Below are 140,557 nucleotides of genomic sequence, written 5' to 3' on the forward strand. Positions count from 1 at the left end.
AGTGTGTCCTTCATATGATAGTACACATACATTTTCAAGAGACTGGGAAGAGGAGGCCCCTTTGCCTGCTGAGGTCCGTAGGTGGTGCAGATGAGACTCTAATCCCAGGATCCAGAGAGCAGAAGCTGTACAGCAGTTTTACTTCACCATCACAAAGCGGCTGAGACCTGCCCAGTAGGATGGGGAGCCAACATGGTTACAGATGTCCCAAATCAGGCTTTTTTGTCAACCTCCATGTTGGTGTCCCATGGAGCCCTAGCAGGAGCTGGACATGGTCCTGCCATGTCTCTGGCAGAGGTGAGCACCAGCAGTCCCCGGACTGCAGCCTTTGCAGCTACGCTGATAACGGTCCGCACCCCAGTAGCTTTAGGGGCAATTAGAGTCCTGCAGCCACGTGACCTTCGAAACGTTAATGCACACCAACCACATATCACACACAGGCACCATGGTTATTTTGTAAGTACCCAGACTTTATACCGCCCTTATTCAATGGCCTGTGCATATATTCAGATATATGTGCTCATACAGACAAATTCTACTGTTTTTTCTTGGTAAAGGACATAAATCTGTAAGAATAAATCAAGGTCCCACTCACAAAAAAAAAAAAACCAAACCCAAACCCCAAACCAAACAACAAAACATTCCTATAAAGAAACATCCAAAACAAGTCACCTGATATTTTAGAAAGGAAAATAATATTCCAAGTAAGAAATGGTCATATAAGTGGGTGGCAATAGGTGCGACAGTGAAGCTACAGACACGACATGGCAGAAAGAGCTGCAGGTAACCAAGAGCATTTCTTTTCAGTTGAAGAACACGCTTTGTGAAGACTGCCTAATAGGATAGAAATGTAGAAGGATTATAAAGGACAGAAATAAAAAGCTCTATGGACTAAACTATGTTTTGCAAATCAGAGGATGTGGAAGGAATTTTAATAGCTGAGTTTCATCATCTTCCAGTTCAAATGAGTGGTGTGATGCTGAATGATTTTAAGGGGAGAAGAAACAATTCTGTTATAAAGGAAATTTAATCTAGCCATGGTAGCATGGTGTCACTGAAGATGATTCAGGAAACTCACAAGTTTAAATGGAGTAAGACATTTAAATGACATTTTACTATAGATATCTTTATGTAAATTAACCCACATGACCAATGCTACATGTATCTTCAAGTCTGGAGCTATTTAAATAATACATAATGATAGCTGATGCAGAATCATTCTAAGTTGATTTACCTGTTTCTTCCCTTCTTTTGAAATGTTAATTACATTGTGACAGAAAACTTCATGCTGTGACACAAAGTGGAAGGGCTACAAGACCAAAAGTATGACCACTAACATTATGTGGATTGATAATCAGAAGAAAACAAAGCCAACAGTAGTGGATTTTAACCATAAATACTGAAAAAATAATTAAGGTTACACATGATCTATCTTCATGATAATGAAGGCAACTCTCATGGAAAGCAATGTTTCCTTTGAAGACCTCCTTCCTAACCGCTCCCTACCCCCAAAAAAAAACCCCACAGGCAAACAAGCAAAAAAGCGTACAGCTTTCACATTTGTAAGAAAGGCTTGAAAATTTGATGTCAGTGTAGAATCAGAAGGTAAATGCAATGAATCCCCCTGGTTTTAAATGTGCAAGCATTTGGAGTTGGGTCGTCGTCTTTCTTAAGCCTGTCTTGTGAGCATTCATTAATTTTCACACCACTGAAAGCAGTGAGGCTTATCTGTGAAGCAAATAACTCCCCTGGGTGAGCAAGGGTGGTAGAGTCTGGCCTGAATGAATCATGAGCAAGGGTGGTAGAATCTGGCCTGAATGAATCAGACAACCATAACCAGGTGCCTAAGGCATTACCTTACTGTGCACAAAACTCTGAGAGATGTTGAGCTCTTGATGAACCAGCTACTCTTATCAGGAGCTGGGATGCTCCTTGCTGCTATGGATTAATTCCTCTGTGGCTGGATAAACTGTGGAGAAACACTAAAATCAAGACATGCAGAAGATACAACACATGGAGACACTTTGGCATCTAAAATAGCATTTAGCACTAGGTGGTGCTCTTTTCTCTACTAAATTACTATTTGATAGTTGTGAGACAAATGGGCTTTTTTATGACACTGTGCCCCATTTGTCGCAGTAGGACTTTGCTCAAAGAAAACTCATAAGCAAAAATGTAAAGCAAATCAGAATGGTTTCCTGTGTTGATTAGTCATCACCCGTAAGCCCAGAGATACACATCAGGTCATGCAGTCCCTTTCTGTGAGTGCTCACTGCCGTTGCTCCTGGTCCTTTTTTCCCAGTGCTATTTGCAGTGTCCCTGTGGTGAGGGATTTCTCACTTCCCTAAAGAGATTCTCTTGGATCTGTGCATAGGTCACTGTCATGAAATTTATTCCTGAGATCCTCTATGTTCCCTTTACTTTTGTATTCTTCTTCTCAATCACAGTCTGTCTTCCACCCTAAGTCATTCTTCATTCATTCCCTCCATATATTTCTGTTTAGTTATGTGCTCTGTGGCTGTTGTTTAGATACATACATACATAATGAGTTATTTTAAGTGTTTTCTCTTGTATATCAGTCTATCAGCCATTACAGCTCTTCCCCATTCCTGTTATTTTTCTATAAACAGCCTCAAATCCAACAACGCTTTTATTAGCAGAGACTCATACAAATCTTTGCTAAGATCTGTTTTCCGTGAAAAGCCAGACAATGAGATAACAACTTTAATAGTTATGAAAATATCTAGAAGAATCTCCTAATACAGAATGACTCAGTGATAAAAAGTGGTAAATAAAATTCAGAGCACAAAGACAGAGGAGAAAATGGTCTTTCATTTTGCGGGGGAAAAAAAAATATTTCATTATTACCATACAGGAAGAAGATGTTAGATGGTGGATAACAAATGTCGGCTCAGTGCCTGTCAAGCAGACAAACACAATCTCAGGACTTAATTGCAAAGGGACTAGGAAAACAGAGAACATCCTCGTGCTAGGTTAAGAATCCATGGTGCAGCCTAATCTTGAGTACAGCTCCCGGTGCAGCTGCCTGATCTCAGGCAAGGTGTAACAGAGCTGGAAAAGGTCCAGAGAAGGGCAGAAGTGCTCAGAAATGCTTTGAGGAGGAATCAAATGGAGTTAGAGCCTTCAGCTGGAAAAAGAGACAGCTGCAAAGTCAGGGCTAGTTTCCTCTTCACTCTTCCTTTCAGTGTCACCCCTGAAATTAAGGAATATCTGTTTTCATGCACTTCTTGGAGAGTGAGCCCTTTTGGTTATCAAACTCATACTGTATTAACAGAATCTTCTGTCTTCCTCCATCCATATTTTTCTGAGCCTCAGTGAATGGTTTGTTAAAGCTGGTTCCTTTTTGCTCTTTATAACTCCCTTCCAAGTCCACCGTGCTGGTTGCTAGTCCCTTTGGTGAGAGCAGCACCACTTAGGGCTTAACCCATCAGAACATTAAGAAATGCCCTGCTGGGTCAGACCAACAGCCACAAATGCTACTGCTGCCCAGTGCCCGTGATGGCACTGGGGTAGCTGCACGGATGCTGGCCATCAGCCCCGATCAAGCCACAAGTTTTGAAGGCCACAGCAGACTCTTCAAGGTCCCCCAGGCTCCCCCAATGTTGCCTAAGACAGGGCAGGCAGATCCAGGTAGCAAAGCCTGAAGAGTGACAATCGGAGATGCTGTTTGGGGAGAGCACGTGTATGGGGCCTCTTCCTCTGGTCCAGTCTCCCAAGATTGCAGTCATTGGAACTGTCTGTTCCTTTTATTATCTGTTAATAGAGGCATTGTTGACAAATCTTGTCTAATCCCTTTTTATGCCTGCTAATAGCCTGCTTCCCCAACCTCCTGTGGCAATGAATTCTGGAAGTTCATTACCCACTGTGCTCTTTCATTTCAGGAGCAAACTATGTCTATGCTCCCCATCCATAAATGTAAATTTACATAAGATTCAGCCTGTCACCATTCTGAGTATTATCCTTTGGCCTAAGTGTTCCCAAGCAACACATACACAGTGAGTGGTATGAAAACAGCTTCAAATAAATAAATATTAAGGAGAACAATGCTCATTTTGTTGCATTTTTCCGGGGGAAAGTGAGGAATGGTTGTTTATCCATGGCTGCTACCCGGACAAGTGAACGCCTCTTCTCTTCCTACGTGTAGCCCAGCACAGACCTGGAAGCATGTGTTTTCTTGTGGGAAGGGGAGGGGAGGCTTGCAGCCAGACACAGAGCTTGGCGCAGCGGCCCTGGCTGCTGCTGCCATGGTACAGCACATGGTACAGTAGTGGCCCTTCTGCAGACCCTGTTTGGGAACTCCTGCTTCTCACATCTCCTGGCTTGTTACATCACCATTTCGACTACACTTTTTATTTCATCAGTCTGTGACAGTGCCAAGTCAGGCTGCACACACATAGAGAGTAAAGCAACTCGTGCCATGCTTAATCTACAGCTGTCATCCCTTAATTTATAAATTCCATGACGCTATCAAAATAAAGACTCTCAGTTTTGTCTTGCAAGACCTACTCTTTACCTGCCCATCCCTCTGTTTTGCAGGTGACTCTTCACCCACTTGCTCTTCCTGAAGCTCCCGTGCTGCCTGTGGCTTGTGGTCCCAGTATTGTTTAGGTAATTAGTCATGTCTTCACCCACCTTCCATCCTTTTTTTTTTTATTATTATTATTTATTGCTTTTATTGCGGTAATGCCTAAGGACACCAATTAGGAAACAGGACTTCATCATAAAAAACTGTACAACAAGCTCTAACTCAAGGAACTCACCATCTGGGGCTTAGGCGCACTGTGACTAGTGAATACGTAGACCAGTGGGAGGAAGCCTGCATGAACAACACAGGAGAACAACGTGTTTACGCAGAGTAATCATAAAACTGGTCACAGACTAACCTCTACTAATAGTCATTACCAGGGTCTGCAGGGAAACAGAAAATTTCCTGTCCTCTTTTGATCTAATTTCATCTGGGTATTTTACCAGACACAGAGAACTTAAAATTTACTTCATCTGGAATGTGCTAGGGTTTTGACGCTTGTTGTTTAAATATGCAAACTCATTTTTTTCTATCTTATCTAGGGCGGATTGGCAAGGCTGCCCAGAGGAGGCTGCCCTGCAACTGTTAACGCTGTGCTCACCAGAGGACTCTCATCATTCAGTACCTTCCAGAAGGCTGAACCAAAAATTGAAAGCATGGTGGTGATGGCAGAAGGGTGAAAGACAGAGGAAGGATGAGGATACTATTGGGAGGGACATTATGAAAAATCCATCATGTTGGGTAACCGTATCCTTAAGGCAAAATTTGTGTTGTGCAATGGTGACACATTCAAGTCTGAACAGCTGGTTCTTGTGAGAGGCCGCAGAAATTAATTTCCCGTGCAGCTTTTGTATTAATATTTCATCTCATTAAGGTGTGGTCTAATAGTGTTTGCACAGGCACAGGAGTCAGCCCTAATACTGATTCTGACAACCATTTCTTCTATAGGCTTCTGTGATTCCCATGTCCTTCTTGCCTCAATTTCCCCATAGGAGAAAGGGGAAGAGCCATACTTGCTTTGGTTCAGATCTGTAAAACAGTTGGCCTACTGCTCTGTTCTTTTGAAGATATTTTGTAGCCTTTTGCAATAGCATGAAGAAAGCAGAACATTCACTCACCCTGATCTAGTAGCATTTTGAGTTTATTTCAAGGCATTAGTGAATCAGGCCCAAAGATCAGGTTTAGAAGCGCAAGTTTCTGACCCATGGGATGGAGTTCCCTGCAGAAAACTGCAGGACCTGGCTACACCTCAGGAGATACTTAATAACCCAAAGCCACAGTAAGGTCTCGTCCTGCTAAGACCTGAGTTACTTTCTTCTTCATACTGTGCTAGATTTGAATAGTGTTACCAGAAATGATCGAACTAAACTACATTACTGTAAAGGCTACTTTCTGATCTTTTTTTCCCCCTCATCTCCATTATTTATATTCTTCCTGTAATACCTGAAGGGACCTCCAGTTGCCAGGGTGAATCTGCAAGATTTTACTGCAAAACAGCTGAGCGGAACTCTCAGTTAACTAACAAATTCTTAAAACACAGTGACATAAAAGGCATGTTCATCCTTAGTGTAAATCCACTGATTTGAGTCATGAGTCTGTTAAGATTGCGTAGGGGAGGTTTTCCCCAGAGATATGTTTTAGCCCTGTTCTCTTTCTTATGATTTCTCCTACTCTAGCAGCACTGGTTTGGTGGGGATCTAATGTATATGTGTACTACATGAGATATAATGCAATGTGTATATTTATATCAAAATGTTTATCCTGATATAATCGTCTTAGTGTAGACAGCAGTTATAGTAGCACAAACCACAGCAGTCCTTGGGCCCAGAAGAAAGATAAATAAGTATATGGGTATAAGCACATTTTTGTCATATAACACAAACACTCTGAGCTGCCAGGAGCAGAGGAAAACTGCGCTGCTTTGTTAACAGTGGTATAGTTAACACAGTACAATTTTTGTGCATAAGAAACATCAGTACATAAAGAAATTCTTTCTTTCTTCATCAAGTGTGGTGGTGTAGCTAGTAGCTCTATTCCCATTGAATCCTCTGCTCAGCTCCAGATACGATCCCTTAATCATGTGTTTCTTTCCACTATATTTGCTCCTTTACAGTTCATTCATTTTCTGGAAGGTGAATGGAAAAACCCCATCTCCTTTCTTCTCGCTTGGGAGGTGCCTGATGCTGCTTTTCCTCTTGTGCTCCCCAGCTCCAGAAACAACCCTGCAGAGCCGTTGCTTGGCTTTCACTCCAGAGATCCCTCTTCCTTCTCCACCCCGTCCTTTCTGGTTTCTCTACCATCTTCTCTCCACACTTGTCTGTACTAAACCAGCCTGTTTCCTTTCCTTATCTAGTGTTATTCTGATTATATAAACATCATCTTGCACTCCTTTCTTCCTTCTCAACTTTGAAATACCTTCCCCCATCCTGTCGCGAGCCAAGCGATAATTTCCTCCGGCAGCCTGCTTTGTTTTCCACAGTTATTGGAAGCAAAGACTTCCCTGTTGTACTTTTTGGCCTGCCAGTTTGGAGTGGCTTAACACTTTTATTTCCTCATTGTTATTTAATCAAAGGTCTCAGTGAGTGATGGGAAGAAAATGGAAAGCATTTGAAATGTCTTTTATAAGCTTGACTGCTTTCCAAGACCTGTAGTTTGGAATGAGAAGCCAGTCAGAGAAGAAAAAAACTGCTTCTAGAAAGTCCTTAAAAATCAATATGTAACTTTTTAGAAGTTTAGTTTAGTGTGTAGTGAAGATCTTACAAAAGCTGACTACAGAAAAGCCTAAGGTTCATGTAAGCTTGAGGCATCATATGGAAAACGCAAACAAAAGTTTGACTTTGCCAAGTAGAAACCTGGAAGCACTGTATACTTTAATGATGAAGAGTTTAGTGTTTATTAAATAAAATGGAGTGATTATTGCTGATGGGTGAATGTTGCTGACTTAACTCCCATCTGCACCAGCTCATGAAACCCAGTTCCCTGGGAGTCCAGTTACCCTTCCTGTGTCAGAAGACACTAAAATACAAGCAGTTATTGGGTTACACGGTTCATAGAATTATGACAGACCCGGAGAAGGAGAAAACTATAGAGAAAATCTGGGATCACTTACATGACCAAAAATCTCTACATTTTTCAAACTATCATATGAATGAATGTGAAAAAAAAATTTGCTCATTGGAATGTATGTATTACATCATATTTGCATATACATTTAGGCTTCATGGTGTCATTCCAAAATCACTGAATAAATTGTGGCTTGTATGTGGCTTAAAAAAAGTTTATCTGATATATACTTTCAAGAAAACGATAGTGACTAAGGAGATGATATACTAGCTATTTATTTCATGTGTGTGAATTTGATAAAACAGCATGAATTATGCAGATGATTCGATTTAATGACCTTCAGAACAAGGCATCACTACTGTTCTTCCATAGTGCTTGAACATTTCGTGTTCCCCAGTCTGTATCCAAAAGAATGTCTGCCTTCCATAGTGGTGGGCCTAGTTAAAACTTGACAAAATCCACTAATCCACTTGAAACCTTCTACCAGTCATGGTGCAATTGCTCTAGTTGATACAAATTAATCAGAAATTAGTGATTTCATACATTATTTCCTGTCTCAACAACACAGCGTCACCTCCATTCTCAGCAGAAAAAGCACTAGAGACCACCACAACCATAGTCAGGCTGTTTCCTGATAAGGTTTTGTACAGTGAAATCTCAAATAAAAGATCATTATCAAACCATTATGGAATAGATCCTCATGGTTATGAATTGTCTCAGTGTCAGTATCTTCTAACACTTTTATGTTACTTCCATCAACAGAATCTCTTCTCCGAACTAAATAATATTTTCAGCAGGACAAAGAAATAGGCAGCTGCCCAGCATGGCACTAACAAATAAGTTGAATCTTTGATTAAGCTGGCTTATTTAGTACTGCTAAATTATCACAGTTAAAAAATTTGAAGACCACTACTATTTAAGTGCTCTTGCATTATTTTAGTTAGATCATTTCAAAACCAACTGGTAGAGCGTGGGCAAGGCCTAGACAACTTGTCTGCAAACATACGTATGTCAAAACGCAGGGCTCTGACTCTGAAGTGGAGTCCGCTTGGCTCATTCAGGTTGTGTACAGCTCTGACTTTAGGCAACTTCTGATGCTTAAAGGAACTCTGTGGGCAGCTTCACCATCTATGCAGGGTGTGCACGCGTGTGTGCAGCAGTCAGAGCCCTCACCCTTCCAAACGCAGGTCTTTGGTTGCCCCAGTGGATGAAGCTCATGGTGCTGAGTCATATGGCAGGAGAATGGAGGAGGTGAAAGTGCAAGAGCCAGCACCCGGGACGGCTGCCAGGGAGGGATGTTCCCAGCAGTCCTCCTCTAAGCACCGAGCAGGGACCTGGGAACTCCCTTCCTGCTCCCAAGTTGTAGTTTGTCCCGTGGCTGGGAACCTCTGCAGTTGATCAGGGCTGACCAGATGTGGCTGGTACCTGTGGTGTCAGAGCCGCAGGCGAGACGGGGTGTTCTACTGCAAGTCCTACCTGTAGGCGTGCTAAGGAGCATGAGGAGAGGGGACCTTCCAGGAATGCCCGTTCATTAGCTGTGAGATTGGACAAAATCTGTAAATGTTACAGTACAGCTTTATTACAGGTAAGCAAGATATTGGCAGTATGGCTACATATGTAGACAATGAAAGAAAGGGAACGATTTTGCCCTTATTTATTCAAGTTAATCCTTCAATGAGGTGAATAGGATTCTGGAGAGCAGAGGTCGACCACATTATAAGAAATGAAAACCAGAACTGATTTAAGTTTCCTGGGATGGCCAAGTTAACAGTATAGCAGTCTGCTTGATTACATTGGACGAGTTGGAAAAAGCCAAAATAAACCAGTTTATTTTAACAAAAGGATTGTATGCTTTCTGGAAATGGGGAACAAAGAGAAAAATCTGCCATTAAAGAAATAAGACCCATGTCTTTTTCCTGGTTTACATCCGAATGGTCACAAATCAGGCAATTTGCATGGCAAGAAGCTAAATGTAACTTGCTATATCAATTTCACAGGAGTCTGGCATATGAGACAGAAAATATGCATGTAATAGTGTAGGACTGAAATAACCATAAATTAGAAGGGAATAGTTTTACTATGGCACCAAAATTTATGACTTCCTGTTTAATCCCAATGTGGATAACAAATCTTTGTCATTAAGGTCCCAAACCTGTAAATACCAACCCATCTGTATACATAACATTAAGCTCAGGAGGACTTCTGCCAGACTTTTTAAGCTGCTAACTTCATTTTCAATGTGGAAGAGAGAGGGCTGGATGTGATCAGGCTGAGAAAAATGTTTAGGGGCATGCGAGAGCCGGAAAAGAAATGGCCCTGGTAAGATCTAGGGTATGATCCTGGGTCTGAGCAGCCAGGACTGAGAAAGTCGCAGGCAGCTCCTGCGGCTGCTACTCCCCGCTGGGTTTTTAGCACAGCTCACACGGCGAACTGGAGGCACTGACTTAGCAGGATTCTATACGCATGCTCGGGGTGATGCGGATGAGCTTTGCCGTACTGGGGCCTACCCAGCAAAAGATGCTGGGCGAAACAAATGCAGACTGATAGTGCCAGCGTACAAATTTGGCTTGAGTGTGCTTGTTGCATTAACCTTGTAGCTGTGTCAGCTGAAAAAAACGTATTGGATACTTTTGGATAAGAAAGTATCCAAGTCACTAAAGCTATTCTAGCGAAAACATAGCAACCTTTGCCTTTTCTGTACTTGCTTAAGCTTTATTGTTAGCTTGATTTGTAAATCGGATGTGAATAAATTATGATAACCTGATTATGCTATAGGATGCCACTCACCACGGATGAGCTGCAGGTATTTTTAAATAGCTCAGTACAATACAGGCAGACGTATGACAGTCACGAGCGTTTAGCCCCCGCTAGCTGGAAACGCCCTGAACTATGAGCCTTTAATCGCTTTCATTTGGAGGCTATTTCATATGAATGCTAACATAATTCACTCACAAGAGATTTTTCTTTATTGGCTATCTTGCCCATTCTATAAAATACTGCAAAAAAGGGAGAAGCAAAGCACTTGGACTACAGCATTAAATAGAGGATAGTGAGTCTGGAAGCCAGGGAAATGTAGGCTTTATTCTGCCTGTGCCAGATTCCCTCAGTGGCTTCAGATGGAATTATCCAAGTCTCCATTTTTCTGCCTTTCAGATAAATACCATCTCAGTATACCTCAGGGGTATGCTACCTAATTTAAGTCCCCCCTAGTTTCAAATGCTGTTGGAGCTTTGTATGGTGGTGCTGTGTAATTCAGAAGAAAGCAGAAGACCACCATTTTGTATAGCTACTGCCAGGTGGGCCATTTTCCAGAAACAATCCAATTTCTTAGTTAATAAACAGAAAAGGGTGAGAAAATAACTACAAGAAACTCGTAGAGTAACAAGTACAGTTGATTTCTTCTGAGAAGGAGGGACTTGCCACTTGAGAGAGCTGGGGACATGGCTGGAGGCCCCCTCCTGCCGGCAGGCCTCACCTGCCCAGCTCTGACAGAGGCTGGGGCCTGGGCGTGAACAACCTCCACTATCAGAAGCAAAACAACTTGAACTGCAAGGTTTTTAGCATCTCATTACACATTCAAACCCAGGCTTATTCTGATGGAAAACCTTCCTTAGGAATGCGGATTGTTTTGGGCAAAATAACCGGGCTTGTTTCCTGGCAGGGAGACTATTTGCATCAAAAATTAATGTCATCCGCCCACTCAGTTTCCAACTAAAAGCCAGGCATTTCATTAGCGAAGTGAGAACGGCGATGCCTGGCTAGGCCAACCAAACCTGCCGCGTAGGGCCAGGAAAACGGGAGAGCTGCGTGCTCCCGCAGGCACGAGGGTCGTGAGGACCGCACAGGGCCAGGGGAGGGATGGGGAGGAACGAGGACATTGCATTCCCGCTCAGGAGAGGGAAACAGGTGGAAGAGCGAAAAAACCCAGCCCTGACAGGGGGCTAAACTCCTCTTTCCCAGCAGGGAGGCCTCGGAAGCTGGGTGCAGAGCCCTCACAGGGTGGCTGTGCACACGTGTGCGCGTGCAAGAGCTGCGCACGTTGGTGGCACGCGTGGAGAATCGTGGGAAGACGAGCTGCGCGTGCGGAGCGCCCCGTGCAGGCGTGCAAGGGCCGTGCACGAGTGCGTGGGGGGGGGGGGGAAGAGGCGCGCGTAAGCCAGACACCATGAACGGCAGCGCGTGCGTGCGTAGCTGCCAGCGTGTAGGTGCGCGTGCAAGAGGCGCGCGTGCAAGAGGCGCGCGTGGGGCCAGGTGCGAGTGCCCGGGTGCGAGGAGCTGCGCGTGGAGGCCTAGCACTGCACGTGCGTGTGGAAAGGCGTGTGCGAGGCGGTGGGCGTGCAAGAGGCGCGCGTGGGAAGGGCCGTGTGCGAGCAATGCGTGTCCAAGGAGCAGCAGGTGCGCGCGTGGGGACGGGGTGCGGGTGCGTGTGCGCGCGTGTGCACAGCGCCGCGCGCGGGGGGCGGTGCCGGGGCCGCGTGCCCGCCCGCCGGGAGAGGCCCGTGAGGCGCGCGCCCCGCGGCCCCCCCGCCCGCCCCGCCGCCGCCGCCGCCGCCGCCGCCGCCGCCTGCCCGGGGCGGGGCCTCTGACGCATTGCGGCTGCGGCGGGCGCGGGGCGGGGACCGGTGCCCGGGGGGGCGGGGAGCCCGGTGCCCGGGGGGGCGGGGGGGCCGGTGCCCCGAGGGGCGGAGGCCGGAGCCCGGAGGGGCGGGGAGCCCGGTACCCGGGGTACGGGGGCCGGACCCCGGAGGGGCGGGGGCCGGTGCCCGGAGGGGCGGGGAGCCCGGTGCCCGGAGAGGCGGGGGGGCCGGTGCCCCGAGGGGCGGAGGCCGGAGCCCGGAGGGGCGGGGGCCGGTGCCCGGAGGGGCGGGGAGCCCGGTGCCCGGAGAGGCGGGGGCCGGACCCCGGAGGGGCGGGGGGCCGGTGCCCCGAGGGGCGGGGGGGCCGGTGCCCGGGGGCCGGAGCCCGGAGGGGCGGGGGACCGGTGCCCGGAGAGGCGGAGGCCGGACCCCGGAGGGGCGGGGAGCCCGGTGCCCGGAGAGGCAGGAGGGCCGGTGCCCGGGGGCCGGGGGCCGGTGCCCCGAGGGGCGGGGGGCCGGACCCCGGGGGGGCGGGGGCCGGTGCCCGGGGCCCGTCCCTCCGCCCGCCGGCGGGCTGACTGACAGCGCTCCCCGCCCAGGGACTGGAAGGGCCGGAGCGGGGCGGGGGCAGGAGGAGGAGGAGGAGGAGGAGGAGGAGGAGGAGCGGCGCGAACCGCCCCGCGCTGCCGCGGCTCCTACCTATTCATTCAGGCACCTAAAATGGCTGGAGAGAGGAGGTGGCGGAGCAGGAGGAGGAGGTGAGGGGGGAGCCGCGGCAGTGCCCCCACCTCCTCCCCGCGGGCCTCTCCGCGGCCCGGCGGCGCCCCCCGCTCCCGGCCAGGCTGGCGGCCGCCCCGCGCCTGCCCCCCGGCACCATGTCGGCCGGCCAGGACGAGAGCTCGGTGCGGGTGGCGGTCAGGTAAGCGGCGGCGCCGGCCCTCCCGCGGGGACCGGAGGGCGGCGGCGGCGGGGGGGCGCTCCCCGCGGGCCCTCACGCCACGGGTGACCGCGGCCGGCCGTGCCCGTGAGCCCCGTGGAGCGGGCCCTGTGCGCGGGGCGGGTGCGGGCTCTCCCCCCGTGGGAAGCGGCATCGCCGGCCGGGGACACCCGCGAGGGGCGGCTTCCCTGCGGAAAGGGCGCATCACCCCGGCTCCTGCTGCTGAGCCTCCTTTTCCTTGCAGCAGTTGGAAACAGCCAAAGGAGAGGGACCCCCTCCCCCTTTCCGCGGTCTTTCTGGGTCATTTCTCTCTTAATTTTCAGCAACGACCCTAAAAATACTCCAACTAATTATAGCCCGGTGCTGCGAGTGCTTACTCATGGAAGTAGAGCAGTCCCTCGGCTGTAGCGATGTCGTTTGCATCACGCAGCTTTGCGGGAGTGGATCCAGGCAGAGTGATATTTTTAGAAGGATAAAGGCTTTTATCCCACGGAGGCTGTGTCTAACCTCACATACCGGGAGGGATGAGACTTCCAGGAGGCTGCTCACAGTAAATGAGAATAGGTGTATGTAGAAGTCATAATGGGAGTGGAGCTTAAATCATTTTAAGACATCAGCTAATTCAAATTACTCTTTTATCAGAGACGAAGATCTGTTGTTCATCAGTGAACTCTTGGCTCTTCTCGGTTTTCTGTGTGAAGATACTATTTTATTGTTTGAAGAGCTTCCAGATTAGCCCACGGATGCCTTAATTTTCAAGATGTCTTTGTATAATTCAAACATGAGGAGAAATGCAGATGCATGTATATATATGTCTGTATATGTATGTCACTATTTGGATTTTAATTGTGATACGGAATGATGATTGATTTCATTCCTTTAAAGAAGTTTGTATTATATGCTGATGCACTTGGAGTATTATGCCACAGGAAACTGGACTTCAGGGGAAGCTCTGCATCTGCCAGTGGGTCCTTGGAACCACTACATACATCTCACCTTCTTAGATAATTCAAGGGCTGTACAGGAAGACAAAGAGGGTGGATCGTTTTTTTCTCTGAAGGGCGTAGGAATAAGCGATGTTACTGCATGCTGTTGTTGGTATGTGCGCGTGGGGGGAACAGTTCAATAACATTTTCAGTAAACCGAGAAACACCGCCCCTGCATGATAACATGGGGTGTATGCTGCAGTTGTTCATTAAAATCCGCTCACTGAGTACGGTAGCATTTTCTATGGGGAGAGATGCTTTTGTGAGTGGTGTCATCTGTTGAAGTGCTTTTCACATAAAGTACAGGGAAGTATTATTCCAAAGCATAATTAGGCTGTATTTTTAAAAAGGAAAATATGAGATAGGTGTGATCCTAAAAATAGGGCGTTACAGGTTTACAGACTGCTCTGTCATTTGAAGAAAATATTTAATATGTTCTGAGCCAAAAAAAATAGTGGCGTAGAAGTTAATTTACAAATACAGAGGTTTGTTGCAGCCAGGAGTGAAAGAAAACCTACTGGTGCAAATATGTTTATAGTTGTAGGTGTGTGATAAATAGATTAGAAATAATATATGGCAAAGAATTTGTAAAAGTGAATTAAAATCACCTAGCTGTAGCTCTTGAAAACAAATCCCTAATGTTATGAGGCATATTTCTGTAGCATGATTGTCTAACGCCTTATGTCTGAGTGCAGTTCACTAGTAATGAAGAATTGCATCTTTCCTCCTGTCTGCTTTCTTCCTTTTGGCAGATTAACTATTTATGTACAAGATTTCCCCCTTTCTGCTTAGCACTCATGAACAAAAGCATGCACTCTTTTTTTTTTTTCCCCACCAGTAGCTCTTTGTAGATGATTTTCTATTATTTCTGGTTGTGTATTTTGCACAGTCCTGTAATTCAACTGGTGTGGCAACTCACTGTATCAGCGCCATGCTGTACTGTGCATTATGAATATTACATTTGGTTTTCTTGTTGGGTTTGTTCTTCAGTTCTTTTTGGGAACTAGAGCTTAGTTCAGTGATGATCTCCACTGTTGTGAAGAATTAGTCGTTGTTTTTGTATGTATGTTTCCTGAACGAGGCTTGCTCTACAGCAGGACCAGCCTTTAGTTTGCAGCCCCCATGGTAGTAACTGAAGTAAGATACTGGAAAGGCGTATTGCACTGAATTGCACTGCAAAGCTGAATTTGCTTAAACTTGAAGCATAGGTTAAAGAATAGACATCACTGAAATTGTTTAGCAAATTGTTTTTCCAGAACCTGGTTATCTCACTTAATTGTATGCAACACGATTCAAAAATACTTCATTCTGTCCAATTAGCAGTACCTTTAAGCTATCCTCTTGTACGCTAATTGCTCCCCATTTTCTTCGGTGCAACAATGGGTTTGTGAATGATGAGCTAAATACTCTGGTTTAGCGAAGCATGAAAGCTGAAAATAGATTGGCAGATAATGCAGTAACTAATGTTAAATTCCCCAATTAAGAAAAAAATTCTTTCTCTATTGTCAGCCACCACTGAAAGACTTGTGGAGTTACAATTTTGATGATGGTGTGCAACTTCAACAAAGAGCTTTGCTCTTCCTGTGACTGTGTATTGTGTCTGTTTTCAGATTAAATCAGAGAGCCCCCATGACAGTTACCTAATCCGATGGCTGTTTTTTCTTTTAACTGTGAAAAGCTATCCTTTTTGTAAATCTGAAAATGCTGTCTTGCTTTTGTAAATGTCTTTTCAGCATATGAAAACTAACTTTCCCCAAGGAGGCTATGGAATGGTATAAACATCACAGTTCATATTTCTGGAACCAAGACCACAAAGCGGATATAGGTTATACTTCCTAATTCTTGTGTGTCTTGCCACTTTAGTGGTGTCCACAGCCAAAATACAGTGTGTAGGCTTCCTGAATGCTGGGTAGATGAAGTTCTCGCCTAAGATTGAGATCCTCAATAGACAGTGGTCTGTGTCAGTATTGTGTTTTAGAGAGTCATTGTATGAGTTATCCAGGGATTGGATGGGGTCAGTGCACTAAACCATTAGGTCAGAGTTATGCTTACTTTCACCAGCCAGACCTGAGTTGTGTCAAAGGAATTGAAATAGCTCCAACTGGAGAGGGAACAAGAAAGTTGGAGTTAAGTCCTTTGCATTTTTGGATACATGCTAAACAAGGGAACTCTTGGAGAGCAATAATGTTTGGATAGAGCTCACCAGAAGGCTTGCATGGAGGACTACTATCTGATAAAGCATGGAAGGATGTCTGTTATTTGGATCCTGCTATGGAGAAGACATAACAATGTAGAACGTTGAAGTAAACATCTACCTTCTAGTCCTCCAAAGGAGGAAGATGGCCTTGACTCACTCTGAGTCAGTGGAGGCCCCACACATACAGATGATAAGCTTCAGTGTTGATTTGTAGGTACTGCCTTTTAAGATGCTGTATGAAAACAGAAGAAGAAATAATGAAGAACGATGTGAAAAGATGAATAGCTGTGGAAGCTGACCAGTAGTCAAGAAAAGTAAGATGGTCACTCAGACATGCTTGGGTGACACCTCAGGTGGAGTGGACAATAGTAGGACATGAAGTGACAGCTGGTGAAGCTAAAGTAGGGCTTTGGCATTGGGCATGTTGTCGTGAAAGGTGGAGCCCAGTTGAAACTGTGTCAGTGGGCAGAACGCAAAGAACCAGGGGAAAGAGGAGTTAGAGGATGGTGTTTTATAATCGCATATGTTTAGCATCAGTGAGCAGTAAAGAGCAGAGCTGTGAAAGTTTCCGCTTTTAATCATCCTCGGTATGTTTGTGTATATGTGTCTCCTTCCCTACTTTGGCAAGAGTACCTCACTGCTACTACTTCAGCTGCTGAGATTGACATCTGCTCTGTGTTTTGTCCCTCAAGCAAAGAGGGGGAGTGTTGCTATCTTCTTCCTCGCGCATGTAGAGAGGCTGTGGGATCCGGCCACCCAGCTCTTCCCTGAACCATCTACAAAGTTTCCTTCTCATACCTGCCCTGGGTGGCTGCAATATGTTGTGACACTGCTTCACAAAGGTGAAATGTTGATGTTTGCCAAGTATGGAAGTTACGTGTGCAAAATGTAACTGATCTATTGGGAAACTTTTTTAATAACAGTGGGAGTAATAGGTATAGCTGATGAATTAAAACCACCCAGCTTCTGTTTCTGGTATTCCAAAAGGGAGATGAAGTGCTCTAGAAAAACGTTTTGATTACTAATTCAATTTAGGAACAGAGATTTTTGCAACTAATCAACCTGCTTGTGGCATGAAATCAGGATACAGTGTTAACTTTTGATAAGGCAAATGGGATATGTTCATCCCTTGTAACCTTAGCCTTGCACTGCAAAGGTTTGTTGTGGGAACACTGGATTTCTTCCTTTCATACGCCAAGTTCTTGAACTATGTGACCAGTGGGACCTCTTCTGCGTTTTTTTATTTTTTGTCCTTTGCTAGTTTCTGTGTGTTTTTAGTCCCCATACAGAATCTGCTGTTTATTCTTGTCATGCCTCCTTCTACTTTTCATCTTTTGTATTCCTCATAGTCAGCATTTTTTCTAATAGCTTTTACACTGAAGTTTGGCTCTGTGCTAGATCCATCTACTGTTAAATGCATTAGGAAAGAAGCAGCGTAATGGAAGGAACCTGTCTTTTTTTGAAGCATGTTGACTGTTGAAATTGATCTTCTTTCTTGGGCTGCTGTTCTGCAAACACTTACAGCTGTGTTTAAGCTTCCTACCATGAATGGATCCTCAAATGTCAGATGAATGGTCATGTATGCTGTGGTATATATCATAGGCTCTGGAGGGCAGAGGTACTCATTTCATGATTCCCATACAGTGCTAAGTAGTCTCATAAATTATTCTATAACTAGATAAGCAATAGATTACAGTACTATCCATTGGCTCCTTAAAATGAACCGAAGCTTTCCTTTTATTAGGCAATAGTTGCTACCCACCTGTAATCATGTGAAGCTGTGAAAGGTGGGGGGTTTTTTTGGGAAAATGTCTCAAAGTAACTGTATTAATGAAGTTCAGCAGTCTATCAGTAGGCAAGTATGCCCCACCAAAGAAAAAAAAAATGTTCAACAGTATTAAACAGTAATTTTTTGGGGATGTGTTAGATGTTGGGAAATACCTCTTTCAGAGAGAGTCTTATTAGTGGAAAGCTCCAAAAAAGATTTTTTTTTTTTTTGAAAGCTCATGTTGCATATCTTTTGTTAGTTTTGATGTTTCTTTTTGCTCCCTGACTTAAACAAACATTCTCTTGTCCTTCACTGAAGCTTTACTCTACCCCATCCATATGTTTTGCATTTTGGCTGAAAAAAAGACACGACACCATCTGCCGCTGAATTAATTCAGGTTTCGTCTTATCTGACTTGATCATCTGTAATTGATATTGCTTGGGGCACACTGAAATCTGTGATCTTGCTTTCTAGGAAATAAACTTCCCTTTCCACCACTCATGTGATGTAAACACAAATTCATTCTTTGATGGAGGGGAAATCCTAGTTGGACGTTTCCCTTGATGTCACGTATTCCTTGCCAAAAGATGGATATGTCTTGAATTTACAAAGAAGCAGCAGCAATGAGTGGTGTGCATGAGTGGTCTGTTCGTGTTTCTGGATGAATTATATTTCTAACTTGGCATTTCCAAGCATTTGTAGAAGACTTAGGAGTTTACTTCACTTTGAAAATCCATCGAGTTAGTCACTGATTTCCATTTAATGGTGTTTTCTTTACTCCTTATGGTCTACGGAGAGTTAGGATTTATATTGTTGGCCTAGACGTTCCTTTATTACTGAACTCAAGGTTTCACATTTTCAGTTTTTCTGTGTGACTTCTTTAAATTCTTCTATAGTAGTTGAATGGCCCTTGTGCTTGGGATCAAGGGAGACTTGCTCCCTCCCTCTGCTTTCCCTTTATTTGCTTTAAGCGTTTTATAGGTTGTCCTTGCTGCCCACTCAGAGATGGCTGCTGGAATTCTTCCTTTCATGTTGTCTTGCCTGATTACTGCTGGGGAAATAAAGCCATTTTAGGTGCATTTTTTTCTGGTAAAGATTCAGTATCCTGCCATATCTGCGGCTGCTGGAGCAGATAATTTTTTGTTATGCTAATATTATTCCTATGTAAAATACTTGCAAGAAGTTAAAAGTATCATTTGAACTGGCGAACAAGAAAGCTTAATTAGAAATCAAACCCGACCTGAACAAGTCCAGCAAGAGTAACTACATGAGCTGTGCCTTTTTGTTGTGTTCTCTTTATCTTGTCCTCTAAAATTGTTTTAAACCTTTGTTCATTTTCTTCATGTCCTTCCTCCTTTTTTGTAGTTCTCCATGTTTATTTCCACTTTTGCCTGATGAAACTCTTCTGGAATAAATGTGTCTGCTCCAGTGTGACTAAAGGGAGAAATGCAGCCTGATTTTTTTTTTTTTTTTTTTTTTTCCCCCCTCCAAACATGTTCTCTTGTTTGATGTATTTACCATAGCAACAAGATGCAAATGGAGAATGGTGAAAGAGTTTTAAGGTCAGCGTCACAGTGAGTTTGACGCATAGAGAAGGTCTGTACAATATGTATTTTAAAATGTGAAAAACTGCTGATTCAGAAGTAACAATTGATTAGCATAAAATATTTCCTGGATAGACTCTGTATGGAAATAAAGAGTGAGGAGAGGGTACCATCTGGTCCTTTATTTTTGTTAGTATCCTCAACAGATTTGGTAAAGTCAGCTACTGCTCAAATAATTCATTTTTGTTTAAAGAATTTTTTTTTTTTTTAATTAGCTGACAAATGCTAGGCTTGCTGTTTGGGACAATGCACCCTTTAAGCATCTTTAGGTTTTTAAGTCTACCTAACAAAAATGAATGACACATCCCTTGAGCCTGTTTACTGTGGAGATTCAAAACAGAAAGCTGAGAGCAATAGAACTGTAGTAAAAGGTTATAATATTATTGTTCTACTGTACATAGCAATTTATATGCATTCGAGTTGAATAGTGCGTTTCCATTGTTGGATTTAAAAATGGATTAAAGGATTTGTTGTCTAGGTAATTTTTGGTGTCTCGCTGGTGGTTCTTGCATTCATGCTGTTACAGGAACTCTGCACGCTTCAGTTGGTTAGCAAATACCTAACTCTTTGCAGGACATTTTAGATCTAATGTAGTTTTTCCATATTTGCTCTTAAATACTCCAGGTTTCTTGAAATGCTTTCTGTTGTATACTGTAGCTTTGAAGAACATTTACTTTTCCTTTTGTTTATGTTCAACATAATTGATCCTTTAAAAACATGAATAAAACATGATTTTCAAGGTAGGTAAGAGTTATAGGACTGTAGCATGCTATAGCATGATGGTTCAGCTACCACAGCTGAACACATGGAAAGTTATAGCTAACAGGACTGGGCAGAAAATATTTCTCTCTTGTGAGACATCTCAAATGGAAGAGTTTGATCAAACAGTCTTCTCTGTTCACCTGGTCTAATCTCACTTGGGGTTTTGAACAGAGGTCTTCAACATTGTGGGTCAATGCTCCAACCACTTGGTTATTGTCCTTTTAGGCCTGTGTATTTTTTCATTATTTTTGTTGACTATTTGGTTCCTCCCATTTCTAACCATGTTAGTTGTCTTTTGCTTAATACTGCTAAAACAAAGTTAATGGGGCATCTTAAGCTGAAAAGCTATATAGCTGTGGAGTATTAATGTTGGTCAAGAGACTATATTGAAGTATGTGACTTGCTAGCAGTGTTTATTAAAAGGTTATGCCAGTCATCAGTAATAGTTTAAAACATAAAGGAAAGAGTATCCTCTAGAAATATATTGCAAATGACAAAATGTAGTCTTGCATAATTCTGGGGTCACTAGCAGGCCTGCTAAGAAATGTCCTACGTGCAGTATAACCCTTAGTATTTTATAGAATGTAGGAATCCAGATAAGCCACTTTCTTTGAAGCATTTGGTACCACATTGCCTGTGAGACTGCATCTTCTTGGAATAAAGTGATAGGAAAGTAGATTGACTTAAGTAAGATGTCTGTTTATGTAACTTATTCAAAATATTGAAAATGAAGAAGTTACTTATCTAATTAACTTTGTTTTTCAAAGCCATTTATTCTTAGCACTGACGTTGTTGGACGTTTCTTCCCTTTAGCATGGGACTAATTGGGAGATGCGTCCTGAGACCTTTTGTATCACTCTGAGTAGGTCATTATCCCAAGATCTTGGAGTTGCTAATCTCTCACTCAATAGTACTGATTAAATATATTTGCCAACTGCAGCAGTGCCTCTGTCTTAGTTTGTGCTTGATTGTGTCCTAGGACAGAATCTCTGTGTCCCCATCTCCACCCTTATGAGGCTGTGAGGGCTATGAGTGTAGGTAGTGAGTCTTTTGCCTTTTTATAATATTGTTTTTCTGCTCTTCCCTCCCCATGCTCCACTGGCACTTTGTGTATTGTCATCTCAGAATTGTTGTAAGCTCCTCAGGCCAAAGATGTAGCTTCAAAGTATAGTAAACACTTCTGGTGGGATATAAATAATACATGATGTAGTATCGTGAGAAAAACAACTGCTACTAAAATGTCTGACTACATCATCTTCTATGAAAAGTGTTACAATTAAAAATTCTGTTTTGCTAAAGCATGTATATGGCTTTATTTCTCCCTCCCCCCACCTTTTGTTTCTGTGTAAAGAGAAAAAAAAGTTATGCCTGTACCAGACACTTTGATCTGCAGGAAATAGCTGACTACTAATTTTTTTACCTGCTAAGCAAACCATACATTGCTTCAGTTTTCACTCTACATAAGTTGTCCAGGTAAGGTTTATTTCCCTCCCTGGTCTCAAATGCATTCCTTTTGAAGTCTGGTCTTTAGTTTTAAGTACATATGAAATCATTATTTTTAGGCTCTAGCTCTGTAATGTGATGCCTTCACATTTTTTTTCTTTTTTTAAGAAGTCTTATCTATAGATGTCACTTTGCAGACTAGGGATACTGATACCATCTAAATATTTCCTGTATTTTCTTTTTCTAGTCACAGTTATATCATGTGTGTGAATAACTGGTATATTTGGGGAAGGTTGATTTGTTTTATGAGCAAACTGCTTGAAAGACATTAAAGACCAGAAAAATATTTTCATGCTGGGTTAAGGGGGAGTAAATATCTGAATATATATTTTCTAGACATGATAGAAAAAAGAAGGATTCTACTTTTAATGGTGTTTGAAGAGGTAGTAGGTCAGAGAGAAGGCCACCTGTTCAATCTATATCACTTAGAGCACAGCTTAGGCTTCTGTCTAATCTAATCAGTCAGCCCATCACTCAGGAACAATAAAATTGCCATTTTGATCTTCACTAGCCGAACTTTGAGTTCGGCAAAAGTGGATTGGTGTTCAGTGAGCTCTAAAAATGAGATCTGAGATAGGGCTGAACTGGTATTGACAGGTAGACTATTTGAACTATTTGACAATTAACATAAGTATAATTAAATGTTTTTTTTTCTTTTGTACTCCAAAGCTTCAGACTTTAGGGTTTTGTTTGGGTTTTTTTTTTTTTTTTTTTTTTTTGTTGGTGTCTTTTTTTCTTTTTCTTCCCCACACAGTCCCCAAAGTGATCTACATTGCCTGGTCATCTAGTCAACCCACGATCTTGGTTCTGCATTTTAAAGCATAGCTGTAGATATATTTCATTATCACTGTTAGCAAAGCTTTTGAGGAACAGATGGACTTTTCATTGTTCTCTAACTGTCAACAAGTAAAGCCTTGGTAGGCCCCAAAGAGGAATAAACATTGTACAGCTCAGAGCTTCAGATGAAGTTCTGTGCTTGCAGCTCTGAATGCAGGGCTGGCCCATGCTGGGCCAACACTTCTGTTGATTTTTAACTCTCATGACTGCTGAATGCTGAGATGTTTCTTTGGGAAGAGAGGATTTGCATAAAATGGTGTTGGCCTACATCTTGGATGATACTTGACTGAAAATAAAGGGCCAGTGTGCTCTCTGCTGCTACTGTAGGCAAGAATTCAAATGAAACAGCAGTGTTGTATTGTGGCAAAAAAAAAAAAAAAAAAAAATTAGTGTATATAGAAATTGGAGTTTTTATGTAAGGTGCAAAATAATCTATACCCTTTGGTCAGTACTGCTGATGTCTTGGCTGATGTCTAGTGTTAGGTTTTGGGTGCTGCAGTTCAAGAAGAATGTGGACTGAGGGGAAATGAAAAGAGAAAGGAAGTGACTGTTTGTCTAACAAACATGACCAGTTCCATAGTGTGAGATACAAGGAGTGAAAATTGCTAAGAGACATGTCTTGAAATGCCTACAGTCAAATACAAAGTAGAAGGGAATAAATTGTTCTTCATGTTCAAGGTGAAGTGGATAAAAGGTCATAGGTTTAAATTAGTGTAAGAAAAGTAAAAGATAGGAAGAAAATATTTTTCTGTTGTAAGGATGGATGTCCTGGAACAATTTCTCTGTGGAGGTGTGGAATTGCCCATATAGGATATTTTTAAAAACAGTTCAAACTGGTAACTACTGGGAACATTTTGGACATAGTTGATATTACCTTGGTCTAGGTAGAGTAGATGAATAAACTCTATGACCTTTCCAGCTCTTTTCCATCCCAACTGTCTGTAATTCCATGAAGCTGCATGTTGAGTTCCAGGACCTGAACTGAGCACAGTTGAATGATCCCATTCAGATATCAGAATATGTTTACAGGGGTGTGACAATGTCCACATGAACAATAAAGCCTTACAGATTTGGAAGGGTAAGCTTAGACTAATTCCAGTTTGAAGGAACCTCAGGAGGTCATCTGATCCAATGTCCCACTCAACACAGGGTCAAAACTAAATTCAGGAGAGGTTGCTCAAGGCTGTAGCAAGTTAGGTCTTGGAAAAACCTCTGAGGATGGAGATTCCTCAGTCTCTCTGGGCAACCAATACTTGACTGTCCTAATGGGCAAAATTTTTTCCTTATGCCAAGCTGGGAAGTCTCTTGCTTTGGTTTATGACCGCTGCCTCTTGTCCTCCCAATGTGAACCTCAGTAAGGAGCTTGGGTCTGTTGTCTTGGTAATCTCTTATGTACTGGAAGAGAGCAGGCAAGGCCTAAAAGCCAGGAAGATGCTGAAGAGCTCTGTGCTTGTGATCTGTTGGGTGAGATATGGGGGACGGCTTCAGCAAAGGGGGTACAGCCTCTTCTCTAGATGAGTTCTGAATATGATAGAGCAGGTTCTTGGGGGACTGCCAGTCATCCAGTGGTGCTGGTGATATGGCCCCTATTAGGAGGTAATGTGTTGTAAGCATACACAGCATAAAGTATTCAAGGGTTTTGTTTGTTTGCATGGCTTCTATATTCTTTGTCTTCTAAAGTCTATTCCTTCCCTACCTGTCTTGAAGACTATTTCATGGTAGATGCGATATTGCTGCTGTGAAGGCATTTGGAGTGTGATTCAGTTATGGGTAACAATCTGCTTTCCTCTTTTCCCAGCAGGAATATGTGGCGGTGACCTTCTGCCTGCATTTCCTCTGCCACAGTTTAAGTTCACTTATTTTTTTGGTCAAGCTAACTAATAAGAATAATTAACCTCCAGCACTGTTTAATGGTTCTTTGCTTTTCAGATGTTCATGCTCTCCTCAGCCATCTCCTAGAAAAATTGTGTCTGTTTCCCTGTCCCCACAGTCCCCATGACAGCTCATTTCATTCTTTCAGTTCTTCTGACTTGTTCAAACAATATCTTCTGTAAGTCAGAAAGAAATGCGGACAATAGTCAGTGGTTTATCACACGAAGCACATGATCATCTTGTGAATACAATCCAAAGCCTCATTTACTTATCTTGGAACAGTTTCTTATGACTTTTCAGAAATTAATTATAATTTATGCATTATCAGGTTTTGTTCAAAAAATGGATTTTAAAATTTTATTGATTTCTTTGGGTTTGTGTGTACATATAATGTGTGTGGAGCACTGGGCAAAGGTAACGTTCACCTTAGTTTGTATTGTTGGATGTCTGCCTAATATCTATGTAAGAGTTGTCTGGTTGAAGTTCAATCTGTTTAAAATGGAGGAATGTATTGGTAGACTGAGGAAAGTGCTTTGAAGCTTATGATATCTGCATCTCTTGAAGATACACACTTTTGATTTCTCAGATTGCAGCTAGGAAATACTGCTGACTTCCAAGTTTTATCAGATATGTCAAGGAAATCTGTCTAATTGTAGTTTAGCTGGATGACTGACTGCTTTTTTTATATGTGTATTCTGTAAATTATACATGCATTTTTCATCTTAAGATTAAACTTCTTTTGGGCAAGGCTTTTGTATATGGCTATATATAAGGAATATCCAGTGGGGCAGAATGCTTGTAATGTACTGCACTGTTTCAGTGAAAATTGCTCTCCTGTTTTGTTGCCTCCTTAGTATAGAGGGGGATGGTCACTCCAGCACAGCAGCATGTGTGAGAGGTCCTCTCCTTTGCTCAGAAGTTATGTGAATTGGCATTGTGTTATTTTTCCATTCTGATAATAAGACATAAACTGTAGGATCCTCACTGTTAACCCACTTCCTGTTCAAAATAGCAACAATGCTACAACTTTAATTTAGTGTATTAATGCATTAAGTATTTTAGTGATAGTAACTGTATTTCAAATGCTAAATTTGTAAACTTGTTTTTTCTTGAGTCACTCCTATTTTCTGTAGGGTGTACGGTTTTTGGGTTGGGTCTTCCTTGTCAGCTAATAATGCATTGGCCATTTAGTTGTCTCACATTTCTGCAAGATCTGCCTCCAGCTTCTGAATGTCAAATCCTTCAGAATGGCTCTGGGGGGTGGCACTTAAATATTCAAAACCAATCAGTTTAGGGCATGATTTTAAGCTATATTGTAACCCAGGGTTTCAGGTATTAATGCATTCAACACATTGTAAGACCTTTTCCCTCTGAGTCACTTTTAAAGTGCAATATATAAATTAGATTACCGAGGCTTATTTTCCTTATCTGTTTGTCCTCTGAGGCTGAAAGCTCCATCTCTGGTGATCTTAAAAGTAGATGAGGGAAACGCCAGAAGGAAAACTGCTAGGCTAAAACAAAGACATGGCTGTATTAATATGTGAGCACTAGTGCTGGTTTATGTAAAATGATACTGGATGGATAACTTACAAGGTACTGCTGGGAGAAATGGCTGAAAGATTTTTGTGTTTAAGGGGTCTCTCTCTCTGCTGCAGCCATTGCCAGTACTGGGAATTCTCTGGGTATACTACTACCCGTTGAGGTGGGTGATGCCATATACCCTATATACACCCGTGTCCCCACTTCTGTGTGCCAGCATGAGCAAATGTCCGGTTAGGGGCCACTGGCCATCTCACTTCCAGAGTTGGAAATACTCAAATAACCTGTGTGACTTGGTTTAGGTTTTTTTTCTTTAGTACAGGGCTAAGCTACAAAGTCTGTTTATAGGGTCAGCTCTGGTGCTGGGGTATCAATGACCACATCTTCTGAGTATTCATTCAGCACTTAAAATGCTGGGGACGCTCCTATTGCTTATTGATCTAGATACAATTGGAGCACAATGGTAAGGGATATCTTCAATCACTTTGGAAATGGCCGACAAGTTTTGTTCCCAAAGGAAATGGACTTTCAGAGCTCTTCCTTTCTTCCCCTACAGCTAGGTAGGAATGACAAGAGCGTGTAGAACCAGGGACTTTCCAGTTTTATTGAGAAGTCTGAAAGGTTCAAGGACAGCCACAACTTTTTTCCTTTCTCCTAATCCACAAATCTTTCTGGATATCCCTATTATGTGCCATTACATACTGGACTTGTCCAGTTCAGTGTGCTTATGACTGATGCAAAAATCACAGGAGAGCTACAGATTGCACAAGGACCTCTCTTATGTGGGGTGTAGGGTATTTTGGTTTTTTTTTGTTTGGTTGGTTTTTTTTTAAGGAAAAACATTTTTTTGTTTGTTAGGTATTTCTCACTTGTTTGAGTCCTGGTCTAGTTTGTTTGAATTGTTAGCTAAGGTAGGTGACAAAGGACTTGAAATACCAGATTTTATTGTTTTTTAAAAGAAACCCCATGGTTCCAGCAAGAATTGCTAGAGGTACTGAAGCTAGCAGCTCCTGCTGTGACAGCAGGTTTTAGGTGGAGTGTCACTGCTGTACTATTTTCCAGTTGCTGAGTCTTTGTGTTGCTCTATTTTTGCTGCCTTTGCAAGACCCCTTTGCCAATGCTGCTGCTGTAGATTAGAGGTCAACAACCTAAATGTGCTGCTTTGCAGTGGCTGCCTGGGAACACAGGGCTGAAGTCTTGTTACTCTGAATGGAAGACTTTGTGATACCTCCAGATTAGGATGGTGATGGGTAGTATAGAGGAGACACAAGAGATTGGGTACATTTTTGATCCATTCTGACATTGATAGGATTATCTGACATATTGTGTAAGCCCCATCAACTGGATTTGATTGAGAATCCAATTATGTGTTTAGTTAAAAACATGATTGCATGTGAAGTGCAACGAGCCTTGACCTCAGACTTCAGGAGGCAGGGAAATCCTCTCCTTTCATTAGTTCCAGGTAATCCCGTTCCCTGTCCTGAATCTGTCACTGACTTATAGTTTCAATTTGTCTTGTTCCCATTCTTCAGCCACTGGTTCTTAATTCAGTGGTCTAGAAATGGTTAACTCTGGTGAGTATAGCTGGGAAATAAACTATTTGTAGTTTCCTATGGGGCCTGCTAATTATTCATGTGATGAGGCTTACATAAGGGCTGCATTGCAGTTACACTTCATTTGATGACAGAGTTCTCTATTTCTATGTAAACAAAAGTCAAGTGATAAGGCATGGGCAAGCAAAGTCTATAGTTGAAACCAGGGAGAAAACAAACTTTTCTGGGAGGATCTTAAGGTGGTACCATCTGCTTAGCTGTCATGTTTCTTTAAAAAAAAAAAACCAAACCTGACAGTTTTATTTCAAAAGAAAAAATTTAGAACTGAAAGAGCCTTCATTGCTATCATTGTTCCTTCCCTTAACATTTCTTCAGATTCAGTAGTGAAATCAGGTAAATTGTACAATTAAAATTTTCCATAGCATGACTTAGCAAAATATTAATATTTAAAATAGCGCAGAGATTTTTCTCTATAGCTTTGACACTGAAGTTGTAAAAGCAGACTGTTGTGGAAGAATTATAAGTACCTGTTTTAGAGAAATCTGGAAATTCTAGAAAAAATAAATAGTATTGATCTACTAACAACCTTTTAAGACCTTGCTTAATACTTCCTGCCAATTTGTGTAAAACACCGGTTAGCTTAAGAAGTTTTGTTTAAATATTCAACTGTTCCTTCTAAATATCTGTTACCTTAACATATGCTGGAATAAATAGCCTTCTACCTCTTCCCCCCATCCCCAAATTTTGTTTATAGTGCTAAATGACATTATTTTAAGTGGAAACAAGGTTGGCCAAAACACTAGAGCTTTGTTATTGCTGTATGCTTTTTCTTTTTTTCTTTTTTTTTTTTTTTTTTGAGGTTTACTGTGAAAGCAGTAGTAGTATGTGGTTATGTGGTTGAAGCTGAGCGCAGCCATAGAGCAGAAGTCATCTGTGTGTTTAGGTGTGGGAGACGGCTGCCTGATTCATAGCAGCTGGCGATGCAGTTTGTAGCTTGTGTTAACATCCAGTCTTCTGACTTCTTGGTGCTGGTGAGGGAACAGTCTGAAACAGCTTTAAAGTTATGGATTAATGTATAGATATATCTGTCTGTAGCTTTTAATAAATGTATGACCCTTTATGAAAGATTTACATAAGCCTTAGCATAAGACCCTCCCTGGCCTTTGGGCACTACCAGTATGCCATTACCACATTATTTTGTGTGAACTCATCGTTCCCATTTCCCGGCAAAGTTTCTTGTTAGCTTAGGTATTGATCCTGGAAAACCTTGTGTGCACCTCCCTTCCTGCACTGTCCTCTTAGGTCTCATTTAAGCCAAAGGAACTCTTGTCTTGTCTAATGTTAAGTGCTCAGCGGAATGAGATACTTGGTCACAAGTTTTCTGGCAGGGACCGTAGCCATCTCAGTTGGTTTTCCTGTGGTCCTGATGTGTAAGTAATTACTGTAAGCTTAAATTTCTAAGGCAGTTTGAAACAGTTTATGTTAGAATACTTGTTTTGAAAGCATCCAATCTACCTCCAGTGCGTGAGGGACTATGAACTCTTATGCAGACAAACCACAAGTGATTTGCATTGGTGATTTCTGAGAGCAGCTGGGAAATGTGTGATTTAGAAGAATTATGTGCCAAGAAGAGATCATTTAATTCAGTCAGACAAATAAATGATTTTGACCCTGAAGAAGCTTGTCAGGACAGACTTTTCTTTCTGTCCCCAAGGAGCTGCAGCTGAGTGTTCAGCAGACAGAAATGATCCCAGGATCAGGTGTTGCCGCTTTGTGTGCGCTGGAGCGGAGGGAGGCTGGCAGAGCGGTGCCCAGGCTAGCAGCTGCTGCAGAAGAGGAGGATTGTTCCAGAAACAGAGGCAGAGCCTCCCATGCCTGTAATGTAAAACTGAGAGAACTGCTTTTAACTTGTGTGAGCTACCTTACTGTGTGATTTATCTTTTTTTAAAGTGACTTTGCATTAATAGTTTCGGAGTTCTGCTTGGATTTGTAATCTAATCGGGGAACCTGAGCCCTAATGAAAAATTAAGCCTACAGCTAGAACGTGAAGCAGAAATTACTTAGCCTTGCTGTTGTGCCAGCATACATATTAGTTGTTTAAAGCACATACAAGTAGCAAGGAAGTAGCTAGTTCTTTCTAGATTTTATTCACAGTGTGTATGTCATGAGTTAACTATGTAGTTGACTTGTGAACCTGTCAGTTTACACTGTGGTGCGTTACCAGGGTGCACTTATTTCGTGGACGTGCTCTGTCCTGGAGCTAAAATTTTGCTGAAACAGTATTACCGGTATTATTTTTATTAGTGGTAATTCCAAACTGTAGGCTTGCTAGTGCAGTGAAGCCTGCATGCTAATAGCAATTAAACCGGGAGAACGATTGTGTTTCTGCAATGATTTCTGCACCGAATTTGCTCAGCCTAGCCAACAAGGACTTCCTGCCTGCCTGGAGTGGAATCTCAACAGTTAGAAAATCAGGCAGTCTTTTCTATGTTATATGTTATCAAAAGTCAAGAAGATGACATTAGCCCATACTTTCCTGATAAGGTAGCAAAGCATGCTCTTTCACTTTCTGTTAGGTTAAAATCTCCAGTGATATGTTGGATATTAGAGTCAATAAGTTATTTGGATAGTTTTAACTGTTAATGGAGAACTAGTAGAAGTAATACTGAAGCATCACATCTTTAACTTTAGTCAGGTGATAAGCATGAGTCGATCAGTTTTTAAATGTTTTATTTGGCTTAAGCCATTCTCTAATATGTTTCTCCATCTTTACATAGAGGATATTCTTCTCTACTGGCAGTGGTGAAAATTAATGCCCTACGCAATGTGGAAGAAGCCACAGGGGCTGCAGCTTTTTGCCCAATGTAGTTATCTTTGCCGAAATCAAACAAATAAGAAGTTAAAATATTCCAATTATTCATATATTTAGTAAAATATGAAAATATGTAGAAAAAGTTTCTCATTTATCGCCCAGAAAGTTATTTTCCATGCAGTATCCACATTTAGACCCAGGTCTTCATTTTAATCAAATTCCCATTTTTTTTCCGCTAGAAGAAGCGTTTATTAAAAAAAAGCTTTTGATCATGCTGGTTTCTTGCCTTTCTTCAGGGTAATACATCTGAGTGTGTGCTACAAGTGTTTTCTTCTGTGAGAACTGAAGGTGTGTAAATGAAGAGAACTGGATATGAGAAGCTACTCCCCTGCACTTATGTAGTCCCATGTATATGTTGTCTTGTAAGTCCTTCTGCATTACTTACTGCCCTCAGACTGGAGAAGAGGCTGAGGATGTGAAATGGTGGCAGCTTGGCCCTCGGTGCAGATGTTGCTGCAGTGGAGAGCTCTCTTCCTGCTAGCCTTGGGATGTGAATTTGTGTGTGGAAACTGGCTTCCCTGTGAAGTTCCAGATTCCAGTGGATTTTTTGTACAGATGATGTTGAGCAAGGCCCTGGTAGTCTTTACAGCAGTATCAACTGCAAACTTGTTTCCCCAGTCAGCTGTGACCAGTCCCTTTCTTTTCACTTCTCTTGTTATTTAAGCTCCAATTATTTCAGGTTTCCATTGGTATTTCCATATAAATGCTAGATATTGTCTCATTAACAAAAATATTTCATTCTTTTTTTTCCTGTCCTCTCTCCACAACATCTGTAAATCAGCCTGCAGTTAACAAAACAAAAGATTATGGCCTGTAGTTAATCCAAGTTTTGCACCTGGTGGAAACTTCATGGGAAGTGTTGTTAGAATCAGTACCAAGTGGCTTGCAGACATCTCAGCTGTTGGGGGATTGGAGAATGGGAAGGGGACTGTCAGTTCATATTTGCCTGAAATGCTTGTACTGAGCAATCAATCTGGTACATGACTCAGTGTGGAAAAATGCTACCTACTGAATTTCTAGCATAGTTTCCTGAATTGCCCTGACTTTTAAAAAACTTTTTAGAGGCTGTCTTTTTAAAGCGTCATCTGAAGCCAACAAAGAGCAATGAGGTGGTCAGGTCTTCACAGGGCAGCTGAATACAGTGTCTCTGCATAGGAACAAAAGGATGGAAGAATTCATCTCTAAATTTTGATGCTGTTGCTGTTAATGTGGATGTTTTTGCAGCCTTGCAAATAGGATGAATAGACATGAAGAATTAAAATTGGGGGTTGACATTCAGACATATAAAAATGTGTAGCTGAACCAGAAGGACTGAAGAAGGTGGATAATATTGTTCCTTTCTGTTTTGCAAGTTTTAAAACAGATAGTACTAGATAAAGCAAGCGGGTTATTTTCCCTTACTGCGCAGTTGGGATTTACCAGCTCAGAGCTTTTGGTCACTGCTTGAACAGTCTACCTTCTGTTTTGAAACAGAGCAACTTCTGTTCATTAGAAACAGTCAACAATAAATATGAAGAAGTTTTCTGCAGTTTGCTTTAGAACCTGGTGGATCGGGCGTTATGGATACAACGCTTTTTTTTTTTTTTTTACAAGGAGTGGTAGGAAAGTCATACAGTATTTTTTGTTCCAAGAATGTTGCACTGAAAACTAACAGAGTAAAGGCACTATTCATAGCAAATTATTGAAACACTGTTTTTAGCTGTCTTGTTGTGAAGTGTCTGGTTGCTATTTCAGTAGTGTTAGCTAAGCAATCGTTTCAGTAATGATTAATGACAACTTGCAATTTTCTTTTAACTGATCCTCTTATTCTTTTATTGTATTATTTAACTTGGGAAGTGGCTTGTAGCTTTAGCTGTAATAAGTATGTCGGTAACTTTGTGTTTGTTTTGACTTAAATGAAGTTGGTGAAATGTAATTCTTGGACTTGTGGCTTGTAAGTGTAAAGCAACCAACTGCCCTAGACTTGAGAATATGTAACTGGGAAGATAAATTCTCTGTATGGAGGTGAAAGAAATGAAAACAATTTTCAGAGCTACAGTAGTCTTGGCATGAATGTATAGTGATTTCTGGACTATAGCTCTAAGGGCTGGGAGAGTAAGTGTATGTGTGTGGGTAGGTGGGTGTGTGGGTGTTTGAAAAGGAAAGGGAAATCTGAGTAAAGGAGGCAATAATCAAGAGTTTTCCTTTACTGCAGACATAGGAAACCCTTTTAACTTTGTTTAAAAATAATGGAGGACCTCTTTTTAAAAATTAGGCTATTTTGAAGAAGTAGTGGACTACTAGAATAGACATACATTTAACTGTTGTGAGGAAGAAATTGGATGAAGCCTAGTGTTGGCATGACTGACAGTTTTTTGGTCACCTGGGTAATCTTGCATTACATCAGTTTGTTTTCTCTCCTATTAAAAATTATTTTCCTGTAGTGAATAAACATTGTTTTGTTTGCTTATTTCTGAATATACTTGTGGCATTTATTCTTGATTTCCCTAAAGGTGCTGGTAACTTGGAATGTGAGGAAGTTCCTGGATGTATGTACTTATTCTTAAAATATTTCACTTAATTGCATTAAGTAACTTTCTTTTAAAGTTACATACTTTAGAGGTTAAAAAGATTTCGTGTTTTGTTTTTGGGTTTGGGGGGGGGGAGCGGGGGGAGGTGGTGGTGGTGGTGTGCAGAAATAGTGTCATTGCTCTGGAAGTTCAGCTTTTGAACCAGAAAGCCACTGTCAATTCTGTGTCTTTAATTGAAAATACTGTGTGTACATTACTAGTTCATTCATTGGTGTACTGTGATGCTATGGGCAATGTTTCTTGAAACCAGCTGTCTCAAAACTGTTTTTTTTAGTAGAGTTTGACTCTGTTAATTACATAGTAGTTACAAGTGTGCTTTTTACAGGCTTGGTGTGTTTGGATGCATTAGGCTGATTGGGCCCTGGCTTACAAGAGGTACCCAAATTACCCCCAAATCCCTAAACTCTAAATGTGACTGAGTTTAGGTTTGCAGGTACTCAGGCAGTGGTTTTATGTGTTTTGGTTTGGTGTTTTTTTTTTTTTTTTTTTTTTTTAATTCCTTCCCCTTTTTTCTGTGTACACCTAAATAAATGTTATTCTGTAGCTTGGTAAAACAGCAGTGACTACAGTATTTGGGGGGGTTGGATAGCCTATATTCTTTTCATATTTATATATTCATATATATATTACATATATTATATATATGAATATATATTCATAATGAATATATATTCATATATATATAATATATTCATATTACTTTTGACAGTACTGTTTTATCTCAGCTGAATTCTTGTGCTCTAAAATTTCTGGAAACAAAGTGTCTCTAAAATACTGGCAGTACTTGTTATCATGACTCATTACCAGGCTGCTGGGCTGTGCACTATTTAACAAGCTTTCCTTAAACTCTCTTTGGATTAAGTTTTTTCACATTAAGTTACATAGAATGACATTTGTTTAGCAGATTTAATCTCTGTTAAGTGTTCAGTCATATAGAAGAAAGATGCTACAGCAAGTGTATTCCTCTTCTGATACTGCCCTAATTATAGAATTAATACCAGGCTCTGGTAAGCTTTACCAGCGCTGACTCATCCACTCCTTACAGCTACATGCTCCAGAGCAGGAATGACGAGAACTGCTAATTTATGTGGTTAAAGCTGGATTTTGGAGGACACCCCCCCACCCAGCCCCCTCTAATTTGCAAAAGAAATATAGGGTGCCGTGCTCTTTCTTTTGTATATAGAACTGCTTTCTTCAAGAATCCTTATCCACAGAAAGATACACTTGATTGCCTAATTGGCCTCTTTGTATCCATGAGTACAGTAGTTGTGGATGCTGGTCTGGGGACACACCAAAAGACCTTGCTTTCCTCTTTCCTTTTGGATTTGTGACCTCTACATTCTTTAAGTAGTGTGACCGTCAGGTGCTATTATCTTAAATTTTTCATAATAGCGATCTTTACTAGTCTTCAGTATTGTTAGTGCTAGTGATTGATGTGAAACAACACTCATGAAATGAAGATGGTGTTTCATACTTATGTGCATGAGCTTATCAGTCATAAAAGCTAAAATTAAGGTTTCTTTTGAAAAATATAACTTAAAAGAAGCAAGTGCACTTACGTGAGAGAGACAGATTTAATGTCCAGTTTAAGGCAGTCCTTCTGTCCTTGATTTGTTTTTTGGATATTGGGCTTAGTACCTAAATATATCCAGAGCACAGCCATCAAATTGCAGGCTCTAGCTGGCTGAACCCTCTGCAAAACTACAGTTTTGGTGACATGGAGCAGTCATCCAAACCCAGAGCCACAGATGGCTCAGCTTCCTTGTGGTAAACTGTTGGGTTACATATTTCCGTTGTTCCTGCATTTCCTATGTTGGCTCTGAAGGCATTTCTTTGATTTCTGACAGGCCTTTTGGAGATGTTAGGTTTCCCAGACCACCTGGGGAGGGGACCTGCCCTTCATGCCTGAACCAGGTATTTGGGATGTCTCTGCTGTTTACCCACTTTGGGTGATGTCCAGAAATGCAGTGTAGGCAGACTAATAAGCTGGAAGTGTACATAAAGTTTTCTAAAAGACTAGAAGCTACCGCTCAAAATAAAAAACTTAAATGAGCTAGCACCTTCTGGAGTTCCTTTTTGCTCCTTTTTTAAAAGGTGAAAAAGATTCCCATGGATTATATTTTCATGGTTAGTCCTTACAGGAGGAGTAGTCTGTGAGTGACTCGAGTATTTCAGGGTATGTCCATATATTTGGTACAACGTTGTGTCCAGACCTTGAGCTGCTGCTGACCATGCTAGTAGTACAGTTGAGCACTGTGTTCCACTGTGCTGTAACAGCAGAGATACTTACTTAAGCTTCTTACTCTCTAAAATTACTTGTTCATGCTCCCTGATGAGGGGGGGGCAGCTTCTCCAGGCTACATGGAGATCAGGTGTCTGTTGTCTCTTTCAGCACTGGAGTACGTTTGACCCATGATTGCTGGAAACCAAGGTCTCTATTCTGCAACTTCATTGCATGATACAGAGGTGCCTGCATTCCTGTGTGGTATGAAATTAATTTTGAACTTCAGTTTTAGGAAGGCCTAACCCCTTGTTTCATTTATAGGTAATAAATCATAAATACTTCAGGTCTTAATTAACAAATTAAACTTTGCTGCATTTGCTTAGGTCTCATTTTCTCTAAGATACTGTGTTATTATTTCTCTTCTAGCTTTCTGAGAGTGTGGAGATGTATAACACTAAATGTTCACAAAAAAGAAGGCAAGTAGCACAGTAGAACAATTTAAAAAAAAAAACAAAACTGTTTGCCTTAGAAATGTCACTTCCAGTATCAGTTTAGTTCTAATCAAATTGCACTTGGATTTGGAGGCATTCCAGTTCTGTGCTTGGCAGGCACGTGGAAGCTTATGGTAGTGCTGCTTTTCCATTGCAGCTGACCTTGTCTTGGACTAGAAATAATCAAGGCCTGTATGAATCCTGCAACAGAGTCCCCAATTCTCCCACTCAAAAGTCAAATTGTTCTCAAAAGCTGTGGATTTCTTTGCTCACTAGAGAGTAAGTTAGTCCAGGAGAAATCATAAGAAGGAGGTTTGGATGAAAGCATTCCTTCATGTTATAAGGAAAGATGTTGGAGGTCTACTAGCTCTACTGGAGGGTCTTTTAGCCCTTCTCTGGGAGGTGGGGATGGAGAGGGGAGCATGCAGGGTAGCAGGAGGTCTGTGTGAGGGCAGGCTTGGGCCTTTCCCCTCCTTGTGTGTTCTTCTCTTGGCAGAAGCACAGGACTGTGCCTGTCCGTGTGAGGATGCCATCTGCATTGCACAGCCTGCTAGTCTGTTACAGAATTGCACAAGGATTAATCTGAAATCATACTGCGAAACTGTTTTCTGGCTGGCCGTAGTGGCTGCCTAGAGATGCAGCTATTGTACGGTGCGTCAGGAGCCAAGCAAAAGCAGCAGCCTGTGAAACTGCCTCAGCCTGGCACTGCAAATGTAATCCCCAGCATGAACAGTTAATGGGTAGCTGAGCTGATCAGACGCAGGCTGCTGAAAAGGGTAATTGTTTTATGAAATTAAATTTGTGTTTAAAAAATTAAAAAAAAAAAGTAGCTGAAGAGGTACAGATTGAATGTAGAGGGGGAGAACTGGACAAATCTAGTTACAGCAGTGGTATATTTCCTCAACTTAATTTAATTCCAGTTTTCCATTTGTTGCGTTCTCATTATGTGCAAACTGGAAGTGACAGTGCAGCACTGAAACAAAGTACTCTGCATGTGTACTTTTGAATAGGAATTATTTTTTGTTTGCAGTAAAATAAGTTAGCTTTTGAAAATGTAGTATCTTGGAGCCCATTTGGTAATTTAGTGGCTGATTTTGCTGGATGTTTTAAGCTAAGGGCTTAACGGTCATGTTTAATCATAGAATCGTTTAGGTTGGAAAAGCTCTTTAAGATCATCCAGTCCAACCATTAACCTAACAATGGCTACACATGGACTGAAGGGATTCTGATACCTTTTCATCAGTACCTTAATAGGACTTTGGAGTAAAATCTAGACTACATAGATCCCTCTAGCTTCTGCCACAGTTGTTAATACATTTTTATGTCCAAGAGCTACCTGGGAAGTTTTATTCTCTGGTATTGCCAAACTTGCATCGAGGTACCTATGTGATGTGCCTGAAAGTTTCCTGGTGTCTAAAGGCAAGCATTGGTACACATGCAAAAAACCCATCTGCCTCACTTGTACTTGCCCCGGGAGCTGGTGTAAATTTAGGCTGAGTAACACCTGGACTCTGCCTGGTTTCTGTGGGCTCTGGGCACACACAACACCTGCTGGCAGCGCTGAGCTCAGTCTAGACCATGGCAGCCATGGCAACTTTAGAGAAACATTGATGGGAGCGGTGCCCAAATCTTACGCAGGAGCGATTGAGTTACAGTCTCAGCAAGCTAGTGCTCGTTGCCCTGCCTGGGTGTCTGGCGTGTGCCTGTGCCTCTTGCAGGCAAAGCGGGTTCACGGGGTGGGAGCTGACCCATGGGGCGGGGGAACTCTTGGCAATGTGCTGGGTGGGCAATTGCCACAGCTTGGCTGCTGAGCAGCGTCTCGTGTAATCCCTGTAACTTGTGTATCTGTAATTGCACATCTTAATACCAGTATGTATAACACTAGCGATTGATATTGTTAATACAAAATTCTACCATTAACTGATACCACTGAACACTAATGATTAAGGCATCCAGAAACTGAGTTCATCTTTCTGCAGAAGTGGCACTGTTACAAAGGTACCCTGAATTTGTCTAACGCTTTGTTTGCTTTTGTTTATAAAAGATGGCTTTTATTCCATTATTCATTCGGTCATTAAAGTACTTTATGAAGTTTTGGGTCTTTTTCTGCCATTGTAGGCACCTGAAACAAATAGATGCCACTCTGAAGGCCATCAAGGGCTACTGATAGAAGAGTATATTTATGGCTTGCTCAGAGACAACTGCCTAGCTGGCACTTGAAAAGAAAAGCAGAAGACAAATGACCTGGACCTGTAGTTTACCACAACAGTGTAGGGGGTTATTTTGATGCTAACCTTGGGATAGAGTGCCATGTGGTATTATTTGTAGGCATTGGGTTTGAATTTAATTTGTATTTTGTGTTATTCTGAAGTGGAGTTAAAAAACCCCCAACACTGTGATGTTTCTTCAAAAGGAGTTGGGCTGGAAGGTGAGGTATTGACTTGCAGTACTTTTACTTTTTTTTTTTTTTTTAAAATGAACCATGGGTATGTGTGTGTGTTTCTGGAGGGGAAAAAGCAAGGTATAAACATATTAAAACAGTTCTCAGACTTTTCATACTTGTTTCACTGGCCACCAAAAACCTCTCTGGAAATGTCGAGAAGGACATTACAGAACTGCATCCGTACTAAAGGTACGGAATGGTAACTCACCAAATATGAGTGTTTTTTTACCAGCCGGTGTTATTTAGCACCACAGACTGCGTTGCCACAGGCAACAGAGGTGCAGGGGCCATTGTGCGGAGATGTGCTGACTACAGAACAGAAACTTTTAATGGGTGATGGTTGCTGGCACGAGGGGGAAGGTTTGTTCCTGCATCCTTATTGCTGTGTTAACAAGAGGTAGACCTGGTGTTTGTCATATGCTAGCCTTTTTCATATCCTTAAACCTCATTGAGAGGTAAAGAATTAATATACTGACCAGCTAGTTCAGATGAATGCATTCAGATGCTATAGTTGTGGTCTCATTTGGAGGTGCTGCTAATCATAGACGCAAGGAAGCTTCCAGTGTGTGTTAGCAAAAATACTGAAAAGTTTATGCAAGCAGAAGCGTTAGGTGGCTTTGGGATGAAATCTGTTCAGCTTTCTTTACTTCCTCCTTGTTGTGAAGGAGTATGTTTAATGGGAGTGGTTTGATGAGTGTAAATGTAATGGAATAAAAAGGAGAGGGAATTGTGATGCCTAAGTAAGGACAGGAAGCTGTTTTCTTTTTTTCTGGTTTTGGAGAGCTTTTGTTTGTTTCCCTGCTTATATTGCCTGCTACACTTCATTAAATGTTTTTATTAGGTGCTCTTGGATTTAATATTTGATATACCCACATGTGAAACTTAATTGTGTGAAATTTAGTAGGCTTAGTGTAGTAAGAGAGGAGTGTTGGAGAGTCTTGGGTTTACGGTTAACTTGTCTGCTGCTCAGCACTGCACGTGGTTTGAGTGATGTTTGAATTTACGCTTTTCTGAGCAAGGTGAAAACAGTCCTTTCCCCACAGCAGAGTTTTTAATGAAAAATAAATTTACATGGGACTTCATCTTTTCTTTTCAACACGCAGCCTCTGGCTAGTTATTGCTATCTGAAAGATTAATCTGTGATTTCTGCCCCTCCCCCCCCTTTCTTTCTGTGAAACAAGAATAATGTGATGCTTTGTCCTTTATAGGTCACTCTTAGAGGTTCTTGTTTGCTTATTGCTACTCTCTACAGGTACTGAGAAGGTATAGGGTAAATATTGTGGTAATTACCTTTGTTAGAGTAATATTTGCAATGCTTCACGTGGAGATGCAAAATAAAAAATTCACTGGTCTCGTTTTGTTTAGTATATGAAATGAGATTAAGGGATGGCTTGATCATAGATGTGTGGAGATTCCTGGGGAAAAATTAGATAGGGGAGGTTCTTAAATGAACAGGCACAGAGATAAAATTGTTCAGTAGCTGAAAGGGGATGTGTGTGTGTATGTATATCTACCTATATCCTTACATATTCCTATATATATATATATAAAAAAATATATATATTTAAATCACTGTGACAATTTTCCATCCCTAGAAATAAACTAAGATAGGATGCTTTTCAAAGGGATATTATGATATTATCTAGTTTAAACAGGAATCAATTGTGGGAAGTCTGTCTTGCATAATATGGGGTATTGACCTGATGATTGCTGTAGTCCCTGAACTATGTTATCTGAGTCTGTTCTAGCTGACAATGTTTTTAACAGAGACATTGTGCACCTATTCTACTGAGAGATTAATTCCAGTATGATACAGTGCATTACTGTGCCACCACTGGCTATTTTAGCCCTCCCTAATTAGACAACTTGTCCCAGTGTGCTGAGGCAGAATAGATTTAGGGGATTAAGTTTCATCTGTGTGGCCTGGAGGCTCGGCAAAGTACATGTAAACAAGAGTTGGGTGTGCTCCTACTTTGGAGAGGAGAGGAGGGAAGGATGCAAAGCAAAATGTTGTTTGGGAAGTTGCCACATCTAAGGAGACATGATTGGAAATAGGTAGAAAACACCTGATTATATACAATTAAGAGAGTAGCCTGAGAGACAGGTGAGATGGGGACATGTAGAAGACAAAATGGGTGAAGTCAAATTGGTCCTGGAGAAAAATCCCAGTGGCAAATTGCCAGTCTGGGAACTGGGCAAGGAAAGATGATCAGAATGAACTCTTTCACATTTTAAAACATGGGCGCTGCCTGCTCTGCTGACAGAGGTGACCACATTAAGACATGAGAGTGGGAAAAAAATCACTTTCCCAATTGATGTGTGGGGTGGAGGAGGAGGAAATGTTCCTACAGCCAGTGCTGGAGCAGAATCTGACTTGCATGAAGATGATTACTTGCCAGATCACGCGTTTGGTGCAAATAGTAAGACTTTGAGAGCCATGAGGTTCAGGTCGTCCACTCACACTGTTCATAAGTGGCCAGAAATCAGGTTCAATGACTCTATGATTCTATTCAAAGTGAGGCATTTGTTGCTTACTCATTAAAGTCATCACACTAGCTTGGTGCTAAACTTATCAAGAGAGCTATATAGATTTCAGAGCATGAACTATCCCTTGAGCAGACCTCAGGTTGGGTGATGAAGATCTCTTGTCTGCACATCCTTTTTGGGGAAGATGTCTTTCAAACCTGATGCAGCTGTGATCTCTCTCTGGTTGCTGCTTCCCAGCTCTGTGGCAGAGTGGGACATTGTGCAAAAGCAATTACAAAATGAGAAGGGAGTCTGTCTTTGGGGTGAAGCTTTCTGAATGTGGCAAGTCTTGCTTTGTTTTTCCTTTGTGCTGCATATGTGCCAGTGAAACAATACTTTTTCTCTTAGCACTGCCTTCAGATTTACTGGTAAGTTAGGGAGGAAGGACACCATCATCGCTGCCGGGTCTCTGGATGTTGTGTCGCAACCCAGGGGAAGTGATTGAGCCGGTAACAAGCTGCTAGTTAGTAGTCACACAGACTTCCACCAGCTCAGCTGGTCCCTGGAATGGCATCTTGCTGTGGCCTGGTTATAGTCACACATACTGCGCTAGCAGCTTGCTGTTGTGCTGGGTTTTATAGCAGCAGAGCACTCGGAGGTGCTGCCTGGTTGCAAGGCAGGGAGCTAGCTAGGAGGATTCTCACGGGAAGTCTCTGCAGGCCGACATCAAAACTGCTTGCTTGACAGTCCTGTCATCGCTATAATAATTATCATGCAAATCATTGATATTTTAGGCATGCTGTTCCTCTTTGTGGTCACTCTGAGCCTTTACTTAGTAGTAAAAAGGAGGAAATTATTCAGCACCTGTCATAATTGCATCAATTCCTCAGTGTAGAAAATTAATTTTGAATTTTTTTTTTTAAAAAAAGAATGGAAATATATGAAGAAAAACTTTTTTTTTTAACTTGTTAACCTTCATTCTACAAGTTAGTGCTAAAAGCCTTTCGGAACTGGGGGGAAGCTGGGGTTTTGGGATGCACAAGAGGTTAATTAGTTTTGAAAATGTGTTTTCCATCGTGATTTTTAAAAAAGGTCTTTCTAGGCTCTCTTTTACTAGCAAATAATGCAAGAAGTACCTCTGGAGCTTTAGAAGCCCTCAGAGCTCATGATTGTAAGAACAATTGATTGCCTTTGTGCTCTCTGCACTGGGTTAGTGAAGGAATAAGAGTGCTTAGTCTTAAAAAGAAGCTTGCACTCTGACTGACTTCACTGCATTAAAATAAGGCAGTAGAATAACCTACTGAGTTGGCGTTTTCGAAATATTAAGTGTTATAGACAGCATGCTACAATGTTTAATTTGCTCAGCTTCACAGTTGTGTAGAGTGCTTTTAGGAAAGGCATATAATTAATTTCTTTTTGAAGACTTTCTTTCCCTAGAAATAAAAGCTATCTTATCGCAAAATGTTCATTAATTTAGAAGAAAGTAACTTTATTACGAGCTTCTGTACATATTTGTCAGGTTTTGTGTTTAGTGGACGGAGGTGCTAGCGGATCAAGTTGGTTGTTAGTGAAGGAGCTATGTAAATCCTGAATTATTTTTAGCATTCTTATTTCATTTAAAGGAAAAACTTGTGATAATGATTATGTTATTAGAGAGAAAATCTGTGACCTATATTACATACCTCATGTCCTTAAATGCAAATACTATTTATAGAATATTTATGCCTATTTTACACATCACATAATCTTTCCTTTAATTATATTTTTCAAAGGCTTGCTTAATTTCCACTCCACACTAGAGTGTATGCTGACAAGAGAGGTGCTGCCTGATCATTAATGAATTTTCCATAAAGGAGTTAGTGTGCAGAAAACCTTACAAATAAATGATGGTTATTCTGTAGTGTCACACGGTAGAATAATGAAATCTTTAGAACAAAAATTCTGAAAAGTATTCCTGACAATGATGCACATCCCTGGGTGAAAAATTTGTAATCTGCAATAAAAAGAAGATAGATACATCATGCTCCGTGTGATTTGTACAGGATATTTCTAACTTGAACTAAAGTATATGTGTGCTAAAAGGTATATGTGTGCTGAAAGGAGGTTGTAGTGAGGTGGCTGTTGGTCTCTTCTCCCAAGTAGTTAGCAATAGAGCAAGAGGGAATGGGCTCAAGCTGCGCCAGGGGAGGTTTAGATTGGATATTAGGAAAAATTTCTTCACAGAAAGGGTAGTCAAGCATTGGACCAGGCTGCCCAGAGAGGTGGTGGAGTCACCATCCCTGGAAGTGTTCAAAAAACGGGTAGATGTGGCACTTTGGGACATGGTTTAGTCTAGTCTACCCTTAATTGGTTTAGCGTGGACTTGGTAATATTAGGTTAATGGTTGGACTGGATGATCTTAAAGGTCTTTTCCAACCTAAACGATTCTATGATTCTAATATAATTTGAATTAATCTGCAGCAGTCCACTCAGAGTTGTTGGAGACCAGCGCTCTCTGCATCAACAAGCGTTGGCACAGTTGCAGTAGATCAGTAGGTAGCTTTGGGCCCTTATGTTTCCATTAGATTTTGGAACAAGTTTTGTGTGTTTGGAGTGGAGCCTTTTGGCTTTGTTTCCTCTGAAGGGTGTATAACTTGTGCACACTGAAACTGCTCTGTGATCCACACCACTATGTGGCAAGTGAAGATGTCGGGGGAATTTGCTTCAAGACAGCACAGCTACTTGAAACCAACACTAACGCAGACATGGCCCTTAAAGCACGAAATATGAAATGGATATGTGCCTTTAAAGCATACTTTGTATGTACAGATCTTCAACTTGGGCTTTGTGTAACTAAAAGTAGCCACACTGAGGTAAATATAGGTACTTGAAGTTTGATATAAATGGATAATCTGTATAAAATATTCCATGATTTTGTTTGTATGTAGCTGTCCTGCTGACATTTCTTATGTATAGCCTTATTTGTCCCCTGTCTTTTAAGCTGCACTTTTTTTAAAATTTGGTGCTGCTTTGAGAACTTGGAAGCACTTTTAAAAAAAACAAAAAAAAGTCATTTTGTAAACAAATTATTAGTTAATTACAGCTAGAATAATATGTCATGTTGGCCAGAGTTGTTCTTCCTGATAGTTAACCATTAAACCAATTGAATCACAAACTTCCACAGTCTTCCTTAGTCATGGAGCCAGAACATCAATTCAATTTTCACAGGACTGCAAGAGTATTAAGAATGCAAAGGAATTAATAAAATGATAGAATATGAGAAGTCTGAGATGGCTGTGTTCTACAGAGTAGTTTGTCAGAAACTGAACAAACTGAAATAAAAGCTGGAAGTTGTCTCAGTGGGGGAATAATGAGGAATGGGACACTCTTACCTTTAAAACTTGTTAGATATTGTTCTTTTTCTTTCCTCTTAAGGTATGCTGAAACCAAACATTTCACAGAAGTGTTCTGGCTGTGACAAAATTCCTTTCCTGTCAAAGAAGAAATGTGAGCCTTCTCCTTGCTCTCATAGCAAGGAGGCTTTCATTTAAGATGATATGTAGGCTTTGGGGGTCCTTGCTCCAAAATTACTACTTAAACTATCCTGCATTTTCATATTTCTGTTGCTATTTAAAAAAAAAAATCAATTTTTGCAATGAAAGCATGAAGAAGTCTCATAAAACTGGAAAGCTTTGTTCCAAAGTCTGAAATGGATCATGCAAGTTACTCTTCAGTAATGCATGGTGTACATACAGAAACCATTCAGAGTTCTAGGCAGGTCATCAGCTTGAAGCTGTTAGGTGAACCTTCAGGGAAGATAACATCATTTGCATCAATAGTTGTATGAGTGGGGTTCTGATACATTCAGTTCTGTGGCTCAGATGTCTGGAAGCTTCCTGGCTTGATGAAAAATTCTAACTTTTTCAGTCAGTAAGGAATTCTTTTCAGATCTCTTTTATTTACGTTGTTTATATCCTCCTCTTTCTGATGATGGGAATTTCTAATAGTTCTTTTTGTGTCTTCCAAAACAGAATTAGACCACAGCTAGCCAAAGAGAAGATTGAAGGATGCCATATTTGTACATCTGTCACACCTGGTGAACCTCAAGTGTTCTTGGGAAAAGATAAGGCCTTCACTTTTGATTATGTCTTTAACATTGACTCACAGCAAGAAGAGATCTATATACAATGTATAGAAAAACTGATTGAAGGTTGCTTTGAAGGCTATAATGCCACTGTCTTTGCTTATGGCCAAGTAAGCTTTACAATTTTATTTTAAAGTATTTATTTTGGAATAAACAGTTTCTTGTAACTGATCTTTTGCTTAAAATTTGGAATGCATGAACCTGTTTTTTAGCATCTTGGTTTTCTTTTAAGTGAGATATTCTGTAGGAGACTGTTTAGGCGTTTGTATAGATTCTGTGCAGAATAGCAGTTGAAACAAAGACAGCATATATAGGCAGAAGGTCTGAATTAATAGTAATGCTGAAAATAGTGTGAGTCCGTATAATTCCTGAATTCACCCCAATGCAGCAATACAAATTAGTGACTTAGTTGGTATAAAGAGACAGGTTGTACTGAGATTCTTTTCTTAGCAGTTATCCACCCCTCTGCATTTTCAGATGCTTTTGGGAAGAGGAGCTTTTTTAAAATACATCCTAGGGAACTTCAGGCCACACTGTGTGTTTGTGGGCAAAATGTAGAGATCAGGTTCCAAAGTCTGAGAACTTTTCATAGAGAACACACCCTCTCAGTACACTGGGCATGCATTTTACTTCTCAAAGCTGAACTATCATTGAGCACAGCGTAGAGAATGTGTTATTGTCTTCTGAATATTCCTTTAGGAATTGATTGCATAAAATTTGATTTTGGATGCTGAATTTCACCACTGTTAAATGTCATATCTCAACTTAGCTAGCTGAAGTCTAGTCCTATTGAAACAAAGCAGTTTGCAGATCCAGTTTAGTAGATTATGTTCAGCTGTATGATACTATCTTTGTCTTAGACTTGACCCACTAATTAAGTGAAAATGCAACACTACTTTGTCTTCTATAGGACTCCACATTTAATTAAGCTATTTTCCTAGTGAAGGTACAGCTTGTATTTTTCAGTGCTGTCTGTAACTTGAGAACAATGGTAATAATCTCCCTGAGATATTCAGACATCATAATTAAGAGAGTCATTTGATCTGCTTCAGTAAAGAATTGCAAATGCTGCTGCTTCTATCTCCAAAATATATGCTTTAATTAGCAGTCTCAGTTGAAAACATTGACTAGTCTTTTGACCTCAGAGATGATAGCTCAAGGCTGATGTGAACAACTTGGAGGAATCTTGTAAGGGAAAAGTTATGAAAAATTAACCTGGTCCCTGCCTTCTTGTATGTGATCTGTGGCTAAACAATAGAGTTTGTCCAACTTCTACTGTTTATCCATTTTTCAAAATGACCTGTTGTTCATGTTAATATTGTAAAGGTGACAGACTGACTTAGTAGTCATTATCTAGCACTAATGTTCACCAACTGCATTTCTCTGTTATGATTTGGTACTATTAACGTATTCTTGTGACTATTCCTTTTTCAATTTAGACAGGTGCTGGCAAAACATACACCATGGGCACTGGATTTGATGTTAACATAACAGAAGAAGAACAAGGCATTATATCGCGTGCTGTTAAGCATCTTTTCAGATGTATTGAAGAAAAAAAACAAGCTGCTATTAAGCAAGGACTTCCACCTCCAGATTTTAAAGTGAATGCACAGTTCTTAGAGGTAATTATGACTTTGTGTGTAACTTCATGTTTTTTTTTTTTTTTGAAAGCCAATTAAACATTTTTTTTCTGGCTGCTACTTTTACATTCTTTTCCCATGAGATGTTTTGAATTGATCTTCAAGATTTCAAAAGGAAATTTTATGGAGTTTGCCTCAGCTCTTCAATTTATGAAAAAGAGCCTTTTTATCTTATTCCAGTTATTTTAGTAGTTTCCTTTGCACCCTTATTTTGAAGTGTAGGAATAGGTTTTTTTTAGTCATCATCTATCCCTTTCTGCAGTACATGTTTGTTTGTGAGGCCTGTTGCTCTTGCCTGTTTGTAATTCTTTACCAAACCTTAAAGCAAGAAACTATTAAAAAAAAAAAAAAAATAAATTGTACTTTGTACCTTTGAATAGTGACCGTGCTTTGCCTGCTTGTGTTACTTTGCCGTAGATCTTTAGCTTTCAAAATCTGTGCAGGAGACTTGTTATATTCTCTTCACTGAAGAAGAAACCTAGCATAAAAATACTTCTTTCTGTGATCCCCAGTGGTTTAGGATTGGGCTTCTGTGTTGCTGTTCCCTCTTTTATTAGGCCCAGAGAAAACCTGGGTCAGTGCTGTGGAAAAACTGTTCCCTTTGTGTTTTCTTTAGACACAGCTACTGGTAAGAGAGGCCATAACATCTGTGATCTTTCCAACCTGCAGCAGCTGTTGGTTTAAGTCTTGCAGCTTTTATGATGTGTCTCCTGCCCATGGAGCTATTTTTTTAAATTGATTGATTTGGATGTAACATTTACATTCACTACCAAGCTGCAAAATCTGATACTTTAAGCACATGGAGAGGAGGAATCAATTTAAGGAAGAGCAGGTGTAAATGTGTATTACTTAATTCAGTAGTTACAACTTTTTTTTGGGGGGGGGGGGGGAACCCTGCTTTTGTATTACCCAAGAGAAAAGCTGTTGTTTCTATTACTGCTGAAGTAAAGTAGGTCCTGTAGTCATATATTCCTATAATTGTTTTAAAGATTAACAAGCTGGCATTAGTTTTGCACTAGTATAGGTTTGTCACTGCTAACCTTAGGCAGAGCTTTTTGTTGCTCTGGCTAATGTTTACCTAGAGAGAGCCTAGGCTTGAGCATGGGCTGTGGAAATGCTGTGCTCATCTGTTCTCTCTGTTTGCACATCGGGGAGCTGCAGCTTCATGTCTGCTTAGGCAGCTGCAACAGTAGTAGTGTAAGGAGTAGTAACCAGTGTAGTTTCTGAATTCCTTGTGGTTTTTGACATAATGTTACAAATGTGACTGTGAGAGTCCCAAAATACAGAGCAGTAATTGAATATTACAGTGATAATGGTATGTGGAATTGCAGCCATTGCAACATATTTCAGATTAAATGTACATTCTAAAACCTGTCTTGTTTATCTAATTTAGGGAAAGGTTAAATGATATATATGTGTGTGTATATATATAAAATAGTTTCTCCCTTAACAAAGGGTCACTTTTTTGGTAATTTTTTTTATTGTACTGAGGCTGAATTGGGGCTTTCCCAGAAAGAGCTTTTTCTGATTAGTTACATATTATAGACTACTTTTGTATCAGAAAGTATCTTCTTCCTCCCATCCCATCTACCATTAGGGTTGGATTACAGAAACAATAATTTAGTCATTGAACAAGTTGAAGCAGTGTTTTATTTTGGAATAACTTTGAAGTCTGACAGCTGGATAACTATTGAGAACAGTGACTTCTGTTTGCTACTTGCTTGCTTTTCTTCAGTTTGCTGCAGTCTGCCTCTCTTAACTCCTTGCTTTCCTCCTAACTTTCCCAAAAGATAGGCATATGAAGTCCCATGCAATTGTAGGTGCATTACCAGGATCCTCTCTAAATTGTGGCATCAGTTTGTTTGCACTTAGCAAGGTAAAACATCAGTAAGAAGGCTCCTACTTAGACTATTTATGCCTAATAATGAAATATAATTCCTTTTTAATATGTAAAGAATTAAAAACATCACATGCACAAATGCTGAGCCTTTTCTCAGGGATGGAGTTTCACTCGTGAGAGGAGAAAGCCTCTTGCTTTCAGTGTATGAGAAAGTACATTGGGTGAATACAGATCTATTGCAGTCGTTCTTTGGCTTTTACCTAGGGACTTCGATCAGGGATTTAATCACTCTGGCCTAAGCTCTGCTGAAGTGAGTTGGTATAACCAAATTGAAGACACTGGAACTGTTCCAGTGTACATCAGCAGAGACCTGAGCCGCAAGATTTCCAGTGGGATGCTGCTTTTTCTGGGTTTGTTTTTTTGGTTTTGGTTTTTTTTATTCTTGCCCTGATATCTTCAATTGGATCTAAACACCTTTCCTAAAACCCAGAACATTCCTATGAAATGATAATCCATCTCCTCTAGCACCAATAACTGCATAGTCATTTCTGATGTCTTTGCTGGTTCTGATACCATTTACTGACCTAAAAGTCGGACGTGCTTAATGATACTGAGTTGAAAGACCACTAAATGTACATGTACTTACCTTCAGGAGACCCAGTGAAACAGGCAGTAAACATTAAGTGGCCTGAAACATGTATTAAATAGTTGCTGTTGCTCATATGATTGTGCATGAAAGTTGTAATTAAATCTGGGGCACCAAAGTGTAGGTATTGATGGAGGAAAGTACAAAAGCCCTGCTCAAGAAACTGTGACATAGTATTTTTGGCCTGCTGGTTGGTGTCTTTAATAAGCAGCTTGCACAAAAACTATTAATGTTAAATTCTTTCCAGGGCAGGAACAGTTTATCTAAATGAAAGAGAGACATAGAATTATTAAGGTGTGAGAGAGGAGATTAGAAAAGGTGTGATGGCAGGGAGAGCCAGTGGAGTGAGTTTGAAGCATTTGGAGGAGGGTGCAGCCAACTGAATCAACAAAACAAAAGCCAAGCCCAAGGTCAAACCTGAAGGCAGCAGGTGCCTGCCACAGAAACCACTGCTGCCGTTGTTCTGCTGGCACCACGTGCCTCCCCTTCCCTGGTCCCACCAAAGAATTTTCTCCCAGATCTAATGATATGGAAGAAGTTACTGCTTCTTTGAGTGGCATAACAGTAACGTGGGCAGATGACTTAATTTGCAGCTGCTCTGTCTATCATCCTGTTGTCCTTGTAAGTTTGGATTCTTCACAGCATCCTTTGGCATTTGGATTTTCAGAACCTTCTGTATGTGCAATGCACAGATTTGTTAGTCTTTGGAGGAATTCCTAAAGTAATATACATTTTTTGTCTGTTTTTTTTTTTTTCTCCTCAGCTTTACAATGAAGAAATTCTTGATCTGTTTGATACCACACGTGATATTGATGCAAAGAATAAAAAATCAAATATTAAAATACATGAAGATGCAGCGGGAGGAATTTATACAGTGGGTGTTACAACCCGAACTGTGAATGGAGAATCAGAGGTGATCACTGAAAATAAATCACTCTGTAGCATACCAAGTACTTTCTAAAAATGTTGTCAGTTTTGATAAGCAGTTAAAAATAGAGGTTAAGCTTGCTAACATCTGCATCTCAGACAACTTAGGTGTAAAGTTTAGCTGAAATTTTTATTTTCTTTAGTTTCTGTAGACTTAAATCTGATAAATGCCTGATGTTAAGTGCATACCACTTTCACTTAATGCTAGGAACAAGCTTTTGCTAATAGTATGGTTCTGTTGGGAGAGAAAATTTTGGCATGTGTAAATCTAATCTCCCAAATCTTATGTATGTTATTTTTCCTGTGACAGGAAAGCTTTGCACAATGATTGATATGGTGTAAATTGGTATTCATAAGTGTCTGTGCATTGCAAATCCCAATGCAAATATTATTGTACTGTACATTTTTTAACAAAAATTATGAAAATTGTCCAATTTTGCCACAGGTGAATGGAAGGAAGATTGCTATGTTACTACCGGGGGACGGTAAAAAGAGGGGTACAAAGATTGAAGTGTGTTTTTGGAGAAACCACAAAAAACCCCACTTCTGGCTTGCTTATTTAGGAATCTTTGTGCTTTTGGCATATAGGAACTTAAATCATAGCAAAGAGAAAAAGCTTATTTATATCCAAAACAGTAAGTGTTATAGGAACACTTTTTATTTAAACTGCAAGCAACTCAATGTACTACTTGTCTGTTTTCTAGATGATGCAGTGCTTGAAGCTGGGAGCTTTGTCTCGAACCACTGCCAGCACTCAGATGAATGTTCAGAGCTCACGGTCACATGCTATCTTTACTATACACTTATGTCAAACCAGAGTCTGTCCTGCATTTAACACTGTATGTACCTTGCTGTTATTAACTTCACTTTAGTAACCATTTTTCACAATGTGAATATTGTTTTGGCAGCCACTGCTATTTGAATTGCACTTAGTAAAGATGCTACAGTCATCATCATGCTCAATGAATTTGCTAAGCATTATAATAATTTGATTTAATCTGTGCATATGTAACCATCCTCTAGCCAGAGGCAACAATAAACTGCAGCCTCTTACATGAACCTGCCCATTCTCCTCTAGCGTTTTCTTCAGTATTTCGTTGCAACATACACAAATAAGAAAGTTAAAATATAATTTGTCTTTAATTGGGAAAGCGTTTTTAAGTATCTTAGTAGTTAGTGGGTTTAAGCTTGTAGTCAGCTAACTGAAAATGCTTGGATATTCCACATTAAGTGTTGATATCCAACAAGGAGTAAGTAGAAGAGCATTTGATTCTGAAGCTTAGCATATTTATTTTAAATAGATGTATATTTGGTGTTCAGATGTGTTGTCAAGTCTATGCACTTAACCTGAAATTTAAACTATGAACGTACACGGAGCTGTTCTGTAGAAGATTTTTCCATGTGAATGTTCAGTTGTTAGTTGCTGTTGGTGTATCTTGTGAAAAAGAGAGTTATGAATAAATCCATACTACTGAAAACTGCAGTAGCTTCAGGGGGACTTAATTTGATTGTTCTAAAGGTATCAAAATTTTGAAATGCTTTGGTGAACTCCTAAGTGTCTGGCTATCATTTTACACGTAGGTAGCACATTTTTAAGCATGTGGAACAGTTAATTGAATTTGTAGTGCTTTTTTCTGGGGGGGAGGTTGCGTTTTTTTTTTTTTTTTTTTTAACACTACAAATAATCGTTTGCAGGCAAAATGAGGGTCGCTCCCTGGTCCTTTGTGGTATGTAGACCTGCTTTATACACCTGTGGAAAAACACCTCTTCCCGCTTTCCATGCTGAAACTGCGGACCTGGTGGTGTGGGCGGCTGTCTGTCTTCTCACTTGGGAGGGGCTGGCATCGCACTCGGAGCCCAGGCAGGGCACCTCGGTCGCTGTGTAGTGACACTGTCTGCTCAGAGGTTTTGTTGAAAACTGCCTGTGCTGCTGGCGAGTGAGATAACTCAGCTGGGAGCAGGCTGCCGGCACAGCAATCCACCTGCGCGGGTGCGCTTGCAGCCTTCCCACCAGCTGAGCCACCCACGGGGCTCTTGCCTGGCCCTGCCTAGTTTTTAACAAAAGTTTGTGGCTTCTGTTAAAAGGTGGCCGTCTTCTGCCTCGTGTCACAATGTGTTTTGTTCCTTCTTTTTTGGGAGATGTAAGCAAGCTAATTTGACTGTCTGGAGATCCTGAATCTGAAGACGGCACCCTCTTCTTTCCCTGCGGTATTTAGGAGAGTAGAGATTAGACCTGACGTTGGCCTCTGAACACTCCCAGAATATAAATTAATACGAGCCCTTGTTAGGTGGCCAGGAGAGATGCAGCTCAAATTTCTGCTGTTGCTGCCATCTGTAGACAACAGTTTTGGGAAACCTTTGTTACTAGGGCAACACGGTTCCTCGGAGCATGTGGGCTCTGTGCCGGCGGCTCTGGGCATGGTCCCGGTGGCCAGGGTGGGCAGGCAGCCAGGGCTGCGGTGCCCTGGCACACCGCTCCTTGCGCTGCGTGCGCACCATCTGTGCTTCTCAGAAGTTTCTGGATGTACGTTTGGTTTACTAAATAAGCAAGAGAGAAAGGATGTGTTAATCATTGCTTTGGGGGCTGGGAAAGAGAGAGTGATCCACCAGCAGCCTAAATGTCAAAATAGCCAAAAAGGGGTGATAGACTGGAAGTGGCACAATTCCTGTTCTCTTCTGAAGCTCCTACAAAAGGAGATCATGTAAGAAGTGTGAAGTGTTTAACTACCGTGAAAACGGTTTGGTCTGTAGCCCCACTCTTTACCCCTTGCAGTAGCAGAAGGAGCTGTGGGCTAGCTGACTAAGGACATAAAGATCGTTGTCACAGAATACCTGAGCTCTTTTTAAAGAAAAAAACAAAACAATCCATGCTTACTGTGATAGAACATTCCTAATAAAGACTATAGATTGGGCTGTGTGACTGTAAGTCCAGTAGACACTCAATATGTGCCTATTGCAAGCTGCCATGGCAAGTAGGTAGAAATTGCCCTGCAATGGGTATCTTAGCAGGCAGGTCAGCAACGGAGCGATTTAAAGATTTTTCTCATTCAGTGTTGCTTTTGTGACTACAGGGCTAACTACACTTGGAGTAAAATAAATCTCCACAGTATATGGTACAGCTACGCTAACTGACAGAAAAAAGCTTGGGATTATCTAATGGAAAAGGATAATTTTACTGCTGTGCTTTGGGATGTGAAGTGGGAAGAGGCCGAGGCTGCAGTACCTGCCCGTAGTGCAGTGTGTTCCTGGGCAGGCTCACTGCGTTGACGGAGGCATGTGTCAAGTGCCAGTCATTACAGCTTACTTGAGGGGGAAAGAAAGCAACCTCTGCTTTCTCCCTTATTCCCTCTGCTGTCCTTATTTCCCGGTCAAGTCAGAGGTGCTGGTGGAATACTGGCTGCGAAGAAAACTGGCTGAAAAAAAAAATCCTAAAATAAAGTTGAAGAATCATGCCACAGGGAAGCTGATGATGGGGATTACAGAGGCATAAAATCAAAATATCTTTCAGTTATTTAGCAGGTTTATGAACTGGTAATTTAGGAGGGTAGTATTACCAGTATTTTTTTTTTTTTTTTAAATTGATTTCCTTTGACAATTGATTTAATACTTGCATTCCAGGAGAGGTACAAATTTTGTTGCTCAACTTGCTGATGATTTTTGTATTTTTTTAATATATGTTTTCTCCCCTGTCCTGAAACAATTGTAGCCCATACCTAGAAGTAATTGGTATGTTGGTATTCATGTGCATCTAGAGCTGGGTCTTTAAGAATATGTTAGTGGATATGACTAAAATGGAGACAGTTTTTTTGAGAGATACTGATGATGTTGTAAGAGAATGAGTAAATAAGGAAGGAGATGGACATTACAAATGGATAGTCTTGTAAATAATAGCTGATTAACATTTGTCTACTGCAAAGATCAGTGTGAAAGATCTTACTAAACTTTATGGGTTCTTCCTTATTTCAGGATAATGCCACCGATAACAGGATAATAGCCGAGTCTTCCGAGATGAATGAATTTGAAACTCTTACTGCCAAGTTCCATTTTGTTGATCTAGCAGGATCTGAAAGGTTAAAGCGAACAGGAGCGACAGGAGAAAGGGCAAAAGAAGGCATTTCCATCAACTGTGGACTAGTAAGACAACACAATTTGTTTCCATAGGCTGTTGGTACCATCTTCTCTTCCTTTTTGGATCACTAATCCCTAAAGTAGAAATGTATCATGTACAGAACAAGGACTGTAGCAGGAGACATAACAGTATATATTGATTCTTAACTGGGTTCTGGCTTGCTAACGCTTTCTCCACTGTACTAGGCCCTAATGATCAAATTATAGTACTTGTAACTGTTGTGAAATATACTTAGTTACTCTAACATTAAAAAGATATTGTAGAGGTATTCCTTTTATTTTTTTTTATTTTTATTTTTCATTCTGTCAAGACAAACAATTGGAGAACATTACAAGCAGTTTGCAAGGAGTACAGGCATGTAAAACATGGACAATGAATAAGCTTGATTGATCAAAAAATGCTGGTTCTTAATGATTATAAAACATAATGTAAAACGACCCTAGGCAAAAAACTTCTAAGTAGAAATAAAACTTTTAACTTGCAGCATCACTTTTTTTTTTGTGTACTGGCTCTCTATAAGTTTTTTTTTTTAAACTAACTATTAAATGTTTTATTTAATTATGACTACACTGAAAAGTAGAGCTGGTGATTATCAGTGGAGATTGTAGTTTCACGCCTTTGTTTTGAGCTACTTGGCTGTGTAGAGGCTCTGTGCAATTCTCTTTTAAAGACTCAAAAATATGTGTTTATTTTGTATACGAAAAAATGTATTTTTTCTGGTCTAGTGTGTAGTACCAGAGGTATTCTGCAACTAGAAATTTTTAGTGATTTTCTTGCCATCACAACAGTGGTTATATTCTGTAGTTATTCTGGTTATATTATACAGAAGAGAAAGATAATTCAGTTCAATTTCGTCATTGATATAAGCACAAAACCAACAAAAATTTGGGTGTTTTAGATGACATAGATGTATCCTTAACAAATAGGATACAGAATGCACCAAGGTGAAAATTGGTGTGATGAAAGTACTTTTCATTTACAATGAATTTACAATGAATTCTGGCCCTCAGCTTTGGGGAACAGATTGAAAGTGATTTAAATACTTCAAAGCAGTCACAGAATGTGGTGTATATGCAGTTCCTCAGCTGCTGAATGCAGTAAGACTATTTTCAAGACTAAGAACTGGCTGTACAGGGTGCCATCTAGAGGAATGTTCTTTAATTTGGCATATGATTTGAAGTACATGCAGTTGCACATTAAAAATATTTTTACAGCCAAATGTTATGTTGTTTATAATGTGAATTAGACCCTTTTAGCAATGAAATAGGGTAGCCATGGACTACATAATTTCAAACCTTAAATGCTTAAATCTTCATCAGACATTCCTTATCTCATATCTGTAGAGGTAGTAAATTTTGTTTATTTCATAAATGCCCCATATTTTATTCTAAATGTAGCATAAAGCCAGATTGACAAAATTAATTTTAAAAATAATATAGCTACTGCTAGAAGTAGAGATCAGCTTTAATGATCATCAAAAATAAATGCTTGTTGCATGAAGTAGTTCTAACTTTAATTTGCGACTGACATGAGATATCAGTAGACAGCGCACACAAACTGTGCTAAGCACTTAGCACTTGCAGATACCAGACTGCAAGTTGTCTCGTTCACTGTTGATAGCACAAAAGTTTATAGATGTCTACTGTAAAATGTAAAAATATTCAGAAATTTTTTTTTTATGTTAACTTTCATGAGTATATTTGTGTTTTCACAATATGCAGACCTTGGTTCATAGCTGTTTTAAAAATAAAACTACTCGGGAACTGATTCTAACTTGTGTGTTACATGACTTGGTGTTTTATAGCTGGCACTTGGCAATGTAATAAGTGCACTGGGAGATAAAAGTAAGAAGGCAACTCATGTACCATACAGAGATTCAAAGCTTACAAGGCTACTTCAAGACTCTCTTGGCGGAAACAGGTATGAAAACTAGAACATTTTATGTATTTCATTGTGAACGAACATGAATGAGTACATAATCTTCAGAAAGTAAAATAAACATTAAACAATGATAAAATTAGCCAATCTTTTTGTTGGAGGGAAGTTAAAAAAATAAATTACTGTTGTGATACACAATACTGGCAATGCAGGGAAAAGATTTTAAAGAGGCTTTTTGCATCATTCTTTTCAGTGCTATTGTAACTTTACTAGACATGAGGCTTCGAGTTACTTAGAAGTTACCATTTCCAGGACAAGTCCTTTCCATGAAGACATCTTTAGATTATAGACAGCATAAATGGTAAACTTTGTTACTGTGTTATAGCCTTATTAATTACAGCATAGTTTAAACCTGTGACAAGTTTCTCCTTCAGAGATTTTTGTTACTTTTTTTTATTTCCAAATGGTGCTTAATTGTTTGCTCTGATTGCCACGTGCAGGAGCTTGGAGTCAGCTTACCACAGGCACTGCCATCTTTTTGTAAAGGTTATGTATTTCAGGGTATGGTCCGTACGTCCAGTTATCTGATGTTGGATTAGAGCCTAATAAAAGCAAAGTACTGTATCACCAGAACTGTTTGTATGAACCTGTTCTGTATACCTGCTGTACTGACAAGGAGAGGCTTTGGCCTCTGGGAGCTTTGTCTGAGCAAACATGTAACGTTAACAGGTACAAATACAAAAGGAAGCATAGTTGAGTATGTTTTAGCAAGGCAGTACTCTTATTCCTCTATTTAATCTAATATGGCTGACTCCTATTTTTAGGAGGGCATGAAATTTTCTAGGTATTTCGCAAAGGAATAGGGAGCAGTGGAAGAGAATTCTTAAATCGTTGCTTTACTCTTCAGAGAGGTAACTTCAGCAACACCTTGCAGCACTACAGTGCGAGGAAAAGCAAAGAGCAAGACAAAACAAGTAAAATAAAGGCTAGAATTTTCAGAAGTGCTTAGGGGAGGAAGAAACTCAACAATTATGAAAAAATCAGCAGAAATCAAGAGCATAGCTCTTAAGCTCTTTCTGGAAATAACTACAAATAGCATTTCTTGACTAAATATTATATCAAATACACTAGCTAATGAGCCTTTTTTCAAACCAGTTCTAAAATATAAAATTGTACTTTTGTTGATGTATTACTTTGAATCTAAAGTATTTTCCCGTCTTATAGCTCTACTGCTCCCCCTCCTGTTCTTTAGGAGAAACTACATAATTTGGTGTACAATGTACAGATAGCAAATGCTGTCCTGGAGCATTTATATGGATATTCAGATATATTCTTTCTGTCTGTTTCTGACTGATGTTAAATTTGTGGACATCCGCTGCCGCCACCACCACCTATTTTTATTTATGTGATATGCGTACTAAGGCATGTCAAATTAGCAGCTTGCTGTTAAAGAAGATTTATACATATTAACACAATTTTAATATTTTCTTATCCATGCTTTGGCAACCAAAAAGTGTGGGAAAGCTAAATTTTAATAAATGTGCTGGTTTTCTTCTGGGAAATGAGATTATTAGATTCCTGTTAGCCTGTTCTGTAGCCTTCCAAATTCTACTCTAGGTATTACAGTCCACATTATTGTTTCTCTTTTGCAAATACTTAGTGATTCAGGTTAGATTGCAGTGAGTCTGGAGTTAACAATGACAAAAGCATTGTATCATTGTACTATTTTCACCATAATCCTGAATTTAATGCAGCAATGGTTCTGAAGCAGCGTTTAAATATTAATGCTTCTTGAATTATTCAAATAAGAATATGGAGTATTGGTGTTTTGCAAAGGATTTTTATAACGTATAATATGAAAAATGAGAACTTTCATAACTCTGGGGGGGTAGTTTAAGAAGTGGTAAAATAAAGGGAGTAGAAGAGTTATTTTAAACTAGTTCATTATACAATTCAGATAGGAAAGTGGAGTTCAAGTTATGCAGTTTTCAACACAGACACCTAGCGGAACCAGTCACCTGAGTTTTAGAAAAATAATCACATTCTGAACTGAAAGCACAAGTAGTACTGATGTCAGAATTAAAAATTTGTTCTTAATCTCGCATATTCTTATTTTGAGGACTAAACTCAAACAGTTGGGAAGCTGACACAAAGGTATGCAGGAGGTCTGGGTAAGAATTGCTGAAACTGAATCTTTCTTGTATCCTCAGGCTAGTTACTCTTTTCAATTAGTTTCCCAACGTGTATGGTGAAGGTAATTGTTTGCCTCGCAGAGGGTTTCAGGGATTAATTTGTTTGTCTCAGTCTGAAATTATGAAAGGGGAAGATCAGAATCCGGTCTGCCTAATGCAGATATTGCTCCATTGCCCTGGAGACAGTGCACTCTTTCTAATGCAACCACCTAAGCTTTCACATACAACAGAGAAGCAACTTCCTCTGAAGCCTGCTGGGGAGGACTCAGCCCATCAAATGTAGATGTTTCCCCCTATCTGAGAATTTAGGCCATGTAGGCACCTTCAGAGTATGATCTACAGCTGGAGCTCTGGTTCTGACCTCTCTAGGCTGTTCTCATCTGATGTGAAATGAGTGTGCACTCCAGGGAGCGAGGGAAGGGACCCCGTTTTCTCCATCTGCCTGTTGAATGATGAAACCACTTGGTTGGAATGAAGAATTTTTTGCATTTTTCTGCTTTTGTCCCACTGCTTCTTGCTGGTCTGTCTGCTCAGTGTTTCATCTGGAGCAGGGGGTTATGTTCTCACCCTGCATATCCCATGATGGGATGGCTAGAGGGTGTTGTAGGAACCCAAAAGGAAGATGGTTGTTCATAGCCCTCTCGGGCCTAGAGCTCAGGTACCACTGCTTTTTGTGGAAGTGCTCTAAGCAGTGTTGGTATGAAACATGGAATATACAGTAATATCCAGATGTACTAAGGCTAAGTATTAGCTTTTGTGTTTCTGTTGGAGAACAGGAGGTAATTTGCAGTAGAGAATTTAAGCAGTTTGGATCTTGGTAGAACCTGAGGTAGACAATAAGTACCTTAGGCAGTTGTGCGCATGCATTGGGCAGTTAAGACGAGCATTCAGGCAACTTTCAGATTAAGTAGGTAGGAACCTCAGGAATTAATGAGAGTAGGCAGTCCTGACTACTGTGTGATCCAAATGACTGTCTAGGACTTTAGGTTGATCTTAAGGACTTAAATCTCAGTTTGTGTATGATTAGGTAAACTGAATATAATTTGAAAAACATTTCTAGGAACACCAATTAATTGCTTTTATAATTTTACATGTAGAACAATTAATGATCTATCATCTCCTATACTAGGGTGATACAAGATATAACAATGCTGAACTTTGTGATTGACAGTCTTCTACTGTGAGAGAGAGGAGTATTTTTCACAAATGTTATGAAGTCACTATTCTTGTTTCACCTTCTACCTGAAGACCGGTTTGCTACTCTCTGCTCTTTTTGTTCTTGATATGTAATGCTGACCTATGTTTGTAACTTGCAGTCAAACACTCATGATAGCATGTGTGAGCCCTTCAGATCGAGACTTCATGGAAACCTTGAACACATTAAAATATGCTAATCGGGCACGGAACATCAAGAACAAGGTGATGGTTAATCAGGATAGAGCTAGTCAACAAATAAATGCTTTGCGCAGTGAGATTGCACGGCTACAGATGGAACTCATGGAATACAAAACAGTAAGTTCATCCTCTTAGGATTTCTTCTGCTTCAAAATGTTTATAGTTCTATGGCTTGTTTTTCTGTTGGCTACTTCCACTTCATACACTAAAAAAAATTTGAATAGCAACCCTAACTTAAACACTTCTAATTCCAGTGATTGCCAAATGTTTTTAGAAAACTTAGGTTGCATCCCCAGAAAAGATACAGCAAGGAATGCCAATCACTTCAACAGATGCTGCATGCTGTTTGCTTTTTGAAAGGCGAAAGGTGACATTGTCATGCTCAGCAATGAGAAATAGCCACTTCCAAAGCAAAAATGACCACAGTTTAGATTGGCACATAGATGAATGTGAACAGTTATTGTGTATTGCTTTTAAAAACTTACCAGACAACTAAAACAATTTGTGTTTTGAAAATACATTTAAATTTATATAAGCTGAATACTTGTACTACACAATGCCCATTTCTTCCTGAAATTTTAAACAAATAATGTTTTCAGCAATAAATGTGGTTACCAAACAGTGTCCTCTGTTATCCTTGAGATAGTATCCTGATTTGATAAAGAATTGTCTTCTCATTTCTTTCAGCCTTTACTAGTAATAAAATATATTTACTTTCTTAAGGGTAAAAGGATTATAGATGAAGAAGGTGTTGAAAGCATCAATGACATGTTTCATGAAAATGCGATGCTGCAGACAGAAAACAACAACTTGCGTGTTAGAATTAAAGCAATGCAAGAGACTATTGATGCACTGAGAGCCAGAATAACGCAACTTATGAGTGATCAGGCCAACCAAGTGCTAGCCAGAGCAGGTATGCTGTGGGTGTGTTGGGCGTGTGTGCTTAATAAGTTCATGAGCTTAAATCAGTTTATGTTCTTGTTTCATGCGTGCCTTGGAATGAAGTGATATCTTTGTAATGGTAATGTAGGACCTGCTTTGGCAGGGATAGGCCCCCATCTAATTCTTTCCTCTGTTTCTGGAGACTTCTATTAGTAGAAGTAGTTTGGTACCCCGATTTGACTGTTCATTTAGGACTACAAGCAACATGGAATGTGAAATAATACCTTTGGGTAGGAATTACTTGTATGCTTAGCTATACATGGACTTAAATATTTTGCTTTGGGTGAGGACCTGGACGGAGATGAGTGAATGTTGGCTTGCTTTTCACCTCATAGAATAACCAACCAATTGACTTACCATGACTGCATTGTTCTTTTTGTGCACTGTTTGTCAGGTTACTTTTGATTTATGGTACATGCATTGTTAAAAGGTGGAAACAAAGAAATAAAATAAGTTACTTGTAATAATCCTGATCATATGACACAGAGGAACCAAAAGCTTAATGCAGCTTAAGGAGGAAATATATTTTACAAATTGGATAAGATCTAAATGCGTAGCCCATATGACTGTTTCTCTTTGCTGGTACCTTGTGCCAAGTAGCTGTATTCAGATACTTATGCTGTTATCGTCCTTTCTCAATCTTTCTTTTCCTCTTGCCCCACCCTCCGCCCCATCTTTCAAAGGAGAAGGAAATGAAGAAATTAGCAACATGATTCATAATTATATCAAGGAAATTGAAGATCTCAGGTATTTCCATAATATGTATATGAACAATTTTTATATTAAAAAAAAAAATTGAAGTACTGGAAGTGTTAGCAAGTAAATACTTCAGCTGTTTTCCTATGTGAGGATTGCTTTAGGACAGTGGTCCTTCAGCTTCTAAGACCATCTGGTGTTGCTCTTGGCCACAAAAAATTAAAATGTTAAAGATGAAGCTGACAATAGAAATGAAAGTCAGATGTTGCCTAAATAATGGTGATGACTTGATATTGTTGCACAAAGGACAGCAAAACTTGGAATGATTGTTTTATGATAACTTCATAACATTGTATATAAATGATAGTACTGAGAAATTGCTTGTTACAATTTAGTGTTAAAAAAATCTGCTTTCCTTTTAAATTAAAAAAAGTATTAAATATTTTAGATATTTTTATTTCTCAATTTTTTTTGCATGATACACCTCCAAGAAATAATCTGGCCTATTCCCAGTTAGTGTTAGAGCTACATGATACCGTAGCTTTCCTGTAATGTGTATATACAGACAGTGTATGCAGATATATATCTGAACATAGATCTATGTATATATTTATACAGACATCTATATGTATTCGGTCTAGGGTGTATGATATATGTACAATATATGTATAACTGTTGTGTAAAATAGTCTCATCAAGGGATTTACTACACTTGTATTTTGTGAGACTTCACCTTGGTTTGTAGTTTCTTTCTAAACTGAATGTAATGCATTGCAGTTACAGATGCTAAAGAGTATACGTAATGCATTAACAATGCTTGTGGTTCATGGTATACAATTTTTTTTTCTTTCAAGAGCAAAATTATTAGAAAGTGAAGCAGTGAATGAAAATCTTCGACGCAGCTTGTCAAGAGCTTCAACAAGATCCACGTACTTCAGTGGACCATCAGCATTTTCTGCTTCAATGCTTTCTTCAGAAAAAGAGACAATGGAAATTCTAGATATAGCCAAGAAAGATCTAGAAAAGCTGAAAAAAAAAGAAAGGAAAAAGAAAAAGAGGTGGTGTATGAATTATAATGCTATTTGTTTTCTCTTTATTAGTAAAGAGGTGTATTTTTTTTTTTTTTTAACCACTGAGACTTTAAAATTAATTTGTTGTTGCTGTGTGGGTTTGGATCCTGAACTGCTGCTCCTTCAAACCCTTTTACATGTTGAAGTTATAGGTGTTTTTCTTTTGCATATTTTGTTTCAGTGAGGTATGCGGTATTTGTAGAATGAATATCTCTGTTGTAATGAATTTTTCTATATAATTATATACAGTGGTAAAAGCACAGGTGCTCTCCATAAGTTTTGAATTTTTAAAATTTTTTTTAAAAATGCATCTGAAATTCAACAGAAGTTTTCAAAAACAAAAATTATAAACTTTTTTCTACCGTATGTCAAAACTGAAACAGCTTTCTGAAGAAAAGATATTCTGAATAGCTGGGAATTCTTTGGTAGCTCTTGGAATGGCTTCTTTTGCTTTATGTTCTGCTTTTAAGGATGTTTTTAATTTGAGGCTTCCTAATTCTCTGCAACATCATGCTTTGCTGTTTTTTGCTGTTCAACTTCTCATCTACTAAAATGCTCATCGACATTGATATAAATGCCTGTTCAGACAGCAGTTAGTACAGCAAGGATCTGTTTGTGTATTCTGAGACTTTGATTCCTTTTCCTTGAAATTTTCCACACTTCTAATCTATTATTCTTTCTACTAATGGCCCTTCAGACTTCTTCAACAAGTTAAGAGTAAAACTAAAACAGTATAAGCCTGAAATACAATTGAAGTATAAAGTAGATTTGAGTTAGTGATATCTGCAATTTGAGGTCCTATGTCTATAAATCCATTCACCACACAAGTGTCTGATACTTGTAGGGAGCACTAATTTTAATAACAGCTAGATTCTTCTTTTGCATATAATTTTTCAGGAAACTCTTACAATTTTATGAGGATTTTGGTAGATTTTCTGTCTCGTGTTTGTAGGAACTTGAGGGGAGGATGGAACTATTAAATGAAATCAGTAGAATATTATGGCTTCTCTTCAGCCAAACACTTCAATATGTTCTTTAACTGTAAATGCAAGAAAAGATTTGGTTTTGTATGTTTCAACACATTCTAAATTCAAGCATGCATTTAAATACATGGTTAGATAGAGCCCCAATTGTTAGGTTGGGGCCTGAGTATTAGGTAGCAGACAGGATTGTGACCTGAAAACAGATAAACATTACTGGATATATTTAGTAATATCTCTTGTTGTAGGAGATGATCATTTTAAAAAAATATTTGGAAATTTTACCCTACATACACTAGTAAGTAAAACACCTAGTTGTTCATTGTGGGTTTTGTGGTGTCTGGGTGGGTTTTTTTTCTGAAAGAAGCTTCTGTGTCCAATCACACTTGCTCACACCAGGACAATAATCTTGTACATGGGATAGCCAAGTGGTCTGACCCAGCTGTAGGGACTACTTACCACAAACTATTTTTGAGATCAGTTTTCTATCCTAGCATTATAGAATTAGAGAACTATAGGAAAATATAAGTTGGAAGAGACCTCTTGATGGTCCAACCTCCACCTTAGAGTGGGTCTTGTGTTCTATAGAATGGGATCATACTCTTCAAAGTGCTGGTAAGGTTTGAATCTGTCTACTGGCTCATCTGCAGACTGCTTTGTAATAAATATTTATAAATTTGAGGTGCGTATGTTAGGAGAAAAATTCCTTAGAAGCTAAGAAATGTTAGAATTTGAGGGATTATGCATATAGCCTGCCATACTTGTTACCTGCAGAGTGCTTCTATCTAATTAATGAAATGCAAAGTCTGTGTTCAGGATATATCACTGTGAATTTTTATTCTATTGGAATTTCAGGAAGTGGCAATGGGTATGCTAATGTCCTGCAAAGGGACAGTTTACCCTGCAGTTTGGTAGGGATTCTTTGCTCTACTTCTGTCTTCTACAGGCATTTAGCTGCTTTTACTGTACTATTTCTTTTTAGGGTTGCTGTTCTTTTAAAGTTGCCTAACTAGTGTTTTCCTATTAAAATGGGATCGGTAAGCCTAGTGACTAGTTCTGCTCCATCTGCTACCTTCTTTGATCTGTTTGTTTCCTGGTTATGGGTCAGTATGATGAAAGGTGTATAATTTGAAATACATGCAACTTATCTAAATTGTTGTGAGCTAGCCTGAAGATCTAAGAGCCAGCTTCTGAATGAGCAGCAGGTATGCACTGCTAGTTATCTGGAGCCTTTAATAAGCATCTGTCAAAGTTTGTCAGAAACAGTTTACGTGGCAGTAATATTTTGGCTACTGAAATACTGATATGCTTGATTTGAGTGTCTCACTGTGTGACCTATTCACCAGAAGCCCCAGAAGAAACCTCCCATGTCCCTTTCAATCGTTAGTCAGCCTTACATACCTGGTAACCTTTTTTGATTGTTGTCTTTTGACTTCCCTAACCTTTATTAAACTAAATTAGTGATGAAATTACATGAAATAGCATGTTAGCTCCTAGCTGATACTGAAGGAAGATGGCAGGAAGTATAAGGTGAAAAGGCAGCAAAAGCTCTTGCTCAAAACTTGCTCATAATGGGAACATGAGGAATTTCAGTAGTTGTTGAAATTTAAGCCATCTCTACACTTATATAAGTCATGCAGACATTTCTTTACTGATACATCCACATTTATTCAAGAGGAAGAAGTACAAGTAAAAATACTAATGCTTTGTTCATCTCATTGCTTCTGATGCATATTTTTTGTTTATTTATTAAAAATAACAAGCAATCATTGGCATGTACTTTTTGAATCCCAGAAAAATAAACTGCAGTTTTCTGCTTTTTATTTAAAAACAAACAACAAAACTCCAAACCAAAAAATAAATGCAGTTTGAAGATTTTTATATGAGTTTTATTCAGAATATATGATTTAGAATATTAGTACTAAAAATTTCTTGTTACTGTTTTATACTACAATATGTTATCAGCATATACGAAACTAGTGCATTGGTTTTTTTCCTGATATATTCCTGAGGATATATAACTTTGGTTCAATGGCAGTACTTCTTGCTTCATTGTTGGTATTTTACCTGCTAATTTTAAGTGGCAAAAGAGGAGAAAGCTTTTTTTCAAATGCAGATTTTTTTTTAATCCACATTAGAAATAATTCTCAAAGTGAAATATATTTATCTAAAACTTCTTCCTTAGTGTAATTTGAATTTATAATTGTTGCAAGTGACAGATTAGTTAACCTACAAATGCTTCTTCTTTGTTTTCTATTTACTTTCCAACCGTGCAAAATGTATTGCCTTTTTACTACTTGTCTCTTGATGGTATCTTTTAAAATTTCATTTTAAACTCCACAAGCTCATATATCATTTTTTTACCTTCTTATCACTTTTGCTTTTCACTGTCTGGTTTGTCCTTCATTGGCTTGGCCTTCCAATACTGTACCTCGTGCTTTTGAAGGCTACAGAAACTTGAGGAAAGCAGTCAAGAAGAAAGAAGGTTGGAATATTTCCCAGGTTTTTAATTACCTGTCATTTCAATTAACTGGTTGTCATACATGAAAAGAAGTTGGGCAGATTCATAGGTACTTCAAGAGTAGTTTATTTGGCTTTTCAAAATTCTTTCCTGTGTTTTGACTTTCAACAAGTGTTTTAACTGGAAGAAACCTCTCTTGTGGAATTGAGGCTGACTCTGGGATTGGACAGTGTTGAGCAAGCATTTGTGGGGAGGTGGTGCCTTTGGGAATCACTATAGAATTAAATAGATTTCTTTCTTGCATGGCCTGTATGGAATGAAAGGCAGGAGGAGGCACGGTAGCTCATATGGTATGAAACGTATAGCAGGCAGTATACAACAGTAATAATTTTGGCATGTGAGATCAAGAAGGTCTGGGTCCTTCACACCTCAGTTGTCTGCTGCTTTTATTTTCGAAAGCACGTGGCTGAAGCCTTGACCATTCTTTCCATTCAGTTTCAGCCAAAGCAGTATATAGTCAGTCATAGAGAGCAGTTAAGTTGAGGCTCTAAAAAGAGAAGTATAGTCATTAAAAATGAAAGTAAGGGAGCTTTTATTTTTCAGCTATGTCTACTTTGATCAAAAAAAACCCCACTGAAATCATGCAGATGATGTGAATCCACTGATCGGTAGCACACAAATTAAGCAGTACAGTTCTGCCTGGGAGAGCTGCTGGCTCTCCTTCATCCTGTCTCTCCCCTTTATTAGGCAGAAAACAAATTCTCTGTAGTGGTGAGCTCTGTGCTGTGTGCAGGTGGAAGGGAAACTGGGGATTTGCCTCAATCTGCATGAAGACTGAAGCTAAGATCTGTTATCATTTAGGCTTATTAACCGACATAAAACAGAACATGTTGTGGGCTGAGTGAGCTGAGAATCTGTGGAAATGAGATTGCGTGGCTCAGTGTTCCCTGCTTGGCATTTGTTTTCTGTACAAATCTGGTTAGGCTGTTTACTTCCAGCCTCCCGGGCTGCTGCATGGATTCAGACAGTCCAAGCAAAAGCTTTCTGCCTTGCACAGGGTCACCTGTAGCCAGATTTGGTTTCACTGGTGATGAGTGGGGCAGAAAGAACCAGTTAGCACTGAACAGGTTAAAAAATAGTGTAACAAAAATCATGTGTGCACAGGAGCACTGTGTTACTTAACTGGCACTCTTCAGAGTAGAGCTCTGTTTTAAAGGTGGCTTTTAGGTGTCACTTGCCAAATTATAGCATCTCGAATCTACAGAATGTTTCTTGTCACTGCACTGAGTATTGGATTTGTCTAAGAGTTAGACCTTGAGCCTGAGCCCCTCGGTGTCAGTGGAGGAAGATGTGCATTTCTAGTTGCCCTGCCTGATCAGTGATAACTTGCCAAACCTGTATGCAGCTAAGTTAGGTGAGGTGGATTCCACATTATGCAATCCTAACCACATTTTTTTTGTTATTACCCCCTATGGTGTCTAGCCCCGTTCTATCATGATTCCCCATCTCTTGCAGATGGTTTGGGTTTTGCACGTGTAGTGCTAGCGGGACTGCCATTTGGTCTGTGACAATTTACAGAGTTGCACTGATTTTTTTTTTTTTTTTTTTTAATTTTACATTTGTGTGATGTCTCAAATGTGCACTTAAGAATGTTAAAACTCATCCTAATGGCTGATACACCAAACCTTTAAAACAAAACAAACCCCTGCTGTAATTTGCATAAGCCAGCACTACAGTTCAGGTTGCCAAGAGAGGAGGAAATATAGAGATACTTGACTTCTAAATAAGTTCTGAACCATAGTCTGAAAAACAAAAGCATGGAAGTATACTGAAATGTAGTCTTAATAGTTCGGAAAAGTTTCTCTTTAAGATGGACAGTCCTACTGCAGAAATTCAGTATTTCTTGACTGTTGTATCAATGCCTATTTTGAGCATTCCCTTGATGCCAAAGTAGATAACTGATCAAAAGAGTAGTTATAGTATGATAAATTAGGATATTGTTTAAGGCTTATACATAAATTTTCAGATGATTGTAAGCACAGTAGGGTCTGTTATAGCTTGAGAGTATAGTAATACCTGTAGTGTATGTTGTACCTACACACAACGTTCTTCCTTTGTTTTGTAGAAGCTATTCCGGGTACACTGCAACTTCCATGCAAAATGAGTACTGCTGTAGTATATGAAGATGTGTATTCTGATTGTCCCAGTTGTGCAATATGCCCTAAACCAATGTGCTAATCATTAATATTATTTTGCACGCTAAGATTAAGAGTAATTAAGCATTATTTTATTATCTGTGAGAGTTTGGAAGTTGTGTTTTACCCATGCCCAACACCTGTATCTTTGTTTAACTACACTTTGGTTTTCATCTTTATTTGGATTTACAACTTATTGGTTTTGGGGGGTGGGAAGCACATGCCATTTCAGTTTGTGAATATTTTGTGTCTGTGCCTCTTCTGCTAGTGTTAAAGAGGATAACACAGATAACGAGCAGGAGAAGAGAGATGAAAAAGGCACTTCGGAGAGAGAGAATAATGAATTGGAAGCAGTAAGTATTTAGAAGTGATTGGTTTACTTGTTCATTGTCTGTTTAAAGATTTGCAAGGTTATAGAAAAGAAATTGGGAATGGGTCAGGTGAATGCTGTGGCTTCACAGTGATAGTCACAAGTGATTTGGAGATAGAAAAGTGGGTGTGCTTCAACATCTTTCTATTTTGTAGGAGGAAATTCAGGAAGTAAGTGATCATGAGGATGAAGAAGAGGAAGATGATGAGGATGAAGATGACATGGAAGTTGTTGAAACCTCAGATGAATCGGATTCTGACTCTGATGAAAAAGGTGATGTCAGTGCAATATTTTGTAGAATTTTACAAATAGTATCTGTCACGCCTTGTGTTTTCATAGGCAAGATAGCGTGCTGTCATCCCACTGTCTCTAATTCTCTGAATTCCTTTTTGGTTATGGTGCTAAAACATTGTAATATACATCTGATCAAGTGTCCTCATACTGGCTTTAAAACTGACCAGAGGCCATCAAGTGTTTGATAACACCTTTCTTCCTTAGTTAGAATATCTAAAATGTAAGGTTTGGGCACTGGGTTATTTTTATTGTCTCGGGACTAATCACCAAAGTGATAGCTCCCATTCAGCTAATTTGGAAATGGGTAGAATTTAATTTTGAAAGGCTGGAATTCCATTAGCCTTCCTCATTTTCAGATGCTGTGGCTTTGTGTAGAAGCATTAACAGCTGGCTTACGTGTGGCACGCAAATTAAGACTGCTAGAGTCAGAGACAGCTTCACCAGCAATTCTCATGTGTGAATCGGGCCAAATGGGCACACCAAAGCTGTTGGTTCCTTCTTATTTGAGAGTCACACAAACCATTAGCAGGAGTTGCAGAACCGGAAAAAAAAATCCTAAACTGACATCTTTGCTCTGGAGCACGTAATCTTAAGCCTAAAAGGGACCTAATTGACTAAAGAAATTAATTAAGCTTTTATAAACTTAGGAAAAAGGACTAACACACATGCTTACTTTTTCCTCCTACTTTTCTCATTCCTTTCACCATTCCACTTCTGTGATTAAGGTGGCTCCTCTCTTCTCAGAATTTTGGCTGTATTTTTCGAAGAACTAGAGAAGGGAAAGTCCCCCAATGGAGTCTGCCCGCAGTCAGATTTTCCTTTTATACTCTGCTGAGTTTATGAATGACAGTTATTCTCCAGCCCTGAAAAGTTACTGAAGTCTCATAGCCTGTGCAACTTTTGTATGGGGAAGGAGAGATTACTGATGTTGAGATTTAAATGTGAGGAATTAAAACATATGGGCAACTGTGATCCAATGAGATATCTTTCTCTACCTCTTTCAGAGTTCTAGGATGGGGAGAGTGTTTAAGGAGGAGACTTTATCATGAACTGCAATTGCAGATAATAGTTTCACTTGCTGCGTTGTGCTTTGTGTAGAATTCTCCTACGCACAATTTACCTGTCAGAAAAATTACCCTAACATTGCAGGGGTTATCTATAGTTATGTGATACTTACTGTTACTTTAACAGAAGACTTAATTTTTCATTATTCAAATCATTTTATTTTAGAAAATTATCAAGCTGACTTGGCAAATATCACCTGTGAAATAGCCATTAAGCAGAAACTGATAGATGAGCTAGAGAACAGCCAGCGAAGGTTGCAGACACTGAAAAAACAATATGAAGAGAAACTAATGATGCTACAACATAAGATTCGAGACACTCAGCTTGAAAGAGATCAGGTTCTTCAAAACCTGGGTAAGAAGTACAAAATCATTTAAATCTAGATGTTGCGTAAGATATTAAAATTGAATTGTTTGCTACTTCCCTCACTTCATTTTTCAAATGTGATAAGAAATTGCAGAAAACAGAAACAGGTTTGTACCCATAATGCCACTGAATCATACTTTACTCATTCTAGTTTTTACCAGAATTGAGATTTTTTTTTTTTAAAAAATACACTGCTACTAACAGATATTTGATTTGGTTGAATAAGCATTATCAATTTTCTAGGAGCTTTCATTTTAACATAGTTCTTGAGATAGTTCCTGAATTAGAAGTTCTTTCCTGTTCCTCCCTCCCCCCTTTCTTTTGATTTGTGTAAAAATAATAACTAGGATCAGTGACCTTGCAGTGATGTTTTACTGATCAAACTTTTTTTGAATATGTAATCGTATTGAGATGAAAAACTAACTCTGGCTCAGGAAGCTCCTAAGCCACAAATAGTTGAACTTTGGGAGAGTACTGGGGGGGAAGTGTTTTCTTTGTTTCTTTTTAAAAATATACTTATACGTGCTTTATAGTCATATACTTTGTATGTTTTTGCTGTTCCCTTATTCTTCCTTAGACCTTCCCTTTTGATCAGTGCCAGAACAGGGATACTAGGCTTGGTGGCTCTTGGGACTGTTGCACATATGTGTGGATCTTGTGCACATACATGTGAACAAGCATGTGTGTATCTTTGTCTTCAGGTACTCACATATTTGTTGTCTAGTGCAAAGAAATCAGAAGGAAGGTGTTAATACTTGATCTCTTATCCAAGAAGACATACAAGTGGAAAGTTTGAAGGAGTGCAGGTGACAGGAGCTAGAGACAAATTAAGTTTTTCGAAGGTATTGCAGATAATGCTAAAAGCAGAGGAAGCAGTCATCTGCTGTGGCTGGTAAAGTGAAAATATCCTGAACAAAAGCACATTAAGAACTGCCTTTTGCTCTAGGTTCTGTAGAGACCTATTCAGAAGAAAAGGCAAAAAAAATCAAGTCAGAATATGAAAAGAAGCTCCAAGCCATGAATAAAGAACTGCAGAGACTTCAAACAGCACAAAAGGAACATGCACGATTGCTTAAAAATCAGTCTCAATATGAAAAGCAACTGAAGAAATTGCAGCAGGAGGTGACAGAGATGAAGAAAACCAAGGTATATTTCAGTATATTGAAGTGTTGTACAATAAGTGTTTACTGAAAAATGGGTTGAAATCTCTTGTGCATTTATCTGCCAGATAACTCTGTTCTTGCTGTCAACTGCTCAGAAGTCTGAAAACAGAAAAGATATGAAGACTAGGCTATTCCTGGGGGAGAGGGGTGGCTTTTAGGTTTAATGAACAGAAATTACAGTATCAAACATGGAGAAGCTTGCACTGCTTATTAGCTGTTATTCAGCACTTAGTGAAGAAGACACATTAGATGGAGGAGGTAAATTGCTAAAAGCATGTAATATACTGGAAGATGCCAATTTGAAGAAACTCTGTATGGGTGGGGGCAGGGAGCAGCACTTCAGTGTAAACAGCTGTGTCTAAGTGGTGACCTCTTTATAGGTTCGCTTGATGAAACAAATGAAAGAAGAGCAGGAGAAAGCTAGAATGACCGAGTCTAGAAGAAACAGAGAGATTGCACAGCTTAAAAAGGAGCAACGCAAACGAGAGGTGATTTTACAGATAAAGAACTTTCATTTGGAATAACCATCTACCATAATGATGTGCATGCACTTGCAGGCACACCATGTGTATACGCATTCACTGAGACCAGCATGTACCTGTGTATTTTCACCAGTCAAAATGCACGTAATTTGGTTTGTCTTCTATAATAACTTAGTTCCTAACTTCAGGTGATAAGTGCAACAGAAAATAAAAGACTATTGAATATGTATTTCAGTATTATTTTATTAGTTAATCTTGGCAAAACTGTTGCTACCACCTTACTTGCATGCAAGTATTCTTTTTGATAGAGAATTGATATAGTGAAACACTTATTTTCATTCTGCCCTGAAAGAGCACAAAACCATTGTGACTTGATCTCTTCATGTCACAGCAGTTTTGCAAACTTTTGTATTAGTGTGTAAAGGAGGTCTTTATTTTTTTTTTTAACCCAATAGAGACCTTGTGGCAGATAATGGAAAAAAATATCATGTGCTGCTTGTATTTTTTCACAGCATCAGCTCAAGCTTCTGGAAGCTCAGAAAAGAAATCAAGAAGTTATCTTGCGTCGTAAAACTGAAGAGGTATTGTGGTAAAACAGTAATGCATCTTTGAAAACAGAATGATACTGTATTACTATAACTTAGAACACAGTTTTGGGGAGAGGTAATTGTGTCTTTGCACTCCGTTTCAGGTCACAGCCCTTCGTCGGCAAGTAAGGCCTCTGTCTGATAAAGTGGCAGGAAAAGTAAGTCGAAAGCTGAGTCTACCTGAGCATCCTATACAGGAACCAAGTTCTAGCTCATCAGTCGAGCATGATGGTTCAAGAACAGCAGCACAGCAGAAGATGAGAATTCCTGTTGCAAGGGTTCAAGCGTTATCTGTAACTGCAACAAATGGAACTGGGTAAGTTTGTTATTTTTCAAACTGCTGTCATTTAATGCTCATAAAATGGGCATTTTACCATTATCAAATGCCATTTGAGTTTTGCGGGTTGAAGACAGTGTGAAATAATGTAAAATGGCATTAAAGGACAAATCGCATTAAGAAACCCCAAAATTTCAAAATCCAGTTACTCTATTCTTGAATAGAAATGCCCTTGGTGGTCCAATGCCTGCAGTGTTCTTAAGTACAAAGAAAAACTTGTTGGAAAACACAATTTAATATATTAGGTTTACTGGTGATCTTCCATTGTGGTTTGAAGCAGTTCTCCTCTTAGGTGGCATTCAATTTCAATGGTGCATCATACAAGATGCCACAGTATTTGATACCTGCTTTTCAAATGCAGTGTATTAGAGTGCAGTAGAGTTCAGGGCTGGGTGCAGGTAGCTGGCTGGTGCAATAAGAAACTGCAAGAAATTCTGCAAGAAATTTTAAAGTTTTCTGTGAAAAATATTCTGGCCAGATCAATTCCACATTCAAATGTGTAATTGGACTACTGTAGACTTAGCTGTATGTTTCTCTTGAATTTATCACAGAAAGAAGTATCAGCGGAAAGCAGTGACAAGCAGAGTTTACTCCTCAAGGGCAGCTAGGATGAAGTGGCAGTTACTTGAACGCAGAGTGACTGATATCATTATGCAGAGGATGACCATTTCCAATATGGAGGCAGATATGAACAGGTTACTTACGGTGGGTGATCTACTAAACACTGTTGGCTGTGTTGTCATATTAAATAGAGAGAGAGCAGTGCATTTACAGTTGCTATAAATGAATTGCTGTGATGGTGGCATAGGCGAAGTGATTGGAATCCATTGCAGTCAATGAAGAAGCTCTAAACAACTCCAGTAAGCATTTGGACCATGGGGTTGCTGTACTTAGTAAGAAATACAAAGCACATTAATGGAATCATGCGCAAATATAGTAATATATTCACCTGTATAACTTCTTCCTGTAGAAATCATGTTATGTTAGTTAAAGTATAACAAGGAAAGGAAAACAACACAATAAGGCGCTTGAATGCCCTGAGTGCTTACTAATTCCTTTTTATGTAATATTATGTCTTTGGGGAAAATAGCAACGTGAAGAACTTACAAAAAGAAGAGAAAAGCTTTCAAAGAAAAGGGAGAAGCTCATCAAGGATGGTGGTGGCAGTGAAGCAGATAGAAATGTCCAAAACATAAATGAAGAGATGGAATCACTAACTGCGAATATAGACTACATTAATGACAGCATTTCTGACTGCCAAGCAAACATTATGCAAATGGAAGAAGCAAAGGTAGGTCAAATATTAATGCAAAAAATGGTAAAATGGAGAAAAGAAAAAACAACTGTGCTAGCCTTGAAAATATTCTCATTTAGAAATGGATTTGTTTTGGCTGTATAATTATTGAATCAGGAAGTGAAAAATGGTGAAAACTTGGGCAAAGTCTGAAATGAAGGGTGTCTATACAACTGAACTTTCAGATCTGAGTTTGTGTCAATAGCGTAATGCAAGTTATGATTGCAAAACATTTAAATGTCAAAGCTGATGCTTTCTATTCTGCTAGCATTAAATTAGTATTCTTGGGACTAAAGGCTAACAGCTTGTATCATCTTACTGTAGCTGTTGATATGCTTCCACTGCCTTGTATTGTTTTTGTATACCTTAAATATATTTAAGTATTTTTGTATGTAAGAATTTGTATAATTTCTTTATATTGCATTTTAGTAGATTTTCAATTATGGAACAGTGGCTTTCTATAACTGAAGAGCCTTTTCAGGCCAAGTTACTTGTTTAGGGTTGACTTCTCAAATAGTAATTTAGTAAAGGGAAGTTGTCTATTATGATTGATGTAGAAATTTGAATATTACTGTAGCTGTTGATATGCTTCCACTGCCTTGTATTGTTTTTGTATACCTTAAATATATTTAAGTATTTTTGTATGTAAGAATTTGTATAATTTCTTTATATTGCATTTTAGTAGATTTTCAATTATGGAACAGTGGCTTTCTATAACTGAAGAGCCTTTTCAGGCCAAGTTACTTGTTTAGGGTTGACTTCTCAAATAGTAATTTAGTAAAGGGAAGTTGTCTATTATGATTGATGTAGAAATTTGAATATTACCAAGATCAGTGAAATCCAAATGAGAAAACTCTTATAACGTACATCATACCTTACATGATCTAGCAGGAAGAATCTACCGCATAAAATCTCCTAGGTATCTTGGTACATGGTAGGATGAAATCTGAACTGTAATGCTTACCAGTATTTTTACATGGCAGTGCTAGGGTTCTTTCTCTCCCACCTTGATCTGTGCTTTAATACGTGTTACGTTGCCAGCAGCTTTTACTGTTTTACTCACATCAGGGTTTCTTGAATTTTGGACAGCATGGTGCAAGGCTACAGGACTTTACCAGTAAAGAAGTAGTGAACACAAAAGGCTTAATATATCTTAAGGGTACCAGAGTGCTTAATACTGACAGAATAATCAGAAGAAAAATGAGGAAGAGACTAGGGGGAGAAGTCTTCATGTGTGTGAAGGCTGCAGAGAGTGAAGAAATGCACTCATTTCTGCATCCGCTGTGAATAGCTTACCTTGTAGAAAGAAAGGTCTGAATTTGAGGTCGAGAAGAGCTTTCTACTAGGAAAGGAACTGAAGCACTGGAAGAGACTTGGAAGGCTGCAGAGTCTGTACTGTGGGGTGTTTTGGGGATAGTTTGGAAAAAAATCTGTCAGACATGATTTAGAGATACCAAGGGGATGAACCGGGTGATATCGCAGCATCTTCACTGTTTCTGTTTTCTATGATTACTGTAATTAATTAAAAAAAAAAATTAAAACCATGCATTTTTCACATCTGTCTGTTTTTTGTTGTTGCACACGTAGGAAGAAGGAGAGACCTTGGATGTAACAGCAGTGATTAATGCTTGCACTTTGACAGAAGCTCGATATTTGCTTGATCACTTCCTCACAATGGGTATTAATAAGGTAATGCATTAAGTGAAATATTTGTGTGCCAGGCCTACGCCATGTACCAGGAGCAGAGCTGTGCTGGCATAAAGACTAATATGAATTTATACCTGTGAAATGTCAGCCAGACAAAACAAAGCTGGTCATTGCTGAGTCATGCTGTTTCTCAGTGTGAAGGCCCTTGTGATCCATTGTCCCCTTCAATCTGCTGCCTGTTTTTCAACCCCTAGTAGAGCCTACTTCACTAATTACCTCACGTTGTTCTTGTAAGAGCACTAGCTTTTTGTAATCAAATAAATAATCTCCTTCTATGTTTTTCAACAAGCTCCTAAAGAATGCTCAGGATCTTTTTTAAAGACTGTCTCAGCCACTTCCTTAAAAATATGAGCCTTTAAAACATATTGATGTGTGGCACACTTCAGTTAGAGTTCTACTTTTGATTAGAGCAATATGGGCTTTTTCTGAAAGCCTTGGGGAGTAATATTTTCAAAAAGAGTATTTGGCAGTTTATAACCCTGTGCACACATGTATCATATGCTCTCGCTATTTGGAGGCCATACTCAGTGTCATTGAATCAAATGAAAGATTTCAAGGCTACTGAAAGGGGCTTTGGGTCAGTTCCGCTGACCAATATTCTGTTCTTTTTTTGCATTCTTGATTCATCACTATGCAGGTAATAAAAGAAATTTGTGGTGGCTTTTTTTTTCTTTAAAAAAAAAAAAAAGACAAGAAAAGAAAATTCCCACAGTCACATTGGCTTCTGCAAATTTCAGTCTTTTGATTTTTTTTTTTTTTTTCTTCCGCGCCCCAGCGCTTGAGTGGCTTGAATGGATACCTGATTCCTTGCAGCAGAGTTAATACAAGAGAAGTGCCTCTGACTTAATCTGTTAACAATTTTTCCTTATGATAAAAAGCTCCGCTATGTGAAGGTGTTTCTCCTCTCTGATAAGTAATTATCATATGTTCCCAGGGCTCAGTATTGGGGCCAGTTCTGTTTAATATCTTTACCAATGATCTGGAAAAGGGGATTGAGTGCACCCTCAGTAAGTTTGCAGATGACACCAAATTGGGCAGGAGTGTCAATCTGCTGGAGGGTATGAGGTTCAACAAGGTGAAGTGCTGGGTCCTGCACTTTGGTCACAACAGCCCCATGCAACACTACAGGCTTGGGGAAGAGTGGCTGGAAAGCTGCCTGGCTGAAAAAGACCTGGAGGTGTTGGACGACAGCCGGCAGAATATGAGGCGGCCGTGTGCCCAGGTGGCCAGGAAGGCCAACAGCATCCTGGCTTGTGTCAGGAATAGTGTGGCCAGCAGGAGCAGGGAGGTGATTGTTCCCCTGTACTTGGCGCTGGTGAGGCCGCACCTGGAATACTGTGTCCAGTTTTGGGCCCCTCAATACAAGAAGGACATTGAGGTGCTGGAGCATGTTCAGAGAAGGGCAACGAAGCTGGTGAAGGGTCTGGAGCACAGGCCTTATGAGGAACGGCTGAGGGAACTGGGGTTGTTTAGTCTGGAGAAGAGAAGGCTGAGGGGAGACCTTATCACTCTCTACAACTGCCTGAAAGGAGGCTGTAGTGAGGTGAGTGTTGGTCTCTTCTCCCAAGCAACAAGCAACAGAACAAGAGGAAATGGGCTCAAGTTGCACCAGGGGAGGTTCAGATTGGATATTAGGAAAAATTTCTTCACGGAAAGGGTTGTCAAGCATTGGAACAGGCTGCCCAGGGAAGTGGTTGAGTCCCCATCCCTGGAAGTAGTTAATAGACATGTAGATGTGCTGCTTAGGGACATGGTTTAGTGATGGACTTGGCAGTGTTAGGTTAATGGTTGGACTGGATGATCTTAAAGGTCTTTTCCAACCTAAACAATTCTGTGATTCTGTCTAGAAAAACTGAAGGTACATTTTCTTGCAAAATTGGTCATACTGCCTGTCTCTTCTGTTCTTTGTTTCTACATGCAAAATGTGTCTATTAATATAGTGTTCATGATAAAATCAGAATCTAATATGTAAGTCCATAGCACATGAGAAAGAAGTGTAGTACTAGCACTCAAAGTCTTATGTTCTCCTACAAATTTTTTAGAAGATGTATTGTACCTCCATTTTCCCCTACTGTTTCTTCTATTTGGAAACCATTCTCTTTAAATTTCCTTGGCTACATTTTCTACAACTAAAAAATTCCTACTAATCCATGGGTCTAGGGAAGTTCCCTTAGAATGGGTTCTCTCTTAAGATAGGCCATGAGATCTTTCACCAGAAGCTGAAAGTTCACTGAGTGATTCTGTAGGAAAGATTACTGTTCTGTAGGAAAGATTACTGTTCTGGGGTTGGTGGGGGTTTTGTTTGGTGGGCTTTTTTTTTTGCTTTTTTGCTGTTTTTTGTTATAGATAATAATAAAAGAAAAGAGACTTATTTGTTGAAAAGTGGAGGTGTTGATTTTTCAGATGCTTGCTACTCTTAAATAAATGCAAAGAATCTATGAATTGTACTTGGGAGTCACATCCAACTTAGCCACTAGATGCATATTTGCAAGGCAGAGTCTGAGGAACACAAATTAAATGAATGCTTAATGAGTACCTTTAAAATAAAAACAAACCAAAACAACCTTTAGTTGACACCTGGTCTTTAGGATGTGAGAGGAAGGTTACAATGTACACATTGTTTGTGTTTGTGATTTTTAAAAAGTTTTGGCAATTCTCATTTTGTAACAAAAGAGTTGTGATTTAAAGTATTTGTTATTTTTTTCTTTCTTTTTTCTGTCTCCTAGGGTCTCCAAGCAGCTCAGAAAGAAGCTCAGATTAAAGTTCTTGAGGGACGCCTTAAGCAGACAGAAATTACTAGTGCTACTCAAAACCAACTGCTGTTTCATATGCTAAAAGAAAAAGCTGAGTTAAATCCCGAACTTGATGCTTTGCTGGGTCATGCTTTGCAAGGTAATTTTGTCATCTTGTATTCTGAATAGTCAACTGCATGTCATGTTTGCTTTTCATGCATGCTGTACTGGGCGTTCTAGGCTATTTCTTTTCTGAATAGATGCTGTATTTTAACATCTTACTTAAACTCTATTTCACAATTGATATGCATGTATGTAATTTTTAAATATATCCCCTTGGCAGTGAAATGTAGGAAATATTTTTTTTTATTGAGAATTTTTAAATTCAAATAATCTGCTTGTTATTTTTACAAAAGACTATGCATTTACAATTTCATATGATATTAACCTCTGAATGTGAAATTCTAAATATGCAATGCTGTTCAATCATCATATGTTAGTGATTTTGAAAGTGGCATCATACCCTGTTACGGCATCTATTCTACTTCTCATGAGATGACATTAAGAAAAATTTAGAATACATTTGGGTACTTCTGTTCTATTTCTTTTTATAAATGGATATGTTTTGATTGGAGTGTTGCTTTTGTTTCCTTGTTGCTGTTATTTACACAGACCTAGATAGCATACCGTTGGGTAAGTATGTTTAGCTTTCTGTGTACTGTACAGCTGCATGAGTTACTAATTCATTCATGTTCACTAACAGGTGCATCTTAGAATTTGTGAGTTTGTGAAGTTTGCATGAACTATTCTGTAAATGTCCTCATTATCATGAGCTTACAGAGCATTTCTTCCTTTCTGAAACCACCCATAGCCCTCATGTTAGTTAGATTTGTCAGATAAGAAGTGAACACAGTAAGCAGAGCAGTATTTCAAATTTATGACTTACTGCTTATGAACCTACAGTATGTTCAGACTACATAAAGCTATTTTGTGATATACTACCCCTGTAGTTGTGACAAATTCTGCTCATCTTTTTAGGTCGGGAAAAAAAAAAAATTCTTAACATGCAGGTCATTTTTAACCTTTTACAGATAGCTTATTTTGTAATGTAAATATTTTACAGAATGCAGACTATATCTCAGTTTTTCAATTGGGTTTAGTTACTGACTTCACTGATTTTGAGGAGATGAGTCTTCTGTAGTTGTTGCTTTTAAATTATTCTGAAATAAATTACACTTTTCTCCCCTCCCTTGCTCCTATCCACAAAATCGGCTGTGTTTGAAAGTTGAAAACAATATTCCTGATGTCAGTAACAATTCCTTTTGTATTGTCTTATATTACTTCTAATCTCATTATGCTGTCCTGTGCTAGTTTGCATAGGCATTTGAAACATTTCAAAAGCACAAGACTGCCTGAAAGCACATAGATCATCTGGTGTAAGCTGGCAAGATCTTTGCCAGCTTCCTGACAGGTGACACCTGAACATCTGTGTCAGGGCATCTTGCTGCATACGGCCAGTATTTATTCAGGAACCTCAGTGGTTTTTAATATCATAGTCTATCTAAAATAGACCCTTAATGTGTGTGCATGTGTGTGTGTTCACCCCGGTTGGAGTAAGAGCAATGCTTCTCCAGTCAGGAAGTTAGTATTGCATTTTCTTTAGCTCTGGACAGGCTTTTACTTATTAACAGCATCTGGAGCAGTGAAAAGACACTTGTTAAATGCATTGTAACAGTAGCTCTATTGTGAAATTTTTTGTAGAGTGTATCTCATTTTAACACTTTGCAAGCATGACCTGAGGCTTTTAAAACACCTAAGCCAGTCAGGACTATGCTAACACTTTAGAGGAAGGAAGACTTCACTGTGGGTGCATTTCAGCTGAATATGCCATACTAACCTCAGTCCACACTGAAATCCAAACTGTTGACAGTCTGTGTTTTGTACATCACTGGTGGCTAAACCTTTTGAGCTGCAGGGAGCTCAGACGCTGCTGTAGCGAGGCTTCGAGGCTGGGACTGCCAGCTGGTCACCAGAGACTCTGTTGGCACAGGGGCTCCCTGGTATCCTGATGCGATTCCCAGAGGTGGGAGTGTGGGTGGCAGCAGATCCTGAGACCAGTTTCACTAGGCTGCCCGACAGCTCAGTGGCAATATCCAGCCAGCCCCACCCCAAGCAGAGGAGTTGCACTTCCAGGATGCTTGTGAACCATTCCCTTGATGCCTACTTTCAGCTCCAATATCTTCAGAAGTTCTTAGCCATTTGAATGCACTTGGCTTGAAGTTTGGGCAATCCCCAGTGTGGTTGTGCACCTACATTCAAGTGTAGACTTAAGAAAAGGGGTCAGTCTACAGAAAAGTACATCACGGACTCGGGCTTTGACCCTCAGAATGGGTTTTGAATGCACACCTGCCTTGTGTGTGGATGAACCAGCTGCCATTTGCTATCCTATCTGCTTTTGTGAAGAGTTAACATGATTGTGAAGTTGAGTCCTGAAGTGTGCTGGAGTGACTCCTTTCTGAAGAACTGTAGGAGCTGCTTTTCCTTCCCACCTGTGACATCTGGACATTCGTGGATGTGACTCACAGCCATATATCTGCAGATCTTGAGAGGGCTGGTCAAACATCACTTCCTCTGGATGAACTATGCTGGTGTGCTCCATTGTACTGGTACTCACCAGTTGCCTCTGCGTGAGGATGAAGACAAGTCATCAGAAAAGCTCTCCACTGTTCTATAATCATCGGTTTATTAGCAGTCATCTCAGCTGCTCCTCGCAAGCAGTACTGCCTTTACTAACTTTATTGCTCCTCTCATCTCTTCTCGCTCAGGACTTCTTGCAGAATCTTGCTCTTCTGCCTCTTCTCATTTCTTTTTGTTGATTCTGTGTGCTAGTTTCTACCTGGGGGCTTCCTGCAGTCTTCCTGAGCTGAATTGCAGACAAACTGAAGAAAAATACCAATACATGTCAGGTCAGATGAGTGTGAGCCTACAAATAAAATCCCATCTCTTGTGGCCATCCCACACTTTCTGCTTTGTTACCTGTAAAAGCCGTTCGCAAGTTCTTTATGAGAAGGGGATGAAGTAACTTCACCCTAATATGAATCTTATATTTAAAAAAAATGCATTTATTTTATTGATGCTGCTTTTTTATTGATGCTGCTTTTGTGCCTTGCTAGAAGGAGCAGTACTCTAGATCCCCTCTTCTGCAGAAGACATAGAATAATAACGTGTATAGAAAAGGTTTAATGTGGGCTCAAATCCAGGATGAAACAAACAAGAAAGTTCAGAGCCCTATTCCTGTGACCCTGCTTTCTTTATAGTATTGTTGCATTTCTGATAATTAAGGTTACATTGTTAAAACTAATACAGCAGTTGAGTACCTCTGAAGTGCATTGTTGGTGTTGGTGCTAGATTGGTGTATGGTTTTGACTTTTTCAGGAAACATTTTTAGATGTAGCATAGACAAAAGGCAGCATTTTCCTTTCCTTTTCTTCATTCCTTCTCAGAATTCAACTTGAAACTATATATCTTTCTTCCCTTTGTCCAAAGCATGAACTTGCACTTAAAACACACACATGGACAAACCTATTTTAATATGGGTACCAAATATAGCGGTACTATGCATTACAAATGGTATCTGCTTTATGGCATAAATTAAGTAAATAAAGTGTCTCTAACAATAAAGATGTAATGGAATGGCATTAGAAGGTTGTTTAATCCTGAAAACTTCATGAGTATCTTCAAAAATAAGGGACTTTGTTTGCAGGAATGTATTACCTATGTCCTTAAACGGTGCTTAAAATGTATTATTAGAATAGCGTGCAAGTTAGGGGATTTGGTTTCCCAACAGTTTGGAATTGATTGTATGTATGCCCCGGACTGGTGGTCTCAGCTTAATGTTTTGCACCGTTTGCATGCAGACATGTTAATCTGATGTTTGACAGTGTTAGTGTGAAACGCATGCTGGTTTTGTCTTTTGTGGACAGGTTTGTGTATCCATTTTACTTCAGGAGCGTTTCTACTGAACAGTTTAATTTTACAATTAGCTTCCATACAATTAACTTCTTTTTAGGAAGCAGTTCTATAGTATTAAATGGTGGCATCATCCTGTTTTGAAAGCTAAATGCTTATATACTAATAAAGTGCTTGCTTCTTGTCAGCCCAAATGGTGCCGTTCTATATAAGCTGAGGCTGAGCCTCAGCTCACTAGCTAGTTAAAAATACTTTTTTTTTTTTTCATTAGAACCAGGCTGATTCTGTCTTAGAACAAGAAGATTACAAAAAAAGAGGAGGAAGAGACATCCTTACTGTCCATTGATTTAAATCCTGTCTCTTCCACATCTTGCAGTTAATTTCCTTTGCTTTATCTTCTTTCTTCCGGACTTCCTTCTAGAATTTATTTCTGGTTTTCTGTCATCCCTGTTGCTCTGCTACAATAGAGAGAGGACCACATTTGGCATAGTATGTCTAGGTGTATGATTTATTTAGATTGTATGAAAAAACTTAGTTTAGATACCAGGAAAATTCAATGGGGACGGGCTAGCAAATAGTTAAGATATTTTCAAAATCCCTGCCTTTTGTATGCTCTTCATCTACATTCAACGTTGTCTGAGCTGTTTTGTATAGCACTTAAAAACTGCATGTCCTGTTGTAGACGGACAGACTAACACTATTCTTCTGGAAATTTTCTAGAAAATTTGGAAGAGAGTACTGATGAGGATGCCCCATTGCATAGTCCTGGGACAGAAGGAAGGTGAGCAAACTTTGTTAACAGGTAACTGGATCTGGTTCTAGAAAAATTACGGTCATTTTCTTTTTTTATAACACATCATGTATCCAGTAGAAGATACTTCTGACATTGTTTTGTTACACTTTGCCCCCCATTTCAATAGAAAGAAGAATCAAATAAAAATACACATTTTGCAAAAACGTAACTATTTTCTTTCTAACTGTGATGCAATTTTTCTTTTAGTTCATTATCTTCAGATCTTTTGAAGCTTTGTGGTGAAGTCAAACCCAAAAGCAAGGTAGGCTGTACAATGATAATAATTCATCTGCATGTCTTTTAAATGATTCTGTGATTCTGTAATAATTCATACTATAATGGCACTACCTGGAGAATGCTCTTGCTTTGCTCTAGAGACATTAATGAACGAAGACATGCAGAAGGTGAACTGACGTACTGTTCATGTGATTTGTATGTAATATGCTTTTGTGTGATACTCTCTCTGAGAAGCAATGATAAAAATTATACTTTTTCAATATTTTGTAGTTGAATTTTTACAGTTTAGTATTAAATAGGCTGCAGTTTCATGTTAATGCCAATGCGAACTGTGAATGTGCAATTTGCTTCTGTGGTCATAGAAATGTAAAGGAAGTTAATAAATTAAATAGAATTTTGACCTCCAGGCTCTTAATTACAGTTCTCATTGGAGGAATATATCTAGGCTGGCTGCAGTTTAGTATTAATGGCAGTGGTAAGTGGAAATGTGTGTCCCGATTGCAGTTTTGCTTCAGTGCTCACAGGAGTATAAACCAAGTTTGCAAAGTAAATAGAAGCTTAGCCTCCACCCTTCGAACTGCAGTTGGCTTTGGAGGAATATATCTAGGTTGGCTGTTGCATTATTGGTAGCCTTCATTGGTGTGCAGCTCTTTGGGCAGGTAAACTTGGTGAGTTTGGTCTGAAAATGTTGGCACAAAATAGACATGTTGTTTTTGTAATGGCTCTGTTCAAACTGGACCTTTTGTCTTCCCCAGTGGCCTTTCTTTCCCTTGAGGAATAGATCTTAATTTCACAGCACCATCACACCTAATGTGTATGATCAGTTTTTTAGGAATGATGGTGTTGCACAAAGATTGGCTCCTTTGTGAGGTTTTCTGTTGTTTTCAAATTGTTGAAATGCTGAGCGAATCTTAATTCATGCTGGCCTAAACTACTTTTGAAGTGACATAAACTAAGAAAGAAGCAGAGTTTGTATATCAGAAGAAACATCAGTGTAAGAAGTCACACCAATGTAATTGTAGCTATTTAAATTTACACCTCACTTTATTCCTCTCTGCTTTGTAACATTTCGTTTGGCTAAACCTTAGGAGATTAATATTGTACTCCTGAAGTATTGACAGGCACTTGTAGTTGGTTGAAAGGATATCCTTGGAAACCAGTTGTCAAATCAGTGTTTCGTGCTGTTGAATTTGACTTGCCTCCTCTGAAATTGTTGCCAAAGAGTAGATTAGTTTCCAATGGTAGTTGCCAAGTGATTGAGGGGGATGCTAATTACCAGCTAATGATAAGCTTAAATGTGGCACTCTTGACACATACTGTGAAATGTTTAAGTCCCAATTTGGTTTTTATGTGTCTCCAGGCCCGCCGAAGGACCACTACCCAGATGGAATTGCTATATGCAGACAGCAGCGATTTAGTCCCTGACAGTAGTGCTGCAGACTCTACTTTGGCTGGCCCTCTTCCATCAGTTGCAGAAACCCAAGGAAGTGGCATGGCTGCTGACACAAATGATACTTCTGCTAGGGACAGAGAGTTTATTCCCCCACCATCTGGCTTACCTTCTAAGATAGGCAGCATGTAAGTTTGGCCATGCTGTACTAATTATCCTTCGCTTTTAAAAAATGCATGTTGCCAATTTCTTTTAATCTATTATTTTAACTTTAGAAAGGAGGTTGATATACTTGAAGCTTACTAAATAATACTGACAAAGCTCCTTCTTTTCTACCAGCACCACTCTAGAAAGCGTATGTAATGCGTTTCTTACTGAAGATACATGTTCTGTTAAGTTGCTTCGTCATGGTAAAATTATTGTAACCTTGTTTCTAAGAAGCTGGAAAAATCCATGTAGTGCCTTGGATACTTTGCTATGTTAGTGCTATGAGAAATACACATTCTAGGGAGCTAGTGAGAATCTGCTCAGAGCAGCAGAGAGATTTAAAAAAAAATAAAACCACCCCAAAAACCAAACCAAAAACTTTGTATAATGTAGTAATAGTATCCATATATGGTCCTAACTATTAGGTAAAATCTTTCTGTGAGTCATCTTGGGTGGACCATGCTTAAAATGAAGAAATCTATACAATAGTAGAGCATGCAAGTATAAAGTTGAAAGAAACATGTTGGATAGTATGAATCCTCAAAAATCCTTTCTATTTGCAGGTTGCATTTACCTGCAGAACAGATTTACTAATTGAAAGTATTACTTGATGCCATATAGAACTAAAAATGTTATTTTTGTCTCTTTACTTTGGGGCCAGTAGGTGTCTCACACATGCACGCTATTTTTTTCACTTGCTCTTGCTGTTCTTCTTATATCTACCAATATCACTGTTGTTTATTAGCCATTTACTGCTAGAGACCCTTTTCTTGGCTTTTTAGGCACTAGCTCCTGTATTGCAAAAATTCATGCGTAAACTGAATGCACTTGCCACATTCAGTGATATGGAAACACTGTGTCACGTAGCTATCTTCATGTTACAGATTCTGGAATTAGGCATCTTTCACTCTCCATCTGTCCTATTTGCATAATGTTTTTACAGCAGTCTCCATCTAATGTACATTTGCAATTTGTATTATTTTTACTATGTATTTCTAGCATCTGCTTGAGGTGGCAATCATGAACAGTAAAACACTGCTGACAGCAATTATTAACCCATGCTGATGGCTTCAGTGCTTTTTACAAGTAGAATCTGCTTGGAAAGAATGCTCTTGGGGGTGAGGATAGGTGAAAAAAAACCACTTGTTTCAGCAGTTAGTGTGAGATCACAAAAGACTTTTGAAGCTTCAAGATTTAAAACGTCAAGTGTTATGACCTGGCATCCAAGACTCAGGTAATACCAACTTTTGCCTCACTCCATCTTCTAGAATGTATCCATTTGTGAAAGTGAGCCAGCCACGAGGCAAACCAGGATTTTCCAAAAACTGCATTCTGTGAGCATTAGAGAGTTACGTGCTGTCAGTAAGTCAATTCAATCAGCAGTAGGCCTCACATTTATTTTGGTTTGTTATTGGTCACGTTTTAGCAGATAAGTGATCAAAAATTCCCACAATCAGTCTGCAGTGAATTCCTCACTGTAATTGAGATGCTTTTTCAAAACTAGAACTCAGTATACTTTATACAGTATTGCTATTTTTGCTGGTCACTGGTCATTGTTGAAGAAAGTTTCTCTTTGTGAGTCATCTGGCCTTCCTGTATGGGTCTGTAGTGCCATCATATCTCTTGCAATAAAATACATTCTGGAGCAGATTGCAGTCTTATCTGCAATAAATTTTATCTCCCTTGTGCCACTTACTTAAGTGGTATTCAGGGATGTAGAAGCAGTAGTAGTGATCCAAAATACACATTCTTGAAGTGACAGAAATTAATTATATGCTTAGGTGCAAATCTAGGTGTCTGCATATGCACAAACTGCTCCACTCTGGAAACCCCTCAGTTTTCTCAGATCTGTGGTGATTCAGAGAGGCACCTAAATGCATGTGGGCAACACTTTGTTTGGAATTCCGTTTACAAAGATAGCTAGTGCCATTGTCCCTTGATATGCTCAACTCCTCTACAGCAGCCTCTTTAGAGTAGAGTGGTCTCCTGTAGGTCTTGTGCCAGCTCTGTTCGGTTGTCTGATATCCTGGGAAATCTAAAAGGGTGCTGGAAACCTGTAATTAGGTGTGTGTCTTGCTCCTTTTCATTGAGGTGATTGACATCATGCACCTGTTTTTTACATCTATGCTTAGGAAGTTTATTCCAGCAAGATTGCTGCATTTTTATAATACCTGCACTTCCAGGCTTTCAAAAAAGATTCATAATATGATCATGCTCTTTGCACCTTCTTCTGAGGATGTGCCACTGTGGAGTCAAAGATGGAAGACTCAAGGGGCAGGTAGAGAGTGAGGAAGAGGGAGCTGGCTCCATTTCTGAGTGTGCAGGATGCTGGTGTGAGGCAGAGGAGCTTGGGTTCCAGTTTCTGGTGTGGTTTGTTTAATCTAGTAGTTGCACAGTAGAGACATAGACAACCATGGCAGTGGAGACTATAACCCAAGTTTGTCATCCTTGCTGAAAGATCTAGCTATTGGACTGATCATAGGATTTGCCTTGTGACCCGAGGACTTTTGGATTCCTAAATGTATACTGGTCCAGTGTAGAGAGGGAGGGAGTGTGTCCTGTTCCGCCTCTTTTTATGTCCTTTGCAGAGCATGCCTAGAGGTATTGGAGCCTGCAGAGAAATGGGTGCTCTGGCCTTGAGGAGGGAATTGAACCCACCTTCTCCCCTTCTTTTTGTGTACTTTAACTGCTAGGCTTTTGTGCAAAACCAGGCAGGTTATCACTTGTCCTTCTTTTCCTGTCTCTTGAAGACCCTGGGGGAGCTCTAGGGTCTGCACTCAACACTTGGCACTAGGTCCTACAGGTAGGACCTTCACCTTCCTATTAGGGCTTGTGTTCAGTGTGCATGTGATCACTTGAGACAGTCTCAGCTACTTGAGTCAAGTTCTTGGCTGTGCTGTCCTTGTTAAATTGTGTTATACTGCATGCCAGTACCCAGATGGATTTTATATAGCACAGACTTCCCCTCAAGGGAAACTGGTACAGCTTTTCTCCTGCAGAGAGGTTGCAGCTATGTAGATCCAGAGCCTGTAGAGCTCTGAGACCAGATGCTAGTAACTGTGTCAGGCAGGTGCTCTGCCAGCTGAACTTGGTCTGCTTAATAAAGTTGTGTGGCACAAAAGCACTTTCAGAATCTGCTTTCTCTCTTTCAGTGAGTGTTTCTGGTCCTTATATTCATAGAAACAACTTCTAAACGCACACAAAGGATAAACCAAAGCAAGTGTCACTTTTCTGATTGCCTAGCTAATGAGAAATGGGAGTTCGGAAGAGTGGAGACCATCCAGATTCCCTTCTTTTTTTATCTGTGGTGAAATGACGACATTTGGGTGTCAGCATTAATATTGCACTCTTGATGTTTTTGCTATTTTTAGTGGGGATTAAAAGGTAGGGAGAAAGACTACAGTGACTGTGAACTGGAATTATTTCAGAGCAAAAACTAGAGAGACAAAGGAGGGACGGAAAGCAAGGAAGAAGAGAAGGGGGGACAAAGAGAAGCAATGTTATAATAGTCAGGCTGTCAATGGGAAATACTTTTTCTTACTTCCTAATTTTGAATTTGGTATTGAAACATGAATATGTTAATGCAAAGTTTAATTTATATGTGAGAGTCATCATGATTTCTCTGTTCTTTAATTCATATGTGAGAGTCATCGTGAGTTCTCTGTTCATGTCTGTAAGTGGTCTATTGTAGAAGTGGAATATGAAATTTTAGATCTTAGTCAGACCTTCCATCTTCTCTGTGGTCTTAATTTGAGATGCATACTCCACTGTATTTCTTTTAGTCAGTGTCTTTTATTATTGAATTAGCAGATCTCCTTTGCATATTCAGTATCTGGCTCTTTATATGTTGATGAACTGTGAAAGTTAATAAACTTGGTGTATTTTTATATTAAAATGTGAGAGCAAATTTAGAGTCCATAGAATCAAGAGAGACAATAATAGATTAAGCCCAATCTGAAATCTGAGTGGGAGAATGACAGCTAATGTAAGAAAAGCAATTTTGTAAAGGGCCTTAAAATAAGATAATGATTCCTTTTGCTTTAGTTCTAGACAGCCATCTCTGTCAGAGAAGAAGATACCTGAGCCTTCACCTTTAGCAAAAAGAAAAGTCTATGAGAAAACAATGGAAAAGACAAAGGCAAAAGAACAAAAACTGTAAGATTCTTTTAAATTTATTTTCTCTGACATAATTTAAACCTTGAGTATACTTCCTTGAAAAATAAATCTGTATTTTTCTATTTCTTTAATTCTAGGAGAGTTTTTATTGTTGGCAGTGAAATTATTAACTGCTCAACTTCTGTGCGTGGGTGGTTTTTTTTTTTTTTTTTTTTTTGTCCCCAGAGTATTTTTCAGTACAAAATAACTCAGGAGCAGAGCCCTGAGAAAATGTCCTTTGGAGCATTTGCAAATGACTCTTTGTTTGGGTTTTTGGTTTGGTTTTGGTTTTTTGTTTGTTTTTTTTTTTTAATGGAAGTCATCAATTTCTCTAAGAAACTGCAGTTTTATAAGAATTTCTTCATTTTACGTATGAGTGTTTTCTGCCTGGAGCTTTCACTGATAGCACATAAACTTTGAACATTGTGTCACCTTGCACTCTGCAGAGGTTTGTAGTCTTAAGTTTATTGCCTTCTCTGGGAAATATCTGTAGCTAGCATTATAATTTTATTTATTCGCTTAAGAAAAGAGCATCTAACATTTGAGGCATGTTGCGTTTAACTTCTCTAACCATTCATAACCTGTTAAAGAAGATGTTCTTTTTTTCTTGTAGCTCAGATTGTGGAGCCCCAGAGGCTAGTCTGTCACCTCCTACTTCCCCACCAAGCCGGCCCCGTAATGAAATGAATGTTTTTAGTCGTCTTACTGTTTCTCAGGGAAACACATCAGTTCAGCAGGATAAGTAAGTCACAGAGGGAAGCCTCAGCCCCCAACCAGGGAACTGCAAAGTGCATTCAAGTTATCAGTGTAGTCTCTGTTAGATATTTTGCCCTTCTCCTGCAAGACAGGAAGAGACATTTCTCGTGTTTTTGTGTAGTTCTCAAGGAAAATATTTTAAACTTCTATGGAACCATTGTAAAAAGAAAACCAATTTCCTGCTGAACCTTGTTTCCTGTTTTCTAGGCTATGTCTGGTGTTTGTAGTTTTAAACCCAAAATAGAAAAGAATGGTAGAATTCTTAGATGTATGTGTATTTGTGTGCGTGTTTACACTTGAAAGTAGGATTTAGCTGACAATTTAGGAAACAGTGCTTTTGATAGTTATTTCGTTATTCCAGTGTTGCTCCAAGTGCTGTCACCCCAGAGGATGGGATGTTGAAATGGCTAGAATACAGCTGTTTAGAGATTATCCAAATTATTGAACAGACTGACTTTAGGAGGTGATCTGGAGGAGCAGATGATGATATTTGTATCTTGTTTAGAAGAAGTAGAGCTCAGTTTCCTGGCATATTAGGCATCTGTTTCTGTAGGAGCCTTACTCCAAATTGTAGTGGACTTGACTTGAGCAGAATCTTTATTGCAGGTTTCAGTACTGATATTGGTGCCATGCAGTGCTTATGAACTGCAACTCAAATTTAGAATAAACTTTTGATTCTGACTGTAGTTAAGACAAGAAATTGCTCTTGTCTGTTTACACTATTGTTTTTTATAAAACTTTGGGTTTTGTCAGTGCTCTACAGAGTTGCCAAGCAGTAGCTTGCAAGGCTTTCAGTAGTTTAACTGTGCTTGTAACTTTATCTTAGCTATGTTACCTTTACCTTATTGCTAACTCCCGCCTAACCCTTTTCATTTTCTCTGGACTGACTTTGAAGTCAAATTGAAACTGCTGCATCTGTTTGATTTGACTTGAAAATGAAGGACATCTTAAGACATACTGCAAATGTTCATGTCTGGGGGGATTTTTTTCTTGTTGTGTGTTTTCTTGGTTTTTATTTTTAAACTTTTTTGAAAATGAGGTGAAGGATTTTGAACTTACGATCATTTGCAAATGGCTGTTCTTATTTCAGTGGGCTATCAATACTTATAATATTTATATTTTTATGATTAACATTTTACATGTTTCTTCTACACTTAACAGGCATTGATGTTCAGAATTTTTTTCTTCCCTTTTGATATTTTCAACAAGCATTATGTTACAGAGATTAAATTATTCATCCATCTTCTCCTTTTACTTTGCCTTTACTTCTGTAAGAAAATGTTGGGGAAATAAGAAATTACTCAGCTGGTGTTACTCAGCTTCTTGGGCTGAGATAGTCTACCAGTACAACTTACTGCTGAGTGCGCTATTTTAAGATTATTATTCCACCCCGCTCCCCATATCATCAGGGGTTTAAGGTATACCCTGAGCAATGCTGCATACTGTATGTGGATTTGCATTGCTTTTCTGAATTGGCCATGCTGTTGTTTGTTCTTCTCATATGGAGCCTTTACTTTGCTGATACCTATATTCTTTCTCCTCACAATTCCACCACTGTTGATTGTAGGTCTGATGAAAGTGATTCCTCTCTGTCGGAGGTACACAGGTACTCTCTCTTTCTCTTTTCTGTTTTCTTGGCATCTCTCACTGAAGTTATTCCAGTTCTTAGGAAATTCATTTTGCTGCATGAATTTTCCTGATACTTGTGCACTGTTTCTCTTTTGCTTTTGCCAGATGTTTAAAAATCTGAAATTTTCATCAAGCATGTCTACCCCTCTCTTTTTTAGGGTGTTCTTTATCATTGTTGAGCATGTCAGGTTTTTTCTTTTTAAATGACGTATGGTATAAACCTTTCCTTAGACATACTCTTTCTCTCTTTGTTTTCTTTAAAAAAAGAGGAGCAGACATTTTCTTAGGTTTTACATGCTTCTCTCTTTCTTTTTGTTTTTCTTGTTCAGTTGTATGCATTGGCTGCTAAAAACTAAATCCCAATGTAAATAAAAATGAGTAGTTTTTTTATTATGTCTTTCTGACAGAACATACAGTGGCTTAAGAGATGAAAGAAATGTCCCCACTCACATTCCTGAACTGTGGCTTAGGATTTTTGGTGCTCGGTGAAAAATTAATTTATCAAGAGAAGGGCAGTCAAAGGGCTAATAATAATGTAATGGTGGCTCTGTCTGGTCATTGTGGCAGTCGTAGCATTTCTTGTCTGTAGATTTCAGAGCACTGCACATAGGTAGATACATAGCTCCGGGACATGTATTTTACGTGGCTTGTCAAGAGAATGAGTGGGTGAGAACAGCAGTGGGAATAACTCAGTCTAGAGGCAGCATGATCCACTGGGGAATACTACAGAGAAAACCATATTAGTTTTGTGTGGTGTTAGAAAACAAAAGCAGAGAGACCTGAATTAATAATAATGATACATTTTTCCTGTATTTTTGAAAACCTAAAAAGGTGCAGATTGAAAGGTGAATGCCCTTCCAAGATGATGAAGTTAATGTCAAACAATTTAAGGCAACATTAATATTAGTAAAATCTATAAAAGGATTGTGGAGGAGTAATGAATTATATGAAGAAAGATGTCCTGAGCAATAAAAATGTATAAAATAATAATTTCTAAGACCATACTAGATAAACCAGCTAACTGCCACGAAGTTAGATAGTATCAGGAAGGACTTCTTCCTTCCTGTAGCAAGCTTCTGGGCAATATTATGGAATTTTTCCATTTTCCTAAAGCATCTGACGCTTTCTTTGTGAGATAGGGCTATGGCTTAGTTCCTTTTTCTCACAGTTACATGTGTAATCCTCAGAAGAGCATGACAGTGAGTCTTAACTGCAAGCTGGTCAGGTCACAGCATTGTGTTGCATGTTTGTGGGCATTACCTTGAGGCTTTCCTACACCCCTCAGGAATCAATGGGGTCTCTGTGTGTGTGTGTGCAGTTGTGTGCATGAGATTTTAGACTGCTAATAATTTTTTGTTTGGTGATGAACTGTGTGATTCTTTTTCAGGCTGAGTTACAGTCTTTTGGCATCACCACACAACTAGCTACAAATCCCCAGGAAGGTTCCTATGGGGTATCTGTACTCCAACCATACTCCCTTTTAGCCATTTGAGTACTAGTGTGGCGTTGGGTACAGGGTGCAGTAGGAACCTTCTTCAGGCACACAAGTTAACAGCAGTTCTCCCAGCCTGCCTGTAGAAGGCAACTGATGTGAAATGCCTGCTGAGTTTGGAATTGGCAGTCTACACTACACTTGCTCCATTTTTCACATGTGTTATTTAGACTAAGATGTCTTTATGCAATTTGCAGTCTTAAGGTTGGGCCTATGAATCCAGGAGCTCTAAGCATCCTGGTTCTTTCAGCATTATGCAGACTTTCCCATATACCTAATACTCAGCATCTTGTCTTTTTACTTTCTTTGCTTTTTTATGTGATTTCCTTTAACTGATAGTCCAGAGTTGACAACTGTTGAAGCTAAACAGTAAAAATCCTTACATAGTTTAGGAAGGGCATTCAGCTGTTCTGCCCATGTAAGAAAACTAGATTAATTTTTTCCCTACATTTAAGTAAATTAATTTGATTTGTGTCTGTTACTGTGCCCAGCTCACATTCTCTTTTTGTCTTTAGGGGGATAATTAACCCATTCCCTGCTTCAAAATGCATCAGATCGTCCCCGCTTCAGTGTATCTATACAGCTGAAGGACATACCAAGGCTGTGCTTTGTGTTGATGCAACTGATGATCTTCTCTTCACTGGATCTAAAGGTTAGGCAAGCTTCACGCATCTGCGCTGCCTACAGAGGCTGCTTTGACAACTTGGGGTATTGTGAAATTCTCAGTTTGCACTTAGTGCTGTAAACACACTGGAAAATTGTGAGCATCCATTTTGAAACATCAGCTGAAGGATTTTCAGTAATTATCTACAGGTTTTTAATTCCAGGGGTAGTATTTGGCTGTTTACTTGTAGTGGAAAAAGTAGCTCTCAAGAATAACATTAACATTTGTTGAGTGATATGATGGAATCAATCACGGTAATGTGCACGTGACATGCAATGCAAATAGCCTCAGGGTAGGGGTAGAGGTGGAAATTAGCACATCTTTGGCTGTGCTGCCTACAGAGTCTGGATAGATTCTTCCTGCCGTAGTTGACTGAGCAGAGCTAAGGCCATTTTCTGCTTCCCCTGTGTACCTCATCCTGTCCCTTCTGGGTGTAAGAGTTGTATGGCTGTTGTGGGAGAGGCTAGATCCAGTAGTCACTAAATAACCTACTGGATGGTGCAACCACTCTATGAACTCTGCAAGCTGGTAGAAATAGTGTTTTGGAAGAAAGGTACAGTTTCTGTGGTTATTCTACTACCTGGCTGTTAAAAACACCAAGGCACATTCTTACAGTGAATTGGCAAACTTCCGGTCTAATAAGTTTTAAGTCAAAGTTTTAGCATTTGTGCAAGTGGATACAAATGCAAAAAAGGACATCTTTTTAGCTTCTGTAAATGTTGCTTGATTAATTTATATTGAGATTTAAAATTTAGTGCCTATGCGGGGCGGGGGGGGGGGGGGGAAGTTTTTTAATTTTTTTTTTATTTTACACCTAGATTTGTGTTCTAAAGGGTTTGTTTGCTTGTTTTTAACATAGGGGTGCTTGCTTTTGTCATATGCTAGCTTCCCATATTTATGGAAGAATTTTTCCCGTATATATTTTTGGAGGGGAAAACTTTACAAAGTATACTTGTACTCAAGAGTATAAGAGTGTAGACAGCAGTTTAATTAAAGTTAAATGTTTTGGAAATTTTTGCTGAAGCAGAAAGCCTCAGCTCGCTGACAGCCATAACACTAGCAGACAGTGCCAATTCAGGAATGCCAATAAGCTTTCAGGTGCATTGCGGATATTGGGCTCTGGTCTTGATAGTTGTGATTTTTAAAGTGGCTGACAAGTTCTTGGTATACTTATCTTCTTCATGCTCTTATAAACACTGCCTACATGAGAAGTTTTCTCTTCATCCTCCCAGTACTTATTCCAGTAAAAAGGTACTTCTAAAATATATGGAGTGATACACACATGTTACAACAAGGAGAGTTTCCTGTGTGGACTCCATTTGTGTTGCAAAAGTCTTGAAAGCTTCTAGGTATCTGGGCCTTTAGTACACACAAGGTTGCAGTATTTAAATTCCTTTGCTACTGAAGGAAAACTGTGACTAAAGCACTTAGGCTGAGATTTTCAGAGGCTCCTAAAGCACCAAATAGTTCGGATCACTTCTCGCCTTTGTAATTTTGTTGTGGCACTCAGTCTTCTGTCATGCTGAGGCTCAAAGCCCCTCCTGATCTATGTTCTTGATGAAGAATGCTTGAATTAAAAATTGAGTAGTTCTCTTGATCTCTCATCATCCAAACTTTACAGGCTCCAAACTGTCTGTTTGACAGTTTGGTGTTGATGTGGGATTTTATCCTTTTAAAATGCTATGGGAAATATGCACATCTTCAGCACAACATTTAATGATTAACCTTGTTTAGTTCTGATGATGGTAGATGATGCCCATGTGTACTCTACAAAAGCAGATTAATTAAATAGGTCTTTAAAAGTGCCTACCAAAATTGAGGGTTATGTATGAGTGCAAATGAATGCATGGACTCTTTTAAATTAATTGAGTTTTGGAAAAATATGTTTTCTGTGGTGTTTCTTTAGTGTTGTTTGTTTGTTTAAAATTTTTACTTTTTAATTTTTCCCTTTTTGCTTGTCTGTCTTTTAGATCGCACCTGTAAAGTCTGGAATCTGGTAACTGGACAAGAGATTATGTCTCTGGGGGGTCATCCAAATAATGTTGTTTCTGTAAAATATTGCAACTATACTAGCCTGGTCTTCACAGTCTCAACCTCCTATATCAAGGTGTGGGACATCAGAGATTCTGCTAAGTGTATTCGGACATTGACGTAAGTATGCTAAACCTTGAATGTCAAGAGTTTAAATGAATCTTACTTTTAGATTAAAAAAAAATACTAGATTTAATTCAATAGTGCAGCACAGTGTACTTTAAGTACACTGTTTGGGGCTGGAGGCTTTCTTTATGCGTTCAGGCTAAGTCAGTTTAGGGCATTGGTAATATATGGAAACACAAAACAATTTGCATTCGTGCCTATAGTGTTTTATCAAATGTTCAGTATTCATAATTGGCTTATTATGAATACATAATAAAGGAGTTTGTTTTCTCTCCTCCTTTGCCCCTTCCTCCCTGTACTCAGGTCTTCAGGCCAAGCAATGCCTGGTGATGTGTGTTCAGGAAGTACTAACAGAACAGTTGCTATTCCAGCTGGAGAAAACCAGATCAATCAGATTGCATTAAATCCAACCGGCACATTCCTCTATGCGGCTGCTGGAAACTCAGTGAGGATGTGGGACCTGAAAAGGTACTGAACACCAGTAGAAGAGAATGTTGTTTAGGGGGTTACATGTGCCTATGAAACAAAGTCAATGAAATGTTTTCTGTTTATGGTAATGTCCATAACCTGGGCAAAATATGGTCAAGATATGGATCAACTAATCCATGTCATGGTGGTTACTGAGATAGTGGAGGTGCTCATAATCTCCTTGTGTGTTAAGGTTATGGTGAATTGTTTCAGTAAAAATGATTGGAAAAATCATAGAATAGTTTGGGTTGGAAAGGACCATTAAAGGTCATCTAGTCCAACCCCTGTAATGAGCAGGGACATCTTCAACTAGATCAGGTTGCTCAGAGCCCCGTCCAGCCTGACCTCGAATGTTTCCAGGGATGGGGCATCTACCACCTCTCTGAGCAACCTGTTCCCAGTCTTTCACCACCCTCACTGTAAAAAAAAAAAAAAAAATTCTTCCTTATGTCCACTCTAAATGAACCCTCTTTCAGTTTAAAACTATGATCCCTTGTCCTGTTGCTGCAGGCCTTACTAAAAAGTCTGTTCCAATTTTTCTTATAAGCCCCCTTTAAGTACTGAAAGGAGAAACACAAGAAAGGAAAAAAAGGGCAAAGCACATTGAAAGGAAAAACACAAGGTTTTGTTTAAGACAGATGCTATAAAACAGACTCTTGTAAGGTGACAGATGCATGAATTCTGACTACTAATTGTTGATGAGATGATGAAAGCCAACGGATGTGACGGAATGTGATATAATATGGGGCTATGATAGCCACACTATAATAGCACTTTTCCAAACAGAACCCTTACCCAGAGAGTGCATTCAAAATACAGAGAATACTTTGAGGGGTCTGATTTGTCTTTACTTTAAAATTTTTTTAATATTTATTTTACATAAATAGAAGCTTTTGTTTACATTTAACATAGATTTAACATTTACACATGGATATGAGCAATAGAGTACACGTAACCAGGGGATGAACAGTGAAAGCACGGGGAAAATAGAGATCCATTCTGGCAGAAACTGTGCTATAGATTGTATTGGACATATGAAAAAAATTACAAATCCTCATTTCTTATCTTATTCCTGAAGATTTCAGTCCACAGGAAAGCTAACTGGTCACCAGGGTCCTGTTATGTGCCTTACTGTGGATCGAATTTCCAATGGACAAGATCTTATTGTCTCTGGTTCAAAGGATCATTATATAAAGGTAAACCGTTAGTATTTGCTTCTTTATTTTAACTCTTCACATTAGCATGGGATGCAGGCGTCAGCAGAAGTGACTCATGTCTCCATATCTGAAACGTGATAGCCAAGATGGAATTCTTTCATCAGTTATAGATTATGTTCAGTCTTAATAAACGCTTATCACTTCAGTGCTATTTTTATTTGGATGGTTGTCTGTAGTTAAACTCTTTCTTAATCCCCAGTAAGGTGGGCATCAGGTGCATGAAGTCTTGGAGAAATATTCATAACACCTACTCTTAAGTAACATTTAGCTCTTGAAAGTATCTTAAGTCAGTGCCTCTGTTTCAGAGTGCAGACCTAATTGCCTCAGCAGAGCCACTCTGTGTGCTCCCCATGGAAAATAGTCTGGGGTCTAGCCTAGGCTTTTGCTTAAGTGTTGCCCAAGTTCTGGAGGGGGGAAGGAGAGAGAGGTCAGCACATCTCAGCCAAGGTGCCCACTCTATTTGGTTTATTCATTAGCATGCAGGTTACTCTTGAGTTGTGTTCAAAGCATAGCCAGTCATGTTACAATACTTTTCCTACTTCTTGGCATTGTGATTAATTCACTCAAGGATAGGGAATCTGTTTTTTTGGGGGGGAGGGGGGGTCAGGGGCAGGGGGCAGGGCTGCTGGCTGGTGGGATGTGGTGTGGTTTGGTTTGGTTTTTTTTTTTTTTTTTTTTGGGCCCACCTCAGCCAGGGGGGTATTTGAACCCACAAGCTCCTGTTTCTCAGGAGTATGCCCAAACCACCAGATTATGAGAACTATACATCTTCCCCATAAAGCTGACCCTTACGCTGCAAAGAATGTGTTATTCATGAGGCTAAAGAATGAGCAAGATACTCTAGCTTGTTGTAATGCAGTACCCTTTATTCTGGTCTTTATACTTCTCACACACTGGAAAAAGTGTATAAACACATCTGGGAGTGGAGCAGGAGCCAGAACCTGAGTGAGCTTTCTCACTGAGCTGGGCTTTCTCTTTTTGACATTATCCTGCAATTCTTGGATGCTTGGCTGCGCACTGGGACAGCCTTAGAAGGCTGCCTGGGAGGTGGGTGCACAGCTGGACTTCTTGGTCCATGGATTTGAATCCTATCAGCAGTCCCTGTGGTTGGAGGCCAGAGGATTCTTAGGCAGTAGGATGATGGAGAGGGGCACTCTGATAATTACTTCTCTGCACAGTTCAGAGTATCGGGTTAGTTAAGAGCTACCATACTGGCACAGTAACAAGTGTAGGATCTCAGTAAGGACAACAGGATATGATCATGCAATGCAAGTTTATCATGCTACCAACTGATGGGACAAGTAAGGAGGTGGAAGGGCTTTGGGAAAACAGAGCTGTCAACAGTCAGAGAAGTTTATCTGCCATTCTTGTGCGGTCCCTTGCTGTGGGCAGGCTACATAAATCCTTGAGGCCGCCTGCTACTTGACTTACACCACTAGAATATCCAGGGATATTTTGGCCATGTGTTAGTGCTGTGGAGTATTGTGTATTCTGCATGGTGAACGTGTCCATAATTGTCAAGCCGCTTTAGATAGTACAAATGATCTGTATGTGCATGGTCAGTGCAGCAGTTTGGGAATTCTCAATGCTTCTCCACATGGGTAGGTCCACTGAGGGTAGTAGGTCTGGTCACAGATGCTGCTTTCCCCTGCCACAGGAAACTACTGTCTTGTCTCCTGAGCCAGGAATGCTAGTCACGTCTGTCTCAGTGCCTATTTTTTCTGGTGTGTCATTGAACTTTCTTGTTACAACTGGAACTGATGCATGTTAAATGAATGCAGTAATTTTTTAAATACCTTTAACTCACTTAAGGTATTCTTTTACACTACCAAGCTGTCCCTTTTTTACTGCCAAGCTTATTCATTTTAAAAGGTCAATGAAGAGCAAATAATAGGGGATGAAGTCTGACATTTGCTTGTGAAACAGAGGTAATGGTTTAAAAAGTTATGGCTCATCTGTTCTTCCTCAGCTCAGTCTAACTGGGTGAGGTCTGGCTTGCTGCAACACAAAATGAAACAGGGTTGCTTACACTGCTGCTCTAGGGACAAAGAGCTGATGGGGTTGATTATACCTTAAATTGTTAAAATGGCCTCACTTAAAGAATCTCTTTTAAGACCCCATTCTTGGAGCACAGGCAAGGAGAGGTGTGTCTAGTCTATGGAAAGCATCAGCATGTAATGGTACATAACCCTTGCCAAAACACCTTGTCCAGAAAAATATATTAATACCTCTTCCTGCAGCTGCCTGTACAATTTAGTTAGTGATAGGACAAAAGGAAATGGGCTTAAGCTGCGCCAGGGGAGGTTTAGGTTGGAAATTAGGAAAAATTTCTTTACGGAAAGGGTGGTCAAGAATTGGAACAGGCTGCCCAGAGAGGTGGTGGAGTCACCATCCCTGGAAGTGTTCAAAAAACGGGTAGATGTGGCACTTCGGGACATTGTTTAGTCTAGTCTACCCTTGATTGGTTTAGTGTGGACTTGGTAGTGTAGGTTAATGGTTGGACTGGATGATCTTAAAGGTCTTTTCCAACCTAAATGATTCTATGATTCTATGAATTCTCCCAGTGTGAGTCATGTTTCCCATGCTTATGAGCTTTGTTTCTCTAGCCCACCACATGGTATATATAGGCTCTTCCTTGTGAAGATATTGTATTTCATAACCAAGTAGTAGCACTTCCTCCTAGAGCAGTCTTCTCTGAAGTTAGTGAAGTGTTCCTGCTTCAGGCAAGAGGTAGAAGAGGAGAAAGGAGTTGTTCGGGTAGATAAATTCTGTCAAATATACATCAAGATACAGTGGCCAGTAATAAGGCTTTCCAAATTTTCCCCTCAAGTTATTCACTGCAATGTCTTCCAAGCTGGTTAGAGGGCAGATAATTTTGCTTAACGTATTTAATAATTTATTTATTTTAGATGTTCGATGTGACTGAAGGGGCTCTTGGAAGTGTAAGTCCTACACACAATTTTGAACCTCCTCATTATGATGGTATTGAAGCCCTTGCTATTATGGGAGACAACCTTTTTAGTGGATCCAGAGATAATGGAATTAAGAAATGGGATTTGGCTCAAAAAGACCTTCTTCAGGTAATGGAAAAAATCACACAGCTAATGTGATAGTCATGCAAATCACGTGGCTAATGTGATAGTCATGCTGTAGAACTGTTTTCAGGCTGTGTAAATATTCAGGCTCATACAATGACTATTCACTTAGATACTGAAGTTTTTAATAGGGAAGACACAGAGCACTGACTAAGAAAGAAATTGATAATGTACTTGATCTTTACACTAGCAATGCAGTTGCTTTTCTGTTCAGTGTATGTAGCATCAGGAAATTCTGATGAAGTGGTTAGCCCTCTAGTTTAGCTCTGAGTATGTGGGGTTTGGTGGGGTTTTTTTGCTTTGGAATGAAGGCAGCACTTGCCTCCTCTATGATAGGAGCCATTGGATATCATCCATGTCATTGTCAAGTTGGTAAATTTTGGACTGGGAACTCATTACTGACGAACAATGCTTTTAGATCAAGCTACAGAATATTTTCCTGTGAAGAGGGTTTACAACCTACCTTGCTCCATCCAGTCTTTTTTCTAAAAAGCTTACTCCTTAGATCTCCATTTGTCTTGTTATAGAATGCATATGTTATGTAATGTATACAACACACACATAATAACCTGTTTGCTGTTAGAACATATTTGCTCTAAGTTTTTACTGGGGGGGAAGAAGGCCAACTCTGTAGTTAGGTCTGGTTACTCAAGACCTTGCCCAGCTGAGTTTTCAAAATCTCCAAAATCACAGATAGAGCAGCTGCTCTATGTGACCTATTGCAATCCTTAAACTACTCTTGTATGAATTTCTCCCCCTCTCCCATATCCAGTCAGAATTTCTATTGTTGCAACCCCTGTTGTTGTGTACACTTGACTGTTTTAGATGGGGGGGGGAGGCGGGGGGGGGAACCCACCCTGAAAACAGAGCTGAACTGCTTTAAAGTATAAATGATATTTCAACAGAGGTCCTGGTTTGGCATACGTGTGTTAAACAAGGTTGGTCCTCTATAATTGATAAAAAACACCTAACAAACATGCTATTCAAAAGAATTCAGACATCATCTACTTCATTTGGTGCTATACAACCCAAGCCACAAAATGCTTCTGTGACAAAATTAAGATTTATAAGAATATCCCTCCCCAATTTCATGAAGTGCTGCAGGACCAGACCACCAGTGTTGTGATAGCAGTGTATATGACAGATAAAATGCCAAGATGATCCTAGAAAGCTGAATGTGCTCCTTAATATGAGAAAGGCAGCAAACCAAAGCAGTTCCTACCCAACTGAGATGGAGAAGAGCCACTCTTGGTCCCCTTAAAAGACAGCAAACTTGGGCTATTATTTCCCCAGTGTTGATATCAATTGGATGTTGTTCTCAGCTGATCTGTGCAGCATTTTGCTTTCTGAAGTAGCAGTAAAATGCTAGTGTCCTTCCTCAACAAAGAATTAATGTATTTTTCTTAAGTGCTACATCACAAAATCCATTTATATTGTGTAATGCGAAGAGAAGAAAGGAGGAAGGCAAATATAGAAACAGTTTCTGTCTCCCTGGTTTATTTTTTGAGCAGTATTTTGGATTTTCTTTTTATGTGTTTTATGACTTTTACAGACAAACTTGAAACATATACAGAGACCATATGTTCAAATACTGCATTCAAATATGCATTTGAACATATGCAGATTTAGCATTACCCTAAATTAATTTCTGTTCCACATCAGGTCAGTTGTACATATTGGATATTTTTCTTGTTTTGCTGTACTATTTCACAAAGAGAAACAAACTTGTGGTATAGAAGTAGCCTCACAGAAATAGCATCCTCCTTGCTCTAAAGGAGGAGAAGCCACAGGGCTGGGATATACCCAGTCATGTAGCAAATCTACTGCAGGACAGGAAATGGGCTTAGAACTTGGGATTCTTCCGTTTCTGCACTCATTTCTCTAGAAGTCTTTGCAGCCCTGTGAGACTTGCCTGCCTTCTCTTTTTCAGCAAGTTCCTAATGCTCATAAAGACTGGGTGTGTGCTCTTGGCCTGGTACCTGGTGCTCCGGTTCTGCTCAGTGGCTGCAGAGGAGGCATCCTCAAGCTCTGGAATGTGGACACCTTCGCACCCATTGGGGAGATGAAGGGACACGACAGCCCTATAAATGCAATCTGCACCAACTCGAGCCAGATTTTCACAGCAGCAGAGTGAGTTTTTCTTTTCCATGGCTCCTGCTAGAGTTCTGTCCATGCAAATGCATTTAGGAGATCTTCAGTCATGTAAGTCACTTCATAGCAAGCATGGGAAGACCTGGTCCATACCCCTAAATGCTAATAATCTACCGCAGTGATCTCCAAAGTGGGGTGCATGCACCGCAGGGGATGCACAACATGATCCATTGGGGCATGGGAAGAAAATATTAGAACTTCAGTAGTACATGTATGTAATTTATAAATTAATAAATACATATGGGGGTGTGCCCTCAAAAATTTTTTAGGGAGAGGGGTGCATGATCAAAAAAGTTTGGAGACCACGGATCTAGAGGATGGCAGGGAGGATTTGGCAATAGTTGAGGACTTTACCAACTTGTCTCTACAGCTGGGCTATTTATTGCTAGGCCTGATTCCTGACCTGTGGGAATTTTTCTAAAAGCGGGGGGTTTTTTGGTTTGTTTTTGTTTGTTTGCTTGCTTTTAAGTGCTGGTGTATAGCAGAAGCTTTGCAAGCCATCCTACTGTCCTTTAAACACCTTGATTTGAATATTTGCTTCCTCAGTAAAATTGAGCAAATTTAGTACCTGAAACCTCAGGGGACTTGACCAAGAAAAATATCTCATTCTGGAGAAAGTGCAGGAGACAGCAGCAGAGCCCACTTAGTGGCATAGTCTGAGCACAGGAGCTGTGAAAGCTGTTGTGTTACCTTCTAGGGCCAATTGTGGAAGCTTCTGACTTTCTGAATTGAAAGCAGGTCTTTGAGTCAAAGCAGGATTTCAAAGTTGCCAAGTTTCGTGTTTGGCCAATTTTTATGTTTAAGCATTGATAGATAGGGGTAGAGACGTCAAAGCTTATGTCTCTGTTTGCCTAAAGATTATTAAGAAGTTTAGAACATACATGCACCTGAAATTTATTCTTTATTACTAGTGAGAGAAAATCCGAGCCTTTTGGCACTTGTAACTTTGAGGTGAAGGTCTACAGAACTTAGGGTATTCCTGACAATTTACAGTGAAATGAAGGCTCAAGTTGGAGAACCTCTATACTGTGATACAGTCTGTCCTGACTGCTGCCTCCTGGCTTTTTTTGAGTGGAGTTATAAGGAATACATGAGTCAATGTTTGCTAGTCACGTAAGTCAAGGTTTATGAGAAATTCATAACTTCTGCTTCTTTTGTGCAGGATAAATTGCCATTTAACAAGACTAAGTATTTTATTTTTTAATTATTATAATAGAGTGTTATCACATTCCATGTGATACTTTACTTACATATACTTTAAAATTGTGTAAATTGTGATTGTTGTCAAAAGTACAGAATTATAGCTTGCCTCTCCTGAGTTTCTGAACACCAGCTCACTAGTATACACTTTCCAGCACCTGGCAAACAGTTTTGGGTTTTTGGGGGGGATTTTAGGACTTTGTATTGTCTTGTGGTTCTGTCCTTTTTTTTACCTTTTTCTTATTATAGACTGACACTTCTTGTGCAAATGCAGCACATTTCAGGTCCTGTTTGATTTTAACCTTTAACCTTTAACCTTTCACACTTTTTTAATGGCAGTCAGTAGTCTTGTCCTATTGGGTCTGTCTCTCTAATTCTGCAGTGCACTGCCTGTTCGCTTGTGGTCTGCTGAGTTGCAAATAGTTTCATGATGGAAGATCTTCTCTGATGTCAGTCTACTCAAACCTATTACCATTAGCTGTATTTAAAAAAAAAAAAAAAGTAATAGCAGAGTACTGTTACTTTCCTTAGACATATAATCTTTATACTTGCCTAGATGGTTAAAAGTAGTAGCTAGTGCTGTGATAAGGTTAGGGAATCTTAAATGTTGTACATCTTAGATTGCAAAGTCTCCTGGAGGTGGAATGACCCTTGCATATCCATTAAGGAAATCTTATTTTGCCAACAATGCCTTTCTGAATAAGACACGCGAGCTTTTACGAAAGCTGCCCTGCCCTCCCCACCTGCTCCCTACCCCAGTCTCTCTCCCTCCCCAATTTAATAACATAGCTCTAATACCACTTTGATTTGTTTTTCAGTGACCGGACTGTGAGGATCTGGAAAGCTCGAAATGTAATAGATGGACAGAGCTCAGATACAGGAGATGCAAGTGAAGATCTTGCCAGTAATTGAAATGATGGGGATAAATTAATATATTGATGAGTTTAAGGTGCACTCTATGCAGTTTGCTGCATGCTTATTAGGTAAACACTGATGACTGGAATGAACTGAAATATAAGAGTGAACTCTTCTACTTAGACCTGCTGTCCTTAAAATATGTACTGTATTTAAGAAAAAAATAACCTCTTGGTAAGATCCTTGTGTCTCAATGGTCACATATATATGTCTATATATTATGGCTGAATTTGTGTGCATCTGTAACACTTGCAGTTAAAGTTAACTGGAAATCCGTCTTCTCTAATGACCATCTCAAAATTATAACCTGGAATATGTAACAAAAGTGCTCTGCTGTATTTCACTCACAAGTATGATCAGTTGGTTTGCATTTTAGGGTAGCAGGGGAATGACAAAGTCCCAGTAATAAGCCTTTGATTACGACAGGTGTTGTTTCAAGGTTCTAAAGGTCACTTACACTGTTGTTAGGAAAGTGGAGTGAATAAAAGATGGGAAGAAGCTGTTAATGACACATCTATGTGACATGGCTGTATCCTGCTAACAGTGAATGCCATATGATTTGTGTTAATATTAGCATATAATCCTTGTTGACCAAAGTTGTGCAGCTATGTATACTCTGTGCTCAGGACTAGAACTCAAATGCTCATAAATTGGTATGTTTTATTAGTGTTTTGCCTACATTCTGTAATGACTAGGTGTTCTTAATGTCATAACAGAAATATATCTTAATCTATTTTTCTTATGGATTTGTTTCTATCATCTCACATTTTCTTTTTTAAAGCAAAATATCTTTCCTTTTTATCTAATTTTATATGCTGCTAAATGTATTTTAAATACACTGTTTTGCAAACCTTGGCAGTTACTTTGAGAACTGAACCACGTGTATTGGAAAAAGCTATGTAAATAGATGGTTGTACAAAGAAAATACCTTATCTTGTGCCTGTATGACTTTTAAAGCTCTTAGAGTGTGGATATTGAGGGAGGATGTATAATTTACCCAACTGCTCTGAATATTAATTTGTAAATTCTGCAAATTTTAAAAATCTATGTAGATTCACATACAGTGTTTGGATATTGAGGTTTTTTTGGTTGGTTTTTTTTTTTTCCCCCCAGAAAATATCAGTCTGTAAATTATAGCTTATGTAGGTAACACTTAAATAAAGATGTGAATGTGAACTACTTCTCTTTGCCTTTTTCATCATACTTCCTTATAAAAAAAATTCACTTCCCTTGCAAAGGCCCCAAATATAAAATGCACAATTTTACACAATGCAGTAGAATAGCTTGCTGAGTAATATAGCCCATAGGTTGTTCTGGTATCCTATGTCTGTGTTCTTGTTGGCCATGATTTATGTTTCAATAGTACTTAGGAACCCTAGTAGGATTCCCTCATACTAAATAGAGTGCAGACTTAAAATGAAGCAGATAGCTCCTGTTCCTAAGAGATGACAGTTCTTACCTTATTACATATGGTCTGTCAAATAAAGAAAAGTTCTGATGGCTCTTACTCATCTTAGAGGAATTATTTCTTTCTCGGCTCAGTTTGAAAGGAGATGGGAGATGAAAATACATACTGCTTGCAATTTGAGGTTACTGATTTATTCCACGTTTTTCCAGAAACCAGTAATGATACATATTGTTAAGGAACAATGTTGGGTTGATGATTGGACTGATGATCTTAGAGGTCCTTTCCAATCTTAATGATTCCTAGTTTTTACTTTCATTATAAATAATACAGCCACCAAGCCAGGAAACATGAAATTGCTGCTCTACCCTTAACTGGTTTAGTGGTGAACTTGGTAATGTTGGTTAGTGGTTGGACTGGATGATCTTAAAGGTCTTTTCCAACCTAAATGATTCTATGATAGGTTAGTTAAAATAAACAGCAGCAATACCAATTAGTGTTTGTCTATCGTGCTTTTAGACTACTCAAGGGGTATGCACACAAAAGGTTTGGGACCATATCACAACTTTGAGCAAAACTCCCAATGGAGAGTGGATTTGTGTGCAAGACTCATGTGAGGGGCTTTGTGTGCCTGGTGGAGGGTCCCTGTTCCACCTGGCCCAGTGAGTAAAGGCCACCCACGGTGCCACGCTACACAAATGATGCCAACAGCTTGGTGACCCCTGGTTGTGGAGCTGAACACTCATGGCTGTCATCTGGGAAACCTGGGTAGCTGTGGGGTTTTTTTAGTGTGTGTGTATGTATTCATATGAATATTGTGTTTTGCAACTGCAGGACAAAAGTCCTTAGAAACCTAGGAAATGATTACCTGCTTTAACAGACCAGATGGTGAGGGGCTGTCGTGGCAGCAGTCTGAATTGCAGATGCTTCTCTCTGGTGATGCTTGACAACACAGGCGTTTTGTTTTATAAAGATATTTTCTGATAGGCACCAATATAACTTAGATAATGTGTGTATAGAAAGATTCTTTTTTTTTTCTTTCTCCCTCCAGGAAGACATTCCACCTAAACTAGATCTTACCATAGAACACAGCTTTACTCTGATGGTTCTTGCCATCAAGTAATTGGAAGAAAATTGTCATTTTGTAAAGGTCACTATATCAGTGTCTTGTTTTAATGGAGAATTCTTCAACTGTTTGTTTTTCTCCAAAATTTTCATTTGTACTAAAAAGCTACATATGTGACAAAAGATAATATGAAATCAGAAAAAGGTAAGCACTGGACTCCAGTTGTCTGAATATGTTTGTTTAAAAAAAAATTAAGGTACTCTCTGAAAAGTTAATTTCTTAAGTATTCTAAGAAGTCATGGGAAAATCGTTCTCTCTCAAAGTTGGAATTCAGAAGTCAAGCAAAGTTTGTGGACAAATTAGTAACTACATCCCATCTTATCTGCTTAGATACATTCTTAAATATGGCCAAGGTCATGTGTTATAATTATATTTCATGTAAGATAAGAATACTGAAAAAATATTTGCAATGTTTCTTATTACGTATCGGAACAAGTGCTTATCGTTCCCCTGCCTTGGATAAAAGGTTCCATGCTGCCTGCAGAAATCAACGTTCAACCATGGAGAGGATCAGGAGCCTGTGTTTCTTGGCCGTTGTGCTAGCAGGTAAATGGATGGCATTTGTATTTTGTCATAGGCTTCAAAAGCAAGATATAAATGTGATAGAAACAGAAGAGTTATTAGGGGAGGTCATCTTTTTACGTGGAAAAAGCATGGCTTTAACTCCACCTGAGGTGACCTTGTGGGGAAGAGAACAGGGCTGGCTTGTTTAGAAATACAGCCCGGTCCACCAATGTATTCGGCTCTTGGGCACCAGCACAGACGCGCTGGAGTCAGTGGGACTGTTCAGCTGCTGAAAGCTACCCTGTGCATTACTAGTTTGTTTGCTGTAATTTTTACCACGGTATACCATGGTTAATTCGGTTCAGAGTCTAATAAAGGCGGAATACATCTTATTATGTTGTTAGATAAAGGAAGAGGGAACCTCACAGCAAATGCCTTTGAAACGTATGGATGAACCCAAAATGTAAAGACTGATGTTATTAAATTAAAAGGCCTGTGGTATTATTTTAATTCCTTGCTTATGCCTTATTGCAGCGTTTTCTAACCTAACTTCACAATACTGAAGTTGGGGTTTTTAAAAATCAGTGGGTGATTTTTCACCTATATCGTTCAAACTACTTCTCTTTAGCTTCTGTTCCCATGGAAATTATCGTGAAAAGCAGTAAGTAGCCATAGCTATTGCTAAATTCAACAGCTCGTTTGTATTTCATCTTCTATGTACATTTACAAACATGGGCCACAAATGCGGTGAAAATGACGTGGGGATTTTAAAATAAAAATGTTTTTAAAAAGTAGGGAAGGAAAATTGCATCTTCTCACTTGCTACTATCCCATTTGTAATGTAATAGAAGTAAATCCAGGAACAAGGGATGAATGAGGTTGCAGCCTTGTTCAGCTGCTCGTACCTGTAAGTGCTTGTTTTCAAAATTTGCTGGAAAATTTAAGCTTCACGTTGATGGGGGCGGGGGGGGGGGGCGGGATTAAAAATTTCTTGGCTCCTACTGGGGCAATTTTTTTTCCCCTTGAACTAGCTTTTTCATTCACAATATCCTTCTTATGAAGTATGTCGTGGTTTAGCCCCAGCCAGCAACTAGCGATAGGACAAGAGGAAATGGGCTTAAGCTGTGCCAGGGGAGATTTAGACTGGAAATTAGGAAAAATTTCTTTACGGAAAGGGTGGTCAGGCATTGGAACAGGCTGCCCAGAGGGGTGGTGGAGTCACCATCCCTGGAGGCGTTTAAAAAACGGGTAGATGTGGCACTTCGGGATATGGTTTAGTCTGGTCTACCCTTGATTAGTCTAGAGTGGGCTTGGTAGTGTAGGTTAATGGTTGGACTGGATGATCTTAAAGGTCTTTTCCAACCTAGATGATTCTATGATTCTATGATTCTAACTCAGCACCACGCAGCCGCTCGCTCACTCCCCCTACCCTGGTGGGATGGGGGAGAGAATCGGAGGAGTAAGAGTAAGAAACACTCCTGGGTTGAGACAAGAACACTTTAATAATTGAAAGAAAGTAAAATAGTAATGATAATAATAACAATATAATAATGATAATAACAATAATAATATACAAAGCAAGTGATGCACAATGCAATTGCTCACCACCCACCGACCGATACCCAGACAGTTCCCGAGCAGCGATTGCTGCTCCCCAGCCAACCCCCCCCAGTTTCTATACTGAGCATGACGCCATATGGTATGGAATAGCCCTTTGGCCAGTTTGGTTCAACTATTCTGGCTGTGCCCCCTCCCAGCTTCTTGTGCACCTGGCAGAGCATGGGAAGCTGAGAAGTCCTTGACTAGCATAAGCAGTACTTAGCAACAACTAAAACATCAGTGTGTTATCAACATTCTTCTCCTACTAAATCCAAAACACAGCACTATGCCTGCTACTGGGAAGAAAATTAACTCTATCCCAGCCGAAACCAGGACAAGTATTTTGAAAGTATTTTATTATACAACTGAGTTGACAAGCCTCCCATGAGCCTATGCTATGTAAAATGGCACCAAGTTAACAGCACGCTGTAGTATGTTCAGTCATATCCTTTGATTTCAGCCACAAAAACACTGACGCTGCATTTCACTCCCATTAGAAAAAAAACCCCAAACTAAATGAAATGTGGCAGGTTTACTCTATTTTGTGCTTTGTCTGCCAAGGTGTTTAACTCAAATGTGCAAGGCACAGCAGTGCAAAGCTGCTGGACGCAGAAGCCATGCATTGACTGCAGAGGTGGTGCTTGGTATAGGTGCTGCGAATGACTATATATATATATATATATCTCATTTGTTTAGCCTCAGTGGTTGCAAGTTTAAAGGACCTCAGAGTCCAGAGGGCTGCAGAAAGCCTTTGAAATCCTTTCAGCTCTCCCTCAATAAGCAGAAGTACTTGGTGCACAGTGGTGCAAGGGCATGGCAGTTATTTCCATGGGACTTGCAATCTGTGTGTGCTTCCCACATCTTCATCAGGGACAGAGTATGAAAAGGCAAGGGCCAAGAGTCTTCGGTGTTTCCTTAAACCATTGATGAGTCCTCTCTGACTTCTGTTCCAAGAAGAAATAATTTAGGGATTGCAGAGGGATGTTCATACTCCTATCATGCTTTGGATGAAAAAGGGGATCAGAATTTAGGGGGGTGAATGCTGGACAGAAAGCAGCCAGCCTGTGGGGCATAACTTCCCACCCCAGAAAGCAAAGGTGGAAGCCAAGCCTGCCTGTCTGGCAGCTGGCGAAGGTCAACAGGATTTTACCCGTTAATCCCTGCCTCGAGAAGGTGATGCAAGGCCTTGTGCCAAGGAGGAGCGAGCTCTGCTGCCCATCCCGGGGGCATCGACCTGAGCGTCAGATGCTCCTGCATCAAAGCAGGGACGAGAGCTTTCTCAAAAGATAAATGTAGATGGCACTCAGCTCCTGCTTTTCTGCATTCCCATCCCCTACTTGGAAATCAACTCTGGCATCACAGCATGATGGCATTTTCTAGTGAATCTACAGTTTTATTCGGTAAATTTTCCCAGTCTGTATAATTATTGCTTGTGCACATCTGCTTGTGAAGTTCTTTATTTGGAGAAGCCCAGACTGCATCAGCAATCACGTTTTAAGCTTTCAAGCACACAACAGTCTGCATTAAAAAAAGAAAAAAAAAATTAAAGCAGAGGTGTTAGTCATTTTATGGAAAAGAGCAATTATCTTTCAAGTAGATTTAATCTTTGAACATTGCTGTAATGACTAAAATGACATAAGTTAACTTCAAAATAAGGATGCTGCCTGCGGTACGCCTGCTCTCTCTAAGAATATTTGATAACAGAGCATTTTGTCGGCACAGCAGGGAGCCGGTCTCACAGTCCCCCTGCTCTCAGGAGGCTTGTGCCATGCGGGGGAACCACAGGGCTCGACCTGCAGCTGCAGAAAGGAAAAGATTTAGCACCTTAAAGAGGTTTTTGTCAGGACGATTCTGCGAATGACTAATTTCTGCCTTTTCTTTTGCTGCTGACATTTTCCCTTTGCTCATAACCATACCTGTATGAACACAAACTAGTAATACTACATAGATGTAATAGTCATACGATATAGAAATGAAGCCTAACACATATATGTAATTGGTATGTTTATATTTATGTATATCATACAGGTGCATGCTGATTTCATGTATTTGTATCTATATTTATATAGATAACCTCTGTGTATAAAACGAGACAATAAGTATACAGAAAATGTAGCATTTCAACATCTGTAACAGTTTTAGCCCTTACTGAAGTACACCTCCTGTTCAGCTGAGCCTGCAGTGTTGCGCTCGCGCCTCTCCAGCGCTTTCATTAGCCTGCTATTTAACTTCCCATGAGTATTTCAAGTGAGTTGCGCTTCAGCTGAACACCAGCAGCTCTGAGCACTGAACAACACAGACCTACTGCCTCGGCTTGTAAAAGAAGCTGGTTGCTCTTGTCTTGGTCACGAGCAGGCATGCTGCTCTGCCGTCATCTGGGTCAAAAGAAACACGTGTATTAGCCCCCAGGTAGGGAAAAAACACAACAAAAGAAGATAAATAAAGAGCCTTGCATTGTGGGTTTTTGTTTAACATGGTTGCCTGCTGCTCTGACTGCTTCTTCCCCGGGTGCAGCCCTAGGCAGGTGCCTCGGCTCAGGGCAGGACGGGCAGTGCGCCGGGGCCGTGCAGAAGCGTGTCGACTGCCACCCCCAGCCGGGTGCGTCCCGGGAGGCCTGCGAGGCGCGGGGCTGCGCCTGGTGCCCCAGCGACGTGGCCAACGCTCCCTGGTGCTTCTTCCCCAAGGACAGCCCCTACGGCTACTCCCTGGGCGGGAGCACCCAGAGGACAGCCAAAGGCTGGAGGTAAGCCCGTGCGACTCTTTCGGTGCTGCAGTCCGGCACTGCACGGCGACCGCTACTGCCGCCCCGGGGGCAGCTCGCCGGAGACCTTCCCCAAGCTGCTTTGCTACCACGTGCGCAGCTTGCGACGAGGAGGAGAAGGGACGTGCTTCACCGTGTGTAAGGGACGCAGAGGTGGGGTCCTGCGCTCACACTGTGCCGCTGGTGAGGAAACCAGGCACTGGTGCAGGGCGCTCCCTCCCACCCTGGGAGCTGCGTCCCGGTAGACCATGAGGTCTCCTTGCTTCAGGAGCGCCTTTGTTATCCAGTAACGGCAAGGAAAGCCTAAGATAACCTCAGAGATTATTTCTCTTGATAAGTTAATGATTCATTTTTAAAGAGCTGGGGTAGAATATCTGAGTTGTTCCCTGCAGCGTGCCCGGGTGCTCACAGGCACGAGCGGCGGCAGTGGGTGGCAGTGGGTGGCAGTGCGTGTTTCTGCTGCAGGGTAACGCTGGACAAGCGCCAGTCTTTGTCCCTCTTCGGAAATGACATTTCCCCGGTTGTCTTGGAAGTGGAGTTCCAGACAAGGGACAGACTCCGGTTCAGGGTGAGTATTTTGGGAGGGAGGGGATCGGTTACCCAAAGCAATGCATGCTAATGAATGAGCTAACCTGCCGCCTCCTTGCCTTGCTTCAGCTCTACGACCCCAACAGGCAGCGCTTTGAAGTCCCACTGAAGATCGACTCCCCCGGGGTTGCTGCCGAGGAGGCCAGCTACGACGTGGAGTTTGCAGAGAACTCCTCGCACTTCAGGATCAAGAGGAAAAGCACCGGCACGGTGCTGTGAGTATCAGGTGTCATTAACATTGCTTTTTGCAGAAATTCAGAGTGATGGGGCAAGCGCTGTTTCCTCACAGCCTGTTGCTTGGGTCTGTGTGATACAGGCTCAAGCACAAACTGCATGTGGCGTAGATACAGATTTATGCCTCGTCCCTGGAAAACACTCATTATTAATAGAAGTATGTGCCTGTATAATGGGAGTTTATCTATGTGCACGCAGGAAAGATTATTAAGCAAGTCAAATAACTTTTGAGGTTACAGTGTCACAGCTTGGGACACTGGTAGACTCAACTCATGAAAACAGTGAACCAAGTTTTCTGAAATTTGAGGTGTTTAAATATGTCAGAAATTGAGCACCAAATCTCCTGACATTGTCCAAGATGTAGGCCTAGGAAATTAAAGCTCAAAGCCACAGAGGCCGTAAGGCTCTAACTTCCAATGATTTCGGTGAAAGGCACCTGTGGGTCTTGTTTGTCACTCTGCAAAAATACCAGCTGCATTCTCAAGCTGGCACTGTAAGTTTAATTTCAGAAAAAGCTCCCCTCACCAGCAAATGTCATCAGGTGTCATAATTTCCCATTTTCTTGGCTTCCACCAAGACATCTCTAGCGCGTAATGCTACTTAGCAAGAGAGTGTTTTGGAAGGAGCAGCTCCCTGCGTCCCAGTCAAGGTGTGCTCCTGCCAGTTGCATTTGGGGATGCTACAGCGCGGCGTTAGCAGCAGTCTCCGGCTGTCTGCAGTGACAAATGACAGTTACAGACCGCTCTGGGTTATCACTGCTGGACTCAGGCAGGCAAAGGAGATGTACAGGACATAGAAATATGGGTACCGTTAGCATCAGGCTGTGGTTGTGTCTATATTAGCATTTTAATTCAGATCAGCAACGCCTTTTGACATGAATCTCCTGATTACACCCACGTCTTGTGCATGGGCTAACCTTGCAGTGGTCCTGAGGAGCATGGATTAGGTCACCTCCACATGACCTCACCGGGAGGTGTGCTCTGGCTGCTAAGGGGCTGCTTCAGAGCAAGCCCCCGACACGTGTGTGGCCGCTGGGTCCTCGGCACCAGCGCTGCCCGTCTTGCACCCCACCACGTGCAAGCACATCCCCAGAAGGTCATTGGGATCCAAGTGGTTCATTTCATGCATTAGAAAATCTAACCTCAAATCAAGAAATTAAAAAATCAACTCGGATTTCCCCCCTCCTGAGAAACTCTTTCTTAAACAAACTCAAAATATAAGCGTTATCTTTGTGAGCAACGTAAGGACGGCTTCACACGTGTGATGCAAGTAAGACAATACAGCCTCTAGAATGGTTTGAGCCTGCAGATGGAACCACTGCACTGGGTTTTTAATTAGCTGCCCATCCTTTTAAATTACAGTCTTGTGGCATCTCTTTTCATACATGTCACAGCCAGTTTTGTAAAGTTTTCTTTTTGCAGGCTATTGTAAATGAATGTATTATGGATTACTCCGATAACAAAAATAATTTAATTCCTTGTTAGACTTAATAGCTTTGTGAAAACGGTGGGCTTACATTAAAGGCCCAGTTTTCTTCTCTTTGTAATAAGAGATTTTTGTAAAGGTTCATTAAGTGGAATGGTGATGTAAGAGGTGAATGCATAATGAGACATGGCCTGTTCCCATTCAGTCCTCCTCATCTTCACGCAAAACCCAAGGATTTAGGCTCAGTTAGTCAGGGCGTGCTCAAACTTGGGATGTCCCAGTTAAGGGCATGGGCTCGCCGTGAAGCAGATGCAGGGTTTGATCTGCCGAGCTGCCAAAGGCACAACTCCAGTGAGAGGCAGAGGAGCTCGAGTCAGTCCCTGCTGAGCAGGTTTCCAGGAGGGCACGTTCACCGGCCCACGTGGGCCTGGGGAGGCCTCCTCTGTGCCCCTGGCAGAAGGGCACCCTTGTGTCCCCCAAAACCTGCGCTCAGCAGCGACGCAGGCATGGGGTGCAGCAGCAATGTGCTGCGGAGCCTGGGGAGGTAGAGGGCAGTCTTGGTTAGTAGCATCGGCGCAGCGCTCGGCAGCGATGCTCTGCTATCCAGCGTTGCCGCTGGAAAAGCGTACGCTGCCTCTGGGCAGGTAAAGGAGTTGTCCTGAAATCCAGCTGACCCCATAAAGAGGAAATTGCAGGTGACTGTAACATGCAGTTAATAGGTTTTTATCCTGCAAACAATGGCAGTGCTGTTACTAAAAGATTCTCATCAGCAGAGACACAGGATTTTGCATATGGAAAGGGAAATTATATGTTCCTGGGAATTTTTGTTTCATGGAAGATGGCACAGCCGGTACTTATAGACTGAAGGGTCACATCCCGGCATGGAGCCATTCCTCTCACAGCTGAATCATATTTGGAGTTAAGTTCCATGTGTGAGGAGCAAAAATGCTTCCCTTTCATCGGCTTTCAGTCTGCCCCATCAGAGTGAGTGCATGCAGATGCTCAGGGATACCTCCACAGCCTGACTAACAGGGATTTGTAACCTCCTTAGCCACCAGAAGAGCTGTGCAGATGGCAATCTTCTTTCAAAACAGAAAAGCAGGTTATATATCCTGACCTAAAAGCCATGGGCTGCTGCATTTGCTCGACTGGGGAGGATGAACCCTCAGTGAGCAGTGTCACAGGAGCATCCCCACCGGTGACTGCACCGGTTGGCTGGGTCCAGGGGAGCACCAGTGGCATCTGGCACATTAAGTAGATTTTCATGTTAGTTCAACCTGCCCAAAGGCAGGTTTGGAAGCGTGGGAGGTAGGTCTGAGCGTGTTCCACGTCTGCAGCAAGGGCTCAGCAGGAACCGCTGCAGAGCACCTTCATGGTTGCCCCATCCCCTCACCCCTGTCCCAGGTGCAGTCTGCAGAGAAGGTGCTAAAACCCAAATCCTTTTCTTTGAGCTCCTTCCAGAGGTGGGAGCTGCAGCTCCAGGGCAGCCAGCATGCCTGGGGCCAGGTGCTGAGCTGCACAGCCGGTGGCCTTTGCAGCTGGGCCAGGTTAGGGCAGGCTGCGTAGGCAAGTGTCCCTGAGAAACAGGCAAGCACGTAACACCTGGTGAGACTTCAGTCTCCTATTTTAACATGTGAACGGCCGTGGCCTTGCTGTTTCAACGAACAGCTGAGTCAATCATTAATCTTCATATGCACACAAGTATTGGTCAGAAGAGTTGATGTGGGCAAATAAAGCCTCTTCAACAGGTGCTGCAGTTGCACTCCCTGGGTGTGAGTGGACAATAACTTGTGTCTACACCAACCCAGGTCCGGGTGCTCTGCTGGACCTTTCTAACATCTCCGAGGAAGGCTTTCTCATTGTAAAGCAATCTCAAATCCTCAGAAATCTGTTTTACCTGATGCTCCTTATCCCTCACCAGGAGCTTCATACTGCTGGATGACCCACCTCCCAGAAAAAGCCTAAAATCCCTTATGGTCCTCAGCGTGCTCTGGCACAGCTGACAGTCCACATGGGGAGGGAGCAGCCTGTCCTGAGCAGAAACATGGTATGGGTTTGGGTTGTTCTTTGGAAGTCCACGCTTGTATTTGTCTTCCCTGCTTTCCGTGACGCAGTCTATCCTGCCATCAGTGTCTTTGTGTCGCAGACTTTGCAGTGATGGGGTAGCTGACAGCAGGCTCCCCGTCTGTCTGCTTGATATAAAACCGCATCCCAGCTCTGCCATTCGTGTGCACAAAGCCTCCTCCTGAGGAATGATTTAATACCATGCTGGAAATGTTGCAGGGGAGAGGCAGTGGAGACTTTGAGATATTCCTGAATGCGCTTTACAGGTGTTTCTCCCGCTCACTGCGCACGAAGAGCCTTTGCCAGAGCCAAGCTACGCAAGTGCTGGCTCGAGGGCAGGACAAACTCAGGGCTCCGTGTAATCACAGTAGTGGGGGAGAGGAATGAATTATGTGAGGGGAGAGCCATTAACAGCTGATTGCAAACCTCACGTGGAGCCAGGAACAAGAATAAAAGGCCAAGTCCCGCTACATTTTCAGCTTGGTCCAAGGTAATCAGACGACAGGCGCTGCTTTGCCTGCATGGGGTGAAAATTAGACAGGATCGTGCAGGGAAATGATCCAGGTGCTGCTGGGGTCTCGGAGACCAGGAGCTCTTGGGCTGCCCCCCTTTTTCCTCCCAGTAATGCCTCTTGGCCTCCTCTCCTTTACCTCTCTCCTTTTCCTCCACTGCTGTCCTTTTCTCTGTCCCATCCAGTCCTGCCTGCTCCTGCTCCTGCCCCTCTTCACCCTCTCCCAAGCTCCTGCTGTTTCACTGGTGGCCACAGAAGGTCCTTCCCTGTGCCAGCAGCTCTCCGAAGCCATGGGGGTGAAGAGGTGCCACCTCCATGCGCTCACTGGTGAGGTGCTGAGGAGATCAGATGAGACCAGGGACAGGCAGAGCCTCTGCTCCCATACAGATGTCACATGTTTTCCATTTTGGGTTATATCCCAGGCAAACTTGCAGCTGATTTAAGGCTGCAAGTCTTAGATCTGAACCATGAGGGACAAGGACTGGAGCCTGGGTCTCCAGCCCCGGCAGTGAACCTCCCAAACTACCAGCCTCGTGGGGCAGCGGAGGCTGTGGGGAACTTCTCCCCACTCCTGTGCTGCTTGGAAAATAGCTGTTTTGGCAAATTGGCATGATCAGTGGCAAAACGTTTTGTCAAGAAATTTGTAATCGGCTTTAGTTTAATAAATCCTCGCTCACGCTATCCTAGCTGATCTTGCAGCTCTGCTGGGAAAGTGGCCCATCATTGGCCAGGGCCCTACAGTAATAAGAACAGGAGAGAAAATATTGGGTTGTAATAAGGCAGGTGAGGGAGCAAAACATAGCCTCTGTGTTATTTAGTGGCACATGCTCTCAGGTTGAGTACTATTCTCCTTCCTGCTTCTGCCACTAACAGCAGCCACCATTGGCGGAGGTAGTATCAAGTGTGAGCACGAAGGCTTCAAAGAGGCGTAGATTTCCACAAGAACATAGAGTAAAAGGCCGGGAACTGTTTGCTCTAAGGCGGTGATAAACAACAAAAACATGCTCATTTTGCAGTGTGTGATTACTCTGTGGGACTCTTTGCCCCAGGGTAGTACTGACAGGGGAGCCTTAGCAGGATATGCATCCACACATAATAAAAAAATCATGTGTAGAAAAAAAAACCCCAACTATTTTTGTCTCTATGTTTCACAACATAAGCTAATTCTATGAATACAGCCAGAAACTTCCTCCATAAGCAGATTATTGCAAGACTGGCTCTGAGTGACATCTCATGCCTTCCTCTGCGATATCTGGCCCGGGCCATTGCTGGAGACAGGCTGCAGAGGGACGGACTATTGATTTGATTCTCCACTTTAATATCCGTTCTCCAACTGACTTTTCCTTCATGATGTCATACAAATAATGGAAGGCAGAATGCTTTTCCCAAGCCAGATAGTGTTCCTTTCTCTCTATTAAGAGTTTGGAAAACCTTGTTTGCTATCACACTTGGGAAGATACGGCACAAATAACCGAAATCTAATCAAGATTTTCCCTAATTTCCAAAAAGGCTGCTGCAGAGTTCAGCTGCCTTTTTTATTGATGCTGGTAGTAAGCACAGACGCCACTTACCATGAAGACATTTTTACATAGGCAAGGCTATTAGAATGATTTATGACGGTATTGTCTTAAACTGCAGTTTTGCTGAAAGCAACAGGAGCAAATCGTGTGTATCAGGGGTAGCTCGGGTTTGCTCCCAGTTTATAAGAGCCGTTACTTTAGTCTTCTAATCATTAAGATTTATGTTGTGTAGGCAAGAAGTATTGTAGGTATATCACTTATCCAAGTGTTTTTCAGAACAAAACCGAAGTATTATATATCCAGCCATTTACAGGAGATGCCCTGATGCCATGATGATGAATACAGCGGAAGTAGAGCAGAACTGTGTCAATAACTGTAAATATTCCCTGCAATTCTTTCTTTTAAAATGTCACATTTGTGGAAAATCTGTTGGTTGCTCATGCTGACTTTCTCCACCTATTTGATAAATCACCTTAAAAATAAGATAAGCATATAAAAATTCGTCCTTGGTGTGCCTTCTGCAGTCCAGTGGTGCCCCAAGACTTACAGCTAATAAGGAATATAGCTGTTGTGAGAACATTTTTCAGCAATCTGAGAGCAATGGAAAATCATGGAGACCAGGGCTCCTAAGCCGATGTTCCCCAGCAGCTCAAGTGGAGTGAGTCAGGGGCCAAGTATATTTGAGGTTCTTCTGAAAATAGGGCCTACAGTCCTCAGTCCCTAAGGTGCTTTACTGCTTTATAGGCAGCCCGCACATACAGCGATAGCCTGTGCCCTCTGAAAAGGTATGCCAAAGCTCTGCCAGGAGGCTTAGACCCACTTTTCTGATAGACACGTGAAGTTTCCACCTGAATTTGCACACAGATAACATATACGGTGTGCTCCTTTTCACAAGGCTACGGTTTCCAAAGGGTCTCTAGGCCAAGAAAAGCAGATGTTAGCAAGAACATTTTCTCCAAGCAACTGAGTGGGACAGGTGTTCACACCTTAAAGTAACGAGCTCTTTTCTCTTGGATTCATTGCAACAAGAAGAAAAAAACCCCTCTCCCAACCTAAAATGATTTTTGAATGTCCAAATAATGCCTTATGCATGTCTTAATAGTGCATCATATACGTGCCCCAAGTCTTCTAACTCTGGAGGTTTTATAAGACCTCTCAGTGTGTGCCACCAGCGCTGCTTGCTCACAGCAGGCGAGAGTCAGTGCTCCGAGCCGTTGCGCACACTGTATTACAAAGGACTGATGATTGCGCTTCTGAAAACCATTTTATACTGCCTTTTAGACATCCCCCTCAAACGTCATGATAATGTTAGCCATAAACTACACCTTCAACGTGAACAGGATGCTTTATCTACCTGCCTACCCACCTTCCTTTAATAATACTTCCCTGGTCCACCGTAGTTATGTTTTGTCCTGGTGGCCTGAGGGTCGATTGCTGGATGTGAGACTGGTTCACTCGCTGGCTAGAAATGTTGATGTTCACACAGACCTTTTCGACCCCGAATCATTCTTTTTTTCCTTGATGTGAGGTTAAAAAATAGAGAGGTTTACTCTTGAGTATAGCGCATGGTGTTTGGAAGAAAACACTAGCTTTTATCAGTCAGAATTCCCGGACTGGCAGCAGTCAACTGTTAGCAGGCAGTGGGGCAGGCAGACGTGTGGGGAGGCCAGTTTGTATTTCCACAGGCAGGAGAGTTCCCACCACAGAGGCACTAAAGGGTTAGGACTTTCAGCAGTGAACCTGAGTGCAGCTATTACCTCTTGTGCAGAGAAAAGGGTTCTTGTCTTCACAGGCTTTGCCATGTCTCACTGCCGGTAGGGTTTGAATTTTTGGGAGTGAACAAGTGCTCAGCTGTAATTTTAGATTTTTTAGATTTCTAGATCCCTTCTGTTGCCCACCACAGCACTGTTGTGGTTTGTAGGACTATTGGAGGAGAACCACACATATTCCTGTGCACGTGGTGTCATTTTATGCTCCCTCTTGTTTTGTTCCTTCTATCTGCTTTAAACCAGCAGGAAGAGAGGTGGGAGAAATACAACATTTTCTTTTATTGTCTCCAAGTGCTTACAAAATGACAGACATAATTTTTTTCATTTTAAATGGTTGCTCTCTGCCAACACAACACAAGCAAATGCATGAAGTAACACAAGAGCTTACCACAGCGCGCTGCAGAGCACCAGGGCAGCCACCTGGGAGAGGAGGCAGAGAGAGGTGCCAGGGAAAACCTGTCCATGCTTCCCTTCAGGTGGAAAAGACATAATGGTGCCTGGAAAAAAGAGAGAGTCGTTACCAGTCTTTTTATGTCATAGTTAATGCTATATTTAGCACAAGCAGAGGTCTAATGAAAGACGAGGCTGATGGGGAGTGATGGCTGGCGCAGCACAGGGGGCTGTGCTGGTGGGAGCGGCAGCCCCGGGAGCCAAGTGATGGAGGGGTACAGAGAGGAGCACTGTTTTGGTGATGCTGTGCAGAAGTTGAGTACGTGACAGTGGCCCAAGGGAAGGCATGAGGTATAAAACCAGTTTCTCCGTGCCATTTAAAGATGCGGTGGGGCAGGGGGGTCGTTCCTAGTGTTGCAGTTTGCACCACCCCAGTGACCCTCCTGGGCAGGGAGAGGACTTGCTGAGCAGAAGGAGCACTTTTAATGCCATGGTAACACTAATTGCTCTCACGATGGGAAATGTCAATGTTGTAATGTGGGTACCATGAATGTACAAAGCCTCATGTCCTCTGAACAGATATCATGGAGAGTGCTAAATGAGTTAGGACAGATATTTAAGCTCTTCCCAAAGCATTTCCCCTCCGGCATCCTTTGCTTTTTGCATAACCCTGTGGTCTGCTCAGAGCAGTGACCATGCCTGCCTTGGCACAGAGCAGGGCCACGTGACGGTGCTCCTTTGGACAGCAATATAGCTCCAGAGCCCCCATTCCTACAGAGCAGCAGCCTCTTGCAGAAAGGCCTCTGTTTGCCAAGGGCGGGATCTGATTCTCAGGGATATTTTGCGTGCATTAACCTTGCTATAAGAAAATAACCTTATTCAGTACGGTGTGTAGGTGGAGGAGATGATGGAAGGGAGGGAGAGCTGCTGCTGGCAAACAACCAAATCAAGACTTAAATACAAATTCTTACTTTTCCTGTTTGTGAGAAAGGCCAAATAGACTTTTTCAAAAATACATAGACCCTTCGGTACATGTGCTTGACTTAGGACATGCCTAGGACACTTTAGGGATGGATTGTGCCTGCCTTTTGCATGGAGAGGCAGGAAGGGGCCTTGGGTCTGCCTCTGGGCATCCCTGTGAGTGGCTGTCCTTGCTGCCCCATGGGGAGAGCAGAGCTGCCTGAGGTCGGCGTGGTGGGAGCAGCGGTGCCCTCCCAGTCCTCCCAGCAGCAAGGACTTGTCCCCAGGCAGGGGTGCCGGTGGCACAGGTGGCAGCCAGGGCTCCCCAGGGAGCGCTCCCCTCGCAGGGGCTGTGCTGCTCTCTCCCAACACAGCCCGTCTTCCACTTCTCTGATTTACCGGTCAATTTGATCAACCATTTGATTTTGTCAAAATCATTGACAAAAGACCATTAAAAGGAGAGTTATGCCACTTCTATGCTCTATGGCTTTGGCTCATTTATTTTAATTAGCTGTAACAAATTCATGGTTAAACAAGGCTCGAGAGGGTGCTATCTAAATGTGGTACTCATGGCATACACAGTACCATTAACGAAGCACTTCTCCACAGCTTGACTATGTTCTCCTCCATCTAGCTTGCAGCTCATTATAGCACTGGAGATAGGAAACAGAATGTAACACCTAATTAAAATGTGAGCCTGTGTCCACAGATGATTCAATAGAAATAAAGGCATTAGGCTGGCGAGAGAAGCAGGAGAGAGTCATCACAATAAAAACACCTCATTCGAGCAGAGTCTGGAGGAAGCTGTCCCTCTGCTTTAGGCACCTGCATAAAGTTGGGGGTAACAAGAGTATTCAGGTCCTGATCCAGCAAAGCATTAAAAAGTAAAAACTGATAACAACTAAGTGTTGTTCTCATTAAGGATTCTGAACCCCACTGCGTAATAACAATTTTTAGCCTGCCCTGTTGGTTGTCATAGAAATAGCACAAGGAACCACTTGTTTTGGTAATACGATTATAGATAGTGTCTTCTCTTATTTTAGTTGTTCTTTTCAAAATTATACCAATGCATTTTATTGTATAAGTAGATGAGATGTCTGCAGCCATTGCAAGATGAATTTAATGTGTGTTAGATTAAGCACTTTAGAGGCATACATAGAATTTAATGGTTTTTTAATGTTACTCTCCAAAATACAGAAAAAGTACAAATAGCCAGATGTGAACTTAAAATTATGCATACCAAAGATAAGCAAACTAATCATGTCTCCCTCTATTTGTCGCAGGTGGGACAGTCCCCTGGTTGATCTATTTTTCTCTAACCAGTATCTTCAGATCACAACTACTGTGCCATCCACTTCGGTGTACGGGTTTGGTGAACATGAGCACCCGTCCTTCAAACACAGCATGGACTTCGTTACCTACGGCATGTTCAGCAGGGATCAGGCACCAACGGTAATTTATTTCATGCAACACTTTGTCCTAAACTTGTATCACAAAAAGGAGGTGGTGAGGTACAGCTTTGCCGAGGGAGCACCTCTCTCTGTATGGTAAAACTGCTAATGTGAATCGATGGTAAACATGGAATATCACAGGTTTTTCAGGTGTTGTAAGTTTTAATTAAATGACAAAACCATGAGTCACTTTGAGGGGACTTTGAAACCTTTCATCAGAAGCTTTCTCAAGGTGCAGTTAGTTTTCAGAAAAAAGTATTTTGTGTGCCAAGATCCTGGTTCAGGAAAGCATTTAATTTCACGTTGGATCAATCCCTGTTCATCCAAACAAGGTGGACTTCAGCAGGACTCATTAGATGTTTGGCTAAACTGGGGTCAGTGGTTGATGAGTCTATTTTAACTAGCAAAGTATTTCTTACCCGTGCCATTTTGGAGGGTTTGGCAGAATATGTAGGGTTTAACTAAGAGAGACCAATAAAGCAGCACTGTGTTGAGGCAGAAAAAATAACTTTTTTCTATCAATTTGACTTCACACCAGTTCAGATGAAAAAATCCCTAACATTCATAGTCTCTAACTATGAACGAATTTATTTCCTTGTCTTTGCATACATACCTAACTGACAAAAATGGTGAAAAATAGGAAAGCCAAACCATACCTAATGTGCTGTTTGTGTTTCAGTCATTTGCCAACCTCTATGGAGTTCACCCTTTCTATATGTGTGTAGAAGCTGACTCCAATGCCCACGGTGTTCTCCTTCTGAACTCCAATGCACAAGGTAAAAAGATATATGGATTCCCTATATGGACTGCATATAGCAAGATGGTAAATTAGTAAACAAAAAAACCTGGTTTCCTGATTGTTTTTTAAATGTGGTACAAATATGAGTGACTGTTCCGTGACTGAGGTTGCAGGAATTACTGTAGAGTTTTCAAAGGGATTTCATTAGAATGACTGTTTAACAAGGTAAGGTATTTTCAGTGAAAATATACAATTAATTTTTTTTTGAAAGTAGATGCACATACAGGGAAAAGAGAAGGTGGAAGAAATTTCCTCTGGGATTGGCATAACTGAATCAAATCAATTTAAGTTAGTCCCATATTGTGTCTGTGGAGAATAGTTTTGTGCGTTGCCATGGTCACCTTACTGTATTAATCCAGTGGTATAATTTCAGAAAAGGGGAATCTTCACTCAGGCTATAAAATCATTTTCCCCTGGCAGGCAATGACTTCCAATAAGAAGATTAAAATAGCACAGAGGAACCCTAAACACAAGCTTGTGGTTCCTTTTTATATAAATGAAACTGAGACAAATGGATCTGTGCAATCTACTCTGTGTGAGTTTCTGTGATTTATTGCCGCACAGTGCCAATCTGAAAGCGGAGATTACAGAAACACTGGGCAACTGCTAGTATACGTTACAGGTCCTCTTTGATCATCCGATTGTACCCACAAGGCAGTGGGTAGTGACTTGAACATGTCGCCACCTCTGCCTAGGGATACATTTAGGCATGGAAGAGCCCAGCATGCATGCATCTAGAATAGGACAGGATAGAATGGAATAGAATAGTTCAGTTGGAAGGGACCTACAATGATCATCTAGTCCAACTGCCTGACCAATTCAGGGCTGACCAAAAGTTGAAGCATATTAAAGGCATTGTCCAAATGCCTCTTAAACACTGACAGGCTTGAGGCACTGACCACCTCTCTAGGAAGCCTGTTCCAGTGTTTGACCACCCTCCTGGTAAAGAAATGCTTCCTAATGTCAAGTCTGAACATCCCCTGATGTAGCTTTGAACCATTCCTGCACATAGTGCAGAGCTAGGAGAGGAAATGGGCTCAAGCTGCGCCAGGGGAGGTTTAGGTTGGAAATTAGGAAAAATTTCTTTACGGAAAGGGTGGTCAAGAATTGGAACAGGCTGCCCAGAGAGGTGGTGGAGTCCCCATCCCTGGAAGTGTTCAAAAAACAAGTAGATGTGGCACTTTGGGACATGGTTTAGTCTAGTCTACCCTTGATTGGTTTAGTGTGGATTTGGTTGTGTAGGTTAATGGTTGGACTGGATGATCTTAAAGGTCTTTTCCAACCTAAACGATTCTATGATTCTATGATTCTAGTTTGTACTGAGAACCTGTTTTTTTCCTTTCAGATGTTTCACTGAGTCCAAACCCATCCCTAACTTTCCGCACCATTGGAGGGATCCTTGACTTCTATGTCTTCCTTGGACCGACTCCAGAAAACGTAATTCAGCAATACACAGAGGTTAGTAGAAAAGTGCATACAGCACACGGGGCAGTACCTTGTGACGAACTCCCGTCAGTATCTGGTAGTATCAGCAGGTAGCGCAGCCAAAGCTTTGTCTGGATCTGTTCATACAAAGCTGTGGCTTCAGGTCTGTGGGCAACCTGGTGTGTGCTCAAGCATCTGCAAACAGTCTGTCTGCAAGGAGCAGACTGGCTGGGCATTCAATGCATGTCTCCAGCCTTTCCTGCGGCATTTCTGTATTGAAAGCAGGAGTGCATTAAAGGGATGCAACAATTAGAAAGAAATTTGTCCAAGCTTACTTTTCTCTGGGCTGTGATAGTTTTACAGTCTTCACTACATGACCATAACTGTGTTTTGACACTGTGGATGGAGAAAGCAAACTGGGCAGAGCACAGATGAGAATGTTTGGGAACTTTACATCTGCTGGACTTCAAAGATGTTGAATGAACTTCAAAGGCTTCAAGCCTTTATTTGCTGGTGGAATTGTCTGCTGATTTTGGAGCCATCAGCCAGTTTTTTACTAATGAAAACCCACTGGAGAGCATAGATGTGAAAAAAACATATTTACTGCTGTCTCACACAGCATAACTACTTGCTTTCCAATTGCCCAATGTATTCCAAAGAACTGAGAGTACACATGCGAATAGGTGTTTAGGGAGTGTACATGCGATTCTTATCCAGTGAGGGCTGCCCAGAAAAAAGTAGCAGGTAAGATGTTCTTCCTGGTCGCCAGATGCCAGGTGGTGCATTACCTGGGCCCTTGCACAGAAAATTGCCACCTCAGAACCAAGCTCTGTACATAAAGAAACCAGCGCAGGGCCTGAAGAGTGTGGAGCAAAGCTGAGAAGGGGCATGTCACTGTGAGGAGGGGGACTCATGCATGCAGACCCTGAGGATTAAGCTGCAGCTGGAGGTGCAGAGCAGCTTGCAGTAGGGCATCCCGGAGCAGGGCAGCCAGAGCTCGCAGTGAGATGTGCATCTGCTCTGCCTTTGCCTCCGCCACCCCACCAAGGGGCCTGAGCTCTGATTTTCAGCAAACACTTTGTCTTTCCTGGCTTTTTAAAGCCTCCATATCCTATGCTTGCCTTCTTTTAAAGTGCCTGAAACGGGAACAGAAATATTGTTGTTTGGACTGAGGGAAAAATAGGATTTAGCCTAGAAGGAAAGTATTGCTGGGTCCTGTTTTGATGATGGAAGGGAGAAGAAGCCTCACTCATGCTGTTGTTTTGGGAAGGCGTCTCCCCAGGGGGTGGGCTCTGCTAGACCTTCCTTTTCCAAGCAGAGGTTCAGGTGGTGCTTGCCAGAGAGGTGGGAGGCTGCCGGTGCCCCTCCGCGTCCCGGAGCGGGAGTGACTGCTCTGTCACTCAGAGGTTTCCAGCTCCCTCTGCACATTCTTCCCATCAGCCACCTCCAACCCCAGTGCCACAGAGACCAACCAACGAACTGGATTTTGAACTTACACATTGGCAATCAAAGCAAAAAAAAAAACCCAAAGAAAGAAAGAAAAAGTGAAGCAACTCTCCCCCTAGCCGCGGCTGTGATCCCTGCGATGAAAGCACCTATTTCAAGGGAGTCGCTGCAGCAGCTCAACGGAGATTAGAGCCATCCCCATTTCTTTTCAAAGTCCTTTGCTGGTGTTTGAAGGCAGCATTTCTGTGGCTTAGCAGGTGGCCAGCAGCTGAAAATAAAATGAGAGAGTTCTCACTCCCCAGCTGATGGGTACTGGCAGCTCACTTTCCACCCCTGCCTCTCTGAAAATGGAGCTGGAGCGAAGAAAACAAGGTAAAGGGGAGCCGGTGGGCGTCTCCTAACTAGACATGTCACATGCCAGGGCAAAAAATCCCCTGTTCTGTATTCTTCGAGCTTGCGCTCAGCTCTCTAGGGAATCTTAAAGAATGCATGGTAGCAATTTCACTGTGAAATAATAACTTCTTCAGTAAACATCTTTAAATTCCCGGATCGCAAATGTTACAATTACCATATTATTAGTCTCTTTGGGTAGGTAATGATTTGGCTTTTAGGTACAAGATACGTGGGAAGGTGGAGGAGACAGAACAGACTTTATTTTTTGATTGTATTTTCTGTCACACCGAGAGGACTCTGCTGCACGGTCATTGTCACGCCCTGGGGAAGGAGAGGGGATGGAAAGGAGCAGTGTGACTGGTGTCTGCAAGGCACCGCTCAGCAGCATCCCTCGGCTCTCTCGGCTGTTTGCATGGGTCTCCTCTGGGAAGCAGTGTTTTGGGAGCTCCCAGCTGCAGGGGACCCTGGTGGGGCCAGGCTGCCCTGCTGCAACTTGTTCCCTGGGGGAATGGCACCTGCCTCCTGCCTGTGCAAGCATCTGCCCAAAATCACTGCACGGGGCTTTTTGCAGGGACCACCCATAGCATCCTCTCCAGGATGGCCCCAGTGGTATGGGAGGGTGGCCAGGTGCCAGCCAGCGAGTGGCCGTTGAAAGCAAGGTGCGAAGTGCTCCACACCTTTCTCAAACATTTTGTGCTGCTGCTTCAGTGCTACTTCAAGACCTGAGCAACCCCCCTGGCCCCCGCCGTGCTTGTTTCTGTGAAAGATTTAGGAGCTTAGCTCTGCTGCGTGCTTTTATGCAGCTCCCTCCAAAACAGTGAGTTAGGACAGCTTTGTAATGAAGCTCTTTACTGAGTCTCTGGAGTACACAAGCTTTCCCCATGCACCTCTCCAGGTGACTGCCAGCACTCAGAGGTGGTCCACGGACCTGTGGCCAGCTGGGGGCAGCCGGGCTGTGCCAGGAAAGAGCAGGGCTCCCTGAGTGGTGATCAGGGATGATAGCAGCTGCCCTGCCAGGGCCACCAGCCTCTCTTGGCATCCTTGGGGTGAGGACAGGTGGCAGCGAAAGCCATGGTGGCCCCGGGTGCCAGCCTGGCCCAGGCTAATCTGCTTTAAATGGGCTCCAAAGGCAGTGCAGGGAGTTGGAAGGGAGAAGTGGGCTGAATGCCGGTGCCTACGTCCCCCTTACTGTGTCTTGCACGGAGCAGAGGTGGGCTGTAGGACGCATCCTGCCAGAGGCATCACAGCGCTACAGCGGTGGTGGCAGCGATAGGGCACGTGCTGGGCATCGTGCAATGGGAAGGAGAAATCTCCATCCCAATTACTCTGCTCCCTCCTGTCCCTGAGCCCAGCTGCAAGGAGTAGTGCTCCTGGCACGTCAGAGACAGTCCTACCACAGCTATATATATATTTGACAGTAATCACACTTTTCTCCTACTACAGAAGAGGTCCGGTGTGCAGAACAGTTATATAACACAAATCTCACTTTTTGTGGCAAACGCCTCTGTTTGCAGGAGGATGGGAAAAAGCAGTAATAAGCTAAAGAGCTGAGCCTAGCTGAGGCTCTACAGCCAGACCTAATACCAGACCACCATTGCCAAATCCACTGGTGGCCTTTCAGGACAGAGTAACAGTGTGTTGGAGTAGCATATGAGCTCCGTAACAAGACACTCAGGGAAGTTATAGTTCAACAAATTGACATTTAACAGCTGTTGGGTGAACTGAAGGCCATGAATTTGTTATTTTATCACAAATTATCCAATGACAAGGTTTAAGAGAGCAAACGGCTTGTCTCCTAATTCTGTTTTGAGAGCAAATTGCTGGTTTACTTCCTCCTTACAGAACTGTAGAATAGGTCTGGGTGGAAGGGACCTCAGGAGGTCTCTAGTCCAGCCTCCTATTTGAGAGGTAACATGGGGAACCTGCTTGTACCTACAGTTTATCACAGACGGTTCAGTGGGAGTCTCACAGTTGAATTCATGGGTCCCCCAAGAAAGACTAAGCAGCTGATAAGTGTTTGTGCAGCAAAGAACAAGGTTTGAAGGCCTTGGCATTGAAAGCCCTTAAATTTTTTAGACTCCTGAGGTTGTGAGCGTCGTCTTAACGTTTCAGCAGTTGCAGGGTCTTTCTTCTTGCTCTCCTAAAACAAAGTTCAGCTTCTGTGCGTAGACTTTGGGTGAAGGTTACTGCCTTCCTGACTAGGTGCCCACAGCACTCACCTGCCTGCCACAGCCATAGGGGATGAGCTGGATACAGATATCTGGGCCATTAGGAGCACCTGTGTAATTTAGCCATTGTGTGACTAGCCAAACATGCTATTTCTGTGTCTAAATCCAGACCATTAGCCCACTTGGATTTTTATAGTTTCCTCCTACAGCTCCTCCTTAAAGAAAAGAAGTTTAAGCAAATATCAAGCTTCAAGGGTCATTTTATATGGCTAACTAGGGTGCAAGATAAGCAGTCTTTCATGTTGAGCCCTGTACCTGTGTTGCTGGAGCTCTCAGCTCCTTTGTAAGTATGGGAAAGAGCATCTCTCTCTACAGCCTCTATGATATATAGGGAATAAATGTTCAGCCACCTCTCTCACATCAAAGTCTTTGGTCATAGTTTTAATAGAATAGGATCCTGATTTACTATATAGCATTTATAACTTAGTTGATATTCTTGATGCTCATAGTAATAATGTTATTTGTCCAATAACCCAACACAGGGAAAGTGAATACAGATCACCTGCTCCATGGGCACAGATTTTAGCTGTTAGATATACATGTTTTCACTGAGCTTCGTTCTTACTGCAAAACGCTTCCAGGGTACCTCCTAGATTCATCAGCTCTCAGGTGCATCTGAAAAAAGTGAAAAAAAGTGATGTAATGCCAGGTTATGTAAACCTGGAAAAACTAGCAGTGAATTTATTAAACAACACCAGGAGTTATTTAAGAACCAAGTGCAGGAGGAATTGTGGAACAGAAAATAGGATCTTTTTTTTTTTTCTGTTTCTGCACTACCGTATCTTCCCATTTTTTTTCTCAGTTTGGATACCCCATATGTTTGCTGCTTCTGCATTTCTCATGTTTTCCCCCCTCAGTTCCCCTGCCATATCTCATTTACCTTTCCTGATTCTATGGGAGTCAATTTTGCCAAGCAGGCTTTCTCTGCCTACTGCATTTTATGATCATTTGTATGCAGAATGCAATCTATATGAATTAACTGGATCCTAAATATATATCAAATCCAACATGAGTTTTCAGGTTTGCAAAATTACATCTCTGCCTCTGCTGATCCATCTGCGAGTAGGTACCATATGTCAGTTACTTTATCAGGAAGCTTCAGGGGGATCCATTAGAGAGAGTCCGCAGCATAATTAGAAAAAAGAACATTTGTTTTCCCAGCTGCCCTGTTTTCATCCTTCCTCTTCAGATGTTCTGCTGATTTCAATTAAGCTCACCATAGATGCGCCAGCCTGGTGAACCTGGGGAACTAATTGCTTTAAAACTTAATATCTTACTTGCAAGGTGGATTGTCTTCAGTTGGTTCAGCTGCAATCCCAAACTCCTCAAGGGATGCTGTCACGAAATACTGCCTCGCCGTGGGGCAGCTCGTAAGGGCAAGCAGCTGAACCTCAGCAAACCCCAGCACTGGGGACATGCTCTTTGGGAAAGACCCTGGCCAGCACGCCAGTGGCCACAGCTCCACCTCCAGCCCTGCTGCATCCACCTGGGTGCTTGGTAGGACATGGGGGCAGAAGCAAATCCCCATCCAGCTCTTGAACCACATTGTATTGGCGATGTCCCGGCCTGACTGTCCTCCCCAGCCAGGAGCAACCTGGAGTATCACAGGACCTGGAGCAGGGCTGCCCAGTGGTTCCCGCTGCCTCTGCCCAGGCTGGTCACCCCCACGGCAATTCCCGTTTCTCAGCCCACTCGGGGAGAAGCAGCGGATGCCACACAGACATCCTGCCAGGGCAGTGGGCTCTGCTTTCAGCCACAGGATTAATATTTATCAGCTGGTTTTCCCTCTTCCTCTTGTCCAAGGGGAGAAGCCTGTGGACAAAACACTTTATTTCATTAGGGAGTTCTTTTGTTTTAGTCTGTCTTTTTAACCTTGTTTGTAGAGGTCACTCTCTGTTTACAGTAGAGAAAGCAAGGGCAAAATGTGCATCTGCTTTAGGAGCACAAAGTGGTGGGATTCACAGAGCTCATCTTGCAGCCTCGCCTGGTCTAAAACAAGTTCTGCTGCCTCCTCAGATGAATATATCCTTAATATGGCGAGTGCGGTTGTGACAGAGAAGCCGACTTCTTGCCCCAAGGCTTGCCATGCTCTGCCGGACACCTCGGTGCCGGCTTACAGGGTGTCTGGGAGATTGTCCCAAGCCATCATGCCCCATTCAGCTCTCCATGGGGGAAACCTCAGCAGAGCTTGAAAGATGGTCTGGGGGATCAGGTGTGTCCACACAAGTTGGAAATAACTAATGACACCTGTTACCAGACGAGACTGCAGCGTGGTGGCAACGGCATGGCTTTCCCCACCGGCCTCCCACCATGTGGCAGGGGGCCGCCTTCGTCTGTCCAGGGCCTCTCCCGGTAAGGGCGCAGCGGGATGCAGTGAAGGCTAAGCGCGGCTGTCTCAGGAGCATGCTGCTGGTAGCTGCTTTAGCTTCCTCTGAAGGGCTTCGCCTCCAGCTAAGTTGGAGGTGAAGTAGGTATTGAGGAGGGTGAAGAGAGTTAAGTCTGGTGGAACGGGACGAGTAGCAGGCGTGCAGGGCAGAAGTGCTGCTCAGCCAGAGCATCCCTCCTGGAGGGACTCAAACCATTAACCTCACCAGTTGTTCTGGCCTGCTCCTGCTTTCTCTTAGGTGAGATAGCACCCCAACAAGTGAAAGTGCACTGTGTAGCCAAATTTGTAATGCTTAGTGCTTAAAGTTCGCCTGCCTGTCCACAAGCCATTCTCATTTGGAAGCATCTCCTGCATCTGTTTTTCTGTCCAGCACAGTCTGCGCATCCCACCAGCTCTAGCATCCATATTTTCGAGCAATTTCAAGTTCACCATTGCTTTCCCAGGTCAGACTCTTACTGGAGAAAATCCCACAGGAAGATGTGCCTTTATGCATTGCTGTCTCTAGAGAGCTTAGCCATGCAATAGATACAGAGTGCCAGGAGTGCCTTGTTTTATTTAATTAAAGTAGATGGCGTTTAGCTGCCAATATGCAAGTTTTGTTCTTTTTCACTTCTTAGCATAATTACCTGACTATGGACATCCACAAGGAAATAAGGGAGGAACAGTTATTTAGCCAAAGGGAGTCAATAGTTGCAACTGATTAATAAGTCATGGGTCCTTACTAGCTACTTGATTTTCATGTATTGCCTGCAAGGATGTTAGAAATACAGAACAAAGCTTCATTTCATGGGATCTAACTGTTTAAAACTGGAGTAAGGATTTCAAGAGAGGTCCCCCAGAAAACACCAGTGTGTACTAATGAGGCAATGCCAGATTTCAGCATATTCCTAGAACAGACACATGGTGGTTGCTTGCTGCTTGTCCCAGGTTGCCAGAGTAGCTCTCATCGGGGGAAGCAGAGCAGGATGCCTCGCTCCCCTGTGCTCTCAATTGAGTTTCCTCCTGCAATTTACAGCTGGATTACATGGAGCCAGTGGAAATCAAATATTTATAAAATCATATTTAACTCATTACCTCATGTTTCAGTTAAGAATTTCAGGACCAAACAGTAACTCTGACCTTGAAAAGGTTTTGTCAATGCCTGGCAACACAATGCTGTTGGCCAGCAATAAGAGCAGTCAGTCATAAGTAACTGAATTTCATCAGGGTGGTGTGTAAATATAATTAAAACTTCAGAGAGCTCAAATAAACATCAGACTCTTGACGAGTTAGTTCAGCTGGATGCAGCAAGAGAAATTAGCAAAGCTGACATTGCTGTGTAGCGACAGAGATTTGCCTGCTGTTGACCAAAGGGTTTGTGGACTTACAGAATCATAGAATCGTTTAGGTTGGAAAAGACCTTTAAGATCATCCAGTCCAACCATTAACCTAACACTACCAAGTCCACCACTAAAACAATTAAGGGTAGAGTACTAATTTCGTATTTCCTGGCTTGGTGGCTGGATTATTTTTAATGGAAGTAAAAACTAGGAATCATTAAGGTTGGAAAGGATCTCCAAGATCATCAGTCCAACCATCAACCCAACACCACCATGCCCACTAAACCATGTCCCAGAGTGCCATGTCTACCTGTTTTTTAAACACTTCCAGGGATGGGGACTCCACCACCTCTCTGGGCAGCCTGTTCCAATGCTTGACTACTCTTTCCGTGAAGAAATTTTTCCTAATATCCAATATAAACCTCCCCTGACACAGCTTGAGGCCATTTACTCTTGTCCTATCGCTAACTACTTGGGAGAAGAGACCAAAACCCACCTCACTGCAACCTCTTTTCAGGTAGCTGTAGAGAGCAATAAGGTCTCCCCTCAGCCTCCTCTTCTCCAGGCTAAACAACCCCAGTTCCCTCAGCCGTTCCTCATAAGGCCTGTGCTCCAGACCCTTCACCAGCTTCATTGCCCTTCTCTGAACACGCTCCAGCAACTCCTTTTTGTACTGAGGGGCCCACAACTGGACACAGTATTCCAGGTGCGGCCTCACCAGTGCCGAGAGCAGGGGGACAACCACCTCCCTGCTCCTGCTGGCCACACTATGCCTGATACAATCCAGGATGCTGTTGGCCTTCTTGGCCACCTGGGCACACTGCTGGCTCATGTTCAGCCAGCTGTCAACCAGCACTCCCAGGTCCTTTTCAGCCAGGCAGCTTTCCAGCCACTCTTCCCCAAGCCTGCAGCGCTGCATGGGGTTGTTGTGACCCAAGTGCAGGACCTGGCACTTGGCCTTGTTCAACCTCATACAGCTGGCCTCGGCCCATCGATCCAGCCTGTCCAGATCACTCTGCAGGGCCATCCTGCCCAGATCAACACTCCCACCTAACTTGGTGTCATCTGCAAACTTACTGAGGGTGCACTCAATCCCCTTGTCCAGAGTGTTGATAAAGATATTAAACAAGACTGGCCCCAAAACAGAGCCCTGGGGAACACTGCTTGTGACTGGTCGCCAACTGGACTTGGCATGGGTCAGGCAGTGCGAGGCTCCATGCTGGGTTTCTGCTAGCATGCACCACGTAAGTGAAGGCATGTGCTACTGTGTGGAGGCTGAGACCTTGGTGAGACCCTCATTTAACATTAGCCTAGGTTTTATACACAGTGTCTTCCACTGCGGTGTTCTTAGAAGTGATGCTCAGTGTGGATGTCACTCAGAGCCTCTGCTAAGGACAAGGGTCCACCAGGAGAAGTGTTTTTTTGAAGCCAAGCATACTGTACAGTTGGCCATTCTGAGAAAGGAAAGGGTATTTCATGGGAGTGTGATGCTTGTGCCCTGATCTTCATGGCTTAAATGAGCTGGGAGCCTCTCCTGGTGTTTCAGAATAACGTCTCTTCATCTCACCCTTTGCATTTTTGTATTCCTCATTCCTACTGTAGGCCATTGGACGCCCACACATGCCTGCCTACTGGTCTCTGGGATTTCATCTCTCCCGATGGGGTTATGGCAGCATTGACGTTTTAAAGAAAACTGTCGATCGCATGCACTACTATGATATCCCATACGTAAGTATGAATTTTTCACTGTGTATGTTAATTTTACAATCCAAAGTGAGATGAATAAAATTATAATAGAGGAAAAGTGATTATCCTACAAAGAGAATTGTAGAATAAAAGGATGTTCATAATCTTGTGTAGCGGTTTTGCATGTAATATCTTTATAATGCTTAAAAGAACATTTAAAGCAGGCTTTGAACATGAGGTTTAAGTGCTGCTCTTGGCTGCATAACAGCCAATGCTGGTGTGGATTTACTGTTATGCAGTATGAGGTGCTAGCATTTTAAAAATAAATTATGGTACTTCTGATGCATATCACTGCCACACAGTTGCTAAACTAGGACTTCTACATTTCCATTTTGTCCATTGCTACCATGTAAGTTTATAGGAGCTGAATTTGGCTTGAAAATTATTTACAATTATTATAGCCTATCTCTTACGTTTCATTTCATACATTAGTTACCATTTAGAAATGCAGTTGCATACATTCTGATTTTCTGTATCAAATACTTCAATCATAGAATAGTTAGGGTTGGAAGGGACCTTTAAAGGTCACCTAGTCCAACTCCCCTGCAATGAGCAGGGACATCTTCAGCTAGGTCAGGTTGCTCAGAGCCCCGTCCAACCTGACCTTGAACACTTCCAGGGATGGGGCATCTAAAACCTCTCTGGGCAACTTGTTCCTGTGTCTCATCACCCTCAATGTAAAAAATTTCTTACTGATGTCTAGCCTAAATCTACCCTCCTTTGGTTTAAAACCATTTCCCCTTGTCCTGTCACTGCAGGCCCTACTAAAAAGTCTGTCTGCGTCTTTCCTATAAGTCCCCTTTCAGTATTGAAAGGCCGCAATAAGGTCTCCCCACAGCCTTCTCTTCTCCAGGCTGAACAACCCCAACTCTCTCAGCCTGGCCTCATAGGAGAGGTGCTCCAGCCCTCGGATCATTTTTGTGGCCCTCCTCTGGATCTGCTCCAACAGGTTCATGTCTTTCCTGTACTGAGGACTCCAGAGCTGGATGAAGTACTCATGTAATGTTTACTTTAAAAACGTTTAGGATGTCCAGTATCTTGATATCGACTACATGGAACGTCGCCTGGATTTTACCTATGATAAAGTGAATTTTGCAGGTCTGCCAGAGTACCTCCAACAGCTGAAGAAGGAAGGAATGCACAAGGTTGTGATTCTGGTAAGTTAACGATGTTGCTAATTATTTCTCCATTTACAAGAACTATTTGCAGCATAGTGTTCATAGCAGTACCTAGGTGTTAATGCACGCATGCTATTGTAGCAGATTTTCCATTTTTGTCATTTGTTGAGAAGAGCTGAAGAATAATTTCTCACAGATTTCATATTTAAATGTGTTGTATTTATCAGATATTTGTGTACAACCACCATCTCTATACCATAACATTAATTCTCTTTCACTTTTTCCCACTCAGTTGTGAGACATTTTGTCTCTGTTCAGGGCTGAGTTGAGACAGGATAGCTTTCATGCAATTCTTTTCCTGAAAATTAACAAATACATTTAATATGCACACAAAAATAGCTGAATAGTGGGGAAAAAATCTATTAATAATCACTCTGGAAAGCTAGTAACTACAATTCATGTTGCCTTATATTTACTTTTTATCTAAATTAATGTAAGAGATGCTTGTTTGCATGAAAATTTGTGGAAAATGTATGTTGAACCTGTAACCAAAATTGACATATGACCAAATGAAGTAATTTGGGCAGAAGTGAAAATCAGAGTTTTCCATCTTCCCCTGTCAATTTTTCCAACAAAGTTTGCTGTTTCTCTCCAGCAAGTCCCCATACATGTCCTTGTGCCGAAATTACTCTTTGTCACAATAGCTAAATGAGTGCCAATGGTGGTGAGGAAATTGGAGACCAACTAAATTGAAATTTAAATAAAAAATTAAATAAATTAAGCAATTAAATAAAAGTCCTTGATAGATGCATAAGACCTTGCTCCCCAGGGCCCCGGCAGCGCAGTACTAGGAGGGCTGCGCTCCCCAGCACAGGCTGGGGCAGTCGCACCGTCTGGGAAGGATTGGGGTGGGAAGGCTCATGAGCGACCAGACCCGGAGCGGCGCACACAGGGTGCGAAGCGTCGCCACTGAGAAGAGAGGCTTAATTTGTTCTCCATAAGCACTAGGGACAGGAGAAAAGTGCTTTAAATTGCAGCAGAAAAATTGAAGGTAGACATTAGGATAAAGCTGCCTGTCTGCAAGGTGAGCCAAGCAGGGAGCCGGCTGCCTGGGGCTGGGGGTCTCTCCCCAAGCGGGTGTTGCATACAGGTTGGACAGGCTCAGGCTGAGCTGACCCGCAGGCGAAGGAGGAGGAGACAATCCCACAGAGTCCCTCTCAGGACTTTTTGCTGTAATTGCAGTCCTCTATTTTCCAGCCTAAACAGTCAGCTTACACCTTTCATTTGGGTGTTACTATTCTTATTTATCTCAAACTGCCAGTCTCTCATCCTTCTCCTTTCTTTCTTCATATACTTATTCAAACATGCATATTCTCCCTCAGCCTTTTTTGCTAGGCTAAGGAAAAAAAAGTATTTTATTCTCTTTTTATCGGATGAGGTCTTCAGATCTCATTGTAGTAGCTCTCCCCGACATGTGCCCCAGTTTGAATTCATTTGCCTGTGTAGCAGATAACTGGATTTCACAGCGCTCCAGATGATGCCCACACAGTGTTTGGAGAATGGCAGAAATATTTCCTTCTTTCTGTTAAAAATTGTCTTGTATGACAAAGCCCTGCATCATGTTTACCTGCGTTATATTGGTGGCTCATACTTGTAAGGAGACCAATTAATCCAGCTGAATCATAATGGACAGGCCACTGATGTTTGGGCTCTAAGTTGATCCAGTCCTTTTAAAATAAGGGACACGTTCCTCATCTTGTCATGGGGGTCCTGTCAAAGGCTTGTGGGAAAAGAGACTGAATAGCAGAGTCCTAAATTGTGGGATAGTTCCTCTCTCATTTGTGGTGCTGTACCAGATGTTTACTGCGGTCAAGATAACCAAGAGCTACTGCAGTTCCCTCATCTAAAAATCACATTAGCTTGTCAAACAGATGATAGATTAAGTCAGAAGTGCCTCCCTGTCCTTATTTTTTCCTCCACAATTTGTTGTAAAGTTTAGCATATGACTAAGGATGGACTAGTCAGCACCACACATACCCATATCAGTCTTTTCAAAATATAGTTATGAGGTTTGTTGTTCTTCAGTCTGCTGGGTTTTTTTTGGTAGTTCCACTAAAAATACCTGCTCTGTATTTATTATTGGCCTAATCTTCATGTTGTTCTACCATAATTACATTTGCTGCTAGGAATCTCAAACAAAACCACGCAGCCCAAGTAATCAATTACATATTGATAATGGAAAGAGCAGCCTATATAGTGAGCACTCTTTGCCAGCAATTTGTCCTTAAAGATACATTCCTATGAAGGTCCCAGTTCTTCTGCAGCTGTAAATCATGAGAAGCTCCAGGGTGCAGCAGTGAAAACAGTTTCCATCAGTGGAGGTCCAAGGCACGGAGTTTAAACTGTAACAGATTACTAAGTCACTCTGATGGAGAACAACTTCAAGACAAAAATAGCCCCAAATTAACTGGATACGTCATTGTAAATAACTAACCAAGAGGTAGATGAGCACACGTGCTGTCAGAACTGAGTGCTCTTTCCAACTATTGGACAGTTTAGGCTCCCTGTATCTTCAATACTGCTCTAAAAATCCATCTAATCTCTTAGAACTGTAACATTAAATACCACCTGCCTATTTATTGGTTTATCTCAAAAATGTTTGCAAAGCATGAGTGTATCAGCAAAATACAATAAGTTTGGTGTAGTTCTTCCCATGCAAACTCTTGTCCTTCAGTAAATACATGGTAGTCACCTCTTTTTCATCAAAGTTACGATGCTTCAAGTTTTTTTGCACTGGCTGCTGGGTAAGAAGCTACAGGCAAGCAGACTCGGTTTAGTGGGTGCGCTACGTTATCTTCTTGCTTGTGAGCTTAACCTCAATAACATTTTTAAAGCCCTTTCAGTTTCTCAGATGGCACATGCCAGAGCAGTGTAAGGAGCTGTTGCTATATAAATCTAAATTGTGTTGTAAGGCAGATGCAAGGAATATAACAATTCTTAATTCATGCTATGAGCTAATGGGAATCCAGATAGGAAGCCCTTCTTTCCTACTTCCACTAACCTGTAACTAAGGACTGTCTTCTGCTCTAGTTCTTTAGATAAGCTTGTGAAAAAGAACAAAAGCTGATCCAGTTTGTCCTTCATTTCATGGGAAGTATAGATTGCACTGGTAGTGAAGTTTTCTATTTTCACTTTATTACAGTTGCTGATATTTCTGCCAATCTCTGACTGTTAGAATTCTTTAGTGATGTAAAGCATTCCCATAAGTTGAGTCAGGAACAGTATGAAGGGTTTCATTCCCAAGTGACAGCAAAGCCATGCTAACTGCAATCAAGGCAAGTGTAATCCAGTTTGATACCGAAAGAACAATTTTCCGTTTAGATTCCCTTTAGGTAGTGACAGTAATGAGTGAGTTCCCCAAGTGTAGCAGATGGTTGCCTCCCTCATGAGGATTTCAGGAAATGGGCTCTGATTGCAGTCACTTAGTGTCATGTAAATGGACATGTAAATCCCTAGTAAATGGATTTGGGGGAGATGGGTTCAGTCCTCCTCATCAAGGACTGCTATGGTCACGAGCAAAGTGTAGATTCGGACTGCCAGCAGTATTAGTACCAGAAACCTGCCTGAGGACAGGACCCTGAACTCAGTTGTGCCACCAGTGCTGGGCTGGCTCGTGCCTCACCATCAGGAAGTCCAGTCCCAACACTTGCATCCAACGCTGACAGCCCTCTGTGCCTGTGGTCACCTTGATAGTAGCATGGCCCCATTACTGGAGTCTCTAAATGCAGTCCTTCAGCACTTCTCTCTCCTGATCTCTTTCAGAGGCCACCTCCATTTAAGGGAAATTTTGTCTAAGAGTGTGAGTACTTGGTCATCATTATTGCACTGAATAATGTGCACGCTTCAGCTGAGTCAGAACAAATATATTCTTTAGTAACAAAGAAAGAAATTCTAAAAGTTACAATGACTACAATGTAAAATGATAAACATTATTACTGAAGAGGAGCTTTAATGAAAGACCTTGTATACCTTCCATTAAATCACACTAAAAATAGAAACAGCTAGGAATGACATGAGTGACAAATTACTTAAAAGTCAATAGCAACATGCTCATGATTCAAAATAATGCTTGATAACTTCAAAATCTTAAAGTCCAGCTCTATGAGCTGTAGAGGCTAAAATTACTGGAGATGAATTTTTGTGGGTGTGTGTCAAAATCTGTTTGGGGCCATGGGTGGAAGTGCATCAGTCTGCATAAGTGCTGGGTGTGCCCAGGTCTCAGGGCAGTCCGTTGGAGTTAAGGATACTCAGCACCTCCTCTCCAAGAGCTGCTAAAAAGATGAGTTAGGGAAGATTTAACAGACATGAACTTCCTCCCCCCCCCCAAACAACCTGTGAATGCACGGGAAGGTTTTGTTCTCTTTAGGATGATACTAAACCTGCATAATATATTAGATTTATGCACTGGAATAAAGCTGAAGGAAACCAGAAGTTTGGATTAGGAGTAGCTAATTGAGCTGACTTTTTCCAGCCTTCAAGTCCCTTAAGACACATCTTTTCCACAATTATAATTAT

At 41.0% G+C, this 140,557-nt stretch overlaps 1 protein-coding gene across 1 annotated transcript; it reads left to right on the top strand.

Annotated features, from left to right (window-relative positions):
• The first annotated feature begins 13,061 nt into the window (after positions 1-13,061).
• Positions 13,062-104,812, top strand: KIF21A (kinesin family member 21A). Its single transcript, XM_075727761.1, has 37 exons — positions 13,062-13,105; positions 44,821-45,043; positions 46,373-46,555; positions 49,823-49,972; positions 50,691-50,825; positions 53,953-54,120; positions 55,920-56,035; positions 59,502-59,697; positions 60,304-60,493; positions 61,206-61,269; positions 62,072-62,275; positions 65,714-65,752; positions 68,192-68,276; positions 68,449-68,566; positions 69,818-70,006; positions 70,965-71,164; positions 71,562-71,669; positions 72,176-72,244; positions 72,355-72,566; positions 73,139-73,292; positions 73,678-73,878; positions 75,469-75,570; positions 78,315-78,480; positions 78,993-79,013; positions 83,010-83,070; positions 83,290-83,344; positions 84,680-84,897; positions 88,961-89,071; positions 89,685-89,813; positions 91,395-91,433; positions 93,464-93,600; positions 95,583-95,763; positions 96,073-96,237; positions 97,316-97,433; positions 100,364-100,534; positions 102,480-102,679; positions 104,719-104,812. The coding sequence occupies exons 1-37, from the start codon at positions 13,062-13,064 to the stop codon at positions 104,810-104,812; spliced, it is 5,016 nt and encodes a 1,671-aa protein (XP_075583876.1).
• The last annotated feature ends 35,745 nt before the right edge of the window (positions 104,813-140,557 follow it).

The sequence above is a fragment of the Pelecanus crispus genome, chromosome 1, assembly GCF_030463565.1.
Source record: "Pelecanus crispus isolate bPelCri1 chromosome 1, bPelCri1.pri, whole genome shotgun sequence".
NCBI classification, from domain to species: Eukaryota; Metazoa; Chordata; class Aves; order Pelecaniformes; family Pelecanidae; genus Pelecanus; species Pelecanus crispus.

Bases quoted from the DNA above. Each gene is read 5' to 3' on its own strand.
- KIF21A (XM_075727761.1), top strand. From the start codon at position 13,062: ATGTCGGCCGGCCAGGACGAGAGCTCGGTGCGGGTGGCGGTCAG. The intron at 73,879-75,468 runs GTAGGTCAAATA...TTGCACACGTAG, and splicing joins TGCAAATGGAAGAAGCAAAG to GAAGAAGGAGAGACCTTGGA. The intron at 84,898-88,960 runs GTAAGTTTGGCC...CTTTTGCTTTAG, and splicing joins CCTTCTAAGATAGGCAGCAT to TTCTAGACAGCCATCTCTGT.